The sequence below is a fragment of the Chrysoperla carnea genome, chromosome 1, assembly GCF_905475395.1.
Source record: "Chrysoperla carnea chromosome 1, inChrCarn1.1, whole genome shotgun sequence".
NCBI classification, from domain to species: Eukaryota; Metazoa; Arthropoda; class Insecta; order Neuroptera; family Chrysopidae; genus Chrysoperla; species Chrysoperla carnea.
The window spans coordinates 130,795,955-130,940,133 of record NC_058337.1 but is presented as its reverse complement, the minus strand read 5'-3'; the positions used below and the strand labels follow the sequence as shown (position 1 = coordinate 130,940,133).

General features: G+C 30.0%; 13 protein-coding genes across 18 annotated transcripts; 9 read left to right on the top strand and 4 right to left on the bottom strand.

Annotated features, from left to right (window-relative positions):
- Positions 1-29,874: 29,874 nt before the first annotated feature.
- Positions 29,875-42,644, top strand: LOC123305384 (cadherin-23; the record flags this gene model as incomplete). Its single annotated transcript, XM_044887085.1, has 23 exons — positions 29,875-30,001; positions 31,298-31,449; positions 32,157-32,393; positions 32,462-32,735; positions 32,808-32,995; positions 33,337-33,534; positions 33,596-33,990; positions 34,074-34,887; positions 35,082-35,451; positions 35,934-36,202; positions 36,563-36,790; positions 36,854-37,193; positions 37,522-37,745; positions 37,968-38,156; positions 38,243-38,375; positions 38,449-38,609; positions 38,841-39,080; positions 39,336-39,521; positions 39,584-39,720; positions 39,794-39,992; positions 40,609-40,804; positions 41,814-41,970; positions 42,045-42,644. Coding segments are annotated over 23 exons (5,577 nt in total), but the record flags the coding sequence as incomplete, so codon positions are not given.
- Positions 42,645-48,709: 6,065 nt separating this feature from the next.
- LOC123305150 lies at positions 48,710-51,778 on the top strand. The gene is made up of 3 exons (XM_044886779.1): positions 48,710-48,848; positions 48,939-49,095; positions 50,873-51,778. The coding sequence occupies exons 2-3, from the start codon at positions 48,939-48,941 to the stop codon at positions 51,508-51,510; spliced, it is 795 nt and encodes a 264-aa protein (XP_044742714.1). The 5' UTR covers positions 48,710-48,848; the 3' UTR covers positions 51,511-51,778.
- Positions 51,779-53,916: 2,138 nt separating this feature from the next.
- Positions 53,917-57,165, top strand: LOC123294996 (phospholipase A1-like). The gene is made up of 7 exons (XM_044876193.1): positions 53,917-53,965; positions 54,040-54,139; positions 55,119-55,267; positions 55,340-55,594; positions 55,978-56,172; positions 56,257-56,407; positions 56,857-57,165. The coding sequence occupies exons 1-7, from the start codon at positions 53,917-53,919 to the stop codon at positions 56,966-56,968; spliced, it is 1,011 nt and encodes a 336-aa protein (XP_044732128.1). The 3' UTR covers positions 56,969-57,165.
- A 2,665-nt stretch (positions 57,166-59,830) lies between these two features.
- On the top strand, positions 59,831-63,623 carry LOC123294989 (phospholipase A1 1-like). Its single transcript, XM_044876181.1, has 7 exons — positions 59,831-59,834; positions 60,461-60,554; positions 61,161-61,312; positions 61,550-61,807; positions 61,880-62,083; positions 62,953-63,112; positions 63,572-63,623. The coding sequence occupies exons 1-7, from the start codon at positions 59,831-59,833 to the stop codon at positions 63,621-63,623; spliced, it is 924 nt and encodes a 307-aa protein (XP_044732116.1).
- A 1,385-nt stretch (positions 63,624-65,008) lies between these two features.
- On the top strand, positions 65,009-69,514 carry LOC123305957 (lipase member I-like). Its single transcript, XM_044887799.1, has 6 exons — positions 65,009-65,121; positions 66,048-66,199; positions 67,058-67,315; positions 67,839-68,045; positions 69,034-69,190; positions 69,383-69,514. The coding sequence occupies exons 2-6, from the start codon at positions 66,157-66,159 to the stop codon at positions 69,462-69,464; spliced, it is 747 nt and encodes a 248-aa protein (XP_044743734.1). The 5' UTR covers positions 65,009-65,121; positions 66,048-66,156; the 3' UTR covers positions 69,465-69,514.
- Positions 69,515-71,315: 1,801 nt separating this feature from the next.
- On the top strand, positions 71,316-75,881 carry LOC123299043 (phospholipase A1-like). Its single transcript, XM_044881187.1, has 7 exons — positions 71,316-71,387; positions 71,844-71,952; positions 73,242-73,393; positions 73,730-73,978; positions 74,138-74,332; positions 74,467-74,641; positions 75,396-75,881. Exons 1-7 carry the CDS (start codon positions 71,348-71,350, stop codon positions 75,571-75,573), a joined length of 1,098 nt encoding a protein of 365 aa, XP_044737122.1. The 5' UTR covers positions 71,316-71,347; the 3' UTR covers positions 75,574-75,881.
- LOC123299026 (nose resistant to fluoxetine protein 6-like) lies at positions 71,475-108,334 on the bottom strand. 3 transcript variants are annotated; one of them, XM_044881165.1, is made up of 12 exons: positions 108,167-108,334; positions 107,516-107,709; positions 106,982-107,196; positions 106,535-106,611; positions 106,211-106,404; positions 105,927-106,087; positions 105,647-105,809; positions 105,274-105,452; positions 104,325-104,466; positions 103,816-104,148; positions 79,867-79,975; positions 71,475-71,543 (listed from the first exon to the last, which is right to left on the bottom strand). In XM_044881165.1, exons 1-12 carry the CDS (start codon positions 108,288-108,290, stop codon positions 71,488-71,490), a joined length of 1,947 nt encoding a protein of 648 aa, XP_044737100.1. In that variant the 5' UTR covers positions 108,291-108,334; the 3' UTR covers positions 71,475-71,487. The 3 variants fall into 3 exon arrangements, 2 of the variants coding, with proteins under 2 accessions (XP_044737100.1, XP_044737108.1); XM_044881173.1 differs by lacking the exons at positions 71,475-71,543; positions 79,867-79,975; positions 103,816-104,148; ... (1 more) ...; positions 105,274-105,452; positions 105,647-105,809 and adding exons at positions 92,321-92,423; positions 93,508-93,616; positions 94,173-94,505; ... (1 more) ...; positions 95,416-95,594; positions 96,130-96,289; XR_006535297.1 differs by lacking the exons at positions 71,475-71,543; positions 103,816-104,148; positions 104,325-104,466 and adding exons at positions 80,403-80,740; positions 81,751-81,898 and having other exon boundaries at positions 79,918-79,975.
- Positions 108,335-114,923: 6,589 nt separating this feature from the next.
- Positions 114,924-118,655, top strand: LOC123305172 (phospholipase A1-like). Its single transcript, XM_044886807.1, has 6 exons — positions 114,924-115,120; positions 116,237-116,382; positions 116,988-117,239; positions 117,537-117,731; positions 117,871-118,036; positions 118,514-118,655. The coding sequence occupies exons 1-6, from the start codon at positions 114,981-114,983 to the stop codon at positions 118,578-118,580; spliced, it is 966 nt and encodes a 321-aa protein (XP_044742742.1). The 5' UTR covers positions 114,924-114,980; the 3' UTR covers positions 118,581-118,655.
- A 1,520-nt stretch (positions 118,656-120,175) lies between these two features.
- LOC123305545 (histone H1.1-like) lies at positions 120,176-121,061 on the top strand. 4 transcript variants are annotated; one of them, XM_044887299.1, is made up of 2 exons: positions 120,176-120,644; positions 120,750-121,030. In XM_044887299.1, the coding sequence occupies exons 1-2, from the start codon at positions 120,269-120,271 to the stop codon at positions 121,028-121,030; spliced, it is 657 nt and encodes a 218-aa protein (XP_044743234.1). In that variant the 5' UTR covers positions 120,176-120,268. The 4 variants fall into 4 exon arrangements, with proteins under 4 accessions (XP_044743234.1, XP_044743232.1, XP_044743231.1 ...); XM_044887297.1 differs by having other exon boundaries at positions 120,184-120,371; positions 120,405-121,030; XM_044887298.1 differs by having other exon boundaries at positions 120,185-120,351; positions 120,388-121,030.
- Positions 121,062-122,765: 1,704 nt separating this feature from the next.
- Positions 122,766-124,728, bottom strand: LOC123294977 (facilitated trehalose transporter Tret1-like). The gene is made up of 4 exons (XM_044876170.1): positions 124,458-124,728; positions 123,494-124,075; positions 123,238-123,367; positions 122,766-122,847 (listed from the first exon to the last, which is right to left on the bottom strand). The coding sequence occupies exons 1-4, from the start codon at positions 124,726-124,728 to the stop codon at positions 122,766-122,768; spliced, it is 1,065 nt and encodes a 354-aa protein (XP_044732105.1).
- A 1,328-nt stretch (positions 124,729-126,056) lies between these two features.
- LOC123294966 (facilitated trehalose transporter Tret1-like) lies at positions 126,057-129,266 on the bottom strand. The gene is made up of 3 exons (XM_044876159.1): positions 129,243-129,266; positions 127,774-128,044; positions 126,057-127,485 (listed from the first exon to the last, which is right to left on the bottom strand). Exons 1-3 carry the CDS (start codon positions 129,264-129,266, stop codon positions 126,176-126,178), a joined length of 1,605 nt encoding a protein of 534 aa, XP_044732094.1. The 3' UTR covers positions 126,057-126,175.
- A 1,073-nt stretch (positions 129,267-130,339) lies between these two features.
- On the top strand, positions 130,340-134,052 carry LOC123299911 (anaphase-promoting complex subunit 4). The gene is made up of 4 exons (XM_044882330.1): positions 130,340-130,446; positions 130,515-130,643; positions 130,706-130,824; positions 131,456-134,052. The coding sequence occupies exons 1-4, from the start codon at positions 130,344-130,346 to the stop codon at positions 133,325-133,327; spliced, it is 2,223 nt and encodes a 740-aa protein (XP_044738265.1). The 5' UTR covers positions 130,340-130,343; the 3' UTR covers positions 133,328-134,052.
- A 426-nt stretch (positions 134,053-134,478) lies between these two features.
- LOC123305499 lies at positions 134,479-141,034 on the bottom strand. The gene is made up of 7 exons (XM_044887228.1): positions 141,003-141,034; positions 138,213-138,341; positions 137,537-137,704; positions 136,457-136,588; positions 136,083-136,191; positions 134,893-134,931; positions 134,479-134,698 (listed from the first exon to the last, which is right to left on the bottom strand). The coding sequence occupies exons 2-7, from the start codon at positions 138,333-138,335 to the stop codon at positions 134,493-134,495; spliced, it is 777 nt and encodes a 258-aa protein (XP_044743163.1). The 5' UTR covers positions 138,336-138,341; positions 141,003-141,034; the 3' UTR covers positions 134,479-134,492.
- Positions 141,035-144,179: the final 3,145 nt, after the last annotated feature.

Here is a 144,179-nt window from a genome sequence, read left to right as displayed (position 1 = left end):
CAAGTAAAATTAAATAATTAACCTTACATGCCATAAATCCCAAACGATGATTAATTATGAAGTATTTTTGTGAATATATTAAATATTAATAATAATTATTAATTTTTTTTCTTTCGATTTTATCAAAGAAATTAAAAGTAAAAAAAATTTTTTTGTTTATAAAAATTTCTTTAGAAAGTGAATTGAAATTTTGTTTATTATTGACCATCTATCTATATAAGGTTATTTTTACTAACAGCGTAATGAATACGGGTTTTCAATATAAAAAAACAAAAACGAGCCGTTGGCGATTGTCCTACCCACTAATGTGTCATACCATCGTAGTCCGTATGACCTTTATAGGTCAAATTAATAAACTTCCTTCTTGTCATATCAATTTTTCTATTTATACTCACCAAGAGTCAGCATAAAATTTCTCATTCATTTGAAAAATTGATGGTTTGTTTCATTTTGAGCCAAAATTTCAAAAAAAATACAACAGAATGAAATACTACCAAAAATTATTGTTGTTTTTAGTAAAGTTTATAAAAGCTTTCGAAGCTTATTCTCGATTTTCACCCTCTTTTAAAAAGTTTCTCTGAAGAGTGATTGGCATACAGGTTGGTCCAAGTATAACAATAGAACATAAAATAATGTCAATTTTACAATACACTTATATAGCCCGGAAAATGCCCTCTTGTAAATACAGAATGTTGTATTTTGCAAAACGCATACTTAGAGAGAATGAAAACTTGACAGTATGACACCGTTTCTAGAAAAAAATCTCTAGCGCCATTGATTTTGAAGTGCAAATGTAGGGTTTCGTACCCGAAAAAACTAAAAATTGTCGTTGATCTTCCAAATCGGCTCAGTTTGGAAAATGCTTTACGGAAAAAGACCATTTAATGGACAGTGTTCTTAGATATGTTTCAAATGCGAATTTAGGGAGTTTTTTAAATTTTGTAAAATTCACTTGTTCTTACTTTAAGAGACCGTTTTGGCAATATTCATATTGATATCCTTCTTTTCTCGACAGTAAGTAATAATTATCAAGAAAAGGTCACTTTCTCGGAAGTAAATGTACCTATTGAGAAATTGCCATTGTTTTTACGTTATCTACCATTTGACTAAGACTTACTATTTATTTGAAATACATGAATCAAGCACGCTAATTTAAAAAAAATTCAGATTCATTTTCTAAATTTTCAATTAAGAAGACCAGGACCGTTCAAGGATTTTTTAAGTGTTTAAATCGTTTTCAGGACAAGTCTATATTTTAAATTTATCAAATGATTTTCGTTCCAAAGACGGCTGTAACTTTACAGAAGCTTTGCATAGCTTCTCAACGAGAATTTTTCATAGTAGCTTCCCCGAAAGCTGATTTTTTTCCCTGATAAGAGAGGAATAATCTTACAAATGCTTACACCTCTAAATTCTCATGGCCTCTCATTTGCCAAGTAAATTACGAAAAAGAATCATCGCGATCAATATTATTACAAAACTTTTTGAGCCATGATTTTATCCACATTGTAACAAAAGTAGTTTAATCGCCGAAAATTGAGGTAACAGATGTTCACAATTAAAGCAAATTCATCGATTTTGCGAATAAATTTTGACTTTTCATCAATTTATTTTAACTTTAAAAATCTATGAATATGTTTTAATTGTAAACATTTAATTAATGGCAATCAATATTTTATTGAAATCGAAAGTAGGTAGGTATCTACAATTGCATCTGTGGTCAGAGAGCTTCTCCTTTTGTCTATATAAAAGTAGAAAAAGTTTAAAAGGAAAAAAAAAGAAGATATTTGAGAAGGTCATGGCCTCAGATTAATATTGTGGGAATTACTAAAATTTCTTTTACATCTAATATATCATTTTTTTTTTAAATACTTATATTTATTTTGAAAAGGTAACACACTTCTTTTGTGTTAATGATAAACAAACCACGAAGCTATTTAAAATTATTAAAGAAATTAATTATTATATTAAGGTTTTTTCCGCGCTAAAATACATAATTTATGAAAAAATTAATATTATATTCATTAAGTTTAAGGATAAGTATCAAAATTTAAGGTTTTATGAATGAAAAATAACTTTTTTTAAAGTATAATTTCTTTTTTTTTCCAAATATAATTTTAAGGAAAAGAGTGTTTTTAAGAATTTTTATTTATTCACTTGTTTGATAACAAACCGCAGTGCCTCATTTTTCATGCTTCTGTTTTAAAAGAAACTGAAATGGATACCAGCTTGAACTTTAATACTGTAACGAGTCTGGTATTCTGGGTGACTTTGAAGGTCATTTCTAAACGAACACAATCAAGTCTGACATATAAAAGAGTAGTTATGTGTACTGTAAAATCACAATCAGTCGATATGGATAGTTCTCGATGGGCAGTCGTTGTGAACGGACGCTATTAAAGTATAGTTGTTGAACTATTATTAAATATATTGGTTCTTATAAATATATTTGGAAATATAGATTGTAAATGGATTTTGTGTGGAATAATTAATGTACCTTTGCATTAAATATTAAAGTATGTCAAAGTTTTCAAAGAATTCACCTAGTTGTATTTAATTTTACCAAATCTACGGCCTACGGGGGATAAACAATTACAATATTTAAGAACTGAAAGAGTTTTCAGCAGAATAATTTCAGCCGTTTTTTAATGGTAATAAAAAAACTGGAAAAAATTGAATAAACAGAATCTGAAAGTAGAAAAGTAGATAATGATCGTTCCAGTATAAGCTGCAGTACATGTTAGAAGAATAATCTATTTCGAAGAATAATCGCACTCACACGACTTCAGTACCACACCGCCAATTTATTATTATTGTTATTATTTCTGCGGTGCTGTATCAATACATAGTATAAAACAAAGTCGCTTTCTCTGTCCCTATGTCCCTATGTCCCTTTGTATGCTTAAATCTTTGAAACTACGCAACGGATTTTTTTAATAGATAGAGTGATTCAAGAGGAAGGTTTTTATGTATAATACATCCATATTATAGTAGAGTAAGGGGTTGAAATAGGGGTTGAAAGGGATATGCTTCAAAACTAAAAAAGTTGTGCATCGATTAAGCTCAAATATTGACACGATATACAACCAGCTTCAAAGATCTATTGTTTTTATCTACTTTTAACCTTCAGAGAGTAGAAAGGTGTAGCGAGAAAGTGGGAAGGAATTATCGAATATTTACAAATATACCTAAGTGGGGTATCAAATAAAAGAGCATGACGTGTACATTACAAAACTGTTATCCCACGCAAGGAAATGTGGAGGGAGGGGTGCAAGTGGGGATGTTGCCAAGCAAAGCGGGTAGTTCACAGCTAGTGTTTATATAAGAATTAAATTATTGACATTGCGAATCATAGATTAGATGAACTTTTGCAATAAAAAAAAACAATAAATAATTAAATATAATGAATAAATTAAAATTGCAACATCATAGGTATATTCAACTACAAAATATCTGATATAAATAAATTTATGTGCAATGTTTATACACCTATTAATAAACATTTAACATTTATACAAAGTGTTTCATATATATTACGCTCAAAAAAAGGAGTTCTAAATCGCTAAGAACTCGAATCTTGTTTCAAAAAATAGATGGTGACAAATTTTGGCATCTAAATTGGATGGCATGTTAATATATCACTATCGTTAAGTCTTTAACAAATTTTAAAACTTATTATTCTATTGTTTTTGTTTGAAATTTTTTGATCTGTCAAGACCTTGAGTGCGAAAAAAAGCATGATATAAACACTGTCTATTAGACAACTGAACTGAGAAGAATAGAAATAGAAGAATGCTATAAGAAACGTACTTTTTTATAAGAAAAGCTTCACCAAAAACGAAATAAACTCGTAAAATCAATTGATTCCGAGGCAAATGTCACAAAAAATTAAATTTCTGATTTTAATACTAATAATTCGATCAAATTAAACATTGGACCTGCATCAAATCAGGTATTTTGTTGTTTTGATTATTATATTTGTTAAATCCCAGTTTTCGACCTCGAGAACGATCGAATCATGCCGAAAAATAAGAAAAACCTCGAAAATGTTTACGTTTTTTTTTCAGTTTTTAAAACAATTAAAGAAGATTAAATTTGCAACAATTTGAGATCAAGCCGGTTTTTATAGGATCGATAGTTTTGGAGATACAGCTTTTCAAAGTTTGTCTATTTTGTCAAGTTAAACGATTTTACGCTAAATTTCATCTTGTAAGCCGTTAGAGATATAACAAAAGTTTAAATACAAAAAATATTTCTGATAAAAAAATAAACAACTTTTGTTTGAAACATTTTTTCGTAACATTATTTTTCGGCATGATATATGGTCGTTTGCTGAGGTCGGAAATTTGGATTTAACAATGTCTTTATATTGCAAACAACATATCAAAAAAACTAAACTACCTGATTTGTTGCAAGGTTCACCCGCTTTTCACGCATAATTTGACTGAATCATAAATAAACTCAATTTGTCTTACTTTTCTGTGAACACATGGTAAAATATTTTTAAATCGTACTATTAATTTTAATAAAAAAAATTTCGAAATCTTACATTACAAAAGCGTAAAAACTATTTGCTATTATAATAGAATAAATTCTTTTTTTTTTTTGTAGTAAAATAGCAACAAATATTTTTACCATTATTTTTAAATATCAAAATATTTTTTTACTACAAAAGATGAAATACCATTAAATAGATATAATAATTGAATTTAAATGTTACCACAATAATAATTATACATACATGTATGTATGTACAAAAATTTAAATTTAACCTCGGCTGCACTTCCAAAAACCTTGCTGAAATCATTCATTTGTATACATTTTTATAGTGAAAAATTATATGTTTTGTGGATTTGAAAAACTATTATTATTATTAATTTTATTATGTAATGATATTTAATTTTGTTGATGATTCTAAAAAGTGATGTTTACACGCATCGAATAAAATTAATAAAATTATGACAAGCTATGTTAGATAGCCACACACAAATAACTGATATTTCCATATTAATATATACTATAAAATTTGCATTTAATTTGCACCATCGTGGGTAAACAGTGATGTTTTTACAAAAAAAATATTTCAAACAAAAGTTATATCTCTAAGGTTTTCAAGATGGGTCCAATGAACCCAAGACTCAATTGACCCATGGTGCTCATTTACGAACTGGAACTCACTATTTATGACTTAAGCACGCTATAAAAATTTCAGCTTGATATCTCTTTTCGTTTTTGAGTTATCATGTTAACGGTGGACAGAGAGACAACCGGAAATGGACTAATTAGGTGATTTTATGAACACCTATACCAAAATTTTGTTTGTAGCATCAATATTTCTAAGTTGATTGTTGCGTTACAAACTTGGGACTAATTTTAATATACTATGGTGGAATTATCATACTTGAGTTGATTTATCGAGGCCAACTTTTTGAATTTTAAAGTGTGTTTTCGAGCCGAAGAATAGTTCAATTTATTTGATTCAAATTTATATTTTTGCTAAATATAAGTTATTTTAAATCAGAATTAAAAGATCGAACTACTTAAATTAAACTGTGTGCTTTAAAAATGTACTTTGTTTTTTCAAATATTGGCTTCAATAAAACAATTCAAGTATAAATACCGTTAAGTTTGTGACAAATGGATATGTCGCAAGCTTTTACCTGCGCTTCCACCAAAATGAAGTCCGCTATAAAAACACATAGTCTTCATAGTCAAGTACACTCATAGGCACAGAATTTCGACCATAATAACAGAATTATCCAAAAAATTGTCGTACTATCTGATATCTGTGTCTCCGCGAAAAATAGCCCGATCTTGACCATGTTGAACTCAACCAAAAGTATGCAATTTCACCAAATATAAAAAAATTCTTCCAATTTTACCTGATCGAGCCTCCACTGTAAAACACATCAGTATAAAAAGAACCATTAAATTGAGTTCAGTCATTAGAATAGAAAATTGTTCATATTATAACTAGAACTAAAAAATATGTACAGGTCAAATTGCGAACCTCATTTCTTTGAAATGATTTATAATATATAAAGTATAAAAAAATGATTACGCGTAACTTCATAGGTAATCAATTATTATTAATCAAATCAATAATAATATTCAATTTATCAATAAATAGATTGATTATATTATGTATCATTCTTGTAGTATTTCATAGCGTATTATAGCTTTGCTTGCTGTTATTATGACGTATGGATAGATAAATGGATATGTGTGAATGCTCGCTATATGACCGGATATAAAATAGATGTTCTGTTATATTTTATATTATTTTTTAAAATTAAATATAAGAAAGGAATTATCATTTTATATTATATAGTTGTATAAATTGAAACATGTCGAAAAATAAATCATACAATCTAATCATATTTTATTGAAGATGTATGAGCGCCAGGGTAATTTTAGATAAAAGGCTCGATTTTGTTTTTATATGAAGTTGGACTAAGTTTAAATCAATTTTGAAAATTTTATTTTATTTAAATTAAAGTTAAAATCTTAATAAATTATTAAAACAAAAAAAAGCCGTTGTGCCCGACTACTTAAGGATGTGTGAGCATGGTCGTGAGGGCATAAATTAAAAAAATTATGTATTTTCAACTTTGATGGTCAATTATGTTATAACTTGGCAATATATATACCTAAGACGAAAAGTAGGAACAAAATTTTTTGATATCTGGAGTAATTTTCATAATATAGAAAATTGAAAGTTTTGTTTAATAATGTAGCTTTCGATATTTTGAAAGTCAAGGCAGATATGGAAAATTTTTATTCTTATTTTTCGTCTACATTCTTGAAGTGCAAAAGTGTAGTCCAAGCCTTTAGATACAAAATAACACTGAGAAAGGGTGTTGGTAAAACAGCTAGGCTTTTTAAATTCTGAGCCCGACAAATTTTAAATTGCACCTTTACTTTAAAATTTATGAATATGTGTTTTCTTTCTTAATCGGCTTTCCGACGATGTCAACTTTAGTTCTCATAGTATCGGACTACAAACCCGTTGTTTTGTCGGACAAAATTCCTCATTACTATCACTTATTGTCATTAGTATTCAAAACTCATTGGTATGTGTTTTTAAATTTTACTTCTTTACCGTACGGAACTTTTTTTTGGAATAACTCAATTCTCTATATCGAATAGTTTTTCAACGTCAGACAACTTACGTCATATATGGTGCATTGGACATTTAACAAAATTAGATACATTTACTGATAATTTTAACGCATTCATTAATAATAGCTATTGTTTGTACTATGTGTTAGATATGTGTTTGATTGTGTATCATTAATACAGGATGATTCAGAAATTCTGCATGGAATGATTAACGAAACCTAGAAACTTTACTTCAAATGTTGGAAGGTGTCTAAGCCTTGGATCAAGCGTAAAGAGGCGTTTGATTGCAATGTTCTTATTGTTTGTATTGCCTAAAAAAAAAAAAAAAAGACTAATCGCAGGAAGTTTAGTGTCAAAAGGTTTGAAAAAAGTGGAAAATTTAAAACAAAAGTCATTTTTCAAACCTTTCCATATTACTTATTGTCGTTTTTTTAAACGAATCTCTGTTGTCAATAACTTTCTTTCAGGAAATATAATACAACAAACAACGAGAACGCTCCTTTTTCCCATTAGGCACTCTGGGCCAGTTTCCAGGGAGCCAAGTTCCACAGGAACCTCGACCTACCCATAAGAGAATCATTCTTTTCAGACGTATGATCTTGGAGGCTAACTTACAGGTCCATTATGTAAAGTTAATAATAAATTTCATAAAAATAAAAGGTTTCAGCAATTTGCGACCGTTGCTCTGGCGTGAATCTATTCATTATGAAATCGCAAACCAAATTAAACACAAAGCAACTTGTCTGCTGTCAAATCGTTTATCAAACAAAAGAATGTTACTAACTCCAAGATGTAAACCTCTAAAAAAACGTTCTTAAGCTCATAAAATCCAAGACAATATGAGAATACTTTTCGCTGCAAACTTGTTGCATTTGTTATTTTTTCACATTTTATATATAGTAGCTTTATCGGCAAGGATTCGCGAATTTTTCATAACTTTTCAGTTAACTATAAAAGTTCAGTTAACTACTAGCCATTCCTGTATATAGACCATGGAATTCTACTATTTTAATATATAAAAAAAAACTAGCACGGAACCATTGGATAAATAGTAATTACTGATTAATACAATAATACAAAAAAATAATAAAAAATTAATAATAATAAATATTATATTTTTATATAATGATGTCATCCGTTATTTACGTTTTCCAATAAATGAATAAAAAACAAATTATTTTTCAATATTTATTAGACATGAACAAATTAACTATTTTATAATAGTTTTAACTTAAAAAAAATTTGTATTGTTTCATTAATTCAGAAGTGGGATTCCAATTATGTTTTTTAGTAAGTATATAAACCAACGAAGAAATATATTAGTTATTGGGAAAACAGTAAAATTATAAATAACACTTGTAAAAACATGCCAAATAAATGATTTTTTTTTTAGAAATAATTATAGTCTAAGATCCCGCTGCAGATTGGTGTGCTCATCGACTTTTTGTTTAAAACCAAATTTTTATGTTTATTTATAGTAAAGAGAATATATATTTACTAGGGTGCCTATCAAAATTTGGCCGCCATTATTTTTAATTAAATTATTTTTAATTGATTTTTGGTAAAAAATTTCCCTTATTTATTTTTTAAATAAAATAACGTCTACATCACGGTAATTAATATGAAGATTCTAAAAAATCACGGTTGCCGTTGCGCACCTGGCCGCACCTCTTTGCAGCCAGGTGTAAACAGGTATGATTTCGATAAATTTATACCCTTATAACCTATTTTTATTAATTATATGTCAAATTGAAGCTAATTTTTTTCTATTAATTATCATATAAAGTTGCTTAATTAAATCTGGCCGCAAATAAGGGTTGCTGGCTGTTAAAGATAATAAATATTTAAGGTAGAGTGAAAGAGAGTTAGCGCGTAACATCATTTGTCAGACGAGGACAGCGATTGCCGGCTGTGCGACGCTTTTAAGCCATTGGGCATGCGTCGAACGTTAGTGTTCTCAACCACCGGGGAGTAATAGAGACGACTTATAATAAATACTCCAAAAAATATGTAATTTTTTTCAAAATGACAAATTTAAAAATTGCAACAAAAAATTAATATTGATTTGATATATCGACGGTCTAGTTAGCAATTTGTCTAACTCCTTATTTTTTAGAGGGTGATTTTTTTAACATTTTGATGAAGCAATAATCCAATTACAAATTATTTGAATGATTCAAACTTAAATATTATATCTCTATTAGATATAAATGGTTTTTTAAAATGATAATAAATTTTGAAGTAATTGTTTTTTTCGTACAAATAAAAGATTCTCTAAAAAGGAGTTAGATAATTTGCTAATTAGAACGTCGATATTTAATATTAATTTAAAAAATAAAAAAATAAAACCAAGGTGACTTAAGTAAAAGAAAATTTTATTGCGAAAGTATTATTCAAAAATTTTATTAGATTTTATTCAAGTATTAAAAGCGTCACACAGCCGGCAATCGCTGTCCTCGTCTGACAAATGATGTTACGCGCTAACTCTCTTTCACTCTACCTTAAATATTTATTATCTTTAACAGCCAGCAACCCTTATTTGCGGCCAGATTTAATTAAGCAACTTTATATGATAATTAATAGAAAAAAATTAGCTTCAATTTGACATATAATTAATAAAAATAGGTTATAAGGGTATAAATTTATCGAAATCATACCTGTTTACACCTGGCTGCAAAGAGGTGCGGCCAGGTGCGCAACGGCAACCGTGATTTTTTAGAATCTTCATATTAATTACCGTGATGTAGACGTTATTTTATTTAAAAAATAAATAAGGGAAATTTTTTACCAAAAATCAATTAAAAATAATTTAATTAAAAATAATGGCGGCCAAATTTTGATAGGCACCCTAGTAAATATATATTCTCTTTACTATAAATAAACATAAAAATTTGGTTTTAAACAAAAAGTCGATGAGCACACCAATCTGCAGCGGGATCTCGTACTATTATGTTTCTAGGTTGGGAAATGTGAACTGAAAATGATATGTTTTTGTGGTATGGGTTGTTCTACAAACTAAGAACATAACTGGAACTGACTTTGGTTCGATATTTTTGATACATTTCAGTTGTGAAATTCAATCTAAGTATTATAAAGAATACAACGCCTTTTAATTTATGATGGAACCGCCAAAATATTTAAAAATTTTAGATTTATTGCTATTTTTAAGACTATATGTATAATAATAATAATGGGGTTTAACCTCCGTTTCTCTGACGTATACGCCTATAACAGAGACCACCCACATCATTATTTGTTAATCTTTATTTATATAATTACAAACATATTTACAATTACATTTTGATGTGGGTGGAGAATGTGATCAATTCTGCACTCCCATTAATTATAAATTGTTCACACTGCCGCTGCCTGGATTCGAACCCGCAACCTAAGTCTAAATGGACAAACAGACCAAGACAAACGCCTTAGACCGCTCGGACATTTAGACCATTTTAAGAATATAAGGAGTAGAAAACTATGAGTATTTGTCTGCATGGACTTCAGAATTGATTCAAGGAAGAATTAAACTATTCTATGTGTTAATTCACGACTCCAAAATACCATATATGGCAATGTAATGAGGGTTGGAGAGGGTATAATACTCTTTTCAACCGTCATTACAGTCCTATCTGTGGAATCTTGGAGTCGCGAATACAGATTCAAAACTCTCTGTGTAATAATTTCATCCTAATCCATTCAACCGATTCAGAATAGCACACAAAGTCAATTTTTTGAAATTCCGATGGACACAAAATTGTAGATAGCAAAGGGTTGCTTTACGAAAAACGTAATCTTTTCGTTACTATAAGTATAATTGATAAAAATAAAAATTTTAGCCAATTGAAATATATTTAAATAGGAGTCTGCAGAGACGGATTTAAGGAAAAAAAAGGACTTCCTTGTGCGGCTCTTACACTTGGGGGCAACTATCTTTAAGGTCCAGTGTGGAAACTGTTCCTATTTCACCCGATAAATCCCCCTAAATTAAATCTGCCATCAGGGATCTATAGTTTTAGTTTCACCATCGAGTTAATACTTTCCTAAGGATTTGATCAATGATTTCTTTAAAATAGTAATTTTTTCATCTTTTGCGAATTTTACATTTTATGATCAGATAAAAAAACATAAGGCCATTGTAGCCAGTGCAGTGTTACGTATCAAGAATAATAATAATTTGTTTAAATTTATAATAATGTATGAATATGTTGATGAAGGAACTGAACCTTAAAATTACAATACAAGACTGCAAAAAATAATTGTATTTATTTAATATATTGTAAAATTTATATGAATAAATATTAAGTTTTTTGCTGTCCTTTTAATCAGATCTTAATCTGGGTACCGTTAATTTTATCGGACATTCAACCTTTTTTTTACAATATTGTGATAATAAACCTAGAATTAGCTACTCCGAAAATACTGTACCGATTTCTATTGATTTAAATATAAAATCGCAGAAGAGAAACATTATCATAGAACATGTAATTAAATAACAAAAAAGGGAATTTCTTCTAAGAACTAGAGCTCTAAGTGATATAAAATAGATTATTTTGGGTGTCCCGTGGCACGATGGTCATAGCTTAAGGGTATAGTACCTGAAAAACCAAGCTTTACTCGGTATTTTTTGAGTTAAAAAGACAGAGAGAAATATCTCCACACAAACAATAATTTGAATATCTCGGTAAAGTACTTTATTTCGTCGCTAATAGATGTCAGGAAGATTCATATTTTGCAGTCAATGTTTCACTTTTTCCTGAAAACACGAATAAAACGATCCTTTTTCTGAAAATGAAACATAGCTAGATCCATTTTTCGCCGGACAAACTTACATACATGTTTAATGATTTATTTTTACCTACATTTCCGACTAAAATTTCTGATAACTTCGTTTAATTTACTCACAGGTGGCGATACTGTAGTTTGCAGTATACCTTGAATTGTTTGCCAGTTTTTTGTTATAGCAACATTAACGGAAGCCGGGCGAATATTTACCTAAAAAAAAAATAAAATCGTCTTCAGCAAATTCTTGGAAAAGAGTTAAGCCAGTCATATTACTTACTATTTCAGAGTTTTTCAATGTCCTTTGGAAGAAGTAGGTGAATCCACGGTAGGGGGCACAGTATTATTATTAAATAATAATTATTCAACTACAATAAAATACCGATTATGATAAATAAAAGTTTCGCATCGTTGATAAATAATTATTATTATTCCTCTTTACTGCTATATACTTTACTTAAGTACAAGAATAAGTAGAAACAGATATAATAAAAATTTAAATGAAGTCCATATTGTTTCGCGTCCATGGTCACCACGGTCATTTTCTTATACGTATTTCTTGTACTTTATATTTGTGAATATATTTAATAATATTATTATATTTAACTTATTAAATAATATTTATTCTCTTGTGAACGGTATTCGTTTGCTAATGTTTATTTCCTAATTTAATTCTAGTAATCTTTTGTTGATGAATAATTTATTTATGTATATACTTACGTAGAATAGATAGATTATTAGAGCATAATCAAAAAGTACAAATCTTGCGTAAACGCCGCACAACTTCTATATACAAAATCTATCAAAATGCAATACAAACCTCAAAAGCTCGATGCTTTAAAATTGTTGAGATATATATTCTGTTTCCTACTGGAGTTCAATCAATGGTATTTCAAGCCAACATAAGCCTCTAAAAAATGAAGAACAAGGTACTTTTTTTAATAATATTCGAAGGATGAACTGATAAGGAAGCGCCGTGACTCCTTGTAGCGTACCGTGGAATATCAAAATTCTGGCCAAAATATATTGAAGGAATTTTTATGCTCCAAATTATTTCAAAAGTACCTTTTGTTTGGCAATAATTAAAAAAAAAATTAAAAAATTTGTCATTTTTATCTACGTTATATTCGTCTTCAAACCTTAATCTGCCCTTATCATAGTCTTAAAAGAAAACTATATCCCCTTCCCCTCTTGACCGAGCCACGTTGGATATGAATACCCCCTAAGCTAGGCTATAAAAATAAGTTATTGCCTTCATTTTTCTAAGTTGTTGAAAAGTTAAGTTATTTCAAAAAAAGCTTCGGGTAGAATAAAAACGAGTACCCTATTATTTATGAATATCGTGGTAATGGAGTCCGAAGCTTCTCAGAAAGAGCGACTATAGGATTGATTCACAGCAAAAAACATGACATAATCATTTTGGAAAAATGGTTTCAGTTGGCCACTATTTTTGATTGTCTCTATACAGACGTAACGTTAATTATAATACTAAATGTTTTATTTTTTATTTTAAGAATAAAATTAATTATTTTACATAATTTAAGTCATTTCTCTATTTCCGATATATTTTTAACAAATAATTTATATTGATTTGCGTAAATTTGTAATTTTATAATTACTTAATTCAATTCTGCAGTAATTAGTTTCATTCAGTTAGTTTAAATATTTATTCCAAATTTACTGCCTGTGTGAAGAAGATCTAAGATCAAAAGATCAAGCTCAATTTGGAAAATAATCATTCCTTCAGGTCAAAATATTAGTTTGCTTCGAATAAAATTAAATATTTGATGTATTTTTGAAGTTTTACAGGATATTTAAAGTTGAAATTTTAATATTGTGTATTTGTGAATTACTTTTGCAAATTTATAATATTCCGACTGAACTGTTATATTAAATAGCTTTAACTTATTTATTTCAAGAATGAGGAAATTTTAAAGAGATATATAGAAGAAAAAAAAAATGTTGAAAGACTTTGCAGCAACACTTCAAGAATTCCGGAAATTAAGAACATATTTATTATATGTTCATTTCAATTATATGTCGCTCATTATATTATTATATTTTATGCATATTTTATCTAGGTACACTACAAATAAAAAAAATCGATTAACTTTAAATCGTTCTTTAATCATAACTAAAGGGGATGCCAATTGGTTTCTTTTTTGAGAGTGATATTCTTGGTGTAAAACGTATTCATGAAATTTTTTTCGCATTTCTACGTAAAAGAAATGACAAAAAGGGAAATTTAAATTAAAATCGGCCAAGAAATGACAATGATATAAACGTTTTAAAATACTTATTAAACGAATATTAAACAGAAAGATCGAACTCAGTATTCGACGCCTTATACTATGTTTGCTATAAGATATCCATGCTTAATTTTTGTTTTGCTAGAAAGAGGTATAAACAAGTCTAAAAGAGGTATAAACATTCATTATCACTTTTTGCGGACTGACAATAAAGAATAATTATTAGATCGTTACATTTTGAAGTAATCATTTAAGTTTTCAAGAATTTATGATTATCTATTATCGAAATAGAAATCTATTTTTAAGGATTTCTAACAATTTATTGAGTCTCAAACTCATTTCGAGTTGAGGAGTTGCTTTAATTATGTGTTAACTATAATCAATGTATACTTTCATTTTATTCCACAGCGTTTCTATATTATAGGATAGAATTGTACTAACAACCAGATATTCCATTCATATATTGAGAAATAATTAATATAGTATTTAAATTTATAATATATTACTGTAGAGAAAGGGAAATTATATGTATAAACTGATAAAATTATACTGTTATAATATCTTTACAGCATTATCAATCTATCTTGTATAGTACCAACGCAGGTATAAGACTTCTAATTATGAAAATAGCTGACAATTTTTTGTACTCGTTGAGTCGATTTTGAATGTTTTCAACCTAATCCGCTTGGTAAGTTTTCCACGGTCCACATTTTCCCTTAAAAAGCTATAAAAACCAATAAAAATACATATTACGAGAAACTGATTGCACACTTAAGTTTTAAGCCATAAAAATTCATTTTTCATATAAAAAAACATGAACAAACGCTGCAGAAATCAATCAATATCTCGAATAAACCTTTACTCAAAATAAAGTTTATTTCCCAGGATTTTATTCAATTATTGATGATTTCAGACTGATCCGATCAGTCAGCTTTTTGCCATCCGCATTTTATTGCACTTTTAATCGATTTTTATTAAAAAATCCATCAAAAATCGATGCTACAGGTGAAAACACAGATAGAAACATAATATCTATTTCGATTTCATCTTTTTAAAATCTACAAGACAACTTGCCAGCGCCTAAACTAATAATCAGGATGTTAAAAAGATGTTTTAACAACACCCAAGACCAGAATTATAAATTTATTTTTAATTTCTAAAATCTTGACTACTTAATTTAATTTTAATAATATAATATATTTCATTTTTCATTCATATATATTTTTATTATTTTTATTTTCATCCTGTCATGTCGATAAAATTCATCACAACAAAACAGCATTCGCTCCTAACTGGTTTTAAAAGATTATTATAAATAAAAAAGTATTAAATATTATTATTTATTTTTTTAAATAAAGTTATTTTTAAGAGCATGGCTATTATGTATTGTGGCTATATAATTAACTTATTAACCTTTTGAAGTCTTGGGTTCAAAATTATTAGTATTTTTTTTTATTTTTTTTATAGAGAGAGAACGTGAAATCTATCAAATTTATTTATAGATTTTTAAATAACAGACATTTATTTTTATATGTTTATTGTATATTAAAAGGGATTATTAACCGACTTCAAACAAAAAAGGAGGAGGTTATCAATTCGACTGTAATTTTTTTTTTTTTTGTTATCTCAGAACTTTTGACTGGGTGAACCGAACCGATTTTGATGATTATTTATCTGTTTGAAAGCTGGTGCTTCCCGTGTGGGCTCATTTCATTTTGGTCCAGTTCTAACAACGACATCCATGAGTAAACCATAATAGTCTTAAATTTGCATTAAGTATGCACGACAAGAGGACGAATAACTCAATATCACGCCAACCGATTTCGATTATTCTTTTTTTAGTGACAAATTAGTTAGTGTATTTCAGCTTCACTAAAAATCACTAAATAAAAAAAAACTTTTAACAAAAAGAAAACCGACTTCAAAAGAAAAACTTTTCCAAAACAAATTAATATGCACTATAAAGTAAAAAAATAACGATATTATAATGTAGTTAAAAATATTGTTATTTTTGGAGACGGTGTCAGCCAAGATAATGTACCAAACTGTTTTGTCAGAGTTGTTTCCTTGGTTGACACCGACTCCAAATATAACAAAAATTTTAACTACATTATATTATCATTATTTTTTACTTTTTAGTGCATATTAATTTTGGAAAAGTTTTTCTTTTGAAGTCGGTTTTCTTTTTGTTAAAAGTTTCTTTTATTAATTAATTAAATATCAATTTTTTAATTATTAAGCTGTTATTTTAGATTGTTAGGATAAAAAGTGAAAATACATGAAAGTTTTCTAATATGTAAGTTTGATAAACTTGAGTCATTTATTTAATTAAATTTTATGTATCAAATTTGGCAAGGTTTGGTTAGGTTAGTTACATTGGTTGCCCACGAAGGACACACTTAGGCTATAGAGCTCATTGTGATACCATATATATTCTTTACCACCTTTCCGCTGTTAATTTCATTTATCAGCTTCTTAATTATTTTGAGAGGTTGAGTGCACCTCCTTCATGCATATACCATGCACTACACCAACTGAGCTAATAGGGAGACCAAATTTGGCAAACTCGTCCAAAATTTATCACACTCAAATTTATTTCAAATTTGTACCAAGTATGACTTTTACTAAATTTCATGGTAAATTTTTTGAAAATTTTTTTAACTTTTATTTAACTTGCAATGTTTGTATGCTTGATCATCCGGTTGATTTGCTGAAATTTTGCACACACGTTTAATTTGGACAATAATGCATTGTTCGCTAAGTGTCGAAATTTGTGTCATTTTTAATCCAATATGTCCCAACGTAGCGGACTATATATAATTTTTATACATTCCCATCGGTATCAAATGAAAGGGTTTCTTTATGTTTTAAAATTTAACGCCTTAAGCTTTGTGATCATAGAAATGATTATTTTCTACTTATTAGTACAATAAAAGCTTGTCTTTATTTACCTAATTCAAATCTCATAATATGAAGCTACAAAGAGAAAATTGATGTAAAATTACAATTTAGAGATTTTAAAAATTCCCCAATTTATAAATTTTTAAGAAAACGTCCTCATTTAGGTAAAAATTCAACATTGATATCACTAGAGCGTTGCGAAACTCCCATTGATTCATTGAAAAATACATACCTACAATACACAGTTGGTTCTTCTTTGCAAAAATTTACCAAAACTGTATTTTTTACTGTATCTATTTAAAAAAAAAATCTTGCTAAATAACTTAAACTTATTTTAATTTATGCATAAAACAAATGACCATAAGCAATCTAGGCGGAATAAATTTTGTAGATAAAATTAATTTTACTAGGAAGTTATTAAGTTAAACATATTATAAATTAAGTTTCTTAATTAATTTAATTAGCTTTAAGTATATTCAGTTTAAAAATATCATAATATTTGTTTTTCTTAATCGAATTGTAAAGGAAACGAAATTGGGGTCATTAGGTAGTGCGAAATTTTGATTTCCTCTTATCTAGATAATATAATAGATATTTAAATTATGCTACAAGCAATTTATAGTAAATTTTTTTTGTGAATGAATTAAGAAATAGTATTTTTTTTTGGATCTTGTCAATTAATTTTTAATTGCCGTTGTTTTTATAGATTTGTATAAATTAATAAAAATTTGTCAACAGATAAAGAACTGTAAAAGAAAGATATAAAAAGGTTAAATTTAAAGAAACTAAAATGATCAAGAATTTGAAGATAAAAATGCCCTCTTATTTTGCTAGACGTGTCCATGAAAATAATTGAGAAATTGAGAGGTTGAAAATTGTTATGTTAGTTTATATTGGCTGTTCACGAAGGAAACACTTAGGCTATAGAGCTAGCCCATTGTGATACCATATGTGTTTTACCACCTTTCCGCTGATAATTTCATTTATCAGCCTCTCAAATTCAGAGGCTGAGTGCACCTCCTTCATGCATATACCATGCACTACAACTATTAATTCAATTAATTTTTGTGCGACGGCGGGAATCGAATCCGCTACCCTAAGCACACCGTGGACGGAATTGGTTTCGCCTTAACCAACTGAGCTAATAGGGCGACAGGTTGAAAATGATTAAAATTAATTTTTTTTTAAATAAATGGTTCTTGGTTTGAGTTCAAAATACATGCTTAAACAAACATTGACCTAAGTCTGTTTAGATTTTGTTTTCAATTAATTTTAAATTTCATTTTTTATTTTGGGCTAGATTTCAACGCAGACAAGTGAATTCTAATACAGGTACCAAAAAAATAAATAAATGTAGCGAATCTAATAGATTTCCACATGAACCATTTTACGAAAAGAGTATGTGGTACCTTTAAAAACAATTTATATGATAAGATACGATAATTGATAAAAAAACAATAAAACATTATTCTTAGCAACATACAGTAGAATTTCTTTATAGAGACGTCAGAAAAGCCACAATTAGAAGAAAGCTGTTGTGAAGTTTAAATATCAGAAGTGATTTCAATATGGACAAAATTATGAATTAAATTTTTCAATTAAATAAGAAAACATACTTTATCAAAATTGGATAAAATTTGGGGACAAAAAATCGATTTAATGAAAATTTTACCAAAAAAAATTGGAAATTTAAAAAGTAAAAAGCATTTAAAAAAGAAAATTAATTAAAATTTGCGTTTGCTAAAGTAAAATCAATTTAAGGAAAATTTGATTTGGAAATCAAAACTAGGAAAAATTTTGAAAAATATGATCCAAACAAAATCGAATTACATTTTTGGGTTTATAAAAATTCGATAAATTTTGCGTGAAGTACATTAAACTCAATTTTTGGGTTTTTATGACGTCATCAGGTACAAAAAAACAATATTTTGAATATTTTTAGCATTATTTGATAAAAAATATGATCAAAATTAAATCAGATTACATATACATATACATGATTTATCAAAAATGGGTTATGGGGTATCAAAAGTTTTGTGTGTGCTAGAGAAAATCAAATTTTCTTTCATTTCGATGACGTCATCGAGTACAAAAAATGATTTTTGAGTGTTTTAGAAAAAGTTGATTCTAAACAAATTTAACAAATTTCAATGCATTTTCATAATCATTTTTCGAAAATATGTGCGAAATTGGTTAAATTTTCCCGATAATTCAGAATGCACATTAACTTCCCAGTATAAGAACTTATTGTAATGGGTTCGATTTTCGAAATCGAAATTTTCAACATATCTTTACATTTCATGGTCACTACAAGGCATTAACACCAATTTTGAGAAAAGGTATGTGAGTGTGTGAATCCTAATCGCGCGAACGGAAAATTGTATCGAATTCGTTGAGGATTCGTTCGAAACGTATTAACATTTAATTTCGTAACATTTAGTCGAATCGTTTGAGTCGGTCGAGATTTTTTATTTTAATAACTCTTTATTATACAAGGACCGACCCCTCAGCTTGTTTTCTTCCTTGGTACTGTATTCTTGGTATCTTGAGAGTCATATATCAGTCATATATGTGTCACAATAAATGATTTTCACTATATTTATTTCAATTACATTTAATAATTTCTTCTTTAAAACTATATCTTGATAAAAAATGCTGATTATAATATTTATCATTTTGTAGTATATAAAGCTAAAACTATATATGTACATATGATTATATAAAATTGTTACAATTGAAATGGTTATTAATTTCCATGAAATTGTTTTGTTGATTCGAATGAGAGCGTGGAAAAATATATAATCACCACGTATTGATATGACATTTCTTCTACCATAACTTTAATTTTACTCTATACCTGGATGCTTACTGCTTAGACATACATATACTTATACCTTTAAAAAGATACTACATTTTATAATTGCATTTAATTTTAGAAAAAAAAATTATCATTTTTATCATGAAAATGCATTTTTGTAAATATTAGGATTCTGTACCAAAATAAATTCGAATCAAATAGTCAGCAAATCTTAATTTCTTTACTTTGAGATAATTGATTGTAACTTGGTTTATTTCTATCGATTTGAAAAAGAGAGTGGATGGTTGGAGCGGAAGTTTTGCTCCAAAGTATAAAAGAGAGAGGTTTAAATGTGTCACATGATTAAAATGAAGTCACATGAGATTAATAAACTCTTATAAATATAAGACTCATAATATATATTGTTTATAAAACTAATAAACAAAAATTGCATGCTCACACAGAAGTAATTTTAGAGAATTATATATAACTAGATAGACAGACTCTTCAAATTTAAAGCACTGCTCTTTTTAAATTAGGATTTTAAAGTGAACAATTTGTCGAAAGCTTCACAGCCGATATTATCAAATCAAAACCGCTGATTGAATCGCCCAATGAAAATGTTTTCGTGTTCTTTAGGTTCAATTTTCATCAAATTTTTCTAATAGAGAACCGTAAAAATTGGTCTAAATTGATCTAAACCTGAGTAATTACTGTCAAGTGTTATTGTAATGTTTTCCATATTTATTTTTAACTCTGTAAAGAATGTTTGTAATGTGTTATATGAATAAATTTAGCTACTGACGATGCTTGCGTTGCAATCTAAATATCGAAATTTAGTGAAATGTATGACTTTATAATTATATTTTTAAAATTAAATTTATTAATATACAATTTTATTTCGAGTATCGTGGTATTTTTAGCACGTTTTTATTAGCTGCATACATATGTTGGTATATTAGTATGTAACGGAAACTTTGAACATGATTTTGACCTCCTTCAAAACGTCGAATTAACTCGAACTTTGGCATACTTATCAAAGACCGATGACAATACAATAATTTAATAAGTTTATTTGATTAACCTGAGGATTTTCAGGATTAACGATTTCCATATCTGAAAATAATAATAACAAGAGCCCACTGCTTGAGAAAAGGCTTGCAGTGGACATAAGACACTAAAATCTAAAAATATATACATTTATTTGCGCTCCCACCATTTTTATACCATGTATATATGAAATATACATAGTATATTAAGTTTAGTCCAAAGTTTGTAACGCCTAAAAATATTCATTATACGGAAAAAATTTTGGTATAGGTGTACATAGAATCACCTAATTAGTCCATTTCCGGTTGTCCGTCCGTCCGTCCGTCTGTGGACACGATAACTCAAAAACGAAAAGAGATATCAAGATGAAATTTTTATAGCGTACTCAGGACGTAAAAACTGAGGTCAAGTTCGTAAATGAGCAATATGGGTCAATTGGGTCTTGGGTCCGTAGGACCCATCTTGTAAACCGTTAGAGATAGAACAAAAGTTTAAATGTAAAAAATGTTCTTTATAAAAAAATAAACAACTTTTGTTTGAAAATTTTTTTTTGTAAACATCACTGTTTACCCACGAGGGCGCTTATTAGGTGCAAATTTCATAGTATGCATTAATATGGGAATATCAGTGTGTGTGTAGCTATTTAAAAGTGTATATCTTTTTTTATTAACGTGACGTCAAAAAACAAACGATTGCTTCATCAACACTGTCTATACATGGTATTTCAACAATTAACTCAGTCAATTGTTTGTTTTCACTTGTTATACTGAATTTTTGATGAATAAATCATAGTCTAAAAAACTAAAAAACACAAAATATATAATATATAATAGTTTAAAAAAAACTAAAAAACATTCTTTTGTAACTAACTGAACTAAAAGGTAGAAAATAATATCTTTAAATTCAAAAAAATCATTTTATCGTAAAAAAAAAAACGTGGGGTTATTTTAAAGATATTTTATAATGACTTTACTTTTATCAATATCTGTCTATAAAATATTTACAATTTAAAGAAATTATTTTCTACCTTTTAGTTCAGCTAATTACAAAAGCGTGTTTTTTAGTTTTTTTAAACTATTATTTGATTTCAATAACTATGTGTCAACTCGAAGAGAAGGCTAAAATGTACTGGGAGATGCTTTTCTCAAAGGATTGCACAGGCTTAGTCAGAAATCAAATCTACAGAGTCCCGTGTCCACAATTTAAACACACTTATTCGTTCTTTTTCTTAAAATTATAATATTTAAATAAAGAATGCACATGTTTGCCTTAAGCCAACGTATATTATTACTTTTAAACATATACCTTTGTGTAAATATAATTATTTAAATACATTTTTAAGAATCGGATTTCAAACCTATAATTTTAAATTTCCTGTGTGAAATATTGCTCTCTTATTGTGAGATGTTTATTTTTATTTTTAAATATTATAGATCCGATATAATTTCAACGCGATTTATGATATTAGAGATAATTTGATAATTAATTGACAATTTATAGCCATTTATATTTGTGATTTGTGTGAACTAAATTTGTGATTTATTGGAATACCTGAATGGTCTTAAAATTGAGAACATTTATTTTTAAACGCCGTTTTAAAAATCTTTATAAACATTTATTCACGACAACCGATATTCAGAAACTGCGATATTTAACAAGACAAGAGAAAATATGAAAATCTACAATATTTAAAAGTGCTCTCATCTAAGTTAAGTTGCTTAAAATGATCAGTAAAAGGCTGACATTCTTTAAAAGGCTAAAAATATTTTCATAAAATATAGTGAAAATCCATTCCGATTAAACTTTCAAAGATTTCAAAAAAAGTACTATCGGTAATAGACTTTACATTCAGAATTTAATCAAACTTGGCATTATTATATCATAATTAACCAGTTAAATTTTTAGGGGCCATCAGAGAACTGAAAAAAGATCTTTTAAAGATATTTGAACATTGATCCTTATGGGAAATCACAGATTTTATTTTATTTCACAAAACTAGATGTTCAGATTTTCAGTTCTCTGATGGCCCCTAAAAATTTAACTGGTTAATTATGATATAATAATGGACAACTATGCCAAGTTTCATTGAATTCTGAATGCAAAGTCTATTACGAATGGTATTACCTTAAAATCAATCAATCTATTTGGAGATGATGACAGATAAAAACACGTAAAAAACTTACGCGTTAAAACTTACGTAATCCCTTATTTTTATCGGCGATAAAGTATTTACTTGATATTTTATGTTAATATATATATAATTTTTTAGTGTATTTGTAAATTATTTCTATGGAATCAAAATTTCATTTTTTGCCCGTACGTGTTTTATTTTTAGCCTCTGACCTAAAAAAAGGGTGTTCTAATTTTGGCCTTTATGTGTGTGTGCGTGTCTGTCTGCCTGTCTGTCTGTGGCATCGTAGGTCTAAACGGATGAACCCATTTTGATTTTTTTGTTTCGTTTAAAAGGTAATTTTATGAAGAGTGTCCTTAGCTATGTTTCAAGTGCGAGTTTAGGATTCCAAACCCAAAAAAACTAAAAAATTTGCGATAATTTTCAAAATTGGCTGAGTTTGGAAAAGGCTTTAAGGAAATAATGTAATTAAATGGAGAGTGTTCTTAGATATGTTTCAAGTACAAGTTTGGAGTTCCGTACCCGAAAAATTTGTCGGGGATTTTGTTAATTTTGTAAATTTCACTTGTAGGATTCTGATGTTAACATTATTATACCATGTCTATATGTAATATGCAAGGTATACTAAGTTTAGTCCCAAGTTTGTAACGCTTAAAAATATTGATGCCACGCACAAAATTTTGCTATAGGTGTTCAGAATCACCTAATTAGACCATTTCCGGTTGTCCGTCCGTCCGTCCGTCTGTGGACACGATAACTCAAAAACGAAAATAGATATCGAGCTGAACAGCGTACTCAGGACGTTAAAAGTGAGGTCTAGTTCGTAAGTGAGCATCATAGGGCAATTGCGTCTTGGGTCCGTAGGATCCATCTTGTAAACCGTTAGAGATAGAATAAAAGTTTAAATGTAAAAAATGTTCCTTATCAAAAAATAAACAACTTTTGCTTGAAACATTTATTCGTAAACATCACTGTTTACCCGTGAGGGTGCCAATTAGGCGGAAATTTTATAGTATGTACCATACTTGAATATCAGTATGTGCTACATGTATGTATGTGTAATGTGATAGAGTAATCAACACTGACTATGCATGGTATTTCAACAATTAACTGAGTCAATTGTTTTTTTTCACTTGTTAATATTTTAATTTTTGTAAAGAATTTAGTGAAATATCACTAAATAAATCTGTTTAAAATTTTTAAATAATTAATCATTATTATTATTCAATTATTTAATAGTTATAAACTTAGCTTTCTTAATTCAATTTTGAAATATTTATTTTTAATAATTCGAAAATATTTTTAATTATTTTAATTTTATTAAAAATATGATAAATTTTAATAAGTACCTATAAATTATAAATTTTTCGCTTTTGCAACACCTTTTCCTTAAACAATAGCAATTTCATTTGAATAATCCCACTTTCTTTACCATAAAGTGTAAAATTGTGATAAATATATCATAAAAATTTTAACAAATTAACATATTAAATATAATTTCATATAATTTTATGCTTGCAAACATTATTTGATAAGCGACCACAGTGAAAGCCCTTTCAGCAGTTGGTGTTTCGTATATATAATTAAATAACGATAAAAAAATGGGAAAATAAATTTAATATCATTATTAATAATATTTATCGTAAAATTATATAAAAGTTAGAAAAAGAAAATTTATTTTATGTCTTAATTAATCACAAATTTGTTATTATTTCGGTCAAGAGTTCATTTCGGCGCTAGAATTATGAAAAAAGAGCAAGGGTCACATTTACTGTGCCTAAAGTGGTTATCATAGAGATATCAAAATTTGTAGGCTATTATGTCTCTTTATGGACTGATTTCTTTGTTATTTCGTCTCTTATGTTCAGGAAAAAGTTGTGTGTATTGTTTTACCAGCACTATGGTGCTGATATTTCCAAAACTATAAATTTGAGCGCACTTTAAGCGTTTTCGCCGGGTCAAAATTAGCTAAAATCCAAGTTTTTATGAAAATAGGAGACAAAAATGAATTTTCGAACTTTTTCGATTTTTTTAAGGGGTACTCCTTTGGAAAAATCTGAAAAAACCAAAAAAAATTTTAGTTTCCGATAGTCATAAAAATCATTTCCTAAGGTCATTATGACCCAAATATTACAAAAATCACATCCATTCGAATGTACGACTTACATATATCGAAATATTACGTTAGCTAATTTTTCTGAATTCGAGTTTCACAACTATGGGGCTGATCTTTTCAAAATTATAAATTTGAGCGCATTTTAAGCAATGGCATCGTTTTCGCCGGGTCAAAATAAACTAAAATCCAAGTTTTTACGAAAATAGGAGACAACAATGATTTTTCGAATTTTTCAATTTTTCAACCCGTTTGGAAATATTAGAAAAAACCAAGAAAATTTTTAGTTTCCGATAGTCATAAAAATCATTTTTTAAGGTCATTTTGACCCAAATATTACAAAAATCACATCGTATGGCATGTTTTAGATGGCTAGGTTTTCATTTGCATAGAAAATAGTGATATTTTTGATATCCATGAGTGCTATAAAAGAAACTATTTCAAAGAACTGTTCATGTTATAGAATATCATTGAATCGGATAACTTCTGTGAATTTTTCTTCATAGAATTGTATTTGCTATAATTAGTAATCTCTGAAGACCATTTCCCTATTCATTAATAAAGAAAGTAATTAATTAATTTTTCCAAAAGAAATTATTAATTAATAATTCATGGGCAAAAAAAGTAATTTTTCTTCACAATTATTTATCGGAACTATATCTTTTAAAAACAAAATGCTTTTGAAAGTTACTAGATTCACATGAAGTTTTTCTCTTTTATTTCAATTTTTTTCTTCACTTTATTATTCCACTCATATCGTAAAAAGAATCCTTTATTATTAAAGACGTAATTATTAATTCAATTTTTCCTAAAGTAATTAATAATTCATTAAACTTTTATATTATCTATACAAAAAGAAATTACACTTATACTTTTCCTAGTAGGAAGTATATCTATATAAAATAATTTAATATATTAGTCAACAAACAATACTTCATCATATATATATAAAGAGTTTTCCATTAAGAATGTCCGGATTGAAAAGATAAATTAAACAAATTACGTATGAGAAATGAAAGAAAAAAGAAATGAAAAAAAAGTCTTTTTTTATTTGAAAGGGTACTTTATGAAAATTTGTGGAATAAATAACATGTGCCAATTATAATCTGCGCATCTTCGCTGAGAGATGAGCATTTGAAAACTTCAATTTTTCTATTATTTGATCGCATAGATTTAGATTGATACTATGGATCATATTTTTTGTGTTTTCTCTTAAAGGCACTCGAGAATGCCTGGACTTGACCAGTGTATCACGACTACTGCAGAAGCTGTCACAGTAGGGAGGAGGAAAAGACAATGTATCATTTTCCCTGTCACTGCTCAGCTCTTGCCATGAGGAGTAGGACTTACTTGAGCCAGCCTCTCTTCGACGACCTCTTCAACCTACAGTACGTTGACGTCACAGAGTGCTTCTTGCTGTTCTTAAACAGTTACAAATGGTTCATGGAGTAATGGCCGGGGATGGCCAACCCTCTTTCGGTATCACAACGGACTCTACGATCTAAATGTGCCCCACTCCAGGACAGCCACTCTAACCTGACCTAACCTAACCTAAAGACACTCGATGAGATCTTACATAGCTCAAACTGAGCACTCATTTAGATTTAAAAAATTTGATTAATTTTCATGAATTGTCAATTTTACTTTTGTTAATTATCCAATATTGATTATATAGCGCTGCCCAGCGAAACTGGAATAGGGGATAATCCTAATGTCGAATTGGCCATATTACCCATAAAAATGTAAAACTAGACTTGATAACATGACAAAATTCGAAAGTGAAATTAAATTTGATTTAAAAACGAAGAAGTTATAAGCAATCAAAGATTGCATTCAAAGATTGCCCATTTCCTTTTAGCAAAACAAAGTTTTATATGTAATCTCTATGGCGATACCCACGTATGAAGTCACTAGTGGGTATCTTCCTCTTTGTTTAATTAGAAATATTAAACTTAAAAAAAAAATAAATAAATTTTTTTAAAAACCATCTTTATTTTTCTATTCGTAAAGTGAGAATTCTTCATCTGAAGTGATAAAAAAAATTAGCCCGATCCCCAACTACCATTTGGCTGGGATATAATTTGAACGCTACACATTAAGTTTAAAGTTTGGACACTCTAAATGGAAAACCCTGTATAAAAATGAAACAATACAGGATATAAAGATCTTTAATAAATTAATTAACTGAAAAAATTAATCACATTTGTTACACTTACATATACAATAATCTATTAAAAATGATGATTATTATTGTATTTTATTGTATATAATATGTAGGTAATTAAAATATACGCATATATTTTCAATTTTTTTTTTATATTTTGAATAAAAATTGTGAAAATTAATTATTTATAACAAAAAAATTAAATATTTATATGAATAATAGTAATTATAAATAATTTTGTACATAGTTGTTGAAATTTCAGTAATTTATTAAGGTACATTGTACAAAGTCTGCAATAAATTCAACCCTATACTATCTACCTCAGATAGTATTCCTAGTATCTGGATGACCGAGCTTTGCTCAGTATTTCTTTAGTTAAAAAGGTAAAAATTTTATCATTAATATAAGAACCGTTTAAAATGTCTCCACACAAATACCAATTTGAATGTCTCGGTACTTTATTTCGTTAACTTTGATATACGTATATCATACCAGCTATTTATCAACCAAAACTGACGTAGCCACACGGACTACACACTATACAGTACATACGAAACGAATCACGTACAATGTACATACTCGCCAACAGATGTCACAGCAAGAGTATATACTCGCCAACAGATGTCAGTTTTTCCTGAAAACATGGATAAAACGACGTTTTCTAAATTTATTAATTAAAAAATACAGGATAATTTCCGAAAATATGTCCGGTTCTTGGATGGATTTGAGATAAATCTCAAATTTAAGACAAGTGAAAACAAACAATTGACTGAGTTAATTGTTGAAATACCATGCATAGTCAGTGTTGATTTCTTTATCACATTACACATACAAACATGTGACACATACATAACTGATAATCAAGTATATTACATATTATAACATTTCCGCCTAATTGGCGCCCTCACGGGTAAACAGTGATGTTTACGAAAAAATGTTTCAAACAAAAGTTGTTTAATTTTTTATAAGGAACATTTTTTACATTTAAACTTATGTTCTATCTATAACGGTTTACAAGATGGGTCCTATGGACCCAAGACCCAATTGACCTATGATGCTCATTTACGAACTTGACCTCACTTTTTACGTCCTGGGTACGTAAAAATTTCAGCTCGACATCTTTTTTCTTTTTTGAGTTATCGTGTCCACAGACGGACGGACGGACGGACAGACAACCGGAAGTGGAATAATTACGTGATTTTATGAACACCTATGACAAAATTTTTTTCCTAGCATCATTATTTTTAAGCGTTACAAACTTGGGACTAAACTTAATATACTATGTATATTTCATATATACATGGTATAAAAATCGGTTCAGTATTTGAACCATTAGCCAGCTTATAAGGGGTAAATCATGATTTTTGATAAAGGAATAACGAAAATATCGCCATTTGACAGAAAAATTGACTCGAAATATATAATAAGACTAACCCGCGATTAAAAGATATTTAGAGAGTTGTTATCGTTACTGTGTAAATTAATCAAGCCTTCTGAAGAAAAATGCGCTAAATATCCCTGTATTCCCTCTCATACGAATCATGCATTTTCCCGGGATAAAAACCTATGCATTTTCTGATCCCTAAACTAATACTATTTGCTCTATGAAATATTAAAACAAATCTATCCCACGGGAACTATACATTTTATCAGAATATAAAGCCTAGCCTATATGCTATTTCAGATTATAATCTCTGTGCCAAATTTCTTCCAAATTCGTTCCATCCATCTAAACTTTCACGATTGTAATTATAATTAGTAACACACTTGTCAGCATATATATTATAATCAGTCAAAAATATTTCTAGAAAAATTTATTGATACCTGAAATTACATCCTTATTCCTTCCGGTAGTCAATTTGTGGAAACAAACTGTTATTTTTAATAAATTTTACCACACAAAATTTACCAGTGATATATTTATTAAAATCTTTTTTGAAAACAAAATATTTATAAACATCCGTTCAACGGATTATAATTTACAAAATCGCTAGAAGGGACGGATGACGAATTTCTTGTTAGACTCTGTATATGCATAAAAATATTGTACAAACACAAAACAGAAGATATTACAATAATTTACCATTTTGCTTCTATTATTATTATTATCATATTTTTTTATTTATAATTTTTTTTTTTTTTATTTGCAGTGAAAGCAAAACATATCGAAGAACTGGTTCGTGACATAAATGAAAATGTGCTGACTAAAAATAATCGCATCATAGTTTTTTAAATAAATTATTAAAAACACCCTAAACAAAAATAAAATTTCTAAAATAAACCAATTAAAAAAATCAATTGTTTTAGTGATTAGATAATCGATATAATAATTTAAAATAATTTTTTTAATAATGATTTTAACAATTCAAACGTATCAATATTCAATCAATTTAAAATTAAAAATAATTATTAAATAATGTGTAATTATTATTGTTAAATAATTATGGGCTAAAAATAATTAATGTGGAAGTTAATAAAATTATTATGGAGTGTAGCAGCAGCCGGAGAAAAAAATTGACAATGAAAACACGTAAAGTGCGTTTAAAAAATACAACGAAATGTATTTATTTTTTAATATTATTTTTGGTGTGTTGTGTGAAAAATGTGTTTGGTAATAATCATCCGCCACGATTTTTAATTCATGGTCAAACGGAAATTGTGTTGAGATTGAAAGAAGGAAAAGAAACCCCAGCAGGTAAGGAAAAGCTGTTGATTTTTATTTTTCAATTGGAACAAAACAACATGGGAAACTATTATATTGCTAATACGGGTAATTAGTATAACTTTAATCCTGAAGTTGATCAGAGTAGTTATGTTTAAAGTAAATCTGATGGTAGAGTGATTATAGCCCAGGATTATCGAAAATTATCAGGGAATATAGTAACTTGAAAATTACAATGGAAATCAGAGAAAAATCAAGAGTGTTTATTTTTCACTTTTAACAGCCGAAAAAAACTGCAGCTTTTGTCTAAAAAACCACTGCAGCAAAAAAAACACTATTTGTGAGCGCGGAGTACCTTTGATTTAATATCTTTAATAGCCGGTACGCAATAGGCTATCCTCCCCTACAGTTTAGAAAGCGATTTTTTATCACAAACAAACCTTTTATGATTTATCGATACCTAATTTTAAGATGTTACCGATACGCTTAAAATGATACCAAGATATCCCAAATTTTAGATATCTCTATTTTTCAGATAAATAAAAAAGACCCATATACGCAAAAATACAGTTCCGTTGAAGTCAAGATGAATAGTTTTTGAAATGCAACCGAAAATCTCTGTCAAATGAAGGGCTTTATATCGGATTATAGGAGATAACGTAGAAAATTCTAGATCCAAATGGTTGTACTTATATCAAATCCGGTAGCCGAGTCAGATAAACAATGTCAAAAGGTGCTTAGAATGGTCCGAAATATAAAATCAGACGCTTTTCAAATCAAAATTTTGACCAAATCACAAAAAAATCTTCGTCTATATGGAATTTTCGGAAAAAACTCATACTTTTTTTTAAACGCTTATATATATCGAAAACAATGAGGTTTGATAAAAATTGTCAAGTGTCAAAAAATTCTAAGAATTTTTTTTGTAAAACTTTTTCAAATGCTTATATCTCGAAAACGGTGCTAGGGAAATGTCAATGCTCAAGAAATGCTTAGAATCGTCCAAAATATAAAATCCATTAGTTTTTTTAAATGTTAAATAAAGAGAATGTGAATTCGGAAGTAAGATACTTTTGTCCAACTTTATGGGCGTAAATCCAAAATGCACAAGCTCGCATGAAAGTGATTTTGTTGAGTACTCAGACAAATAATTTCCACCGGCTCCTAAAAAAAACCTACTGGCGACGAGTTTTTTCCTGGGTCAAATGCATCAGTACCTACAGTATTGAAATCATATCTTGAACCACCCTGTATAAATACCCTTAAATGATCTTGCTACATTTTTCAAAAATTTGACAATATTTTACAATATTGATTTTTTAATTATAGGTAGCCTAATATTTCGACTACAAGGTACGGATCCTGATGGCGATAAATTAGAATTTGGTGTACAAAATACACCAGGTAGTGATGTAATTACAGTTAAAACCATATCAAAAACAGATGCCAATGTATATTTAGCCAAAGAATTAGATCGAGAAGTATGTATTTAATTTTCTTTAATTATCTCCTATTATAATTTTTTGTTAATTTAATAATTTTACTTTCTTTTAAAAATCTTTTCCTTTTTTTTTTTAATGGAAAAAGAAAATTTTTCATCTTGTATAATTATGTAATTAAATACTTTTTGGTCAAGCTATTTTTTAAAACCATTAAAATCTCATTTTTGCATAAAAAGTTAAAACCATTTAAAATTAATTATATATTAGTTGCTAATGTCTTTGTGAAAAGCGAAACTTTTCATTCTCTTTCATCAAATACCTTTTGTTAGGATAAAGTATGCAAATTTAAATTAAAATAATTATTAATTTACTTTAAAATAATTTAATTAATTAACACGAGAGGGGTTGAATAAGTATTCAATTTATACAAAGCGAAATACTCTACTTTATGACACATTTTAGTATGTTGTAGTCGTATGATGTTTTTCTTTAAAAATATACTTTTAAAATTACTTAAAAAGGGTTGAAGTTACAATTTTATTTTAAATTTCATTCATGATTTTACAAAATTTTAATCAATGTTTAAATTAGTTTTTAAACACTGATTATAAATATTCAATACCTTTCATAAATCATATATGGTTTAAATTTCGGTCAAATTTTGTTTAGGTATTCGGAAAAAGTTAGTTTAGCTAAGAATGTAAAATGAAATTTTTACTAAGCAATATTTTTATAAATTTTTGTAGACTCGTGATGAATACTTATTAGTTTTAACATTAACCGATGGACGTTTAGGCGAAGGCAATTATATAACCCAAAGTTTGTTAATATTAGTAGAAGATGTTAACGATAATGTACCAATGTTTTTACCATATGCACCAACGATTACAATACGAGAAGATGCTAAACCTGGTATTATTACCGCACTTGAAGCAAAAGATTTGGATGAAGGAGCTTATGGACAAGTCTTATACCATTTACAGGTAGGAATCAAAAAAATCTTAGAACTTTGAACTCGAGTAATAATAATTCAAAAAAAAAAAACATTTAGGAATTAGATGGAGAAGATGATATATTTGCTATATCGACTATCAATGGTCGTGGAGTCGTAAGATTAGTTGGACAATTGGATTATGAACGAAAAATGCTTTATCAGTTACGCGTCCTTGCTGTTGATCGAGCTAAAGTCGGACGTATAAATACGGGTACTGCAGCGCTCTTAGTGCGCGTCGAGGATGTCGAAGATCAACCACCTGAGTTTATAAGTGTAACTCCAGTAGCAAGAGTGTCTGAAGATGCACAAATCGGGACTTCGGTTTTGCAAGGTAAGAGTTATCAAAACTGCTGGACGGTTTTTGAAATAAATTAGAAGATTTTTAACATATTTTCTATTTTAGTAAGGGCTGTCGATGGCGACCGTGGTGTTAATAATAAAATTCGATATACGATTATCAACAACGATGAAGAAATCGCTGGGAAAAAACAATTTATTATAGACCGAACAACAGGTGTGGTTTATACAGATCGTATTTTAGATCGCGAAGATCCTACTAGTAATGGAGGTGCATACATTTTAAATATAATGGTAAGTTTTAGCCGGTGAATTTTAATTCGATGGTAAAAGTTGTACCAATATTAGATATTGAAGAAACAAAAATCAAAAGAAATAGGAATAGGAAGCACGAGCATCCATTTAAAAAATAAATTTCTATTTTGGCCAAAAAAAGATCTAATTTTGAGATGAGAATAAAATTCCCTCAAAGTCCACTCATTTTTTACTTGAATCGAATCTGTCCCGAGAAAGTCTCATACGAAAAGGATAATATTACTCGAAAAGAATAGCTCTGAAGCCATCTGTTATGCTCGAATAATTTTTCTGTTCTTTAATATAAAAATTTTTCTGTTCTAAAAGATTTGACTTTCTAGGCAACTGAAGTTGGTGGATCCATAAACCCTGCACCACGAGCTGTGACTGAAGTAACGATTATTGTGACAGATATTAACGATGAAACGCCAACATTTCGAAGTCCACATTACGAATGCGAAATTGATGAAAATGCCCAAAATAATACACCATTAACATTTTTAGGCAATGTTGTACCAGAAGTTTTCGATCATGATCAGGTAACTTTCAAAGTTTCAATTTGCTGAATAACTTTATTTTGATGTTTGCAAATTTTTTTAGGGAAATAATGGAACTTTTCAAATGTATTTACGTGACGATAACGGAATGTTTGAAGTTACACCATCACGGGGAATAAACGAAGCATCGTTTTTGATACGCGTTAAAAATTCGACAGCATTAGATTATGAATCTATAAAAGTAAAGAATTTTACTTTAGGTGCAAGTGAAATTGTGGAAAATGATGTGAAAAGTTCTGAAGTGCCTGTAACTGTACATATACGTGATCGAAATGATAATTTTCCAGAATTCACAAAAAGCTTATATGAAGTGGCTGTACCAGAAAATTGTCAAGCGGGTACAACTGTTGCCTGGGTTCAAGCATTAGATGTTGATTCTGGTAATTTTGGAACACGCGGTGTGCGGTATACAAATCTTGGAGGCAGTATTGCTCATTTGTAAGTTCTCCGAAGATAACAATTGCTTACTTAAGAATATTTTCCTAGCCAAATTCTATTAATGAAAATTTTAAAAATTCTAGATTATCCCTTCATCCAGTTAGCGGAGTTATTACAGTCAAAATAGCTGGAGGTGCAAGTTGGGATCGTGAAGTGATAACACGCCATTTTCTCACAGTAGAAGCTAGAGACAACCTGGGAAGTGGAAATCGAAATACAGCTCAATTAATTGTAAACATCGAAGATGTCAACGATAATGTGCCAGTTTTTATTCAAAATCGTTACGAAACAACTTTATTAGAAAATCACATTAATTTTGAAAGTCCCCTCAAAGTTGAGGCAAGAGATTTGGATTTAAATGGAACGAAGAACAGTCAAGTCATTTATTCAATATCAGAAGGACTTTTAATGGCAAATTTTTCAATAAATAAACGTACTGGAATCATGCGACCAAATCATCCAATCGATTTCGAAAAATTACCTGGACCAAATATCGGAAATGTTCGTCCATTACATTTTATGATTCAAGGTCGTGATATGGGTACACCGAGTTTATGGTCAGAAGTACCACTGATTGTTTATTTACAAGACGTGAACGATCATGCTCCACAGTTCGAAAAAAATTTCTATAATCGAACAATCCCTGAAGATACACCGTCGGGCACATCAGTTTTACAAGTGAAAGCTATCGATAATGATGGTTCAGCACCGAATAATGAAATTGCGTATCGAATTCAAAATGGTGCTGCAGATAAATTTGTTATTGGTGCAACGAATGGAGTTATTTCGATTGCAAAAGGTGCATCTTTAGATCCTGATTTAACTGAACCTAAACGAACACATTATTCGTTAAAAGTGTTAGCTATCGATGGTGGAGTTGGTGATTCGAAAAAACAAGTAAGTATGAGGGAATCTTGTTTGGAATTTTGCTCCCAATAAGTTAGACTCATTCTATTTTAATTAAAAGTCCTTTACTTTTGGGAAGCTAAGGGACCATTATAGCGGGGTAATCAATCTTTAATATTTTTGCGGAGATTTTGGGACCTATGAAGTGAACAAGATTTTAAGATCTATCGTTTTTACTTTTCCAGACTTCAGTTATAGTGAATATTACGATTAACGACGTCAACAATAAACCACCAACATTTATCGATCCTGGCATTGTCGAAATAAAAGAAAATATACCAGTTGGTACACAAATTGCACAATTAAAAGCAAACGATTTAGATACAGCAGCAATTTTACGATACAGTATTGATCCAGCAACATCTGAAGCGAGAAATGAAGATGGAACTTTAATTAAAAATACCGATATGGATTATTTGTCGCTATTAGATTTAAATCCAGTGGATGGTATACTAAAGGTGGCGAAATTAATTGATCGCGAAAAATTGGAAGTTATTCGTTTGGGTGTTGTCGTAGAAGATTTGGGTGCCATCATTAAACCTCAAATTGCAACAGGTATTTTACTTTGCACAATATTCCTGACTCGTAACAAAAACTGGCGTGTCATAAATTTAAACCAGTGATTCCCAAACTTTTTCCTCGTAGACCATTTGCCAGTTTTTTTATAATTTAGATAGACCCCTGCCACGAAATATCCCCTTTTCCTTTCTATTCTTATAGACCTATTCTCATTTTCGCTACAATAGATTTCTTTCGCCTTCAAATCCAACTCAAAGAATTTATATAGAGCACTTGGGAAATTACTGATTTAAACACTCCGTCTACAGGTCTTTCGTTAAGTTCCACAAGAACTCTGAATCGAATCACAACTAAGCTAAAATGAGCGTCCAAGATTAATTTCAGTTCTGCCAAGAAAAGTAATTATGGCTAGAATCTTTTCTAGCAATTTGTCAGGGATTTTCGCTCATCTCAGGCTACTGCCATTTTGTTTTATTTTAGGCGAAGAATTTTCGATTAAACAAATTTTATTTTTTCAGCGTTGTTAACCATCGTAATTCTGGATGAAAATGATAACAATCCAAAATTCCAGAAACCATTCTACAGATGTTCGGTGACTGAAAATAGTAAAAATGGTGTCAACATTTGTTCGGTTATTGCAAATGATGCTGATAAAAATCGAACAATTACGTATTCGTTAGAGGGCTCATCAGTATTAAGGCAGTTGATTCACTTGGATTCGAATAATGGGGATTTGGTTGTGGCGAATAAAATTGATCATGAACAACATCCATGGCTCAATCTTTCGGTAAATATCTTGTCTATAAAATTATAGGCGTACACGAGACAGATGTAAAACTATGAAAAAATTAATCAACCAAATCACTGAGCTTGTATTGGAATGGGTTTTTTCAGTTCTTGTGAATCCGGACGGTTCCAATTCTTGTGAATCTAGACCTCTAGGATTCACAAGAATTGGAACCGTTTCAGAATGACGAAATAGCCCCAACATTCTCTATACCTGTTTCTAGTTTACACTGTAGGTCCTTGAATTCATAGAACCTCTTATTTTTTCGTTTGTTCCGTACCACAAGCCTTGAAAATGAAAATTATGCTAGTTATTAACTTAAATTTATTAGTTAGTTATTATTTTAAAAATATATTTTAGGTCCGAGCAATCGATTCTGGAATTCCACCAAGATCCAGTTTAACAGAACTCTTTATTCAAGTTTTGGATGAAAATGACAATAATCCATATTTTGTTAGTAACACAACAAATTTAAGCGTACACGAAGATGCTCCCGTAGGATATGAAATCACAGTTTTAGAAGCAAAAGATGCGGATTCTGGTGATTATGGAAAAATTACATATTTATTGGATCATGTTGCATCACAGGTAAATTAATAATTGCCACCCAAAATTTTTCGAAAAATTATTAAAAATTGTTATTTATTTTAGGGAAAATTTAGTTTGGATCCTGTAACAGGATCTTTAAGAGTAGCCGATAGTTTAGATCGAGAAACAGTTGGTTCGTATGTACTTGTGGCCGAAGCATGGGACAATTATCAATTTGGATATACAAGTGGTGAAAGTCGAAATGTTTTTAAACAAATTCCAATCACAATCTTGGATGTAAATGATAATCCACCAAAGTTGAAATTCCCTAAAGATTGCGCAAGTGTTACGGAGTTTCATGATCCAGGTTCTTCGATAGTCATGATTAAAGCATCGGATGAGGATGATAATTTTACTCCTAATGGACGTACGGAAATGGAAATTATTGAAGGAAATGATCATGGTAAAGGAATAAGAATTTTTGTTTTTAGAACTTGTTAAATTTGAGATATAAAGAGCAAAAGACCGTGAGTAGGAACTTTTGCTATGGTGGAGGCTTCGAAAATCCTCTTGATAGATATAAAAATTCGAGGCAAAATTCAATTAGTCCGCAATCGAAATTAACTTAAATATTATATCAAATCCGAAAAATTCCAATCAGTACATGCCTCCCAGGAACTTAGATCCGGGGTTCTATAAGTATGTTTGAATCAGAACATGCCTCAAAGTTGTAACAGGTTCAAAATATCTCAAGATTTCTTTTTAAATTCAAATTTATTTATCATTTCCAGAATTATTTATTTTGGAACAAACTGATTACTGGACTGCGCATCTGATAGCAGCAAAATCGTTGCAAGCTCGTCATGGAAATTATACATTAACAATTAAGGCTCGTGATCTTGGATCACCACCAAATACGGTGCATGAAAAACTAAATGTTTGCGTAACAGATTTCAATGATCATGCTCCATTATTTAAGAGTCCATCTCAAAATAGTACTTTAAAAATTCCAGAGGTAAGTTTTTTTGCTCGCATAAACGATAAAAATTTCCATTTTCTGGTCGTTATTTTCAATTTGGAAACCACCACCAAATTGAAGCGCGTGAGAAAGCGTCGACTTTAGACGAGGTGGCAAAAATTAATCATTTTCGGGTTGAATCATCCAATTCTGAAATTTTCCGGAGAATATAACTGTTTTCGAGTGTGTGTTATTTATAAACGTAATTTTTGCCGACAGAATACAACGATTGGAAGCGCTTTAATTCAAGTTCACGCAGAAGATGAAGATATTGGAATGAATGGAGCCGTACGCTATAGGCTGAAAGCAGATCCAGCTGGGCATTATCGTACTTTTGGAATTAATTCTGAAACTGGTGTTTTGGAATTAAGGAGAATTTTGAATCGAGATTTACAAAAAATTTACGATGTAAGTTAAATTTGATATATTTTGTTGCTTTTCAAAATTTTATTTTTTATTTTATTAAAAAATTTTATTTTTTAATTGGAACACAGATTCGTATTGAAGCTTATGATTTGGGAGTACCAACCGCATTAAGTTCAGACTTGGATTTAACAATTTACGTCAGCAATGTCAATGAATACGAACCACAGTTTGCAATGGACGATTTCTTTGTTAATTTTACAGGTACGCACACTAAAAAAATTTCTCCAATTTAAAATTTTATTTTTATTAAAAAATTTATTGTCTTAATTCACAGAAAACGAACCAGCAGGAAAAGAAACAAGAAAACTTCCGGACACTGTCGATCGTGATGAATTGGATATATTAGACGGTTCACAATTACCAGTTTGTTATTTTATTGTTGGCGGAAATGAACTTGGTCTATTTCGTGTACATCCTTTTGATCATGAATTAACTGTAAATAACATATTTACCCAGTGTTCCAAAAGTCACAAGGCAATAAAATTTTTTAAAGAAAAGTGAAGGCTAACGCGGTAGTCTTTATTTTTACAATTAAAATTGCCCAGCGACGAGGGTGGGGATAACTGCTAGATATTAATTAATTTAAATTAGAGCCTAATGGCTTTTGGGACCACTTCCATAAATAAAAAAAAACAACATAATAATCGCAATTTTAAAAATATTCAGGTAACTACACCGTTAGATCGAGAAGTCCAAGAATCTCATTTATTATTAATCAAAGCATCAGAAGATTGTGTTCACTTACCAGCAAATCAAAGTTTTTTTGAAGAGTCTGATGACACATTGTTGAAAGTGACAGTATTCGTGGATGATATCAATGATAATGCTCCAAAATTTATTAATCGTGTATTTACGGGTGGTGTTACAACGGCTGCTGATTTTGGAACACAATTTATGCATGTTAAGGTATGATAAACTTATATATCAATCTCGTTTCCTTCCAAAATAAACCATGCCCCGGGCCTCAACATGCATACGATCGAGATTCGAACCAAAGACCCCTTATTATTTTATTACCAGCGACAGTATTAAGATATTTCCTAAAAGTAGTTAAACTATTTTTTTCTCTTTCTAACATATCGCGTTTGGTCTCATTCCGATAGAAATACCCTAAATCTTTTTCCACTTGTGAGAAAGTTCTCAACAATTTGAATTTTGCAGGCTATTGATGCTGATTATGGGGTAAATGCTGAAATTTCATATTATCTAATTGGACGTATTCAGATGACGTTAACAGAAGGTTTAGATAATTTACAAAAACCGCCGTTTTTAGTTGAAAAGGACACGGGAGTTATATCATTGAATTTTGATCCACAACAAGGAATGAAAGGGTATTTTGATTTTATGGTAGGTTTTTATTTATAAAAAAGAAATGAAAATCTGGCTAATTGAATATTCTTTTTTATTAGGTTTTGGCAAACGATACTGGTGGACTCCAAGATATGGCAAGAGTTTTTATATATTTATTACGTGAAGATCAACGTGTTCGGTTTGTTTTACGACAACATCCAACTGAAATTCGACATCGAATTGAATTCTTTCGACAGTAAGTATTTATCAACGACAAACATATACTCCTGGCCTCACAAACTAATTCGGTTCTTTCTTTTCTGTTACAGAATTCTTGGTAATGTGACTGGCGCAATTGTAAATGTCGATGAATTCAAAATTCACGCAAATCAAGACGGTTCCGTGGATAAAACAAGAACTGATCTTTATTTACATTTAGTTAATAAGAAAGATCATTCAATTTTAGAAGTGTCAGAAGTCTTACGTCTAGTCGATCAAAATATTGAAAAGTTGGATGGTTTATTTAAGGTACAGCTATATTTCTAAAGTTGACAGGTAGTTTCAGATAGAAATAGGTCGGAAGTTAATGAAATTTTGGGATGTCGTTCGCCCTGTGTAAAATGAGAAGATGGAGAAACTTCAAATTTTTCGACCCCTTCCGGTTTTTCTTTTCTTACGGCAAAAGAAGTAATATCCCAGGTGGAGTCTCTAAAGTTTTTGATTGTAACCGAGAAACATAATTACGACAACCTTTCGTCATAATTCGGATTTAACAGAAGAAATAAGGTGAAATTCTGCATTTTTTAGCAAATTTAGAAAAAGAGACCTATTTTCGAAACGCTATATCTCGGTAACGAATTCACGTACAAACATGTTTGAATAGTCAAAATTGTAAGAAATTTATCGCTCTACAAAAACTAATAGTAATCGTAAAGTATCCTAAGTAAACCGGAGGAAGATCGAAAATTTTGCTGTCCCACCTCCTCTTATCGCACAGGGTCAAAAACTTGAAAAAATTGCAAACATCCCAAAGTTTCATTAACTTCTGACCTTTTTCATCCTAGCCCCAATTTTTCCAACCTGTCGACTGGATGGATGCTTTGTGACGTCATAAAGCAGAAATTCATATAACTTTTTTTTGTAGGATTTCAATGTACTCGATACACAACCTGCAACTGTTCAAGCTGCATTAATGCCATTCCAAGAAGCGAAAACAGCATTATGGCTTGGTGCTAGCACAATATTTTTAGGTGTTTTATTATTAGTATGTTTAGCTTTATGTTTTACACAACGACAAACATATCAACGAAAATTAAAGGCTGCTACAGCAACTGCTTATGGTAAAAAAAAAGTTTCGTACAGTTTTTGATTACTAACAAGTAGATTTTAAGTTTTTTTGCTTTTGCTTTTCTAACCCTTTTGTTTGTAGTGTAGGAAACAGTAAAATTTATGACGGATTTGTTTTGATCTGTTCCTGTTATACAATATATTGTTTATCGTTCTACTCCGTTGACCATTTTGTCTCAAAGATCCCTTGAGTACTCTATGAAAATTTCTTGAAATCCGAGATTCAGAAGATAGAGAGATTTATCAGAAAGACTTCCACCCAATTTCAAAGAAATTGGTAGAGTAAAACTTGAGATATCATGTCAACCACCTCCAAAAATGTAGTTTCAAGAAAAACGCGTTTTAAGTTTGAGAAACAATTTGGGCAGAGTAACTCGGATAAAATTAATTACTCACTTTGGATTAATCGGCGATCCCATATCCATACATAGGGCCTTCTTTTACATCATCCGCAATAGTCTTGCAAAGTTATTTCTGCTAATCGAGCTATTTTGCCTTCTTTTGAAGCAGCAGAAGCACGCAGTACAGAGTGATCAATTCAAACTTCGTTACTAGAAAATCCGCTGTATCTCCGAAAATAATTCGAATTTTGAAAAATCTGTTTAAGGACATACTCTATAGGGTATAACCTTTAAAAATATGCACACAAAAAAAAAGATTTCTTCAAATTTCTAGACCAGAATACTGCCTTGAATGACGTTTACCGGGGAAATTAGTGTACACCGGTAAATATAATTTACACTTTCCATGTAAAAATTCTATTCACATGGAAAGAAATCACATAACGATAACGATACCTTTACCATAATCAAAACAAATCCATCTTTTTAATTTGATTTTTGTTTTCCTAGAATAGAAAAATTAATAGTTCGTAATGAAATTGGAATTTGCATGAAATACGTATAAAACTTAACTTTTCCTCTTCAACTTTAAGCACTCTTTTAATTTATAAGCTTTGTTTTTTTTTGAACGTAGTGAAATCAAATTTAATAAAAATTTCAGCGTCAACATTTATTATAGGTCCAGAGTCTGATTTGGCTATACGAAGCCTTGGAGGTAGAGTCCCAAACACAAATAAGCATAGCGTAGAAGGTAGTAATCCGATTTGGTTACAAGCGTATACAAATGAATGGTATAAACAAGCTGATGAGTATAATAGGTTTGTCAAAATTTGTAATTTTTTGTTAGTTTGTTTTTCGGGAAAATAATGAATTATTAATTTTTGTTTTTTAGTCAAACCTCTGAACGTGATTCATTAGATGAAAATGTTATTACAAGTGCCGGGGACACGCCACCATGTGCAATGTTACATAATGATTTGGATAGGCCCCAAAATGTTTACCAAACGTTACCGAATATGTATACTCCAAAGAAATTAGAAACTACAGAATTATAAATTTATGAAAAGCGAAAAATTTCTAGGCCAAAAAGCAACATAGGTTTTATATTAAATATAATCTTTTTGAGTGAATGGTTGTCTGGAGACGTTCTTTCTGAGTGTGTTCCAAGAAGACAGCGAAAATTTGCAGGATAAATATAGTTTTCTTTTTCTAATATGAAAATTTGAAGGGACAAGCTAAGACTGGGTACGTGTTCGAACTGAACCAAAACTCGTCCTCCAACGAACATACCTTGTCTAATTCTACCATGGTGTAACCAATGCTGGCTAGGCATTTCCAACATGGAGGATTGAATGACTTATTTTTATCTATCCTGAAATTTGCATTCTTTAATAAGTAAGTCCTCACTTCCAAAATAGTCAACGATGAAAATTTCGTCTAGAAATCGCTCTTTATATGTTTATTTATTAATATTAATAATAATTTGATAGAAAATGCCAAAATATATTGAATCTATAAAGAAAAAAAGTAATATATTGAACAAGTATTTAAGTGTTTTGCAGTATTGAAAAAGTAGAAAACTATAGAAAACTATTCGGGAATCAATTATTCGTCTTCATAACCCGCATACGTAGTAATTGATATTAAACTAAAAGTAAATGATAAAAAATTTACTTAATTAATAATTTTTATTAGAAAATCTGTTGAATACTAGAATGATTGATTAACACACATCGGAAAAGTTTTAATTTAAACTTATTCTATATAAAATTAAATTTCGATTCTCAATATCACAAGAGTTCGATGTCAAGAACATATATATTAAGGACGTAAAACTAGAGTAGAGAGAGTAGCAGGAAAAGGCGCCTATCTGGGAGAAGTTTAGTCCTCGATCGTTGCGTACTCTGTACTGCGCATCAGACGTCTTTCAATTTTAATTTTTTGTTTTTCAATCAATTGAACAATTTCAATTTTTTCAATCACTTAGACAGCCTGATGCGCAGTACAAACTACGTAACGGTCGATGACTAGATACCGTCAAGATAGGTGCCTTAAATTCAGCCAGGGGCGCTTATAGCTTGACATATGAGGTTTCATATCCTTAATATATATGTTCTTGATCAATGTATTGTTGTATTCTTAATCCTTAAAAATGCAAATTTAAAAATATTGCTTAATCTCTCATTCCCTAACTGCAAATTTTTTGTGTCTACGAAATAAAAAAAAAAATCAAAAACTCAAAGTATTCAATAGCTTTTCTTATACTAATTAAAAATTCTGAATTTAATTATAATTTTATAATTCCTTTGTATTTTTTACTATCTAGACTGAATCTCATTTTTTTATACAGAATGATTTTCGAAGTTATTTTTTCATTTTGTCAAGTTTTTGAGATAAACGATTTTATAATAATTTTTAAGTTATTTAAATATTTGAAATGATTTTTTGTAAATAGTATTAAAAATGCATATTATTTGTATTAATAATTTATTAAAAACGAAAATAAATCTTCTTTTTTTTGTTTGTTAATTCTGTGTTTTTATTTTTAATTTAAGAAAATCCTTTTAATTTCAGGAAATGTTTAGATCGAAAAATCAATAAGTTATGCAACTTGTAATACATTACAGTAATCTGATATTGCATACATTCATAGGCTATTTACAATAAATATGAAATAATCTTTACTAATTCGATGCGTCCAAAACCGAAATATTTATAACTTCTACATCTTCTTATTATACCATGTAATATCTGGATGACCGAGCTTTGCTCGGTTATTCGCCAATAGATGTCAGCAAGAGTCATATTTTTCACTTTAGACTACTCAAACGCCTCCTTTTTGTTATGTTATAATTTGCATTGTATTTCATTAACTACGTTATACACCAATAGATGTCTGATTAATTTTTTTCACTTTAGACTACTCAAACGCCTCCTTTTTGTTATGTTATAATTTGCATTGTATTTCATTAACTACGTTATACACCAATAGATGTCTGATTAATTTTTTTCACTTTAGACTACTCAAACGCCTCCTTTTTGTTATGTTATAATTTGCATTGTATTTCATTAACTACGTTATACACCAATAGATGTCTGATGAATTTTTCATGAAAAGACCGATAAATCGACATTTCTGATAAATGAAACCTAGCTAGATCGACTTATCGCCCCAAAAAACCCCTACATACTCATTTTCATGAAAATCGTTGGAGCCATTTCCAAGATCGTTGATATATATATATATACAAGAATTGCTCGTTTAAATATATAAGATATATGAAATATACATAGTATATTAAGTTTCGTCCCAAGTTTGTAACGCTTAAAAATATTGATGCTACGAACAAAATTTTGGTATAGGTGTTCATAGAATCACCTAATTAATCCATTTCCGGTTGTCCGTCCGTCCGTCCGTCCGTCCGTCCGTCTGTGGACACGATAACTCAAAAACGAAAAAAGATATCGATCTGAAATTTTTACAGCGTACTCAGGACGTAAAAAGACAGGTCAAGTTCGTAAATGAGCACCATAGGTCAATTGGGTCTTGGGTCCGTAGGACCCATCTTGTAAACCGTTAGAGATAGAACAAAAGTTTAAATGTAAAAAATGTTCCTTATAAAAAAATAAAAAACTTTTGTTTGAAACATTTTTTTGTAAACATCACTGTTTACCCACGAGGGCGTTAATTAGGTGCAAATTTTATAGTATGTACGAATATAGGAATATCAAAGTGAATATCTTTTGTTATTTACGTGACGTCAAAAAAACAAACGACTGCGCATCAACACTTGCGCATTATATGAGAATATCAGTTAAATATGTCAGATATGTATGTATGTGAAATGTGACAGAGTTATCAACACTGCCTATACATGGTATTTTAACAATTAACTCAGTCAATTGTTTGTTTTCACTTGTTATATTATTAATATGAGTTTTCACACAATGTTTTCATGATTTATGTTATGATTTTACCATGTTATGATACCATCCAATGACGTCACTAGTCTATATTTTCCTCTTTGTTTAAAATTATGTGTTTTAAACGTTATAATATTTTGCGTATTTCTAAAGATTTTCAAAAACCAACTTCACTTTTCTATTCGTGAGTGAAAATTCTTCATCTGAAGTGATAAAAATTATTAAGTTAACATCCTCATGGTGACGCTCTTGATTGCCAAATATTTTTTGACTATAATAATTCAAAGTGTATACATTTCGGACTTTGGAGAATACATTACGTCTAATGAAACGTGACAAATTGTATATTTTACAGTCATAAATACGGTATTAAAAATATACCTATCCAATGCTTGCATCGAACATGTGAATATGTATATGAAAATTTGCATTTATTTTTAGTAAATTACAAGTATTTTTAAGTAACACATTTTCGTATGCTAGAGTGTTTTATTTCATTAGTCTGAATAATTTAACGCATGAATAATTTGTTAATAATCTACTTCCGTGAACTAATATCTAAGAATATCATTTTAATTATGTCAAGAAAAAAAGTTATATAGTTCATCCATAACTATTATAGACCATAAGCCCATGCTGAAATTTTGCGGGTGAAATGACACACCAGGAAACATGTTGAAAAAGATTCTCCTTTATGTAATAATAAGTTCAAGCACCATGGCAAACACGTGAAAATATGGATGTCACACCTTTGGTATCTCAACCCTGCACCGGCAAATATGTACGACATTGCTGGATACTAACTCTGCATAAGTATTCGAAGCGAATAACATCATAAATGAAAAGTTTGACACAAAATTAGTGGGGTTCAAAAAAAATTCCTTTCAGATCGGATAAAATTTGGATGTATTATGAAAAAAATCAATCTTTTGAACTTTATGACGTCATAAAAATCCAAAAAATTGAATTTTGCTCTAATACATCCAAATGATTTCCAATTTTAATAAACCAAGTATGAAATTCTACTAAATTTTGGTCATAATTTTCAAATTTGTGGGCAAATTTAACCTACCTATAAAAGTTTTGGAGATGGAGGGGTCTTGATAGCAATATTTCGAGGAAAGGTGAATGCTAGCTAAACAATAACATCAAAAATGAAAAGTTTGGGCCAAAATTAGCGGGGTTCAAAAAAAATTCCATTCAAATAGGTTAAAATTTGGATGTATTATGAAAAAATTGAATTTTTTGAACTTTATGACGTCATCAAAATCCAAAAAATTTAATTTTGCTCTAATACATCCAAATTATATCCAATTTCAATAAATCAAGTATGAAATTATACTAAATTTGGGCCATACTTTTCAAATTTGTGGGCAAATTTAACCTACCTATAAAAGTTTTGGAGATGGAGGGGTCTTGATAGCAATATTTCGAAGAAAGGTGAATGCTAGCTAAACAATAACATCAAAAATGAAAAGTTTGTTCCAAAATTAGTGGGGCTCAGAAAAAATTTCATTCAGACACGATATAATTTGCCGAATGCTCCTTACAGAATTTAATTTTTTTGGACTACAACCTTTTCACTTCCGAGTTTTGACTTTAATGTATCAGTTAATCTATCATTTTATCAGTAATGGCATTTTATCACATCCCTTTTCTTCGTTGGCAAATACAGTAGGATTTATTCAGACCACCCGGTATACTAACAACACTATAACTTACATTATTATTTAAAAATAAAAATGACAAAACAGTTCATTTAAATATTCAACAAGCCATCACACTCTGAACCCCCAAGATCTTCAAGTAAAACTTTTCAAGGCAAAACAATAAAAAAAAGTACTATGTACCGGTATCACACTCACATGTGTAGAAAAGAAACTTTCTTATATTTCCTACAATAATGTTTTTTTTTTTGGTCAATGTTATTAACAATATAATTTTTAATAAATAATAAATAATATACTCAACAAATGTATATATTTTATTTACAAATGATGTAATAATCTAACTAGGTATATGACATCGTAAACTATTTATAGAAATTTTATAATATAGAATATATTCATTCCTTTGATATACAGTATTCGTTTTTTAATGGACGTTATTATTTTAACAGAGTGGTTTATCATTTTTTGTTTGTTTTGTTTTTATATTTGCATACTATAAGTAATGACTAAGAGCAGGGGGTATACACATACGATCAGAAAAATTAAGCGATTTCTTTTTGTGATAAACAATTTCATCACTTCAAGATTTGCCGTGATAGTTTGCTAAAAACAGAGCAATGTTCTCGAACATTTTTTTGAAAGTCTAACAAATTCAAATCCAAACAAAATTGAAACGAAGTTTTGATAAATATGTAGCTTCGTAAAGAGCCACAACTAACATTCTACGGATGTATATGTTCACCGCATTCTGAAACCATGACCATTCGTTCGAACACACTCTGCATTGGTGGGGAAAATTGCATTGGGGGGTAAAGTATAGTGTCGTTACTATAATTCCCAAAGACTATAGGATAGACAAGAAGCAGAAGTATAATTATAAGTGACATCTGGAGTCTGAGGCGATCAACTATTAAGTTTGTAGGCCTTTGCGGGTATGGCTATTAAGTTTAACTACTTTGCGGGGGTGACTATTAACTATTATGTTTGAAAGCCTGACTCGGTAGAGGCGCTGAAACTCGTATACTACGATTTTACATTAGCTCATATGGGCTGCTTCTCCTCTATCCTATGCTCTTTGATAATTCCCTGAAATAAAACTCATGTACGAAACAAATACTTAGATATATTTTTTGATCAAAGTAAACCGAGAATTTTGGTAAAAATGTCAAATTAGTCAAGTCAAATTTGATTTTGAGCAAATCACGAACTTTGGTTTGAAATCGTTTAATTGTTTTGGTAAATTTTATATGATTTTAATTAAGGTAGTCTAGAAATACTTCGTTAGGTTTTAAATGTGTTTGTGATCAACACATAATTGAAACTGCATGAGTGGCTGACTTTTGGTGAGTAAGGTAAATTTTTCTCTAGAACTTTTTTTCGAAAATGCTGCATTTTCAAATGATCATAATAACGTTTTATTTAAGCTATTGATATGAAAAAACGCAGCAGGGAATTTGTGGGACATTATGACCACTTTGAACATACTGTACTTAAGTACGGTATGTGCGAGGTGAAGTACAGTATGTTGGAGGTGGTAGACAAGCTCATCAGTGCAGTATTTTTCAGGGCAAATTATTTTATTTTTTATTAATGTGATCATATTGGGTTTTTTAAAACCAGTAGCTTAAATATGACTTTATCATGCTCATTTGAAAACGCAGCATTTTCGAAAAAAGTCTTAGAGAGAAATTTGGTATACTCACAAAGTTACAAGAATGTAATAATCATTTAACAAAAAAAGTGTTGTCCCGCGGACTATTTCATTACCCCAAAACTAAAGTCTAAAAGTAATTTATTTATGATTCAGTTGATTCATTTATTAATTATGAGAGTGTACTCTGAAAAAGTAAATTTATATTTATTAACAAAATATCACCGCACTATTCAAATTGTGTTTTGAATAATTAAATAAAATGCTTAAAGTATTATTTCGTAAACACATTATTTTATATTTGAATATTTGATCATTTGTATATTCAGTGTTAAAATAAAATATACGTTATAACAAAATCACAAATTATAACTTAGTATAACGATTAATTTCAAACCGATATCTTATCTGAATCTCATCTAAATCCTTAATCTTTAACACATAATTAAAAGTAAGTGTTTAAAATATTCTAAACAAGTGAAATCGTGAAAAAATTAAGTGAAATATTTAAAAAAAAAATTGAAATTTTGTGTTTTTCTAGATGGCAGAAAATAAACCAGCCGATACCGTTCCAAATTTAGGATTTAAAGATAAAGAAAAAGCTTTAGAAACAATTAAAGCATTAGAGGGACGTGATCCCGATTATCAGAAATTAGCAATTAAAGGTTTAATTGGACGCGCAAATAGAGTTCTAACAAGTAAGTAAAATCAAAAATCTTTTTTTAGAAAATAATGCAATTATATCTACACTTCATTTACAGTTTTCTGAGTAGTTTGGTTTGTGTCTTGAATATATTTTTGATTTACCAAATATTTTATTTTTTGTAAACATTGCGTATTGTTGTGATAAACTACTTCAAGGTTATTACTGATAAACAAAAAAATTATGTAAAATTGTCCAGTTTTTTAATTTTTTTGAACTAATTGGGTCAACAATCTATCTAAAGAAGCGCTGAACTAGCAACAATAAACCGCATAAAACCGATTTTAATGTATTGAAAAGTATTATTAATTGTTGCATTCTTTGATTACTACAAAAACATGGATTTATATCGACGAATCTAAAAAAATATCATTCCTTTGGTTAAATTCCTGTTTTTTAATGCCTAATCTTCAATTATTGAATTATTTGCAAGAAATCGTTGTCAAATAAAATCCAATATCTTGTATTAGCTAAGGTTAAAATCGATGTAGAAATTCTATATTCTTGGATTTTGTAAAAAATCATTGGTTCATAGACCAGAAAGTCGGAAAGTATAGGAAATAGGGCTTAGTTGTAACACTTGAAAAAAGTTTCACACCTATTCACTTTTTAAAAAAGACCCAATTTATTCAAAAACAAAATTAAAGTAATCTTTTAGCAAAATTCGTGTCTTGTCTTTGAAACAAAACCTTGTAATTATTTTGCAAATATGCTAATTGTAAATGGTAGATGTACAAGTGGGCTATAATTAAAAATTTTATAAGTGTTCAAAATTTATTACCTATTACCTCATCAACCAACCAATAAATTTTAAAATTCGTGTCAAGGTCGATAGGGTATAGGATCATAAATTTTTTTGTTTATATATGTAAATTCCGTGTAGAGAATATTTAACCAAAAGATTCATTCTCCAAACGCTTGTACTATGGATCCACAATCCGCACATATTCATATTATGGAAAATTTTGTGTAAACTAAATATATTTGCGATGTATTCTTTAAAAAAAAATTAAGCAGGTGAAATAATCATCTACAATCTGCATAAACATGGCACGCCATGTGCTCTTTGATGAAAGTTCATCAGCTGCTTATTTATTAAAACAAATGGGTGCGTTTATGCCCAATGTTGTTGTGTTGAATTGAATTAATATAATAAATTATTTCATTTACTGGCATATGTCCGTATCTTAGGGAGAAATAAAAAAAATCGCAGCGCAGGAGCTGCGTTAGCTAAGCAAACACCCAAAGAGGTTGAAAAAAACAACACATTTGTCTTAAAATCGAATATTCCATTTTTAATTTTTCAAGAATTTTTATTTCCAAAATTAAGCGTCTAGAGAAAAAAATCACAGGAGTACTTTTTTGCTTAAAGCTGATCAAAAAATACAAAAATATTTTGAAAAAATTCAAAGTTTTGCAAAGTTTAAATAAAAAATTGGATTCTATAAGTGTTAGCGCTAAGTCAAGTCGTCGTTAAGTGTGAGGGCTGAGAGGGGCAACTGCACCCTCCTAAGAACTGATAAAGTTAACCAAATGCAAGTAATTTATTGTTCGATTAATCATTTCGGTCGAATTTTGTAAGTGTGCGAGATTTCTCATCATTTTAATTCTTCTCCAATTCCTCTGAAAAAAGCTAATAAATGATTTTTTTACAGGAACATCTTATTTTTCAATTTCTTCTACTCTTTTTCACTAGCTTTCAACTTTTTGCTAAGAAATTATTGTTTCTATCCTCTGAAAGAAAGTTTCTTATGAATGTTTTTATGTTTCAGTTACAAAAGCTGAAGATAAATTAAAGAATATCAAAGACGCATTAAGTGTATTCGATGATTGGTTAAAGAATTTCGAAAAATTAAATTTATCCAAAGAGAATTTAGCATATTTACCCATGACAACCGTAAAAGTATTCAAATCATTAGGTAAACATTACAATATTGATAATTCAAAGTTCATCAAAGCGTACGAAAAAACCGCTGAAGGTGATTATAAAAAATTACGTACAATTGAAAGTAACAAAGATGAACCAACATGGGATATTGTACGAAACACAAATCTCAAAAAACTACTGAAAGAATTAAACTCAAAAGATAATGTCCCATATTGGGACGATGATGGTTTACCATCCAAAGAGCATGTAGAATTAATTTTATGGGCATACAGTCCTGAAGCAACGAAATTAAAGAAATCATTAAGTAGCTTAGAAGAGAAAGTTAAGAAATTAGTTGGTGAAAGTGGGGATGAAGATGATGAAAGTGGTAAAGATTCATCGAAGGAATCAGATGAAAATAAACAGAATGAAAAAGAGGAAAAGAAAGCATCGAAACGAAAATCTGATGGTAAAAAAAGTGGATCACCGGAAAAGAAGAAAAAACCTGCAAGTTCTTCTTCATCGGGATCCGATGATGATTAAAAATTAATTACGAATCTTCGTTTTTTTATATGTTCATTAAAATTTCTTACTTCGCTATCGAAGAGAGTTTAATTAGCTCAACTTGTACCGAAACTTTACTTGTGCAACTGTAAAAATTGTTTTTGCCAGACAAATGCTAGTCTAAAACATTTGAATGTTTTAACCTTTTTGGCTAGTGTAAATCTAGGCCATTGAAATTAGTAAATTCCATAAAAACCGACAATTTAATAGTTATTGAAATAAATATCACGATACTCGAAATAATATTGTATATTAAGAAATTTTAATTAAAAAATATGATTTAAAAACATACTTACTTTACATTTTAATTTCGAGTATCGTGGTATTTATTTCAATATATATAAATCAACCAAGAGTGAGAGAAAGAATCTGCGTAAGAACTTACCTTTTCTAATTGTATCATGGAAGAAATGATTATCACAATTTTTTATTATGTGATTATATCTTCAATTAGTACAAAATTTTTCACATAAATGCATCGTCACAAATTATTACAAAAAAAAATTTATGATTTTTTTTTTATTAATTTATTTTTGGTTTTTTTTATCAGTACATTAAAATTAAAATAAAAAATGTAATAATTAAAAAAAAATTACTTAATTATATTATTGAATAATATTTAATTTTTATAAATATATCAACAAATTATTGTACTTGTTTAATATAAGGAATTAAAAATTGTTACGAAATAAATTAATTTTCTAATTTTTCATTTTTAGTCATATATTTATTTGTTCCGCCAAATTTCGGAATCTTCATCGGCTCTTTTTCGTTCAAACGAGCTGAAATTGGATATGTAGAATTGTATACTATAGGCGAAACGATTTTATAAAAGTTGACGGTTGATTTTGGAAACTCAGATATAATTCTTACTTAAATTTGTATGCGAATTGAGTAAATATCAAAGAAATGTAAAAATTTGTCGAACCTCTGAGGGAGTCATCTTTTTTAGGTAGAGTTCGTACAAAACAAAGTGGCACCGAGCAAGAGAGAGTGTATGATGTATATGTATGTGCACTCGTATCTACACTCTCTCTTGTTCAGTGCCACTTTGTTTTGTACGAACTCTACACCAATGATGTTACTATATACAACTTGATATAAGATTAAGTGTTTAATAAAGTTGTAATATATTGGCACAAGCCAATGTTATCACAAAATACATAAATCTATATAAAATCATAAAAATTACAGATTATTGTAAAATAAAATTAATTTAATTTTATGATCTTAGGTAAGTTTTATTGTCGTAATTAGATCGTAATTCAAATTTCTCTTAAGAGGAAAATGATTTATGATTTTATTTATAGACCGGAAGCCACTGACCACCACTAATCCCAAGTTTGTAACGCTTAGAAATATTGATGCTATAAACAAAATTTTGGAATAGAGATTCATGAAATCAATAATTAGTTCATTTTTGTTTGTCTGCATGTCCGTTTGTTATCATGATAACTCAAAAACGAAAAGAGATATCGAGCTAAAATTTTTATAGCGTACTCAGGGTATAAAAAGTGAGTTTGATTTCGATTAAATGAGCAACATATGTCAATAAAGCTTTCTGCATCTTATAAACTGTACATTTTTAGCTTTTGTTTGGAACTTTTTCCCTAAATTTTATTGTTTTTGGTGAGATTCCAACTTAGGGCATAACTTCAGTTTCCACTTGTACAGTTAAAGATGTTACCAATAAAGGAAAATGAAAGAAACCGCTCGCATTTTTCTTAAACTTCATGGAATGTGTTTTTTAGATGTCAAATATTTTTAGCATCAACGCATGAGTTAGTGGCGCAAATGTTTCTATTTGGTAATAAACAATAAATTGTCAACTAGATGAAACGATCAATGTTAAAATTGACTTACAAAATTAATAAATATGCAACTTGAATTACGTATACGTTTTACATGTATAATACTTTTCTATTATTTGACAAACACTTAACATTTACGTCATACAAGTTGCCTATTTACGAACTTTTAAAGTGAACCATTGATCGTTTCATTGAATTAGAAATTTATTGTTGATTAACAAATAAAAACATTTGGACGACCAACTCATACTCGCTTCGAAAAACGACTTTTTACATGACAAGAATTTAAAATTTGTTACAAAAGGCAGATGGTTGGAGGCTTTTCAGATGGTATAGTTAGCCTTGTAGTAAGGCTACAATGAGTAGCTGCCGTCCTATTTAATGAAAGATTTGATATATTTTACGGCATTTTCTTATATGATTTAATCGTATCAATATTTGCCAAATATCAACGTAGAAAATTTTAAAAATTCACATTTGCTAAAACAATAATAATCCTATAAAAGCCGATAGTAAGAAATCGTATGTATTACATTTTATTGGAAAATATTTCGAGTAATTTGTTTCCAAAAAAATGTATTCAAAGTTAATTGTATCAAGTATTATTTCTGCAATTTTCATCGGTAAGTCTAAAGCTTTGATAAGTCAAGTTTATATATAACAAGTTAATAATTATTCTTAATATTATAAATTTTAGGTATTGGAAATGGTGAAGTAATTGGTGATCAGGCGTCAAATTGTTTTCACGCTCCAAATGTTTGCCCCAATAAAAATATTACTTTTTGGCTGTATACCTGGTAATTCTTTCAAATGTTCATGTAATTTAGTTAATTCTGTCACCAAAGCAACGAAGGTAACTTTTTTGTAAGGTTTTGTTAATCTTCACAAACTTCAAGTCAAGTAAAAGTACAGGCTTTTGTTGCTCTATCGAATTTGGAGAGCATAATGATCTAGAGATAAAGTTCTAAAAAGATAGTTCCTTTATAATTTTTGTATCAGAAAAAATTTAACGTTTAATATTAGAAAAATTGAAATTTGATTGCCCTTTACAAAAATTGATTGATTACTCTTTGCATTATCGTTTGCATTGTTTACGTTTTTTCACCCCCATTTTTTAATATTCGTTAACCTCTCTTTTAATGACGCCCTTATCAATCACTTATTTACACTGGGTCCGCAAGTCCTGTAGCTTTTGCGGCTAATCTGCTACTGGTTATAAATTAAGAATAGAATCGTCAAAAATTTCAACTTGTCTATCTATGGACATTTAAGTTCATAAATCGGGAAGTTTTTGAAATGCCTGATTATATAAAAAGACGAAGATCGATTTTTGGCCGAAGCCGAAGCCGAAGCCGATTAATCGGCTATCACCACAACCTTCGACCGAAGCCGAAGCCCAGCCGAAGTCGAAGGTTTAAAAACATGATTTAAAACTTTAATATTAAAGTTGATCTCTAGAAGTTGATCTAGAGATTATGATCTTTAGAAGTTGGTCTAGAAGTCAATCTAAAGATGATTAAAAAAATTACCTTGAAATTTATTTCAAAATAATAACATTTAGAACAATTCGTTCAATTCCGACGTTTGCTAGGAACATTCGGCCAAAGCTTCGGCATCGGCCTGAATTCAGGCCGAAGCCGAATGTTTGACCGAAGGTGGTTTTTTTTGGCCGAAGGTGGCCGAAGCCGAAGTCGAAGCTTCGGTCGGACACTAGTTGTAATAGACATGATGTCAAAATTAATGAAATATTTTCGTTTTTTTTTCCTGGAATTGAAGGGATAACCAACAAAATGGTATACAATTGGATATCGATAATAGAAAAAAATTAAACAATCAGTTACCGTCTAAAGAAAAACCAATAAAAATTTTAATCCATGGCTATTTAGGTGGTAAAAACGATACCTTTAATAACGTTACACGAGAAGGTAAGTACTTTTTATCCGTTTCTAAATTTTAAATTGTAAATAAGACCCGACTGCATATAATTTCATTTTTAGCAATTTTCAAACTTGACGATCCTTATGTAATATCAGTTGATTGGTCTCCATTAACGCAAGTTAATTGCACGTTAACTAGTGCAAGAAATACACGAGTTGTTGGTAACTGTATTGCAAATTTAATCGATAAATTAATTGGAAATGCCAGAATTTTATTGGAAAAGATTCATGTAATTGGATTCAGTTATGGTGCACAAACAGCCGGATTTATTTCACCAAATTTGAAATGTGGAAAGAAATTGGCATGGATATCTGGTAAAGCAGTTAATTTTTATTCTAAAGTAGAGAGAGACAACACAAAGAGCTGCCAATATCATGAAAAAGTCCATTTCAAATTAAAATTGGATTTGTTCTTGTTCCGATGTTTATTTAACCGCTGTGGTCACGAAAATACCAACTTTTTACTTTTACGAATTTTCATGTGAAGTCTTGTAAATGGCAAAAGCACTTTTTTCTTAGAATTAATCAAAAAATCTCGTAATTGACTCGGCACTCGCGTCAAACGTTCGGTAATCTTTATTCTCATGATGAGAGAAATTCTCAAAACTTCTGAAGGTCTCGAAAAATATATATTTAAGAAAACTTTATTTATACTTATTTTAAAACTTTAAACTAATTCTTATTTTTTGAAAATATAGGTCTAGATCCATCGTTACAATATTTCGATACACCAGACAAATCCCAGCAGTTAGATCAAACGGACGCAGATTACGTAGATGTTTATCATGCAGCGATAGGATATAGAAGTCAAATTAAACGAGTTGGTCACTGTGCTTTTTACTTCAACGATGGTCAAAATCAACCTGGATGTAGAAAACTTGACCTGGATCAAAGTAAGACCCGTTCCTTACATATATTCTCAAAAATAATTCACTTAAAGTCTATGGTATGTAATTATTCTAATTTATTATTTTTAGCCTATCGTCATTTATGCAGCCATGAACGATCATTTAAATATTATGCTGGAAGTGTTACCCACAAATTATGGGTCGAAAGATGTGGCGGTTTACCGTTGCATAAATGTAATCCCGTAACAGACATCCGAGCGGGTTATTATGTACCTTATGGGTAAGTTTCTTAAGTTGCTAAGATTTCTTTTAATCTCTAGACATAAATAAGGTCAATTATTTCCCTTGTGCGAACACAACTAGAGACCCATGAAGAATGAAACAGTAATATTAAGACGAATAAACATTTTGCCTTTTAAAACTTGGAGAGGAGACATTCAAATGCGCATCAGTAAATTGTGCCCGATTATGTTCATAGATGGCACAATTTGCTCCTATGTTCGATTATGAGCAAATTGTGCCATCTATGAACAGTAATCAGAAGTTACCAAAGATCAGAATTACTTAGTGTTAAAATATTTAATTGAGCTTTAATTATAATTACATAGGTGTCGTTTTTTTGATAGAAAAAAAGTTTTATTTTCCTGGGTTACGGTATATTTATAACATGATGACGCGAAGCCATAAGATGTTTTCACTTCAAAAATAAAAGTTTTAATTTATTTACAGTACAAGTGGAGTATTTCGAGTCATCACAACAAATTATACAAACGAAAAACTAAATGTAAACGATGATGATGTCGTGAAACAGTTAGCGCAACTTAAAGAGCAGCCTAAGTAAAAAAATTTGGAAAACGGTTGACCCTGCAGGTCATCCCTGTAACTTCCCGCTAAGTATTGACTCATAACGTGTAAAAAATTTTATCTATTCTGATGTTATATCCACTCGCATTTTATTGTAATTAGATGTGATCTTAGACTAAAATCTGATTAAATCTGATCAAACCGATTACGACCGACTTGGTGGCGATCGATGTAGTTTTTACACGTTGAGAGCTGATTAGTTTTTGAAATCGATCGATAGTTCTCTGAGCTCAAAAATGAAGATGTTCGAAGCTTTTGAGCTTCTAGCTCAAAAATTTCATAGACGTTTGATAAAACACTATTTTTTAAATTTTCAAATCGCGATAACTTTAGAATGAATAAACCGATTTTCACGCGGTTGGTGACATTCGACGCAGTTTTTGAAGCTTCATGAAGAATCTTCAAGTTTCAATTGATAGAACAAAAAAATTTTGAGGTTATTCCGAAAAAACGCTTTTTTGGGTTTTCTTTCGTCAACGATAACTCACGAACGAATCAACCGATTTTGACCGGACTGGTGGTGATCGACGTGGTTTTTTGATGTTGAGAGCTGATTAGTTTTTGGAATTGATCGATACAGCCGTTTAAAAGTTATTAAAAAAAAAAACACTTAAAAAAAATTTTTTTTTGCAGTTTTTTTGAGATTTCTCGAAATCTATCGGTTCGAATCGGTCCAAATAGGTCTCAAAATAGTTTGGGTCAAGCCCTTTCGAATGGCACCAACCGCGATCAAATCGGATAAGCCGTTCAAAAGTTATGAGAGGTTTACATGCATCCACACACACACACACACACACACTCATACATACATACAGCCATACAGACACCCTCGCGGAAGTAGTCAGGGAAGCTTCCTGACACCTTAAAACGTCGAGATCTGATGAAAACTCGATTTTGGCAAAACGGGGTGAAAACAATAACTTCCCTATTTTCTTAGCGGGAAGTTAAAAAAACAAAAAAACGATGAAATCTCTCTACATTCGATACCGATGAAGTATTTTCATCCTTAAAAAATAATGAAGACAATTCATTACCAACTTGAAAAGGTTGAAAAATAATAAGTGTAATTTTATTTTTATTTAGAAATAATTTTGTATACATTATATAATAAAAACATTAATTTTAAAAATATATTTGATTTTTTTATTTATTTCAACAAATTCTATTCAGAAAAGTTGAATGAAAAAGAAAATTCGTCATTTCCTGAACCCTGACATTCATTCTTGAACCATTTTAATCGTTTTATCAAACTTATAAACTCATATAATTTAATCTCCGAGATTTTATTAAATTGATACTAATGGTACCGTAGTCACTGTAACCCGTGGCTAAAAGCAACAATAACAAATTTCGTAGAAAGTGGTCACCCCAAAAAAATCACTACGAAATAACGATTTTTTGTTCAATACATCCTAGAAAGATTGCATTTTCACCAATCGACTCTAAATAAAGTCAACTGAATGCATCGAAAAATATCATTGAAAACATCGCAACCACTGGAAATATTGAAAAAAACATCCTCCAAAATTGCCATTTTTATAGTTTATACATGCTAGAAAGATGGGAAAATTGTAAAAATAACCCCTAAAATTACGTTTTTCTGTTGAATACATACTACAAAGGTTATAAAGTTTTTATATGTCAAGCATTGTGCCCATAGTACTCTTCAATCAAATATAATATTATCCAATTATTATTTATTATTTTGTATTTTTGAATGGATTTAATTAAAAACAATTTAATAAATTGTAATGAAATTTTATTTTTACATTAATATATGTTTTCATTAAATCATTGAGCTTTATAAACGCTATAAGTACGCATTTTACCAAAAAATTAGTAGTAAATTTAATGACATCCGTAAAAAATTTATTTATACATCCACATATCATTCATTTTTAACAAGAGTTTTGAAGGACTTCCAAGTGACTGTTTTTTAATTGAAAGGCTGATGACTATCTTAGCCATGCAACCAGAGTTAAATTAGCAAATTGCAGACAGTCACCAAATTAGCAACGAGTAACATCACTATAAGAGTCATATGACAATTCATGCTGATGAAGACTACATGGTAGTCGAAATACGTATTTATGTTGTACAATAATTGATCTAAGAAATTGTGGAAAAATCTAACTTTAATTCGTTTAAAGTCCAACACTTTTCCTTATGAAATTTTACGCCATAATTACAAAAATTTTAATGTCGAAACCAGAGATCGAATCAGGGACCTTTAGATCTTCCAGCTGAGCCATTTCGGCTTTGTGCTCATAGATACAAAATGCATTTTGCTTTCTATATAATAAATAATTTTAAAATTATTATTTTAATATTTTGAAAAAAAAAGATAAGATTTTTGCAATTTTATAAATATAAATATTTTTAAATTTGGTAAATATTAACTTTAAATATTTAAAAAATTTATTATATTTTTTATACCATGTATATAAAAGATATCAAGGTATACTAAGTTTTGTGCCAAGTTTGTAACGCTTAAAAATATTGATACTACAAACAAAATTTTGGTATAGGTGTTCATAAAATCACCTAATTAGCCCATTTCCGGTTTTCTGTCTGTCCGCCTGTCAACATGATTACTCAGAAAAGAAAATAGATTTCATGCTGAAATTTAATAGCGTGGTTAGGATGTAAAAAGTGAGCTTGAATTCATAAACGAGCAACCTAGATCAATTGCGTCTTGGGTCCGTAGGACCCATCTTGTAAACCGTTAGATATAGAAAAAAAGTTTAAATGTAAAAAATGTTCCTTTTAAAAAAATAAACAACTTTAATTTGAAACATTTCTTCGTAAATATCACTGTTTACTCGTTAGAGCGCAAATTATGCGTAAGTTATATAGTATGTGTTTTATGGGAATATCAGAGTTGTTTGTTTGGCATGTATGAATGTGTGGCTATCTAAGAGTGGCCATCGTTTTTTACTTACATGGCGTAAAAAAACAAACGATTGCGTGACCAACACTCTCTATACATGGTATTTCAACAAATAACTCAATCAATTGATGATTTCAATTGTTTATTTCGTATTTACCTATTTATATTAATCACAATATGTACCTTCACTTTGAACGAGAAACGTTTTAATTATTGAAGAACAGTCTGTGTTATCGATACTTATTGGATTTAAAGTATTTTTAAGAATGTTATTAAAATTAATTTTTACTTTAATTTTTGCAACATTTTTATTACGTATGTTTTCTTAATTAATAGTTAGTGTACTTTTAATTAGTGAAAAACAAAATAAAATGCCAAAAGTGTAAAGTATTCCTATTTGCCCATAGCGCTATTAGGAATTTATTTGAATTTTTTTTTTTAATGAGATGCGTGATTTTCTTGAAAGCACACTTTTTTTACTGATCTTTTCTTACTATGAAAAATTATCTGCCTTTTATTTGTTAAAGTGCAATAATTCGATTTTATTTATTTTTAATTTTTTTTAATTTGATATTTTAGATTTTGGTTATGCTCAAAGTAGCTCTGGTCTTAACTGTAAAGTAGCTCAAAATATTTGTCCGAATCACGATATTAAATTTTATTTATACACAAGGTAAGATGTTTGAATTTTTAAAATATAGTTACTTTAAAAGCCACGTGTTTATTCTTGAATCTTGCGATTTGCGTGATTAATAAGATTTTCGGAGTAATGCAAATTAAATTCTATTAGAATATAAAGAAACTTTCAAACGATTTTTAATCCTTTTCTCGTGATCTAATCATGACTTTGCAGGCAGTGGTAAAGATAAAAATTTAAATTAAAAAAATTCGCTTAAAAAATTTAAGCAAAAAGAGAGAGAATATAATTAAAACTTGGTTTTTAGGGGTTAATTTTTCTCAACTCTTGGGTTGCAAGAGATACAAGAGTTTAATAAAAGATATAAGTTTGTAAATGAGCGATTTTCGTTTCGGAAGTTTCATTTTCATCAAAAAATATTGGCCATATATCCGTGGATGGCGAATGGCGTCTTAAGAATGGAACATAGAATTTTTTATTATCTACTCTCGTAAAAATCTCTTTGAAATAATTTACAGACATCTGTTTGATAGAAGCGAAAAAATCAGTCAGCATAATCTCTAATCAGCCTCTTACCTATCTTATACTATTTTATTGTTTTAATCTCACAAAATTAAATCCAATGTTTTCTTTAATTTGAAGGAATTATCCAACAGATGGCATCGAATTAAATGTTGCAAATTGTAATGAACTAAAGCGGCAATTGCAAGAATGTAAAGATAAAATGTTTAAATTTTTAGTACATGGAGACGTAGGATATAGACATGATGAATTTAATACGGAAATGAGATCAGGTACTGATTTTCGTTTGTTTTTCCTATAGTTCAAAGCAATTTTCCGCACGAGTCCAAAATTTGTCAAAGCATGAGCATATCTTTTATCACGCGACTAAAGATTATCGAACGATTGACGCGAGTGCTGACTTGATAATCAAAGTGGGGCCAAGAAATACAATAGTCGCGGAAACAAAACACGGAATTGACGGAATCGAAATGAGAATAATAATAACATATTGTAATTTTTATTTGTAGCACTTCTAAAAGCTGGTGATTATTGTATTGTATCGGTAGATTGGTCACCACTATCCCAAGTTAATTGTTTCAACTTTAGCGCAAGAAACACCCATGTGGTTGGTAATTGTACCGCTTATACAATAGATCAAATAGTTCAATGTGCAAAGATACCACTGAATAAAACAGCTAATCTTATTGGATATAGTTCCGGAGCACAAGCAACTGCATTTGTTCAACAAAATTTAAAAACAGGAGAAGAAGTAGAAAGTATAGTTGGTATGGAAATTTGAACTTTTTTTAACTTGGAATGCTGTTAAATGCATAATAATTTTTTTTTTTATTTAATAGCATTAGACCCAAGCCTTTTTCCTCTTGAACTTTTCGGTACGTCAGATTTATCTCAACAATTAGATCCATCTGATGCGAAATGGGTTGATGTTCATCATACAGCGGCGGGAAACAGAAGCCAGATAGAACCACGTGGACACAGTGATTTTTATTGGGACAATGGCCAAGAGCAACCTGGATGTGGTCTAATTGATCTAAATATTTGTATGTATTGTAAAATTTAAGGAGTAGTGAATTCTAGATAAGTTGTTTGGTTATTAGCGAAGGCAATATTTTTGGAAGAAAATTTATCTGTATACTTATGAGTAGATTGACTGTAGTGGAAAAGTGTTTATTTTGTTGCAATGTCCTTATTTTCATAATTATGTGCGAAGGGACTAGGCTAGGTAAGAGCGGCTGACCTGGGGTGGCTACTTCTAAATGTACCATTTGGAGCTGTTTAGGAACAGCAGGAGTGATTTGACGCCAACGGATTTCAGGTCGGAGAGATCGTCAAAGAAAGGCTGCTTCAAGTGAGTCCAACTCCTCGTGGCAAGAGCTGGACAGTGAGATCGAAGATGAGACATGATTTCTTCCTCATCCTCACTGTGATAGCTCCCTTGGAAGTGATATAAGATCTTCGGAACGCCTACGATTGTACTCAGACCATATCTTGTAGTACCACAAGTACATTCCTCCCTCCATTTAAGATTGGTCTTTGTAAAGGGACTAATAACTCCATGAAAATATATTAATGGGCATACCAAGAGGAGCGCAGGTCGGGGCAGCAGACCCGCCCCCCGCTTTGAATGTGAATTCATCATTGATTTAATTGACTAAGTATGACAAACTAAAATACTGTTTATAATTTATGAAATTTTAAGTAAACAATTTCTGATTTGCACCCTTCTGGAGTCAAAATATAGGAACGCCCATTAGCATAGTGACTTAATATATTCATGACAACCTCTGATAAATTAATAAGGAAATGCAGGTATTAAGTTCGGAATGAGCACATAATATAGAAATTTTGTATCATAATTGCCGTTTTATTTTAAATTTAACAATAATGTATTATTTCAATTACATTTCAGTTTACCCTTACTTATGCAGCCATCTAAGCATACTTGAATATTACCCTCGTAGCTTCAGCGGACGTTATAGGGCACGAAAATGTCAATATAATGGTAATTTACCACTGGTTAATTGCAGTAGTAAAAAGTATTTCCCAGCTGGTTGGCCAGTGCCTTTTGGGTAAGTTTTAAGGATTAGAATTAAAAGGGTGATCAAAGTATTATAACGGCAAGACTTCATCAAAGGGGGTAGATACCGTTAAGTAATAACGATTTCTCAATTCAATTATTTCGGGAAAAGCGACCTTTTTTTCCTGTATAGGTATCAAATAGTAGTGTCAATAATGCCATAATATGTATTTGAAATTTTAATTTTAGATATGTCATTACTAAACAAAGAAATGTCTCGCGTGGACACAGAGGGTCAGAATTAGGTCGATTTCAGTAGATTAAATTTGGACTACCACAGAGCAATACTTGTTTTTACCATTTTTAAAGGCCAATCAAAATATTCTAAATCAAATCAGATAAATCCCGCAAACTGACGATAAAAATTCGTATTAATTAAAACAGGACCGTTTTTACAGTAGTTCCAATTTAGACTAGGTTAACTTTTTTATGGGTTTTTATTTATTTACAGTACGGCTGGAGTTTATCAAGTATCACTCGATAGTCCAACTGAATCCAATTAAACATCGGGTGTTCGAAACAAATGTATATACCGATGCCCGATGCAATTTTAACCAGATGTACAAAGGCAACGCAACATCACAATCACAAAACATAATTACTCATTAGTAAGATAAGATTGAAGAGGAAGCAACTGCTTGGAATGTCTTGAAAAACTTATCCGGAAGACCATAAGCATCCGTCGGCTTCATAAGAGGAGAGGCAGTGATCGAAAGTTGTGAAAGACATGTCAAGCATAATATTAATACCATAAGATTTGCTACAATCAATGAATTGGGCCAGCTACAGAAAACAATTGTGCCCAAGTAGCCATCAAATACTTATAATATTATATACCTAATATTTATTTTCTATTTTGTATTTTTAAACTGATTTAATTAAAAATCAATTTAATGAATTGTAATGAAATATTATTTTTACATTTTAACAAAAAATAGAATCAAATTAAGCTGTTGGCTAACTTTATCACGCAACCGGAGCCAAACATTGCAGACCGTCACCAAATACACCATAAGGGTAATGACAACTCATAGTGATGATGACTACATGGTAGTCGAAATACGTATTTATGTAGTACAAAAATTGATCCAGGAAATTATGGAAAAAAATCGAACTTTAATTCGCGAAATGATCCAGTCATTCCATAGACCGTCTTTTTAAAATATGACTGCTTTGTCTGCCTTATTGACTATTTGACGTCATTAGTAATAATCCCAATAATTCATAAAGAATTTAACACTTTTCCTTATAAAATTTTACTTCATATTTACGAAAATTTTAATGTCGAAACCAGAGATCGAATCAAGGACCTATAGATCTCCCAACTGAGCTATTTCGGCTTTGTGCTCATAGATACAAAATGCATTTTGCTTGCTATAATAAATAATTTTAAAATTATTATTTTAATATCTTGAAATAAAAGATAAGATTTTTGCAATCTTATATAAATTTTTAAATATTATCTTTAAATATTTAAACAATTTATTATAATTTTTTATATAAATCGTGTAACCTTAACTTTGAACGAGAAACGTTTTAATTATTGAAGAAAAAGTCTATGTTGTCCATATTGAATTTTAAAATATTTATAAAATGTTATTAAAATTAATTTTCACTCTAATTTTTGCAACATTTTTATTACGTATGTTAACTCAACTAAAAACTAATGAACTTTTAAGTAGTGAAAACTAAAATAAAATGCCGAAAGTGTGAAGATTTCCCTATGTCTGTTCAAAACGCTATTGGGAATTTATTTGAAATTTTTATCATGGGATGCGTGATTTTCGTGAAAGCACCCTTTCTTTACTGATCTTTTCTTACTACGAAAAATTCTCTGACTTTTATTTATTTAAGCGCAATAATTCGATTTTATTGATTTTTTATTCTTTTTAAATTTGATATTTCAGATTTTGGATATGCTCAAAGTAGCTCTGGTACTAACTGTAAAATAGCTGAAGATTATTGTCCGAATCCTGATATTGAATTTTATGTATACTCAAGGTAAGATGTTTGAGTTTATAAATTAAGTTACAATTATATTCAATTGGGATTTGGAACCAAATTTTTTTTGACAAAAATGGAAAGATCATATGTAATGTTTTTATTTGTTCACGACAATTTTATAGTTACAGGCAGTTTTAAAATAACTTTCCAAAAGAGAAACAAAAACGCCCGATAAAACAAATGGTCGTAAAATATGTTGGTGACGTAATAATGTTAATTGAATTGTATACACTGTATACAATTATTAATTATCATTATGACGGTATACGATCTTTTACGAAAATGTTTTTGTCGGGCGTTTTCGTTTCTTGTTTGGAAAGTTCTATTAAAACTGCCTGTAACTTTAAAACTATCAAGAAAAAATAAAAACAGTTTTGCTATAAAACTTATAAATGATCTTTCCACTTTTGTCAAAAAAATAAAAACTAAAAAAATAATTTTTTTTCAAAATCCCAATTAGAATATAGTTGTTAACTTCGAAAATTGGACTAAGACTAGCATACCAGGATAATAATAAGATTACCATATCAAGCTACACGATTCAAATAATATGAAAAACTTAACAAAATTTAGTAATTAAGGCTTTTCGATAACTGCATCAATCTTTATAGTTAGAAGAGAGAATTGAACAGCAAGAAATTTATCTTCAAGTGTTTCTTAACAAAAAATTTTATTGATGCCCCATCGGAAATAACGATATTCTCAGTCGCCTTTAACTCCGGGAGTCGGGACCGGTAAAAAAAGTTGAAATGCTACTGAAAATGTAACATTTTGAGCAAAAATTACAGTTGAGCTAAAGTTTGGCGTCCTACATATTAATTGTAGTTTTTTTTCCTAAAAATATATTCTTTCATTAGACACATCGAATCGAATGACTTTTTTTTTCGTTAAAAAATAACTTAAAAAATTTCTTCTATTTAAAGGAATGATCCAATAACTGGCACTGAATTGAATCTTGGCAATTGTACACAATTAAAACAACAATTAAGAGAATGTATTGGAAAAAGGATTTATATTTTGATACATGGCAACATGGGAGATCATAATGATCAATTTAATTCTAAAGGGCGAAATGGTATCTATTTTTAATTTTTTCGTTGTTTCAAAAGAAGAAAAAACCTTGAATTATGAAAATATTTCGTTGTTTTAAATTATTTTGTCTACTGGAATCCAAGAAAATGATTTTCTTGAAAGAAATAAATAAGTTCTGGTCTTAAACTCTACCACAAACCCATACTGAAATTTTTCGGGTGAAATGATCCACCAGGAAACATGTTGAGAAAGATGCTCATATATGTAAAAGAAAGTTTAAGCACATTGGTATCAGTTTTGCACGGTACAGGTGAGTATAGGTGAAAATATAAATGCCACATTCCTTAGTATCTCACCAAAAATTTTTTAAACTTTCGGTACCGAAGTTAGCGGATTTATTTCTTGTACGGCATTTATTTAATTTGCTTCGAAATCCAGCAGAGTATTTGTTGGTGCAGGGGTTTGTTACAAAGGGGTGTGACATCCATATTATCACTTTGTACCCACCTGTACCGAGCAAAACTAACGCCATGGTGCTTAAACTTACTTTTACATATAGGAGAATCTTTTTCAACATGTTTCCGGGTGGGTCATGTCACCCGAAAAATTCCAGCATGTGCTTGTGGCGTATAATACAATCTTAGAAGAGAGAGAGGACCAATACCGTAGCGCTTACACCAACTTAGTGTAGGAGTGTGAAGACATTGTATTACCGCAAAATTTCAAATGTAAGCCTTCTTACTCTCTGGGCATTATTTACTTCACTATTTACCTTACGAAATAATAATTAAAGATTTACCAGAAAATCATTGATCTTGGATTTACCTTCGAAGGATAATCTTTATAGAAAACTTTATGCAATGCGCAGCAAATGTTTGGAAATTTATTTATTTATTTATAGTATGTCTGGATGCTGGTGACAATTGTGTTATATCAGTAGACTGGTCGGCATTAACTCCAACTAATTGCTTTAATCAAAGTGCAAGAAACACACCTGTAGTGGGTAACTGTACCGCAAATTTAATAGTTACAATCATGTCATGTACAAGTATATCAAGCGATCAGTTCAATGTAAAGGGATTTAGTTTTGGAGCACGCATATGTGAATGGGTTGCACAACGTTTGAAACCAAATGGAATAAAACTGGAACGCATGACAAGTATGGGAATTTAAATGTAAATTTTATTTTTGACAAGAAAAATAATTGGTAAAATTCTAAATAAAAAATCCTTTTTCCCCAGAGGGAAATGAATAGTAGAGAAGGATAATAGAAGTAGTAAGGGTAAAGTTTGAGACAACAGTTATTATATAACTCTTTTATTTCATTCTTTAAGGGAGTGCAGGGAACTCCATAACCGAATGTCGCGTTATTTTCCAAAGGGATGTAAGTTATAGGTGATGTTTATGGAACAGGCTAGGCGAGGACAAGCGGATAATTGAAGGATAGCACGGGATTCTTCTGTTTATATTGCGAGTAGTATATAGAGGGGATAAGTTAAGTAAACGTAGGTTCTCTAAATGAATCAATGATTTCGAAGCCGTAAGCAATAGCTAGTTTTCATATATTTTGTGCTAAACGAATGATTTCTTTTACATCCGACCAAAAGATATCCGCTAGATGTCACTTATAAAGCTTTTCAGGTTCAAAATCCTATCAATATGGCTTTGCTTTGTTTTCATAGAAATAGAGCCAAGTAAACGTTTTCCTGGAGATTCTTTCGTTCCGCAAGATAGTTCGTCACAACAAAATTCAACAGATGCAAAATGGGTTGATTGTCATCACACAGCGTCGGGATTTAGAAGCCAAATAGAACCATGTGGACACGCTGATTGTTACTGGAACAATGGACAATCTCAACCTATCTGTGCCGGACTAGACAATAATGCATGTAAGTATCAAATCTTATAGAAATAGTTAATTCTTTTAGCCTTGTTTAATTATCAACAAAAGAAATACTTTTGGAATAACATTCGACAATTAATATTTTCCATACGTAGTAGATTTCGAAAGTAAGTATATGGTTCAAAAGCTAGCATCGTCATGAAAAAATTTACTTTTAGTCAGCTTAAGCATCATTTAAAGAGTACTTACTAAAATTTAACTGACGCGACGACTTATGAAATTCGTCGATATATCTATTTTAATCTATAATGGCTATAATACCTGGTTTTGTAGTGAACCAATCAAAAAATGACTTAAACAAAAGTTGCAGAGTTTGATGGGACATCATATTCTGACATAAGCATGGACCTAGCTCTCCGGATGTGCTATATTATCCAATTTAGATTCTAAAAGACAAGAGATAGAATAACATTTTAAATTTGAAAGTTGATCCTCATAAAAAACTAATATTTTACAACTAAACCATTTCTTGGAAAATCGTCCTCAAACTACGGGAAAATGCTTTAGACAAAAGATGTCAAGAGCAATAAAGTACATTCGTCTGTGCCCATGATTTTGACCTACACTTATCGATAAACTTTAAGCGTATTTTCTGTCGATTAAATTCAATTATGACATACTTTTAAGTAGCATTTTCTACGAAAAGTAACGTTTTTCAAAAAATTTTTATAGAAAAATTGTTCTATCTCTTACCGTTTAGGATCTAAATTGGCTATTAAAGAAACCCGAAGAACTAGTTCAAATCCGATGTCAGAAGATAATATCCTCCATCAAACTATACAATTTTTGTTGAGGTAATTTTTGAATAGATAACTCCTTTAGAGAGATAGTCAGATGCATGCCCTTCAACCTTCGATAAGTATCGCACGAAATCTATTTGTTTGTGGAAAATATCAAAGGAGCGGAAACTCTGGTGTCAACATTGACAAGTTTTTTTAATTAAGCAATGATGAATTATTCTAATTATATTTTAGTCTATGATCACGCATGTAGTCATGTCGTTGGGTATGAATATTATTGGTCGAGTTACAACTATCCTTTTTTGGGAAGAAAATGTGAATATGATGATGGTTTGCCATTGGAGAATTGTACTACTGAAACAGTCAGAGCTGGTTGGTTTATGCCAAATGGGTAAGTTCATGAAAAGAATGTCTTTAAGCTTTAGCCTTCTACCCCCAACAAAATTTTCAGAATTGATTTACACTTAGTTCAACTTAATATATAAAAAAAAAAATAAAGCCTTTTATCCAAAATTGCCTTGGCCCTCGTACATCCTTAACGACTATTTTATGATATATTTAAACTTACTATATTCATTTCCAGAACGGTGGGACAGTATAATGTCTCCACAGCATTAATGCCGCAAAATTTGATAAATCAAATGAACCGCACTGTATTATGTTAATAGGCATAAAATTGGATAAAAATATTACTTCTATTGATGTAGCTTTCTCCCTATTATGCATAGAGAAGAAAATCCTAAAAGTGGGTTAAATCGAAACAACGTTCATGGCTTTTCATATGGCTTTTGATTTACAGTAGCCTAGTTTATGATAATTTATTATTTAATTATTTAAATTTATACATACATTATTTATTAATATTTATTATTATTTGTTATTATTTATTATAATTTATTACTAATTATTACTATTTATTATTATTAATTACTAATTATTATAATTATTATCTGTAAATGAATTGATCTCGCAAGAATTTGGACATAAATTATAAACTTAAATTAGGCAGATTTTTTAATTCTTTTTGTTCGAAACAATTTTTTTTTTTTTTTTTTTTGAAATATAAAATATGAAAAGATTTGACAGAAATTAAAAATTTTTTGACCATGAGATAAGGTTCTTCTTGTGCTCTTTTGTCCGTGCTTAAATAAAAAATACTTTTGATAGAAGGTTTTATTTAAGTAGATTATAATAGTTAGATGCGTAGTCAGAAGGTCAAATTATTTTTAGTAATGAAACCAAAACACGTCCGACAAAGATAAAGAGGTAGGTATTATTTTAATAAAATAATCACCTGTTTATCTCAAAGTTATACTATTAAAAAAAAATCCAAGAGCAAGCTTTTATTGTAGTAGATTATAGTATTAGGAAGCGTAGTCCGAAGGTAAAATTATTTTTATTAATGCAACTAAGAGGCCAAAACACATGCGAAAAAGATAAGTAGGCATTTGTTAATTATTATTTAATAAAAAAATCACCTTTTATCTCTTATTATGACAAAATTATATTATTATAACAACAAAAGTTCGCCGCGTAGAAGCTGCATAAACTCAAAAAATAGACCCATAAGGAAAATTTTTTAAAAAATATTAGCGATAAAGGATGCTGTTATGACTAATTTGCAGTTCTTTACATGTTAATGTTATAGAAAATGTAAAATTAAAATTATTGAAAAACACTAATTAATTAAACTTAATTCATTAAAAATTGTGAAAATAGGAATTCAAATTGCATAAATATTATTTTTCAAATGTAAATTATCATAATATTATTTATTTAAATTTGTGAGACAATAATATTAAATTTTTAATGTCATAAATGCAATCCATAAACTTATATATGCATCCATACAATTCTATAATTAAAGTAGTGTATCGTTACCATGGAAAAGGCTCCAATAAAACTCACGCACGGTGCGAATCAAAAAATTTTGAGTCTTTAAATTTTTAAAATATTCCTATTCGCTCCGAGCGTGAATTTCGTTTCCATGACAACGATACACTACTTTAATTATAGAATTAATGGATGCATATATAATTGTGTGGATTGCATTGAAAACTTACATTTAAAATTTAATATTCTTGTTTCACAAATTTAAATAAATAATTACGATAATTAACATTTGAAAAATAATATTTGTACAATTTGATTTCTTATTTTCACAATTTTTAATGCATTAAGTTTAATTAATTAGTGTTTTTCAATCATTTTAATTTGACAGTTTCTATATCATTAACATGTAAATAATTGCAAATTAGTCATAACAGCCCACTTTATCTCCAAAATTTTTCACTTAAAGCGCTGGCATCGATTTTATTATCCCCACCATGACTACGCACACAACGAATACCCATGCTTTAAATAAAACATTGTGGTCATGCTCATACTTACATTCTTTAAAACTCAATTTTTTTAAATTGATTCTATTTTTTGTTAAAAAATTTTTCTTATCAAGTAGAATAATAAAATAAATTTAAATCCACCATATTTAATTTTATTTAATTTACAAATTATTTGTTTTCAGTTTTTGAACCGCATAACCTGTGCAATGCAATTTATCTTTATATTATTTTTCTCATTATTTTTAAGTATGCAAAAATTTTAATTCTTTGTTTTAAAATAAATACCCGGAATCCTTTGATATCCTGAATCAAACAATTTTTTAGTGTCCGAAGATTCGGTTTCGACTTACTTTGGTTGCAATTTTGGTTTTTTTCGAAATTTCAAATCGGCTAGTACGGCATCTAATAACACAAATATGTTTTTGTGAAAAGTTTTGTGATAAAACTTCTGTATTCTGGTGATTTAGACCGAATGTTGTAGTTAAATAAAAGTGAGGCTCCTAAATCTGGGCTAGGATTTAATGTAAATTAAAAAAATTAATATATTTTTCGATTTTATCCGATACCAGAGAAAAACTCAATACTTCTATGTCGCTTGAAAATGTGGTTTCGACCGGACACTATAGTTTTTTCGATTCCAGAATCAACAATTTTTTGATTCTATTAATTTGGTATCTTCGCTTGTTTAATGTAAAATTTTAGTTTTTAGGAATGTTGAAAGTCGAGTTGCTCCAATTGACGCGAAAACAAATTGTTTTCAAGCTCCAAATGTTTGCCCAAATGAAAATATTCAATATTGGCTTTATACAAGGTAAGCGATTTATTATTTTTGTTCCCTTTTCGTGAGCTTTGCTAAGGAATTTCACATTTTAAAGTCATTTGATTTCAAAACTACCATTTTCATTATTGGATTGTATGGAGCTAGATTAATCCAATTTGGCGTTCAAGTTAATCATAATTTGAGCATTTCCACACCATTTTCCAATAGTTGGAAATACTGACCTTGCAATAAAAACATAAAAACAATAAAAACATTAAAAAAAAATTTGAAAAACGGTTGACCCTGCAGGTCATCCCTGTAACTTCCCGCTAAGTATTGACTCATAACGTGTAAAAAATTTTATCTATTCTGATGTTATATCCACTCGCATTTTATTGTAATTAGATGTGATCTTAGACTAAAATCTGATTAAATTTTTACAATCATACTAAAATTTTTGAACGGAGTATTGGAAATAGAGGGAATAAGATAATAAAACTTGTGTAGAAATGTGATAGATTACTGTTTTATTAAATTATATTACATAGGTAGTTCTCTGAGCTCAAAAATGAAGATGTTCGATGCTTTTGAGCTTCTAGCTCAAAAATTTCATAGACGTTTGATAAAACACTATTTTTTAAATTTTCAAATCGCGATAACTTTAGAATGAATAAACCGATTTTCACGCGATTGGTGACATTCGACGTAGTTTTTGAAGCTTCATGAAGAATCTTTAAGTTTCAATTGATAGAACAAAAAATTTTGAGGTTAATCCGAAAAAACGCTTTTTTGGGTTTTCTTTCGACAACGATAACTCACGAACGAATCAACCGATTTTGACCGGACTGGTGGTGATCGACGTGGTTTTTTGATGTTGAGAGCTGATTAGTTTTTGGAATTGATCGATACAGCCGTTTAAAAGTTATTAAAAAAAAACCACTTAAAAAAAAAATTTTTTTTTGCAGTTTTTTGAGATTTCTTGAAATCTATCGGTTCGAATAGGCCTCAAAATCTAAGTTTGGTCAAGCTCTTTCGAATGGCATGGCACCAACCGCGATCAAATCGGACAAGCAGCTCAAAAGTTATGAGAGGTTTACATACATCCACACACACACACACACACTCATACATACATACAGCCATACAGACACCCTCGCGGAAGTAGTCAGGGAAGCTTCCTGACACCTTAAAACGTCGAGATCTGATGAAAACTCGATTTTGGCAAAACGTGGTGAAAACAATAACTTCCCTATTTTCTTAGCGGGAAGTTAAAAAACTTTTTATGTTTTATATTTTATTTTCGTTCTTTATTTCAAATTTTGTATGTTCTTTATTTCAAGAAATGATCAACAAATTGGAACAGAATTGAATCTTCAAAACAATACAGATTTGAGCCAACAATTATTACCATGTAAGGACAAGCAAATAAAAATTATAGTTCATGGTTATACTGGAAATCGAAATGACACCTTAAATATTCCAATGCGCAAAGGTACTTATTAACCGATATTTGGCACCAAAACTGGGTTGGGGTTGCGAATAACCTGTCCAATATATTTCCAGCCAACTCCCATATTTCTGATTCAAGCTTACATCGAAAAATAAGAATTTTTGGGAAAAATCTCAAACCACAATATTTCAAAGTAAACGTGAATCAAAATTTTCGGGATTGGCTATAAAATATTTTTGAAAGAATCCCAAAAGTAAAGGAGAGTTTTGTCTGCCTCTCAACAGAAGCAGCAAGTACGTACTTTTGGTCGTGGATAAAGAAAAAACATTTTTGAAATTGTGTATATAATTATTTGATATCGATTAATTTTATTTCTAGCATTTTTCCAATTTGGAAATTTCTGTGTTATATCAGTGGATTGGTCAAAGATATCAGTACCTGGCTGTGCTTTGACAAGTGCAAAAAATTGCCGTGTAGTAGGAAATTGTACGGCAAATTTAATTGATAAGATGACGCATTCCATTGGCATTAAATTGGAAGATATTCACGTTATAGGACATAGTTTAGGAGGACAAGCTGTTGCATTTATCTCATTGAAAGATGGGGAGAAAGTCAGCCATATAACGTGTAAGGAAAATTTATATTTTGCTAATTAGTCGATCACTGCTAACGCTATCTAGCGTAATCTTTAATAGAGAAAATTCCTAATCTTTAATAGAGAAGGTTCAAAATATTTCATTTATCCAATCATTGAAGTACCATTAAAATATTTTGTTAAATTTTTAGCACTGGATCCAGCATTGTCTAGTTTTGAAACGTCCGATTTATCCCAACGATTAGATCCAACAGATGGAAAATGGGTTGAAGTATATCATACATCGGCAGATTCTCACAGCTTTATTGATCCAGTTGGGCATATCGATTTTTATTGGAATGACGGTAAAAATCAACCGGGATGTGAAGAGTTGGATCAAATTGAAAGTAAGCTAATACCGTTGTTCCTTATTTAAAATAACTAACTTCTTTGTTTTATACGTGAGAGCATCCAATAGTAGTATCTTTTTTGTAGTTATTGTATTTTTTTAGCTTCTCCTGGAGTAATTTCTCTGTTTTAGCTTCTCCTGGAAACGATCACTCATGCAGCCATAATAGAGCATTCGAATATTACTATCTAAGTTTATATCCCGGCATCGAATTTTATGGTGAAAAATGTGAATTCGAGGGTAATTTACCTTTAAAAAATTGTAATAACGAAACAATTATCAGAGCTGGTTATCCTGTTCCACAAAGGTGAGAAAACCTAATCATTTTTTTAAATTCTTCTTTCGATGACTTTATTTTTCACTACCCTATTCCATCGAGGTATCGGGGAAAGTGTTACATAATGATCCTTTAGGGTAAAATGACCCCTCGTTGTTTTAAGTGAACCATTAAAGCCATCTAGTATATTTATAGATAGATGGCTTCGATGGGACGGTCAAATTAATCGTTGAACAAAGTCAATGGCGATGTATACCCAAGCTATTTGGTTGTGTAGTTTTCACCGGCTACTCTTAGCTCCTATATTGACTTTAAATAATATTATTACACATTTTTATAGGCGGATAATAAATTTTAAGGTCAGTTTTTATGACAATATTCGAATATGTCGTTACAGGTAAAAATGATCTCCTTTATATACGTTAAAATGATCCCTATTTTGTGAGTAAAATTATAATAGGTAAAATGATCCCGCTTTCATGTGGCGGTTCTTGAATATCTTTACAAGGTCGATAAAATGATCCCTTTTGAGAAATAATGAATTGCTATAAAAGTTTGAACAAATCAAAAGAAATTGGCTTGGGAGTAACACTTGAATAATAAAGAAACCCAAATATTTCGATGATAGTTTGGCTATTAATTATATTTTTTTCTTAGGCGGATCATCATGTAGGACAACTTCTTTATTTAATTTATGTTACAAAAAATGTTAGATTCTTTTGCATGAAAACTCAAAGTATTCAAAGGGTTTATTCGAATTATTAATAATTATTTTGTTTTTCAGTTCAACTGGAATTTATCGAGTCGTCACGTCAGATTTAAGTGCCGTAATACGTAACTTATCAGAGCCGATCTTAAGTTATAATAGCGGTAGCCAGATCTCATATTATGGCGGTAGATATCACGTTTTTTTATTAATGCTTCTTCCACTGTTTATAATTTTTCTTAATCTACCGCTTTGAGTGATCAAATTCGATTTATACATTTTTTATTTGGAATAAAAGCAAAACGGTAAGGATTATGTTAATTTTAGATATTGGATCATGGAGTTTTTATTTAAAAATGATTTCAAGTAAATGAACATCTTTTTATGATAACAACTTTTTTTTTATTTTGTAAAATATATTTTTCATTTGCATTTCTTTTCGTGGATGACGTCACGAGAAATTTAATGGTCTAGGGTGCCAAATGCGACAACCCTTTCATTAGATATTAGTTTTGACACGGAGTAGGAGTGCATATTTGGAGAATTCATAGTTTCAAAAATATAAAAAGCTTGAAACTTTTTCATAAAATTTGAATAGTAAAAAATAAAAAGTTCTATAAAATATGTAAATTGTTATTTTTTCACGATTTTTCGTACTTTTAACCTTATTATTATCACTATATTTTCCAAACACGAATTTCCCGAATACAGTGGTAAATCTAATGATTATAATTTTAACTAATGATCCAAAGGAAGTTTTAGGAAAAGTGAAATGAATTAAATGTACCATATTTAAACACTTTTTGAACAGCCTTAAATAAAAGTAAAATATGGTTTTTCGGCATACATTGTTATTTACTGGTCAGTATTTGTATTAACATGAGGGTATTTTATATTCATTTTGGTAGGCTGAAGACTGATTGTAGATGCGGTTTAGTTTTGGTATAAACTAAAATGAAGATATTTTTTAGAAAATAACTTAAAAAATTTGATTCTACTGTCTATTTACAAATTACCCATTGCAATATGGTTAATAAACCTTACTGAACGTATATTTTTTACCTGACAGGTTATACCTTATACCAGTTTTAAACGTGAGGAGGTAAAGTTTATTAAGTTGGTTTTATTTATAAAGTGGGAAAAAAAGAAGCTTCAGTGACTCCGAATCACAAAAAAACACCAGTAGATGAAGTTGTTCGGCGCTCAAAGTCGTGGATTCCTGAATGAGAAGTGCGTAGAATTTTCCGATACAGTTGCCTAAAGTGAACTAGATTTAACGATTATTAGACTTTAAAAAAAGCGCTATCCTCAGTTAAAATTTAGGTGCTTAGGTTATGATTCATGGTACATGATGATAAATTAAAGAAAAGTATATACATAGTGTTGAGGAATAACATTATTCTACACACAGACAATTTTCATTGCGATATTTTAATGCATGGCTTTAAAATTCTAGATACTACAACACTTTCCCCTATTCATAGAAGATCAATTATATTGCGAAATATTAGATATTGCACAATATTAGATAAACTATCAAATATTTTTAAGAAAATATGTAAATAATTTTGATCAGAATCGATTTTGTTAAAAATCAATTCATTTTTGAAAATATTAGATAAAAATTATTTATTAATCTTGAAAATTGTGTAAATAAAACTTCATGTCGATTGCACACACAATTTGATAACATTTATCAAGCTAATGTAATGTCTCTGTTATACTTTAATTAATTTTAATTAGAACCATTTTTAGAACAATATTAAGAATTATTAGAGAAGTGTTAATTAATTAAGCAGACTACTAAGTGAAGTTAATTTTATTTTTGTCTCGAGTTGAATAAAAAAAATGGAAGATATTGGACGCCGTCAATGTATTCCAATAATACATACCCGAGGAACTCATTACGAAGTTGGATTTGATATTGTAAGTTATTAAACAAACCAAAAATATTTTTAGCCTTTGTTTTTTAAAACATATTTTGTTTTTAATGTCATTTTTTGAAGAATGTTAAGAGAAGAACTTTACTTGTTTTTCTTTTAAAAATCAATTTGAAAATTATTTGTATAGGGAAGAACTTTTCGTTCCATGATTAAAGAATTTTTGGAATTATCACGAACATTAAATGAAGAATGTTTACCAATTTACGAGACAAAAGAAGGCCGTCAAATTTTCGATGAAACTTTAGAATGTGTCAAGAAGAATTTTCCGCAATATGTACGAGAAATAGAAGGAATTGCGAATGGAGCTCAAGTTCCGTTTTATAAGGTAAAATAATTTCAAAAAAATAGGAATCATTTATTTGCATTTTTGTCACTTCATAATTCAAGAAACTTTCTTATATACTTAGGTATATTGCAAAATGCTTTTCGTTACTTGAAGGATGTATGAGCATGATTTAAAAGCTCAAAATTTTTGTATAGGTAGACTTTTACTCAAAGAATATGTGGTTAAAGGTTCAACTTAAATATCAATGCAAATGCTTAAGAAAAAAATCATTGAAAATCGTTATAAAATACTCAGTGTACGAAACTGAATGGAGTAAAAAAGACAACTTCAATTAATATAGGCTACTTACACTACGTTATTTACAATAAATTGCCTATATGTGCAATAAAAGAAACATAATATACATATTTTTAAAAATCAAGGCAAATTATTAATAATATTCTATATTTTTGCAGTTATTTTTACTACATATGGACGATATGACTCCGATGGTACAAAATCGTCCAGGAAATGATCAACCAATTGGCTGTTCGACAATATGGATTAATCAACCTGGAGAAGTAATTTATATCGTTCACTATTTTTTCATTAATGTCAAATTGATATTTTTATAGGAAATTTTAGGGCATAATGAAGATACATACGCTGAATTATTAAATCATTTTTATCTAGTCTCAGCTCATATAATTTCCGATAAACCTGAAGGACGTTGGAAAATCAAAGAGGAAAAATTTACATCGCTATGCTATGCAGGACATTTGCCTGGTTTTACAATGAGTTATAATCATCATGGTCTTGTATTTAGCATGAATACTTTATGTCCACATCCTACAAAAACTGTTAAAACGCGTAAGTTACCAAAAAAAAATATTATTATGGGTTAAGTAGGACGCCACGAAAAAATTTACTTCAAGACGGCTGAATTTTGGAAATATCTTTTCTAATTGAAATTTGGTAGGGATGATGTACGCTTGGCACCTGAGATCGTTGGCGTTTTGTTGTATTTACATTGTATGTATTTAATTGTATTTACTTCTTTACCAAGCAATTTCTCCCATTTTCTTGGTAACATGTTATTGGACAACCCTGTTAAAAAGCAGTATAACATGTAAGAGTATTTATGTTTTTTTTTGTGCACTATAGCTCTTTATTTCATACTACGAGCATTATTAGTAGCTGAAAATTTTGATCAAGCTCAGCAAATATTACTCGATAATGGATGTGGAGCTGGTATGACTGGGGGTTGTTCCGTGAATATGACATTTTTAAAACAAAAAGGTGATCGTCTATTTCATAATGTTGAAATAGCACCAGCTTTACCTGAAACTAATAAATCACAGCTGAATATATTAACAACAGGTCCTGGTGAAAATTACTTTCACTGTAATAAGTAAGTTTCTCTAAAGAGAGGATATCTCTTTTCAAGACTAAGCGGAACTTATAAATATTAATGTTTGTAGGTATTTACGTTTAACAACAATGGAAGATGGAGGATCGAGACTTAAAAGTAGTATCGCTCGAATGGAAGCGTTCAATAAATATCCGAAACCAACAAAGAAACAAGATGTTACTCAAATGTTAGGAGATCAATCAAATTTCATTTATCCAGTATTTAGAGATTGTGGACCAAATAAACTTGTTAAAACTATTGCTGTTGGTAAGCCATTTTCATTATAATCATCGCCTATTGATTACGGGAACAAATTGATAGCAATAAACACAGTTTTGGTGCCTCTTGCGGGGCACCAAATTTTGAATTATTTCATTTTCAAATAGTGATTTTTAACACAGTACTCACAAGAACTCCCAATAATTGTTCAAAAATTAATCGGTAATTGAGCTTCAAAAAATTTTCATGAAGAACATTTATCACAGGTTATGTTTATGCGAACAAAATTTTACCGCACTTCCAACTTTTTACTTTTTGACGCTTATACTATATTTTTGGAGCATTTTATTACAATTACGTTATACAAATTACCTAGTTTACGATATTTTTAGAGCTTTTTATTACATTTACGTCATAAAAATTGCCTAGTTGACTATATAGATGGCTAGTCACGTGACGGCCGGACTACTTTAATAGAATTTTTCTTTATAGGTATTTTTGATTGTATTAAACGAACTTGGACAATTTATGCTGACAATCCACAAAAATCAGAGCCCTTGATTGTTTTACCAATTGTTGTAACAGATGATTAAATTTTTATTAGAAAAAAGTATCTTAAATATTTATTTTTTAATACATATCTCATTCTCAACACACAATTATAACCAAATTCAATTCCTTTTTAAGTTTCAGAAAAATTACGTTTCTTACTTGATTTTATTAGCAAAGTGTCTAAAACCGAAAACGGTGTTTCAAATGTTAGCGTCCAAAACACCGAAACGATTAACGTGGTTAGTAAATTGCCACAAACCAAATACCACTGAAATAAAAATTAAATAAAAATTATTTTTTTACAAAATTAAATACAAATCAAACGACACGACACATTATTACTTCGATGATTTGTCAGAGTTTTGGATTTCTATATCCAGCACAAACGGTTCTCATTTTGACAAATATTGAAGACAGCGCAAAAGAACCATATTAGTTCTGTTATCTTCTTAAAGGGAATTTTTGTATGACATTGTCTAAAGATTTATAAAGAGTCAAATAACGCGTATTTAACATCGGCAAGAAATTTTTAGCCAGGCAAATCGTAAATTTCAATACTCACAAACGCTCATCTTCGATATTTGGCCATGTCCAGAAAAATAAAATGTTAATAGCTTTTGAAATTTGACATTCTTTCTCTTTTCATCTATCAAAGTAACAAGTGTCCTGTTATTTGCTTATTTTAATATTCTTACAAGATGCATATTCGAAAAAATATACGGCATTTGTTCCGAACTTTTATGAACGTTTTGTATCCAAAAATGTGTCAAATATATTGAATATGTTAATCTAGCCAAAACTTGGAATATTGGTAACGACAAAAACCAATTCACTGGGCCACCATAACCATGTATACAAGCAAATATAATCCAAGAGAGTCCAGCAGCCCATGCAACACGATGTAATCCAATAAATAATGAATTAAATACACGATCGTATTCATAATCAGGTTGAGTTTCATGATAAAATCCAAATATCGTGTACAACATTATGCCAATCGAGATAATCCACAGAAAAGTGGATAGACTAACATCTAAAAACGTAAAAATTTTTATTAATAAACTAGCTGTTAAACCCGCTTCGCTGGGTTGTTTTTGCACATTTAAATATCAAAATTGTTAAATGAAAGACTTTTTTTTTAATTCTCTCTGTGTGTACGGAACAGTAAGATTTTTTTGGCCGATCCCAATATTATGTCTACACTCTCTGTGTGTACGGAAAAGTAAGGGAAAGATCGATAGAAACCCATGGAACATTCCAGAATATTCGAGAAAGTTCTAGAAAATTCGATAGAAATCCATAGAACATTCCAGATTGTTCGAGAAAATTCTAGAAAATTCGATAGAAATCCATAGAACATTCCAGAATGTTCGAGAAAATTCTAGAAAATTCGACAGAAACCCATGGAACATTCCAGATTGTTCGAGAAAGTTTGATAAAATTCAATAAAAATCCATACAACATTCGAGAATATTCGAGAAAGTTCTAGAAAATTCGATAGAAATCCATAGAACATTCCAGAATTTTCGAGAAAAATCGAAAGACATTTGCGCCAGTAGCGCCATCTAGTGAAAATTGTACTATTGACAGTGGCGCCATCTATTGAAAATTATAAGAACTAAAAAATCGAAAGACATTTGCTCCAATAGCGCCATCTAGTGAAAATTGTACTATTGACAGTGGCGTCATCTATTGAAAATTATTAGAACTATTTTTTTAATCTATTTTCTATGAATTCCTAGATCATTTTTAATTCCACCCCCACCAAACTCCCTTATTCACAATGGGAGCCTAAGGGCTACCCAATGACATAATCCCCTACCGAAGGTCAATGGTTAGTTTTAGGGAAAATCGGGGACATACAAACAAACACTCTCTTTTTATATATATATAGATTATTATTCTGTTTTTTCAAACTGTTCTACTCAATCAGACAGTGATACTCAAATTCCACCTCAATTTTATAGCCTTTATCGTTTGCAAGGTTGAAGCTATTTTAAAATCTCTAATGGCGGGATGAAGTAGATTAAATTTCCTACTTACTTTATTAATAACAATTTTCTTATTTTTGTTGTTAAATAAGATATGACCCAAAAGTAATCCCAAGATCCAAGGAGCTGCACGTGTATATGGTTGTGTGTAATAGATATGATCGTACACTGGATCTACACCTCCGTAGAATGGAACTTTTCTGTAACATATTCTCAAAGCTATTTCGGAATCTACCATATCATGAAGTTATTAAGAATGTTTGTGATAATTCTCAGAATCGAGATATTAAAGTATGGGAAGTTGAACAAACTAATACATTTTCGGCATCGCTAAAATATTTTAACTGTTCCACTAAAAAAATGTTGAACCAAAATCAGACTTATTTTTTTTCATAGCATGTAAAGCAATCTTTATATCCAATTTTGTATCTTTTGACTATGGACAGCTTACCCTCAGCTCTGTCATAGGTGAGATATTAACAACAATTTTTAAAAGCTACAATCAATGCAAAGGTGATTCCATGAATTAGTAATTACGTGTACTTACTCAAGAGCCGGAAATCTATATTGCCATGCAACCATTGTTGGAATTATAACAAAAATGATGATTAAAGATGACAAAAGGTAATTTGTTATTTTTGGCCATTTTGCAATTGGTACGAGTAACAATGGTGCTAAAATATAAAACTGCATATCCACTTGTAAATACCAACTGACTGGAACACACTAAAATCAAAATTTAGGCATAATAGTTGAAATCATAGCTAGGCGCTAGTTCAAGGAGCAGTGTGAATTCTATACCCATTTTCTTGAATGTATAACTTATAGATAGTTAAATAAATTCGTGGATAAAACGCTGTTGATGGGCCTCAGGTCAAGATCTCAATATTTAATTCATGATAATAAGTATTTCACTGCTTATAAATTATATAGCAAGTAAATATTTTCTTGAATCAAGAGAAAATATTAACTAGTCCCTTTTTTACTGGATGCATTACACTTCAAATTTTTGTATTGTTCTTTTTTCTACAAAATAGGTTTTGGGGAGCACAAAATTCGAATATTGCCAAGAGTATTCATCTATTTAGATTTAAATGGTTTAAAGACCATTTTTCTATCTTTAATGGTTCTAAAGAATCTGTACTATATAGATTATAGGTACTATAATTACCGGATCAACAGTAACATAATTTTGAATATATAATAAAGCAGCCCACCAAAATGTTTTGCAATCTTCATTCGAATTTTCAGGATCCCATAAGGGTCCTGAGCCCAAAAATCTGTAAAATGTTACCATAAAAACAATTGTCGCAGCGTAAGACGGTGTCAGCCTAAAACAAGATTTCATTAACTCAGATAATATTCAAATCGATTGAAATTTTTTGTATCATTAGAGATTTTTTTTCGAGAGCATTCGTGGATCATTTTTAAAAAACTGGATCAAAAAAAAAAAAAATTTAAAAAAAGGTACGTACCGTATATAACGATGTAAATAAAAAACCGGTATATTAAAAGGAATTTTTTTCGCTTGCATTTTTAAAAACCCATACATTAACAAACATCCACTCAATAAGAAAAATGAATCAACCGAAACAGAGAAACCAATTAGGAGCATGGAAAAAAATTTTGTACGCCACTAAAAATCAAAAACATAAAATTATGTTTTTCACATTAGATAATTAAATTTCGGAATAAACAGCAACCAAAATATTTTATAATTATATCAAACGAACTGTAGAAATAGAAATATCAATCTAAATTAACCAATTTAAATCTTACCTGATAGAAATCCAGTAAGTTAGCAGTAAAAGGTGAATATATTTGTTCGGTCTGATGTCCATAAATTATCCATAACATACTTAGAAATCGGATACCATTTAAACAAGGTAAAATATCTGGATTGTGACTTATCTCAGTTAATTTTTGGAAATTTGTAAACCATGAAAAAGCAATAAATATCGGGTGATGTTTTTCTACAATGAATTTAATTTGTTATTATTCATTAAACTGCTAAAATACATTGGGGGTAAAGAAATTATAATTTTTAAGTAGATATCCCTTTTTACGTTAGATTTCTTTGCCCGTGAATGTATTTTTATTACTTACCTTTTTTAGCGTAGTACAAATATACATCATAGATGGTGCTTACAAGCATTATTATACACAAAATTGTACAAACAGCTCTTAAAATAAATAAAAATTATTAATTTGACAAAAACATAGGTCCGTAAAATTAGCAGTGCAAAATCGGCGAAAATAAAAAAAAAAAACGCCAAAATTTGTTGCTTTTTAGTTGCTAATTAGTTGCCGAAGAAACGATTTTGTTGCTCAAACCGATCAAAAAAAATCGGCAACAAATCTAGCTTAACGTTAAGTTAGCGTGAAAAAATTAATAAAGGTGTGGTATATTGCTTGATTGCAAGTCAATTTGTTGCTAATTTGTTGCTTTGAAATAAATTTGGAAAAATTGAATTTTTCCATTTTTGTAAAATTTAATACTGTCCACGCCAGCTTAACTCCCAATTTTTCCAGGTTAATTTTGATCAAATAATTTGTTGCTGCTCCTGAGGTGACTTCTCAAGGTGTGTAGAGTCAGCAACAAAATATAAACCGGAAGTCGGGAAAGTTTGGACACCGGTTAGTTCTCAAACCGGTCACGCCAGCTTAACTCCCGATTTTTTCGGGTTAATTTTGATCAAATAATTTGTTGCTGCTCCTGAAGTGACTTCTCAAGGTGTGTAGAGTCAGCAACAAAATATAAACCGGAAGTTGGGAAAGTTTAGACACCGGTTAGTTCACAAACCGGTCACGCCAGCTTAACTCCCGATTTTTCCGGGTTAATTTTGATCAAATAATTTGTTGCTGCTCCTGAGGTGACTTCTCAAGGTGCATATAGTCAGCAACAAAATATAAACCGGAAGTCGGGAAAGTTTGGACACCGGTTAGTTCACAAACCGGTCACGCCAGCTTAACTCCCGATTTTTCCGGGTTAATTTTGATCAAATAATTTGTTGCTGCTCCTGAGGTGACTTCTCAAGGTGTGTAGAGTCAGCAACAAAATATAAACCGGAAGCCGGGAAAGTTTGGACACCGGTTAGTTCACAAACCGGTCACGCCAGCTTAACTATCGATTTTTCCGGGTTATTTTTGATCAAATAATTTTTTGCTGCTCCTGAGGTGACTTCTCAAGGTGTGTAGAGTCAGCAACAAAATATAAACCGGAAGTCGGGAAAGTTTGGACACCGGTTAGTTCACAAACCGGTCACGCCAGCTTAACTCCCGATTTTTCCGGGTCAAATTTGATCAAATAAATTGTTGCTGCTCACAGCTTTAATTGCTATGGTGCTCATTGAAAAGTTATGGTAGTTTGAAGATGAAACAAAGTGTTTTATCAAATTTTCATTAAGCTTTCGAGCCTTAAGAGCTTAAAAGCATAGAACAGCTATTTTTTGAGTTTGAAGAGCTCAAAATAACAAAACGAATATATTTTCGAGTTTTTCAGAGACACCTAGCATTTTTCCCAGAATTTCGTAATCAGAACCGTTCATGACTTCGGTTCTCCAGTAGACTTCTCTCAGACTTGCATAAAATGTACATTGGACTAGGAAATATAGGATTCTTTCGTTGCTTCTGAAGCCACAGAACACGCAAGTTTTGAGCGATGATAAATGGATTATTTCACTACCGATGGAAATTATGCAAGAGTAGTTAGAGGCTACTCTCAATTGAACTATGGGCTTGATCGAGTGTTGTGGAATTCTGGCTTTAAGTTCAGGCATAATTTCGAATAGTGGTGTAGGCAGGATTATTTGGCAAGCTTTAGAGCGAAAGTAACGCTCACAATCAACGAGAGCTAGGTGGCACCAAAATTTTTTTAGGATTGTCTCTTTACGGCCAGCCCACATTTCAGAGTCCAAGTTGTCTAGCATGTGATCTTCGCTAATAAGTTTGAGTAGGCCCCTGAGCTGCTGAATCCAGCTGAGAACTCCTGATCTGCAGGCCGTATTGTGCTGTTTGGTTAATTGTTGGAGACAGATTTTTGGAATGCGATGGTCTTCTAGTTTTCATACTTTTATGATCCAGATAATAGATGCTTGTAGCAAGGTAACTGCAAAGTGTTCGATATTTAGCTCGATTCTAATAGCGTATCATGGAGTACATTTAGGGAGTGACAGAAGTTTTTTAAAGAAATAAAAGTGAGCAGATTCCAGCATCTCAATATAATCGGGTCTAATGCACCATAGGTGAGCTTGGTAGAGTAACGTGCTACGTATCAGACTATTATTCAACTTAGTTTTCCCAATCCAGGAGTCAGCTTTTAATTTGGCTAGAGTGACAAGAGCAGTGCCTGAAGCAACTTTGCTGCGACTAATAGCGTGCTTAACAAAGTCAAGTCCCACAACACTGGAAGTAAATAATACTCCAAGGTATGAATATATATTTTTACTATTTCAATGGTCTCACCGTTGAATTTAAATACTGAACATTTCTTCCGGCACTTTCCACTTGCACTGACTCTTAGAGCTTTGGTCTTGGAAGTATTAACTTGCAGATCATTGATATTGCAGTATTCTTCTAATAATCTCAAGTCTCTTTGTATTTGTCCAGCAGTCCGCAAAAGCATCGCGATGTCATCAGCGTATAATAAAAAAAGCATTGATTTTGCGTTGCACAGATTGATGCCCTCTAAGTGCTGGTCTTCGAAAAATGAGATGAGGTCTGATAGATATAAAATGAACAACAGAGGGCTCAGCACTTCACCCTGCAGTACACCTTGTGAAACGTCAGTTGCGCTGGATAGTTGACCATCTACTTGAACTCTCAAAATGTAAATTGGTTTGCTCTAATTTCGTTTATCATCTAAGATCTCTCGATGAAAACTCCTCTAAAATTGACAGCTTTTCACAAAGATTTGAAAAGTTTTCTAAGAGTTAAAATCTCCACTTGCTCAAGAAAATGCAAAAAATATCGTGATACTTGGTGTACTCTGTGCTACGATTGAAGGAATAATTGTTATTGCAATCGCAGACTCGAAGTAACAATATAAAGTTATGAATCAACAGAAAGATATTGATATATTTAGGTAATACAATCAAGGAAAATTTACAGAAAAAAGCCATCAAGAATTTTTAAAATAATCTAGACATCGGCCTCACTGGTATTTATTATTGTTTAATGAACTCTTGAAAAATATCAACGTAGAGGTACAACTGGAAAAGATGATTTTTTTAGTTATTATAAAAATCTCAAAGAATTGACTCCCAAATTCATACTGTAAACAGTGACATCTCAATCTTACAACTGACAACAGGTAACATGAAATTAGTATAGTGAACCAGGATCAAGTGAATAAGGAAAGTGATGACAGATTATAAAAACTTCGAGCAGTATAAAAATGTTTATAAATGCAACGATATGTGTTTAGATCTATAGCCTTTGTCAATGTGAGATGCATGGTGGTAAAGTCTGATTACACTGATATACACTATTCAGTTCTTATAAGTGGCTATTGCCACGATATTGGTAAATTAATTGTTAAAAGTCAAGGAAATCGTGAATCTAAATCACAAATTATGATTTAATAAAGTTAGATAAGGTTAAACATGGTATTAAATAATATAGTATTGACTAGTATCAGACTCAACCACTGTATAGTCCACCTGTATCATAAAACATACACTACAATAGAGTCAATATGATGTTGAATGATAAAAAAATGAACATTCTTCTGAAACTTGTACAACCTGAAATATCTTACGAAAACTGTTCTAAATATTTTGTTGTCCATCCATAAGTAAAACTAACAGAACACATCGCAATCGTACTAAGAAATAGCTGATGATAGTGAATTTCTTATTTTAATGTTCGAGTGTTAATTAAATTCTAAGAAAGTTATCATTGAGAAATCCTATTTATTAAACTTCATAAGTTATCATCGTGGTGAATTACAAAAATTTTAGAATAGTCTCCTATTCATTGTTTTCTTTTACTTTTAATTTAATCAAAATTAACCCGGGAAAATCGATAGTTAAGCTGGCGTGACCGGTTTGTGAACTAACCGGTGTCCAAACTTTCCCGACTTCCGATTTATATTTTGTTGCTGACTCTACACACCTTGAGAAGTCACTTCAGGAGCAGCAACAAATTATTTGATCAAAATTAACCCGAAAAAATCGGGAGTTCAGCTGGCGTGACCGGTTTGAGAACTAACCGGTGTCCAAACTTTTCCGACTTCCGGTTTATATTTTGTTGCTGACTCTACACACCTTGAGAAGTCACCTCAGGAGCAGCAACAAATTATTTGATCAAAATTAACCCGGAAAAATCGATAGTTAAGCTGGCGTGACCGGTTTGTGAACTAACCGGTGTCCAAACTTTCCCGACTTCCGGTTTATATTTTGTTGCTGACTATATGCACCATAGCAATTAAAGCTGTGAGCAGCAACAATTTATTTGATCAAATTTGACCCGGAAAAATTGGGAGTTAAGCTGGCGTGACCGGTTTGTGAACTAACCGGTGTCTAAACTTTCCCGACTTCCGGTTTATATTTTGTTACTGACTCTACACACCTTGAGAAGTCACCTCAGGAGCAGCAACAAATTATTTGATCAAAATTAACCCGGAAAAATCGGGAGTTAAGCTGGCGTGACCGGTTTGTGAACTAACCGGTGTCTAAACTTTCCCAACTTCCGGTTTATATTTTGTTGCTGACTCTACACACCTTGAGAAGTCACTTCAGGAGCAGCAACAAATTATTTGATCAAAATTAACCCGAAAAAATCGGGAGTTAAGCTGGCGTGACCGGTTTGAGAACTAACCGGTGTCCAAACTTTCCCGACTTCCGGTTTATATTTTGTTGCTGACTCTACACACCTTGCGAAGTCACCTCAGGAGCAGCAACAAATTATTTGATCAAAATTAACCCGGAAAAATCGATAGTTAAGCTGGCGTGACCGGTTTGTGAACTAACCGGTGTCCAAACTTTCCCGACTTCCGGTTTATATTTTGTTGCTGACTATATGCACCATAGCAATTAAAGCTGTGAGCAGCAACAATTTATTTGATCAAATTTGACCCGGAAAAATTGGGAGTTAAGCTGGCGTGACCGGTTTGTGAACTAACCGGTGTCTAAACTTTCCCGACTTCCGGTTTATATTTTGTTACTGACTCTACACACCTTGAGAAGTCACCTCAGGAGCAGCAACAAATTATTTGATCAAAATTAACCCGGAAAAATCGGGAGTTAAGTCCACGCAATTTATATGGCGTGGACAGTATTAAATTTTACAAAAATGGAAAAATTCAATTTTTCCAAATTTATTTCAAAGCAACAAATTAGCAACAAATTGACTTGCAATCAAGCAATATACCACACCTTTATTAATTTTTTCACGCTAACTTAACGTTAAGCTAGATTTGTTGCCGATTTTTTTTGATCGGTTTGAGCAACAAAATCGTTTCTTCGGCAACTAATTAGCAACTAAAAAGCAACAAATTTTGGCGTTTTTTTTTTTATTTTCGCCGATTTTGCACTGCTAATTTTTACCTTTAAAAAAAATAAAATAAAATAAAATTTTTAAATCGATTTTGAAGATAATTTTTAATTTAAGTGCAAATAATTGCAACGGGTCGATAAAGTATAGAAAAGACATAGTTCCGTGGTATATCTTAAAAACCGTCTTCGGAAATGCTCTGAAAAACTATTTAATAAATAAAAGAATTAGGCAAAATAAATGAAAATCATTTTTTTTTTCGATTGATTAAAAAACTTATAAATATGCAGTATAGTGTGTTTACTTTGAGTATATGTATAGACACATCGTCTAAGTATCACGTACTTAAACGTGACTGTAATCACAGTGCACCTATATATGAGAATGTTTTATGAATTTGACTACACCGGCCAAAATTAACAATATTCGCAACTAGCTTCTACAAAGGAAAATCCAATAATTATATACAATTTACACTAGGTCCAAGTTCGATTCCCAGAAATTTTTTTAAAATTTGTTAATTTTTTGATTATTCGTAGTTTTATAATTAACATAATTTGTTCATCTTTCGGTAGTAATGTTTGATTAATGCCGAAATATTTGTTCATGAAACTTTGAGTGTCGATTTTATTAGTTGTTAATACCAACTTACATAACCAGCCAATCACCAGCATTTAATTTGGATCTATATGTATCGATTGTTTGACATTTTGTTTCGTCTAATTTAAAAATATCGATGCCTGCAAATGTATTTAAATGATCTTCAACGTCTTTTCCAGTGCAACCATCTGGCACACAGATTGCCCACATTATTTTCATTATATTCGCTAATGAATTATTACTGTTTTCCAATATTTTTTCTGCATACTATAAAAAATAGAAATTTTTTAACACTAACGAATATCTTTCAAATTTTAACATGCTTCGTATTTATCGAGATACGGCATTTTAGCCCATCACATAAAAAAAAATTATTCGGCTTGAGCTTTTTCTTAGCAAAGATATAATTATTATAGAGATATTTTAAGCTTTGTAAATTTAACTTGTTTAATTTCATTATAACAATCCATCAACCATTTTAGGTTGTATTTAATGACAATATCACTATAGAGTACAGAATCGGGGCAAAACTGCCTGTATCAAAAATTTTTTCTTGCTGGAATTGTCCAACGAAGCGTTAATAATAACCTACTTACTGTTGAAATTTCTTTATTTTTTAAGATTGTTTGCTTTTCAAAATCATTTTCAGGAACAGTCACTGTCGTCAAACAATATTTTCCTTTAATCGACACAGTTGGCTCATTCACTTGAATACATTCATCAAAGTATCCAAAATCCCATAAATGGAATTTAGTGATACCATTTGGAAATTTTGCCGATGCATCAATAACTATAAAATCACAATTCAAAATCACTATAACATTATCTCAACTTAAACCATTTAGGAACTGGGAAGCCAATTTTTTCAAGTATCTAACAAATTCACGTAGTGAAACAGACTAACCAATTCAGCTAAAATCGATTAAAAACCCAAAGCAGTAGACTCAAAAATGCCCATTTATATTTCTACACCTGTTCCGCTCCCACCTGATAAATTAGGGTGCCTTGGAATGCAGCTGGCTCAGTATTTTTTTTTTTTAACAAAAGCAACCATTCTCCAGATATTTCCGTATCAACAATTTTGATTCATCTCGCTTCTATATTATTCCAAAAATGGAACATGTGCAAAAAAGTTTCAAAGATAAAAGCAATTTTTTTGCCTACTTTTCATCTATCTGTTTGTTTGTTTTTTCGAACAGTTTTCAAAATTAAAATTTTATAAGAGAGGGGGAAATTGAATTAGTATATAATAGCCAAAGATATTGTAATAGTAATATTAGAAAAATCTACTTACTGCGTTCTGCCCATAATTCTGAATTATATACAGCATGGTATAATAATTTTGTTTGATTTGCACATAATTCACTGCGATTTGATTCTGATTGTAAAGTATAAAATTCAATTAAACGTTTTATCATTGCTAAATTTGTTAACTTTGGTAACGATTGAAATTCACATAATATCGATTTATTAAAGAAATAAAAAGCTATTATGAATAATTGAAAATTCATTTTTTCTTTGATAATTTAGAATTTTGAATTGAAATTATATTATCATACAAATAATGCGTAAAAGTAAATCCACAAAAAAATTCATACTAAATTGTATTAAATTGTTATTGTAATTAAGAAATCATTAAGAATACAGAATGTGCGAAAGTATTATGTTTTAGCCACATATTATACATCGCAACTTATGCTGTTTATTTGTTTTTGATGTGAGGTAGGCACGTACCTCTTTTTTAACTCATAGATATGTTATCGAAAGTGATTTATATATATATATATATATATATATATATATATGTTAAAGTTGGCTTACAAAAAAAATTAATAAATAGGCATCTTCAATTTCGAGCACTTAACATTTACGTCAGACAAGTTGCCTAATTACTAATTTCTTAAGATATATTGAACATTGATAATTCCATTGAATTAACTATTTATTGTTTATTAACAAATGGAAACATTTCCGCCACTAGCTCATGCGTTACTATTGACACCAAAGAAATGCATTCCATGAGGTTTTAGCAAAATGCGTGCGATTTCATCCATTTTCCTTTATTATCCGATTTTTGTAACATTTTTTACTGTACTAGGGGTGATAATGGGTTAAACATTAGTTTGAATACATGAAGTGTATAAAGTAATAAAAATAATTAATTTATAATTGAAATAATATATTTATGTAACGAACCTTTCTTACAAAATATGCCCCTAATTCGTTGGACATCTTATTGTAGTAAATAAGAAGATGAAATCATCAACCTTCAAAACTTCCATGTACTTGTAAGACAATTACAAAGTGATTGTGTAATAGTTGATTAACTTACTTCTAGTGGTAGCAATATGCTTTATTTCCTGATCGGTGAAGCCCGACAAAAATATTTTGTTAAATTAATAATTGGATACTCATCAGACGATCAAAATATAGTTCAATATTGGTACTGCAGGCTCAATAATATTGACTATATGAGTCTAGCTTAGAGAGATGAAAAAAGGACAAGGAATATAGAAAACAAAATTAAAGCCATGACAACTATTTTATTAAATTTAAATTTGATATCTTCATTTGTTGCGTATTTACAAAATTTTCATTCTTGTTTGTGCTTGTTCGAACAAAAATCTCCAACTGAAATACATAAAAAATTTAATGCATTGCGTATTTAGTTAACTATTTTTTTTTAGGCGACAGATAAATTATCCAGGAATGCTAGGAAATTAGTGTTAATCTATATATATAAAAAGAGAGTGTTTGTTTGTATGTCCCCGATTTTCCCTAAAACTAACCATTGACCTTCGGTAGGGGATTATGTCATTGGGTAGCCCTTAGGCTCCCATTGTGAATAAGGGAGTTTGGTGGGGGTGGAATTAAAAATGATCTAGAAATTCATAGAAAATAGATTAAAAAAATAGTTCTAATAGTACAATAGGCCCCACTGTCAATAGTACAATTTTCACTAGATGGCGCTACTGGCGCAAATGTCTTTCGATTTTTCTCGAACATTCTGGAATGTTCTATGGATTTCTATCGAATTTTCTAGAACTTTCTCGAATATTCTGGAATGTTCCATGGGTTTCTATCGATCTTTCCCTTACTTTTCCGTACACACAGAGAGTGTAGACATAATATTGGGATCGGCCAAAAAAATCTTACTGTTCCGTACACACAGAGAGAATTAAAAAAAAAGTCTTTCATTTAACAATTTTGATATTTAAATGTGCAAAAACAACCCAGCGAAGCGGGTTTAACAGCTAGTTATTTCTATAACCGTTTAGAGTGTCATGATGACTTGAGTGACATCAAACCGTGACATACAATCATTTTTGTATACTTATGCAAGTTTACAAGTATTTGCAAGTTTACATGTTTTTGTATTTGTGAAAGTACACCTGATTGGTTTTTGCTGTCAGCAAGAACTTTCCGACGAAGAAGATATTCTTAATGATCGAAGATAGTCCCTCTAGTAGTTTTCGGAGGAAAATTGAAAGTTAATAAAACATAAAACTACTTTACCCAACAATGTGTTTAATTTATTGGTTAAATTTAAAAGTGCTAATAACTCTTAAACTATTGGGCTTTGGACAAAAGTATATAAGATACTTTCAACTAACAATTGTCCAACGAATACACTCTTAGGCTATGTACATCAGACCACGGAACATCCTGCATATAACAATTTTGGTAAACCCCCCTGTTTTTATACATTTCTTACTTGATTTTATTAACAAGTTGTCTAAAACCACGAAAGGTGCCTCAAATGTCAGCGTCCAAAACACCGAAATTATTAATGTGGTAAGTAAATTTCCACAAACCAAATACCACTGAAATAAAAATTGGATTAAAAAAATTATACTTTTGCAAAATTAAATAGAAATAATCAAACGATACGACACATTACTTTGATGATTTGTCAGAGTTTTGAATTTTTCTGAGCTACTCCGTGTAATTTATCGTTTTTATTTGGCAGCCATGAATATTATCAGTAAATATATCCAGCAAAATGGTTTTGATCTCGAAAATGGCGAAGAAGGAGAAAGAGAACAATAAAAATTCGATTATCCTCTAAGGGAATTATTTTCTGTCAATGTCAAATGTATATTTATAAAGGGTTAATTACCACGTATGTAGCATCGGTCAGAAATATTTAGCCGGGTCAAATCATAACTTTTGTTACTCAAAAAAGTTTACCAAAATGTTCCCATATTAATGGGATCAGTTTATACCGACCTCTTTTATTTGGCCCTTCTTTAATATTTGGCCGTGTCCAGAAAAATTAAGTGCTGAATAGCTTTTTTCGTATTGGAAATATGACACATTTCTCCTTTCATCTAGTAAAGTAACAAATGTCGTATAATTTGCTTATTATAATATTCTTACAAGATGCATATTCGAAAAAATATACGGCATTTGAGTAGAATTTTTATGAGCAATTTGTAACCAAAAATGCGTCAAAAATATTGAATATGTTAATCTTGACAAAACTTGAAATAATGGTAACGACAAAAACCAATTCACTGGGCCTCCATAACCATGTATACAGGCAAATATAATCCAAGAGAGTCCAGCAGCCCATGCAACACGATGTAAGCCAATAAATAACGAATTAAATACACGATCGTATTCATAATCAGGTTGAGCTTCATGATAAAATCCAAATATCGTGTACAACATTATGCCAATCGAGATAATCCACAGAAAAGTGACTAACATCTAAAAACGTAACACTTTTTTTATTAAATTATTATTTTTCAAGCTGTAATTCCAGTCAATAAGACAGTGATACTCAAATTCGACCTCATTTTTATAGTCTTTATCTTTTGCAAGGTGAGGCTATTTTCAAATCTTTACTGACTGGATGAAAAGATAAAATTTCCTACTTACTTTATTTATAATAATTTTCTTATTTTTGTTGTTGAATAAGATATGACCCAAAAGTAATCCCAATAACCAAGGAGCTGCTCGTGTATATGGTTGTCGGTAATAGATATGATCGTAGACAGGATCGAAGTCTCCGTTGAATTGAACTTTTCTGTAACATATTCCAAGTTTTTATGTATTCAATTTTACCGTTTTGATAAATAAGTTGCTTGCACGCATAATTTTGCTTAATTTTTGCTTATAAATTTTGTTAAATTACATATAAGATGACGATACTCAGAACTATCCAGAATCCTGAGAAATTTATACTAAAATATTGCTTGGGTGTGCTACTCAATCATGCTGAAAGGGTTGAATGGATTGGGATGCAATTTGGCAGACAAATAAATTATAATCTGTATAAACACACATGGAATACTTTATTTTTACCTGGACCTAATTTTGAAGTTCATGCAGATAGGCACTTTCAGTTTTCTGCCGCTTGAATTCCTAATTCTTAATGCTAAAAGACGTAGCATTCTTGATAATGGATTGAATTTCGTAACTAAAATGTGAAAAAAAATGTTGAGCCGAAATCACACTTATTTTCTTCTTCCTTAGTTTGCAGAAGAGCCTTTATATCAAATTTTTGTCTTTGAAATATATACAACTTCCCTGCCTCGTACTTAGTTATGAGATGAAGTCATTAGCAATAATTTTAAGGGTAAATTAATTCCATGAACTAGCAATTACGTTTACTTACTCGAGAGCCAAAAAACTATATTTCCATGCAACCATTGTTGGAATAATAACAAAAATGATTACTAAAGATGACAATAAGTAATTTGTTATTTTTGGCCATTTTGCAATTGGTACCAGTAACATTGGTGCAAAAATATAAAACTGCATATCCACTTGTAAATACCAACTAACTTGAACACACTAAAATCAAAATTTTAACGCCATTAAGGCATAGTAGAGGATTTAGGAAAAAATAGACCAAAAAACATTTCTGTAGTAGTGTCCCCTTTTTGAATGCAATGGCTAAAAAATTCAAATTTCAACCCACTTCTCTATAGCCCACAAACTCAACTAAACTAACTCGTAACTAGAACAATACTCCGATCCTATAAATTTCTAGGTTTATTGTTTTCGGGCCTATTTTTTCCGGGTTTATTTTTTATTTACTTCTTTTATTTTATGATTAGTGTCATGTCGGGTTAGTGCCATGTCTTTAGTGATACTCGCAAGTTTAAAGAAAATCGATAGACGTAAAAAGACGAAATGTTGTTAAGGGACCAACATACACACATACATGCTTTATACATACATACATTCATAGGTCGATAATCACATTACCACTCCTTTGCGTTGTGCATTCGGGTAAAGAGAAAGTATTTTAAAAAGAAACATTCAATGGCCCACTGAGTTTTTTCCATTTTTTACGGTTCTAGAGCATCTATAATAGAACAATTACCGGCTTAGCAGCTACATAATTTTGAATATATAATAAAGCAGCCCACCAATATGTCTTACAATTTTCATTCGAATTTTCGGGATCCCACAAGGGCCCTGAGCCCATAAATCGATAGAATGTTAACATAAAAACGATTGTCGCAGCGTAGGAAGGTGTCAACCTAAAAAATATAACAAAATTACAGCAAAATAAGAGAAAAAATAAGTCGAAAGGATATTTAAAACGAGTTATTTTTGCGATTTTTTTGAGAATATTTGTGTTCTTTACCAAAAACAGGGTAAAAAAAAGATAAGTTAAAAATATTTACTTACCGTATATAACGATGTAAATAAAAAGTCGGTATATTAAAAGGTATTTTTTTCGCTTGCATTTTTAAAAACCCATACATTAACAAACATCCACTCAATAAGAAAAATGAATCAACCGAAACTGAGAAACCAATTAGGAGCATTGAAAAAAATTTAGTATGCCACTAAAAAACAGAAAAATAAAATCATTTTTTTCAAAAATTTAGATAGTCCTAAATCAATTTTTCCAATAATTTAGAAATTAATTATATTAAGACAAAGTTATATAAAGGTGATCCATTTTCAGTTTCCTATGTTTGCAACTTGGTAAATAGGAATGCTGTGAATATTATGGCAAATTTAATAGTCCCATATTGAGCGAATTTTAAGGCAGGAAAGAACTCGAAATGTCTCTCTAACTTAACCATTTAAAACTTACCTGATAGAAATCTAGTAAATTAACGTTGGAATACAATAACATATGTTCAGCCTGATGTCCATAAATTATCCATAACATACTTAGAAATCGAATACCATTTAAACAAGGTAACATATCTGGACTGTTGCTTATTTCAGTTAATTTTTGGAAATTTGTAAACCATGAAAATGCAATAAATATCGGGTGATGTTTTTCTACAATGAATTTGATTTGTTAATATTTATTAATTAAGTAAAATAGATTGGGAGCAAAGAAATTATAATTTTTAAGGAGATATTCCGTTTTACGTACAATTTCTTTGCCTGTGAATGTATTTTTAATACTTACCTTTTTTGGCGTAGTACAAATATACATCATAGATGGTGCTTCCAATTATTATTATACACAAAATTGTACAAATCGCTCTGTCTTAAATCAAAAAAATTATTATTTGTATGAATTTCAACATTCAATTAAGAAAGATTGACCTTAAGCCCACTATTCTTTACAATTTCACGAAATTATAATTAATGCTGATCTAAGTTTATTTAATTTGACCGAAAAAATAAAAATAAAATTTGTCAATCGATTGTGAAAGAAATATTTATTATTAAAGAGCAAATAATTGCAACGGATCGATTAAGTTTAGAAAAGACATAGTTCCGCGGTATATCTTAAAAAATCGATTCTAGGAATGCTTTGAAAAGCTAATACTGAATAAAACAAAGAACAAGGCAAATTTATAAATGAAAATCTTTTTTTTAATCAAATTAGTGAAAACTTTAAACAGCTTATAAATATACAGTTGGGAGTGTGTATTGAGTATATGTATACACGCTATGTCTAAGTATTATGTACAATAACATGACTGTTATCATAGTGCATTTTACTTGACCATACTGGTGAAACATGGCTATATTTGCAACTAGCTTCTGCAAAGGAAAACAGAATAATAAATTCAATTCAAAGTTTAAACTAGGTCCAAGTTCGATTCCCGGTAAATTACACACAAAAAAATTGTTTAATTACTACCGAAATAAACTATTCTTGAACCTTTTATTATCGATTTAGAAATTTATGGTAAGTACCAACTTACATAACCAACCAATCACCAGCATTTAATTTGGATCTATATGTATCGATTGTTTGACATTTTGTTTCATCTAATTTAAAAATATCGATGCCTGCAAATGTATTTAAATGATCTTCAACGTCTTTTGCAGTGCAACCATCTGGCACACAGATTGCCCAATTTATTTTCATTATATCCATAAACGAATTATTACTATTTTTCATTAATTCTTCTGCATACTATAAAAAAAAGAAAGTTTTAACAGTAACGATCAGTGGCGGATTTACCAGCAGGCTGAGTAGGCTGGAGCCTAGGGCGGCAAATTTTAAGGGGCGGCAAATTTAGTTCATAAATTTTTTATTTCGATTGACAAAATTTAGAAAAAATTATAATACACACACAAAATACGAATTTCAAAAATTATAGAGGAATTAAAATATTCAACAAAAACCGAAATATAGTCCTATATACAGTGCTAAATAATAAATATCTCAAAATCTCTGCATAAACAATTGCTAAACCGCTAAACGCTTTTGATTATAATGTAATGATCATGAATTTTTAGAATATCGCCATAGCGATTCCATATTATAGTCGAAATTTAGTTATTTTTACATATTTTCTTCACTGATAATTACTATAATTTTTTCTCCGTGTACCTAATAATTATGAGATCTCCTTACACAATTCAATCTTGATACAATATCGATGATCTAATCATGATTGCTGCAGCAAGTTTGCAAATTGTCAAATTCTATTCCAGAAAGTTATTTCTTTATGCGTAAAAAATACTGACTAATTTTTATTAAATAAAAAACTAGTTCGATATCTTATAGAGATTCAGAATAAGTATAGTCTTTTTGTTTAAATCAATCGAATAACTGATATTTGAACGATTGCAACATGACAATAAAAAAATTCCCTCTACTAAATATGAAGTTAGACAATTTGCGGATTAGAAAATGGATACATTTTATCAGTTAATTATTTTATTTGTAGTAAGAAAAAGTTTGGAAAATCCAAATGATCATGCCTTAAGCGCTTATGTCGTACACGAATTATTTAAATTGAATGTTTACATTTGTTAACTTTTTCACAAAGCCTTATTCCTATTAGAGTTCGTACAAAACAAAGTGGCACCGAGCAAGAGAGAGTGTATGATGTATATGTATGTGCACTCGTATCTACACTCTCTCTTGTTCAGTGCCACTTTGTTTTGTACGAACTCTACATAAGTATTGTATAGTTTTAACACATACCTTAACTTACTTTAAAATTGGTACATGTTTGAGATATTTTTTGCATAAAATATTGTTTTTTGATAATTCTTTGCTGTAAAAATAATCAAGGATCTAACACGGTACCATAGTTCTCGATGATACTAACCATACGGGAAAAGTTGATGTAATGAGGATAATGGAGCACAAATCATAAAGTTGCAATTTTATTGATAGATAATTGATATGATTGTGAACTAAGATATCAAAATTTAGAGGCGGCAAAAATTGAATAGCCTACGGGCGGCAAATCTCTAAATCCGCCACTGGTAACGATTATCATAAAATCGTAACATGCTTCGTATCAATCGAGATGCAGCATTTTAACCCATCTCACAAAAAAATTAATGGGCTTGAGAATACCAGCTTTATCTAAATATTACATGATATAATTAGTATCTGGGAATTTTAAGCTTTATAAAGTTTAGTTGTTTAATTTCTTTATAATAATTCATTGACCATTTTAAGTTATATTTAATGGCAATATGACTACAGAGTACAGATGCAAGGCAAATCTTTCAGTCTCAATAAATTTACAGGCCGGAATTGTCCAGCGAAGCGGATGGGTAACATGTAGGTAATAATAAACTACTTACCATTGAAATTTCTTTATTTTTTAAGATGGTTTGCTTTACAAAATCATTTTCAGGAATATTTACTCTCGTCAAACAATATTTTCCTTTAATAGACACTGTTGGCTCATTCACTTGAATACATTCATCAAAGTATCCAAAATCCCATAAATGGAATTTTGTGATTCCATTTGGTAATTTTGACGATGCATCAATAACTATAAAATCATAATTCAAAATCAATGTCATTTTTACAATTTAAGGTGTCTTTAAGGTAAGGGAAGCCAACTTTTTCAATTATCAAAAAAATTCGAATAGTTCTACAAAATTACCAATTCTACTATAAAATCGAATAAAAAAAAAAACAAAACTGTAGGCTCAAAGCAGTCCAGGAATATTTCTACACATGCTCCACTGCCACCTAATAAATAAGCTTATGTGCTTGAAAACGGCTGGCTTATTAATATTTTTTTAATAAAAGCATCCATTCTTCGGATATTTCCGTTTTTTTGATTCATCTTTTCTCTTTTTGATTCTCTTCTATATTATGCGAGACTAGGTATACCAAATATGAAAAATAAAAAATGTTCAAAAAAATTATAAAGAAAAAAGCCTTATAATTGTCGTCTGTTTTCTTTCTCTGACAGTTTTCAAAATTAAAGCTTTATAGCATGGAGAAATTGGATTGTACAGTTAAAGATGTTACAAATAAAGGCACATGAAAAAAACCGCCCGCGTGTTGCTAAAACCAAATGGTATGTGTTTCATAGGTGTCAAATATCATTAGTAACGCATGAGTTAGTGGTCAATAAATTGTTAATTCAATGGAACGATTAATATCAAAGTTGATTTAAAAAATTTATAAATAGGCAACTTGAATTACGTATACGTTATTCATGGTATAATAGTTTTCCATTATTTGACACTTAATATTTACGTCATACAAGTTGCCTAATTACTTTTTCAGTGAACTTTAACATTGATCGTTTCATTGAATTAAAAATTAATTGTTAACTAATAGAAACATTTGCGTCACTAACTCATGCGTTGTAATGATATTTAACACCTAGGAAACACATTTCATGAGGTTTAAGCAAAATTCGAGCTGTTTTTTCAATTTTCCTTTATTAGCCGATTTTTGTGACATTTTTTACTGTTCTATTAATATATAATACAAAATATCTACTTACTGCGCTCTGCCCATAATTCCGAATTATATACAGCATGGTATAATAATTTTGTTTGATTTGCACATAATTCACTACGATTTGATTCTGATTGTAAAGTATAAAATTCAATTAAACGTTTCATCATTGCAAAATTCATTAACTTTGGTGACCTTTGCAATTCACAAACTATCGATTTATTAAACAAGTACAAAAATATTATGATTAATTGAAAATTCATTTTTTTTTTCTATAATAATTTTGATTTTTGGAATGAAATTATATTAGCATACGAATAATGTGTAAAAATATATGCACAAACAAATTTCACAATTAATTGAACTAAATTGTTTTTGTAGGTATAGTTGATGGAAAAATCATTATACTTAGCGGTGTAGTTATTGCTATTAAAGAATATTGTATAATATGCACGAATGGTGCAACGGTTGAACGATACGGTGCAACATGTTTATATTAGAAAAGGAAAACATTATCAAATGCATGTATAGATTTTTCTAGAACATTCTAGATTGTCATAAAGCACGTGTATATATTATAAACAGTGCATCATCCCGTTATTCAATACTTCTCATGTAATGTATATGTTACATGAAAAGTTGATTCTCCAGTAAGAGTTGACTCACTTATGTGCTTAATACCGGAACCAGAGCTCCACATTGTTGAAACCTATTAGAGCTCGGTTAATTTAGATCACAAATTGGAAAAGTATGACCTAAATTTAGTAGGATTACATGCTTGGTTTATCAAAATTGGATAAAATTTGGATGTGATCGAGTAAAATTAAATATTTTGGATTCTGATGACGTCATAAAGTTAAAAAATTCGATTTTTTTGATAACACAGGCAAATTTGATCCGATCTTATTGGAATTTTTTTTGAAACCCACTAATTTTGGGTTATTCTATTCAGCTGCGATGTCAGTTTTTTGCTCGCTATCACTTATGTGCTTAATTCCTTGAGCAGGACTCCAAATCCTTGAAACCTATTAGAGCTAGGTTAATTTTAATCACAAATTTGAAAAGTATGACCCAAATTTAGTAGGATTACATACTTGGTTTATCAAAATTGGATTAAATTTTGATGTGGTAGAGCAATATTAAATTTTTTTGTTTCTGATCCTTAAACTAAATTAATTTACTTATAAATCAATTTAGGTCTCAAATTTCCTGACGCTCGAATCTAACGAATCGAAGGCAGAAAACCGCATTCAAATCCGTCTTACTGTTCAAATTTTCCAATTTCAGTGTACGTTTCCTCCACTATGAATAAAGTGAGTAATAACGCTTGTCATCGTTTTATTAGTTTAATAAAAATTAATTAATTTACAAATCAAATAATATATTTATACAACGAACCTATCTCACTACAATTATTATTATGTCTTACAACTATTATTTAAAAAGTAATTTGATCGAGAAAGTTCCGTCTCAAGTGCGAGTTTACCCGTATAGGTGGTAGAAATGGCTTAGTAAATATCCGAAACCAACAAAGAAACAAGATGTTACTCAAATATTTCGAGACTAATTAAATAACGATTATCCTGTATATAGAGATTGTGGGCCAAATAAACTTGTTAAAAATATATCTATTTGTAAGCCATTTTTATTACGATCTTCGTCTGTAGATTACGGAGAAAAATTTTGAAATTTATTGATATCAAATAAAGTTTTTGGAAGTTAAAAGTTATTAATCACAGACAAGTATGTGTTTTTGCAAAAAATACTGTTAAATTCATGAAATTTTTAGACCAAAATTTCCAGCTCCCTCTAGGTTGAAAATTCCTGTTTTGCTCTACTTAAATCAAACGTTACTATAGCTATCTGATGTATAGTCGCGGAAGACATAACCACAATGTAGTCACCGTTCCCGAATCGTCATGTTCCGTTTAACGGGACAACCCCGAGTCGGCCTCAATGGATTAAGCGGTAGTTGCTCGCTTTCCTTAGATTTGTACTGGAGTACGCGTTTTTCTGATCTGATTTCCCTAAATTTTTCCTAATAATATTGATCTTGTGGGTTAGCTTTTAGAGTTGAAGAAGGAAAAAGGTTATAAAAAACAAAATTAAAGCCGTGTAAAAATATTTTATTAATTCAAAACTTACTCGTCAAATCTTCAGTTTTTGTTAAATTTAAATTTGATAATCCCATTTCCTGCGTATTTACAAAATTTTCATTCTTATTTGTACTTCTTTTTGAACATAAATCGCCAACTAAAAAACATTCAACAGTTCATAAAATACTCACTTACATTCAATTACTGGTAAAAATTTTTGTGGTAACTAATTTCAACTAATTTTAAATCGTATACTGCGTAATTTAGTGAATGGAAAACATTTCTTACTTGATTTTATTAGCAAAGTGTCTAAAACCAAAAATGGTGTTTCAAATGTAAGCGTCCAAAATACCGAAACAATTAACGTGGTTAGTAAATTGCCGCAAACCAAATACCACTGAAATAAAAATTATATAAAAATAATTTTTTTACAAAATTAAATACAAATCAAACTACACGACACATTATTACTTCGAAGGATTGTGACAGGTTTGGATTTCTATATCCAACACAAACGGTTCTCATTTCGATAAATATTGAAGAAAAAGCAAAAGAACCATAATAGATCGATTATCCTATATTCAAGGATCATTTTTTCTACCATTGTATGTTTTTCTAACGCATTTGAAACCTCGGTAAGAAAACGTTCCCATGGTCAAGCAGATTAGTATATACCGACCTCTTTCATTTACCCCTCTTTGATATTTGACTATGTCCACAAAAACAAAATGCTTAATAGCTTTGGAAATTTGACATATTTCTCCTTTCATCTATCAAAGTAACAAAGTGTCCTGTTATTTGCTTATTATAATCTTCTTACAAGATGCAAATTTGAAAAAGTATACGGCATTTGTATCGAACTTTTATGAACATTTTGTAACCAATAATGTGTCAAATATATTGAATATGTTAATCTAGCCAAAACTTGGAACATTGGTAACGACAAAAACCAATTCACTGGGCCACCATAACCATGTACACAGGCAAATATAATCCAAGAGAGTCCAGCAGCCCATGCAACACGATGTAAGCCAATAAATAATGAATTAAATACACGATCGTATTCATAATCAGGATGAGTTTCATGATAAAATCCAAATATCGTGTACAACATTATAGCAATCGAGAGAATCCACAGCAAAGTGACTAGCAGCTAAAAACATAAAACTTTTCTTATTAAATTATTATTCTATTTTTTCCAACTGTTCCAGTCAATAAGATAGTGATACTCAAATTCGACCTCAATTTTATAGCCTTTATCGTTTGCAAGGTTGAAGCTATTTTAAAATCTCTAATGGCGGGATGAAGTAGATTAAATTTCCTACTTACTTTATTTATAATAATTTTCTTATTTTTGTTGTTGAATAAGATATGACCCAAAAGTAATCCCAAGATCCAAGGAGCTGCACGTGTATATGGTTGTGTGTAATAGATATGATCGTACACAGGATCTATACCTCCGTAAACTTTTCTGTAATATAATCTCAAAATTATGTAGAAATCACGAAATTTATAAGAATTTCTATGATAATCCTCATAGGAAGACATTATTTTACCAAAATATATTTTTAAATAATATCTTTCCAGATTTTATCCCTAGGGTTTAATCTGAGGATACTCCTGAATGTAAATCAAGCGAATATTCAGTATCCTATACGCCAGGCAAAATTGTCTCTCAGCTGAGCCAATTTTACTTACGAAAAAAGCTTATTTTTCTTGTCCTAGCGTGTTATTTCGTCAGCCTGGCACAATCTGTAGAGGAAGTCGTCCAAATCAGTCGAGTTTTCCGAATCCTGGTAAGTTATTAACTTGAGAAATACATATATAATATGGGTAATTTTAACGTTTTGATATTTAAATTGCTTACACGAAGACATTGTTCTGCTTAAATTTTGTTTAATGATTTAAATCGATGTTTTTTTTTTTTGTTTTTTTTTACTATTTAAAAGTTCTAATACTTTATTTCTTCCTGGGCCCAATTCTGAAGGCCATGAATCTTATCAAATTATAAATTATTTTGACTGTTCCACTTAAGACAGACTAAAGGACATTTCTTTCTTGATAATAGATTGAATTTTGAAAGTATATGATGCTCAAAAAATGTTGAATCGAATTCTGACTCTGAGTTTGTACAGCAACCCTTATATCCAATTTTGTATCTTTAGAATATAGACAACTTCCCTCAGCTCTGTCATAGGTGAGATATTTTAGCAACAATTTTTAAAAGCTACAATCAATGCAAAGGTGATTCCATGAATAAGTAATTACGTGTACTTACTCAAGAGCCGGAAATCTATATTGCCATGCAACTGCTGTTGGAATTATAACAAAAATGATTACTAAAGATGACAATAGATAATTTGTTATTTTTGGCCATTTTGAAATTGGTACCAGTAACATTGGTGCTAAAATATAAAACTGCATATCCACTTGTAAATACCAACTGACGGGAACACACTAAAATCAAAATTGTAACGCCTTTAAGGCATAATATAGATGAAGTCATAGGTAGAAGCTAGTTGAGGGACTAGTGGGAATTCTATACACATTTTCTTTAATGTGGAGGCTATAAAGCGGTGATTGTTACTTTTATGCCCAGTGAAGCAGACGAGTATAAAGCTAGTATTAATAAGTATAAAGCTAGTGATTACCAGATCAACATCGTATACATAATTTTGAATATATAATAAAGCAGCCCACCATAATGTTTTACAATATTCATCGGAATTTTCGGGATCCCAATAGGGACCTGAGCCCAAAAATCTGTAAAATGTTACCATAAAAACGATTGTCGCAGCGTAAGAGGGTGTCAACCTAAAACAAAATATCAAATTCAAATCGTCATTCAAATCGATTAAAGGTTTTCGAATAATTTTGAAATTTTTTTCGGGAGCATTTGTGGACCTTTCTCAGGATACATGATATGCATACCGTATATAACGATGTAAATAAAAAACTGGTATATTAAAGGGTATTTTTTTCGCTTGCATTTTTAAAAACCCATACATTACTAAACATCCACTCAATAAGAAAAATGAATCAACCGAAACTGAGAAACCAATAAGGAGCATTGAAAAAAATTTGGCACGCCACTAAAAATCAAAAACATAAAATTATATTTTGCACATTAGATAATTAAATTTGGGATCAAAATATTTTATAATTATATCAAACAAACTTGAAATATCAATCTAAATTAACCATTTAAATCTTACCTGATAGAAATCCAGTAAGTTAGCAGTAAAAGGTGAAAACATTTGTTCGGTCTGATGTCCATAAATTATCCATAACATACTTAGAAATCGAATTCCATTTAAACAAGGTAAAATATCTGGATTGTGGCTTATTTCAGTTAGTTTTTGGAAATTGGTAAACCATGAAAATGCAATAAATATCGGATGATATTTTTCTACAATGAATTTGATTTGTTAATATTTATTAATTAAGTAAAATAGATTGGGAGCAAAGAAATTATAATTTTTAAGGAGATATCCCGTTTCACGTACGATTTCTTTGCCCATGAGTGTATTTTTACTTACCTTTTTTAGCGTAGTACAAATATACATCATAGATGGTGCTTACAAGCATTATTATACACAAAATTGTAAAAATCGCTCTGTCTTAAAATAAAAAAATTGTTTATATGAATTCCAAAATTCGATTAACAGTCCTACAAAGTCCTATCTCTCGGATGGAACGGGTATTCAAGGGTTGAGTATACAGGGTCTTGACATATTCATACTTACGAAACATGGGCAACATTTGTAACACACAACTATGTGTGGACAAGTATGGAAATCTAGAGCTTTGAAGAGTCGTTTGAAGAGCCGTAGCTCGGAAGAAAAAGGGTTTTTGAGGGTTGAGTCCTTAAGAACTTTTGATCAGCATGATCAAAACTACCTTAATCCATAGTTTTCAAAAAATTTTGACCGAAACAAAAATCAATGCATTGGGTGCGGGGTCCTTTATGGTTAATACAAACTTACATAACCAGCCAATCGCCAGTATTTAATTTGGATCTATATGTATCGATTGTTTGACATTCTGTTTCATCTAATTTAAAAATATCGATGCCTGCAAATGTATTTAAATGATCTTCAACTTCTTTCGCAGTGCAACCATCTGGCACACAGATTGCCCACATTACATTCATTATATTCGTAAATGAATTATTATTATTTGCCATTATTTTTTCTGCAAACTAAAAAAATAGAAATTTGTTTGATAACATCGAATACCTAAAAATAGTAACATGCTTCGTAACTACCGAGATCAACCTATCACACAAAAAATTATTCGACTTGAGAATAACAAGATTTTTCTAAATATTACAAAGATATTGATAATCATTACCGGGGAATTTAAAGCTTTGTAAATTTCACTAAATACATTTCTTTATTACAATCCATGGATCGTTATAAGTTGTATTTAATGACAATATGACTACAAAGTACAGAGTCAAGGCAAACCTGCCTGTCTCAATAAGTGAAGCGGATGGGTTACTTGTAAAAACTACTTACTGTTGAAATTTCTTTATTTTTTAAGATGGTTTGCTTTTCAAAATCATTTTCAGGAATAGTCACTGTTGTCAAACAATATTTTCCTTTAATAGACACAGTTGGCTCATTTACTTGGATACATTCATCAAAGTATCCAAAATCCCATAAATGGAATTTAGTGATGCCATTTGGAAATTTTGCCGATGCATCAATAACTATAAAAGCATAATTCAAAATCATTGTCATTATTACAATTTAAGGCATTTGGGAACTGGGAAGCCACCTTTTTTTCAAGTATCTGATAAATTCTAGTATTTCAACTGAATAACCAATTCAGCTAAAATCGAATAAAAACATAAAACATTCGGCTCAAAAAAGGCCGGCAATTTTTCTACACTTGTGCCACCCCCACCTAGTAAAATTCCTGTGCTTGAAAGTAAATGGCTTATTCATGTCTTGTTTAAAAAGCAACCATTCTCCGGATATTCCGTCTCAACAATTTTGATTCATCTCTCTTCTATATTATGCAAAAAATGAAACAAATTCAAAAAAGTTGCAAAGAAAAAAGTCATTTTTTTATTCTCCATCTGTTTTCCTTCTCTAACAGTTAGAAAATTTAAATTTTCTAGCGGGTGAAAATTGAATTAGTATAAAATAACAAAATCTACTTACTGCGTTCTGCCCACAATTCTGAATTATATACAGCATGGTATAATAATTTTGTTTGATTTGCACATAATTCACTGCGATTTGATTCTGATTGTAAAGTATAAAATTCAATTAAACGTTTTATCATTGCTAAATTCGTTAGCTTTGGTAACGATTGAATTTCGCATAATATCGATTTATTAAACAAATAAAAAAATATTATTATAAATTGAAAATTCATTTTTTCCTTAATAATTTTGAATTTTGAAATGAAGTTATATTCGCGTACAAATAATGAATCAAAATAAATTCACAAAAAAAAATTTCCCAATTAAATTATAATAAATTGTTGTTGTAATTAAGAAATGATTTAAGTTTACAGAATGTACAAAAGAATGTATAAATCACAATTTTTGTTTATTTGTGTCTGATGTGAGGTAGATATGAAACCGCTTCTCCCTCCGATTTATCAGCCTTCTCGCGTAATTTTAAAATGAAAGTTCGTGAAATTTTTAAATTATAAATGTTATGTTGTATTGAAATTTAAATTTTCTATTTTAATCAGAATAATTTTTTATTTCCTTAATGTTTTTATAATAATTTTGTGTTTCGCAACCCTGCGCATTAGGTCTTTTCAATTGGCTTTAAAAAAGAACTTATTTGCTCTTTAAATTCAAACAACTAGATTTAATATTTTGACTTTTCGTTGATTAACGCATTCTTCGGTGGACGAATGACTTAACAGAAAAATTTAACGTTAAGCTCCCGAAAAATTAAGATTCTATACATATTAGCCCAGAAAACTGGCAAAAGGTTAATAGGGTGATCAGGGATAAATAATAAAAATAATTAATTTATAAATTCTTGAATTTTGATTAATACAACAAAACTTCGTCATGAAATATGTCTCTATTTCGTTGGACATCTGTCGTGGAAAATAAGACGATTAAATCATCAACCTTCAAATATTAAGACAATTTCCTATACAAATTGATTGTGTAATAATCATGAAGAGTTGTAGGCAAAATATAGTCACCAGTTTATCTTCTTGAATGTTAGAAAAATTTGTAATGGAGGGTTATGTTTTTCGAGTGTATGTATGTATGTATGCACAGTTTTTAAGAAAAATTAAAGAACTTATAATTTGCCACAAACACGGATAATTTTACAATGATCTAGATTTTTCAGAAAATATAAAAGATAAGAAATGTTGTTTATATATACAAATCGATCGAAAATTTTAAGCCCGATGAGTTTAAACTGACTGTACTCTCTAAAATGTATAATTTTCGAGTAAATTCCAAAAAAATTATGAAAAAACGTAGAAAATTGATGTTTTTCCGAAATCATATTTTTTTCGCCGCGCATATGAAAATTTTTATTCTACAGGTAAAAAGCTAAAACTAGGCATGAGTGTAAAGCATGAGCAATGTAAAGACAATGTAAAACCAAGTTTTCGACCTCGGCAAACGAACCATAACTCATAGAAACATAAGAAAAACCTCAAAAATTTTGACATTATATCAGTTATTACCGATTTTTACCTGTAAGGACTGGTTTTTCATCAAAAATTATATAATTTATTTTAAAAAAAGGTTAAATTTCTAACAATTTGAAACGGTATTTTTATTATGCTTAATATTAAAATATGGTTCAGTAGCCGCGCTAGCTAAGTCACAAAGGACTTGACTCGTTAGGCTACTGACTGAAGCTGACTGATCGATCAACGCACAGCTGAAACCGTTGGATGTAGAAGCCTGAAATTTTGTACACACGTTCCTTAAATATAATGTAAGTGAGCACTAAGAAGGATTTTTTGGAAATTCTTCCCCTAAGAATCGGGTTCTTCTAAATCAGGTTAATTTAATGATTGGATGCAGAGTTCCTGAAATATCGCAATATTTGGATCGATTTATGTCCGTGTCTCAAAAACTATTCGACCATTCATCAAATGCACCCGATTTTTGTACTTTTTGGGTCAAAATTACCTTATATATATATTAGGTACTGAGTTTTATCGAAATTAGAGATAAAGAATAATTTTTTGCAATTTTTTAAGTGGGTAATATTAAGGAGAAAATTGGATGGGTTAATTTTGATCCAAAAAGTATAAAAATCAGGTTAATTTAATGATTGGACCTATAGAAAGTTTCAATGTCAGCGAGTATCATGGGGAAAACTTCATTTTCAAAAAAGTTAGAGTTCCCCACCAAAAAATTGAAATCCATAAAATTGTGAACAAAAAAAAGGATAAGTGAGGGCCATTACTTGATAGTCTTTGTTTTTAAAGGATAAATTTTCCAGCAAAGCACGCGGGTATCTGCTAGTTTATTCATAAACGTAGCTTTATATCTATTAATAAACGTAGCAATTATTAAATACAAATATTTAAAATATGAATACGTCTTAATCAAGCATTAAAAATGGTTATGAAATAATTGACACTAATTCCTACGGAGTATTTAAAATTTACCTTGTAAGATAGCAATTTGGAAATCATTATTAAACCCTTTTAATGCCAACTATCTATAATAATAATTTTATAATTTTAACCCTTAATTACACACTTGGAATCCATAGGATTTGATGGTCCTATAAATTTAATATGTCGAGTGAAGAAGCTATAACTCTAATATCTGCGCTGTTGAGACATCGGCAAAGCGAATAGATAAATATAATAGTAGGTAAATCTTAGCGAACAATTTTGAGAGCAGTTTTCTGGAATATGAGCACACGTATGGATTCCATTGTGCATATAGATTCCAAAACGGTAATTATGTAATATAATTCTGTAAGAAGAGTCAATTTCTATGATCGTTTCATTCCATTATACAAACCCAAGAATCGTTTGCCCTATAGCTTGGATGCTACAGCAAACAATTTGATATCGCACCATGGATTCAAATTGTTTCAAGAGAATAAAAATGTGTTCAAAATTAGTTTTATTCACTGCATTGACCATGGAAATCAATGAAAAAATATCCTCTCAGGATAACAAATTTTAACTTTGATAAATTTTTAAGTTTATAATTGCAATAAATGTTTTTTATCTGCAATTTTTGAAATAAAAATAGTTTTAGGCAATTAACCTTGAGCAATAATAATAACAAGATAACTTTTTTTAAATCAACTTAAACTTTATTAAGTGCGACATATTCCCGCATACCTAATGGTTCCTTCCTCAATTCGAAAAGGATTTCAAAAGGTTGATCATAATAGCACTAATAAAATTAATTGATTAGCAAAGAATAAAAAAACTTTAAGTAAACAGTTTTGCTCAATTTAAAACATAAATAACTTTTATTTTTCAAATGGTACATGTATGTGGTTGAAACTTTTTCTACCTTCATATTTTGTTTTTTTTCGAATTTTGAATTTTTAAGAATTTTTTCAACCCATCAACAATTTTTTTATATATATTTGTTTCTAGTCCTTCTGAAATTGTGAGAATTTCGGCAAAGGTGTAAGCAAAAAAATATTAACTCCGGAAAACGGGCCAGTTTGTGTACTTTCGTTAGTTTAATATAAGTCGTACTCGTACGTAAAAACTTGTGAAAGAAAGATGGTGAAATTCGTTAAAATGAATTTCTTTATTTAAATTATTTCTCTGCTCTAATATTTTCACTCTCTAAACATCATTCAATAATCACGAAATGAAACAATTTTTAATTAGCTAGTGCATTAAGAAATAAATTTATATAAAATTATGTAGAGGTTATGATTTACAAAGTTTAAGAATATTTAGCGAGCGAAATATTTGACGCATGTACAGAGCACGTGAGCAAATATCTTATTACGCGTGTAAAGATTACCGGAATGTTGACGCGAGTGATGGCTGGTTAAAACATGTTAACACTTTATCAACGGGTCATTAGCTCTTTTATTAGATTGGTGTGTTATCAAGCCAAGCTATGGTTCAATTCCGACCCCCCAGTATGTTTGTTTTTGAATAATTTTACATAAATCAATTTTTAATCTTATTTTTAATTGAAACAAAAATATAATTATGATAGCATTTTAAAAAAATACATAATAATATCATAATTAAAGTCAAATACAGAAATATTAATTACATTTTTTTTACAATTTATTACGCTTAAAATATGACAGAAATATTATTAGTAGAGGGGATAAAAAAGGAAGAAAGAGTAAATTAAGTTTAAATTTATCCATATTCTAAAATTTTTTTTAACATTTAAGATTACTCTGTAGTAATTTTCGAAATAAATTCTATATTATACAAAGTATTGGAATTCTGTAAATACTTGTTAGGAAGAAAGCAAAAGAATGACCGGGAACACAAATGACGAATACAGTTTAGAACCTAAAAAAAAAAACCGAAAATTTCTCGAATAAACAAGTAGTGTAGGACAAATACCCTGCATTTAAAAATTCTTAAACCTTTAGCAGATATAATCATTTTATTTGGATGGATTTCTAAATAATACTCGAATTTTGCAAAAAACGGTACGGAACCTTAAAAAAAGTAATACCAAAAATTTTATCTATATGACTAAAAATATAATATTTAAGGATACTGTTGGGTCGAATTGATATACGCACCTATAATATAAGACGGCTAGGACGTCCTGAAAACATGTCGAAAAATTTATAAGAAAATTGTCCTCATAAATTTTTATTACTTATTTTGCGTAGAAGCCATAAAAAACTGGAAATGTGCCCTGAAATTTTTACCCACTTCCCGGTTTATGATTGAGCTGAAATTTTGCATGCATATGTAAATCGGACGACAATGCGTTTTCATGGCAAACACGACGTGATTTTCCCATCATTTCAACCCCGTTTTTTCCATCGCTTTTCCCATCGTTTTTTAGTTTTTAATTTAAATAAAAGGAAAAGATTACTTTTTAAGGAAAAATAAAGAGAAAACTTTTTAAGAAAAAGTTTGATAGAAAATTGTAAAAAATACTTTTTTCCTGTGAGTTTTGGAAAAGGAAAAATGTTTTTCCATCGTTTGTAAAAGCTGGAGGCACTCAATTTAAAATATCAAGGATGATTCGGAGCGCCTTATAGGAAAAATTATTTTTTCCTTTTTAGTGTAATAAAATCTTGCTCAAATTGAGTATCTACTTTTTATTAAAAAATTTATTCTCATTGTTTTATAGAAGGGCTAGAAAAGGCTTCGAGTGTTTTTCAGATTATTTTCTGATTGCCTTCCCAACATTGGCACTTTATGGACAATAACTTTCAAATTCGACAAGAAATTGGTTTAAGAATTTTTTTTATATCAATGATTAAGTCTTTTACAAGATTTCTTCTGGGGCTGATATTAGAAGATCAAGACCCCAAGCCCTTAGCCCAGCTATTGGAGGAACATATTTAATTGTATATCAAGTCCTTCCTAATAAGACGAAATTCAGGGAGAAATCTCTGATATGCTCATTAGCTGCCTCATCTTACTTTCTCGACAATTAAATACTTCTATAAATAATGACTTACTTTTCTATCGAAAAATTGTATTTTTCCGTCTTATCGAATGTAAGTTACCCCATCGGTGAACACACTGTTTTTTGGCATTTGTTCGCTACAGGCTAAATCTAATCCTGGCTCATATGCATATCCACAAAGAAATTCGTGTCCGACGATAGTCAGAGTATAGTAGCACCGTTTCATACTGTATTATCTATAGATACTGGTTTGAGGTAAAATTTATAAATACACAGTGTCCTAAAAAAATGTATACCTGTATTGATGAAGTTTCAAAGAAATACACGCAAGTCAAACGCAATTACAAAAGTCACAATTACTCATTTACAGTGAGATCAGTTTGAGGAAGGATAAAATCGCCAGAATGGTCGGAAAAACCATTCCTGAAGAGAACGATCATCCACCGATTCTACAAGACAAAGGTATGTGATCATAAGGTATCAATAATCTCCTAAACAATGTACTCGGTAAATGACTTTTTTGTGGGACAAAAGAAAAGTTGAGCTACCTGCGTAATAGGCGAAAACTGAAAAAGTTCCGAAAAATTTAGAGCACAACTTTTTTTTTTTTGCAAATTGTATTTTCACACTTCCACAAGGAGTCCAAATAACATACCAAAAAAGCAGCTTTACATTTGCGATTTTAATGTAGAAATTGACTGACCTACTTTAATTGTCTCAAAATATCTTTTTGATCTTTATTAACGCCGTTAATTCACCCATCTCCTCAATTGTTCACTTTATTTTAATTTTGGAAATTTGTCCGTATCATAATAATCGTTGGTGTTTTTTTATTGGCATAAAAAAACGAATATACAGAAAGTTCGATTTACATCTACGCATATAAATATCACGAGTATGAAAAGAGTACATGCGTTATGCAATGCATCTAAGTAAGAGGTATTATAGGTGTTATAAGAAATTACAAAAGTGACTTTTATCGTGGCTTATATCTGTTGTAGTTCATCTATTCAACTAAGAAACTCTCACTATCCAAGCGTCTTACAACTATCCCAACGCATATCGAAGCTTCAACACATGTATATAAAAAATCTCGCTTAGAAACATTGCTTAACGCATGTATTCTGTCATACTCGTGATATTTATATGCCTAGATGTAAATCGAACATTCTGTATACCTTTTTTTTTTGAGACATTCTGTGCATACGTACGATATGTCGTCTATCATTCACTATCTCTAATGAGATTTTAATTGGTTGCTTTTTTTTCCATTCTTTCCTTTTAATATAAACAAAACATAATATTTTGAAATCTATAAAAACTGAAATCGAAATCATTATTATATTTTTATTTTTAATATTACTAACTCGACGACCCCCACATAAAATAAATAACTACATAATTTTGTGTAGTAAAAAACACATATTAAAATGTATACAAATACGTTTTTAAAATTATTTTTAACAATTATTAGTTTAATAGTTTTAATAAATAATGTTCAAAGTGACGAATGCTTCAAAGCGCCAAATGTTTGTCCCAATGAAAATGTAACATTTTGGCTATATACAAGGTAAGTTTTTGAATTATTATGTTCTTATTCTTGTACAAATATTTCCTACTTCTAACAATAATATAATCATTTTGCGTTAAAATTACGTTCAACGGAAGTGGCAAATATAGGAAACTTATAGTTACGTCATGTCCGTCCGTTCGTGTGTTGATGAAATTGCAGATATCGTTGGGCAGGTGTATACACAAGAAAAAAAAATTCAATGCCTTTCTGTTCGTAAAAATAAACCCTTTTAAAGGTAAAAAAATATTTGTACACGTTTTGGTTCTTTAAAAATATTTAGAGAGCTGAAAAAAATTTAAATTGAAAAAAAGAATGAGAGGTATCGTGGCACACCCGGTAGGAGCTATGCCCCTTTCGTACAAATAACTGTATTAGTAATTAATTATAAATATAAGCTTTGTGGTACGCTTACTTGCAGGTTTTTTTATTTTTTCTCCCTCGATACTTTTTGCATTTCTGTGCGTTGGTAATTTTACGCTTAATTTGTTTTTTATTTTTTCATTTTTTCTTGCACGATACTGTTTGCATATCTGTGCATTGGTAACTCTGAAAATTTAAAGTATTAATTTAAGAAGTCAAATACTTGTTTTATTGTTTAAACAATTAAATATTATAGCTACTTTAACTCGATACTTTATGAATTAATTCTAATATTAGTTTAAAAAAGACATACTTCTGATTTAGTGAGTCAACCCAATATGTACGCAGTTTACATTTTGTTTGGTCAGGATATTTATTATGACGTGGGTGAAATTTTGATTGCAAAATTTCAGGACATGCAAGTAAAGCGTTAAATAAACGCTTTTAAAAACATCGTAGGGGATGATGAATTTGGTAATAGAAATTCGGCAGAAAGAAATAATGTAAACATGGTGGAAACGTTGTAAAAATAAATTGATGTACACCCTTTTTAGAGCCTTAAATTTTAAAATTTTAACAAATAAATAAACACTTTTCAAAGTATATGCTACAAAATTTCGTTTTGTATCTCATAGGAAAAAATTTTTTTTCATAAAAGCGTCAACTTTGAAAAGTTTTTTTACTTAAATTCTGTTTTAGCTTTTAATTTAGCTTTCCCGTATGTGATTTTCTAATTATTATTGTTAATTTCAGGAATGAACAAAATGGTAAAGAAATAGATATACACAATTTTAAAAATTTAAATAAACAATTGCTAGACAAAGACAAAAGGATAAAAATTTTAATTCATGGCTTTAGATCGAATCGAAATGATGCTTTTAATATGGAAACACGTAAAGGTATTACACTTTTTTTGTTTTAAAAATAATTGACCTTCAAACTTTTTTGGTAAAAATAAATATTATCTCAATTAATTTTTTTATAAACATATATGATCTCACATAGGTTCGTCCTCTCATGAGATGAATATACATTGGTCATAGCCGGTTACGAGTATTCAAAAACCGGTTGCCTCAGAGATGAGTGAATTAACAAGACAAAAATTTTAGGTCTTTCCATTTGTTTTCATTTCTAATACTTGAGCAAATGGAGCAAATAATTCTAAGTCTAAGAAACGAAGATTTTTACGGGACTCGTCTCAAAATATGTGTATGAGTGTGTAGAACAAAGTCATATTGCTTTGAAAGTGTGCTTTTGCATTCGTCTAAAAATTTGCCTAAGCTAATTCTGCAAAAAAAAAAAAAAAAAAAAAAAAAAATCATGAAATATGAGGAAAAAACCAAATGGACCTTATATTTTGGACTATTTTAAGAATTTTTTGGATTGTGGAATTTTTTCTTAAAACTCACCGTTTTGGAGAAAAATAAACCTAATTTTGATGAATCGAAAAATTTTGAAAATACTCATTTAGCAAAAATTTTTATAAATATAATTGTTTTTCTAGCACTCTTTCAATTAGACGATTTCTACGTAATATCCGTAAATTGGACACCACTTACACAAAATGGTTGCCGTGAAACAAGCTCATTAAATACACGTGTCGTTGGTAATTGTACAGCGAATTTCATTGAGAAAATTTTACAACATGGTATTTCATTAGAAAATATTCACGTTATTGGATTTAGTTTAGGCGCTCAAACTGCGGGATTTGTTACGCCAAATTTAAAAGATGGAAAGAAAGTATATAGAGTTACGGGTAAGATTAACAATTATTCTAGAAAAATGAGAAATTAGGCAACTTGTATGACGTAAATGTTAAGTGTTGTCAAATAATCGAAAACTATTATATATGCATAACCTATACGTTAATCAAGTTGCCTATTTATTAATTTTGTAAGGCAATTTTAACCATTCCATTGAATTAACAATTTATTGTTTATTAAGAAATAAAAACTTTTGCACCACTAACTCATGCCTTACAATTTAATCCACCTGATTCATACACCCGAAACAAATACTTAAAAAATGAGTTATAATTTTCTTTTCAAAATAGGTTTGGATCCAACTTTACCTCATTTCAATACAACAGATTTATCTCAACGTTTAGACGCATCCGATGGAGTTTGTGTTGATGTAATTCATACAGCAGCCGGTATTAGAGGTCAAATTGTACCATCTGGAACTATTGACTTTTATATGAATGACGCCCAGGATCAACCGGGTTGCAAAAAAGGCGATCAAAATGAAGGTAATGGCTTTAAAATTTGTTTTGTTAAACATTACATTATAATAATCCAGCCTGTAGAACTCGAGTCTACAGACAATGTGTACAGAGTATACAAACAATTAACTCAATTATTAAATTTCTTGTTTTTTTTTCCATATAGATAATCCACATATATGTAGTCATAAACGATCATTCGAATATTTTGCTGAAAGTGTTAATTCAAAGGTTGGATTTGATGGGCATGAATGTGAATTTAAAGATGATTTGCCGCTAGTAAATTGTGCTGAAGAAACAACTGTACCGGCTGGTTATCATACATTTTGTGGGTATGTATCTAATAACAAGCACGGCATAAAAAGCTAATCGAATAGAATCCATAAAAAAGCTTTTTGAGGAATTAATTTCCAGGAAGCTTCTTAATGCCTTCATTTGGTTCTAAGACTTCTAAATGCGGGTAATCCGAGTTTGCCCAATAACAGGAGGTGTACATAACTTTTGGGAGCCAAATAACTGAGAAAAGTGCAAAAATTTTGCAGTTATTTGGCTCTCAAAAGTAATGCACATGTCTTGTGATTGGGAAACCTAGGATTACACGCATTTAGAACCCAATGAAGGTATTAAAACGATTTCCAGCTTGTTGGAAATTATCTTATATTATGGTATTTATTCTTATATGTTACATATTGCTATATTATGTTATATTCTTACTTACCTGTAATACAAGTTGCCTATTAATATAAATAGATCGGTTCATAATTTAATTCTTATTATAATCAAAAAATATATTATTTTATTTTTCGCAGCAATAGTGGAGTATATCAAGTTAATACAGCAGCAAAATCACCATTTGCTCTTGGAAAAAACGCATGATGTGTGGTGTGAATTAATAAGTGATAATTAATATTTTTGTATGATTTTTTACAAAATTTTATACATGTTTAAATAAACGATGACTTTTTTTTTATAAATATGTGTATATGATTTATTTTCAACCAATCAAAATGTAACATATTATCTTTTAACAAGAATATGGACATAAAATTTTAAAAATATTTGTAGATGACTGATATCGAATTTGTTATATTACCCAGAAAAATGTAAAAGTAAACTTGATACCATATCAAAATTTGAAAGTTAAAATAAAATTGATCATAAAATGAAGAAGTTAGAAGTCTGTCTTTTTCTTGCAAAACAGAGTAATTTCTATGGCGATACTCATACTTTTAAAAGTAAGTATCTTCTTCATTGTTTAATTAGGAATTTTAAACGTTCATATTTTGCGTACGTGCATAGATTTTCAAAAACCTATGCACGAAGAAGAGAGAACTTGGTCCCTGGTGATCTATTCGTGCAGTGAGAATTGTTCACCTGAAGTAATTTAAAAAAATTTAGTCATCATCTCCATTAAATATTATGTTTTCTTATCAAATTAAATTGAAACCTGAAATTTTATTACTTTCCAAGAGAAAAACCCTTTTTTTCGACGTTTTTATAGCTTTGCTTATCTTTGCAGCCCTTCAAAATCTAGAGGGTGGAAAATCGATGTGAAGGTTTGATTAGTGTCAAGCAAGAGAGGTATCAAGTTTTCCTTCCTCATTTCCTTCCTCAAATAACTGGGAGAACAGTGAGTTTTACATGTTTTTAATGGATAAATCACGAACTTTGCAGTTGATTATTTCGGAATCAAAAATTCTGCAACTTCGGGATCTCACAGCTAACATTATTCTGAGTCTGTGAAAAATCAAATAGGCCCAATATGTCGACAAGTGAATTCAAGCTGGAAATACCTTAATCACAAATTCTCTCTATAAATTTTATTCGGGACAATCAAAATTGCCTTGAAATGTTAATATTTTACAAACTCACAGTATGTATACCTACTTGTTTATGAACTTTTTGGTAAAAATGTTTATTTTAACTTATGTAATGATTTTAAAAATTACAGAGTTGTAACTAGGAAAAAAGGGCGCTTGATTCGAAATTTGAAACGAAGAAGCCTTAAGTGTTAAGTACTAAGGTAGTACGAGCACCAAGGAAAGTTTAGACTTGTGGTTGAAATTATTTGTACCTTATTTTCAACTTTGATGAAGAATTTTGTTATAACTTCATGAATGTAGAAGAAAAATAAGAATAAAATTTTTCGATATCTGTCTTGGTTTTCGATATATCGAAAGCTAAATAATTAATACAAAATTTTCGATATTTTGAAATACTCCAAATATCGTAAAATTTTATTCTTACTTTTCGTCTTATATTGTCAAGTTAAAACAAAAATTCATAATCAAAATTGAAAATATATTTTCTTTTTTCATTTGTGTCCCCACTACCGTACATCATACATCCTTAATTGCTCGGGCACAACAAATCCGAACCTGTTAAATAATTTTCAAAAAATATTTACAATTAAAGACTTTTGATTACGTAAATTTAAAAAAAAAAAAACATTTATTCGTCTCAATTCAACACAAAAATATATTATTTTAAAAATTTCACTTCTGAAATTTAGTTCATTTAGCTACATCGCGCAAAAAACTTGTTAAATATATTTGTAATAAAAAATGTCGGATCAAGAAAAAAATAGTGAGGACGAGACGACAAAAAAAATTGAAACAAAAAAAATTAAAAAAACTAAAGCAACAGACGAGAAAAAAGTATCAGAAGAGAAAAAAGAATCCGAAGAGAAAAAAGAATCAGTAAAAAAAAATGCAACATCAAGTCATCCTTCTACGTCTCAAATGGTTTTGGATGCCTTAAATTCATTGGAAAAACGTAGGAAAGGTCAATCATTGCACGCCATTAAAACACACATCGGTGCAAAATATCTGATTGACATTGAAAAATATAAACGATTCATCAATAGTTATTTGGATAAAGCTGTAAAAAACGGTGAAATTATACAAATTAAAGGATCTTATAAATTACCAAAAGATAAACCAAAAAAAGCGAAAAAAAATGAAAATAGTGAGAGTAATGAAAAAGATCCCGAACCAACAGAAGCAAGTGAAAAAAAACCAAAAAAAAAGGTAATAATAAAACAATCAAGTGTCGACTCGAATAATGGCAAGAAAAAGAAAGCAACTTTAAACGTAAAGAGGCGTTCATCTGTACCATCAGCAATGCTTAATAAAAAATCAAAAGAAAAAAAAAGTGATACAAAAGATGACAAAAAAGTGGAAAAATCAAAAAAGAAAAATGTTGAAGAACAACCACATAAAACATCACCAAAAAAAGTTGGCAAAGAAAATAAACCGCCATCGGCTAAGAAAGCTCCCAAAATTAAAAAAGATAACAACCAATCATCCTCGTCTGATGTTTTTTAGGTATCTTTTTTTTTTTTTTAATTTTAATATAATTAACTAAAAATGTTTGATATATAATTTTTAATTTTAATGTATTAATTTATTTTTATAATAAAATTTTAATTCAAGATACAAATTGATTTTTTATTTAGATAAATTTTACTATTTCAGATTTCAATACATTAATAGCTCTGGAGCCTGAGACATAATAAAAAAAACTTTTAACAAAAAAAAAACCGACTTCATAAAACAAACAATTCTAAAACAAATAAATATGCACTAAAAAGTAAAAAATAACAAAAATATAATGTAGTTACAATTATTGTTATTTTTGGAGTCGGTGTCAGCCAAGGAAACATCTGTGACAGAACAGTTTGTAAAATTAACTTGGCTGATTTGGCTGACACCGACTCCAAAAATAACAATAATTAATAACTACATTATATTTTTGTTATTTTTTACTTTTTAGTGCATATTTATTTGTTTTCGAATTGTTTGTTTTTTTAAGTCGGTTTGTTTTTTGTTTTATTTTATGATTTTTAGTGAAGTACACTAACTAATTTATCACTAAAAAAAGAATCATCGAAATCGGTTGGCGTGATACTGAGTTATTCGTCCATTTGAAGAGAACTGGACCAAATTGAAATAGGACCACACGGGAAGCACTAGCTTTCAAATAGATAAAACATCATCAAAATCGGTTCACCCTGTCAAAAGTTCTAAGGTAACAAACATAAGGAAAAAAAAAAATACAGACGAATTGTGAACTTCTTTCTTTTTTGTTTGAAGACGGTTAAAAACTGTACTTACACGGATTTAAAAATTTCGTATATGAATCAATACTATTTAACGATAGGTACAATATGGACTAAGTATGCCAGGGTTTATCATGGCATCAATATTTTTTATTTTTTAACGGTGTGGCAGATATTTTTGTCAAGTTTCGAAAGTGGAACTCATAACGAACAAAAAAAAAAGTAATTCCGCGATAAGGGTAAAATATATTGGCTTTATATATTAAAAATCGGTATGACAGAACTTTTTATCACGATAAGAGGTTGTCACACCAAATTTTCCTGATAAAATAGATAAAATTTGCAATAAAATTGTCTCTTAATTTCCATGAAAGTGCAATTATTAAAAATATAAAAATTTATTATTATTTAATTTATTTTTGCTGCCAGTGTAAGTGCATTTTTTACTGTCACGGGCTCCCCGCTTATTTTATTAATTTACCAAAATGTTTTCCTAAATATTTATTTTTTTTAGGAATTGATGATAAAATAGGTTTTGTTTTTATTATTTTTTTCGTAAATTTAAATGTTATTCAATTAATTGTTTTCATAATAAATTTTTATTTAAAAAAAAAAAAGCTATAAATTATTTTATTTTTGCTTAGAAACTTTTTTTTTTTAATTTTTACTTTCAACTCTTTCCCAGGCGAAAATTTTCGGAAGAAAATAGTAACCAAAAAGTATTGCCATTTTATCCCATATAAATGTTTTAGTTTATAAAAAAAACAATGAAATTACTGATATCCAACCTATGCAAAGTATTTCAACAATTAACTCAGTCAATTTTTTATTTTCACTTGTTATAATAAAATTTTAATTCAAATTCAAGCTATAAAAGGTTTTTTGATTGATTTTCGAAGTTTCTAGTATCAAATTCTTGAAATATGCTGCCGAAAATTATAGGTTCTATTACAAGTCGCATTTCAGGAGGATCACATACACTCTCAGTATCATGCATCCATTTAATATTCCCTTAAAAATTTTTGGATTTCATGTAAAGTTTTTCCTTTTGTTTCTGGTACAAAAAAATACGTACCAATACCACTTAAAATACATCCACAAACAAGCAAATAATAAACATTATGGATCCCCATGAGAGCACATAAATCTGGATAAATTTTGCTACAAACGCTACTCATTATAGATCCATAACAAATAATAAACAATGAAGCGAAACTTTTTATATTTGTCGAAAATGATTCGCTTATATAAACGTATGGTATTGGACAAATTCCAAATAATGCTGTTACTTGATGCAAAATCAATCCAATAAGTGGCAAAAGAGAAAAAGAACTTATATATTCGTAGTTGAGGTAATCCATATGAAAATATACCGCGATTAATAAAAATGGAATGGTTGTTCCAAAAGTGGAACAAAGTAATATTGGCCTTCGACCATACGAATCGACAAAAAAACATCCCAAAAAAAGAAACATCAAACCAATACTCTGAATTATAATTCCACTTACATTGGGATCGATAAATGAGTTTGACTTTTCTAATGTAAGTTGAGCATAAACGAGTACAGGAACGACTCCAGTTAGATGTTGTATTGACATAACTCCTAAACATAGAATAAAGCTAACTCTATTATTTCTAGTGCGAAATATTTCGGTGAAACTATGCACCTCATTTTGTTCAGCTTGAACTATTCTCTTCAATTTTTCCAAATGTTTCTCAATTTCATTGTTTTGATTTAAAATTCGTAAAGATTTCCCGGCATTTGTTGATTGATTTTTTATTAAAAAATAGTACGGTGATTCTGGCATCCAAATAAAAACCAAAACTAAAAATGTGGGTATTGTTAATGCAATCCATGCGTTTGACGATATTGAAACATATGGCACAAGCGCTGTTTCGAGCACTAATCCAGCATGATGTTGTAGAATAGAAAGCATTCCCATAACTCCACGAAATTTTGGTGACGATATTTCACCTACATACATCGGTATAACAGCAAATACAGCCCCACCAGTTATACCCCTAACAAATTGTGCTGCGCATAAGCAATAAATATCTTTTGCCAATATAACTGCAATCCATGTAAATATTTCTGGTATAGCTATGAGCAAAATTGTCTTTTTACGTCCAATTTTATTCGCTAATATTGCACCAAATATTGGACCAATTCCACCACCAAATGGTACCATTGAAGCTAACCAAGATATTTCTGTTGATGTGAGTGGTATGTCTGAATTATTTGACGATAACTTTAAGATCGTTGGTCCTACCCAGCCAGTATGCATTCCAGTAATGAACATTAGCAAACTTGCTAAAACATAATAAATTAAAAATTCGAATGAAGGCTTCAGGATTCCATTTGAGGGTAGTCAATAGTTTCGGGGAGTGTCAAAGCGGAGTGCTTGCTTGCTTATGCCGCGCCGGGTCCCGGAACACAGATGATTCATAGGCGGGAGAGTGAAGAATAATGATATAAAGAGCCTCTATTCATGTTATTTACAACTGAAACCGTATGTTCTCTTGTTTCAATAGAATCGTATAGTTTCATTTGGTTATCATTTTTCCCCCGAGAGACATCTGTACCTCCGGATTTCGAGATGTTCTCAAGGAAGGCACACAACACAATATTTACAAGATATTTCAATAACTATGTTAATTATATTATCGATTTCTTTTAATTTTTTTATACATACCAACATATATAATTCCAAACTGAATCAAAAATTGTCTGGAAAACCACGATTTCTCTGACCAAATATTTGAGTCCATATGATTTTGTTCATCTTCAAAAGTTTTATCTATTTCAAATGGCGTCAATTTTTTGGTAGATAAGAAGCTTTCCTTTTTATTATGTTCAATTTTTGTTTTCAATTGTTCAATATTTTTTGGATTTGAAGCTGATAAAGTTTCTGATAATTTTGAGTATGAATAGATTAAATTCATTGAAGTTTTATTTTGCTCCATCTAAAAAACAAAATGATTAATTGAGTACATTGAGAAGAGAAGAAGCAAAATTGCAACTTAACTGGAATAGTGATACTCTCTGATTTTTTTTGAAATAATTTGTGGATTCGATAGATTTTGATCAAAAATGACGATACAAATAATTTTCAAGTTCGGAAAACCACATTTAGTTGAGACTGGTTGCTCCCATCAATTATTTAAGAATGTTCGCAAATTAAGGCACAGTTTGGTGAGGTCACGTGAAGCAGTTTTATTTATATGGCAGACAGTGGATTTCTCTCAATCATATTACGTTTCATCCGATTTCATCGTATAACGATTCATCCGTTTAGAAGCTACGATGCCACAGACAGACACACAGACACGTTATACTTATAACATCCGTTTTTGTTATTCAGGAGTTAAAAATTTAAAATAATGTCACCAGTGTAAAAATGAATTTAACAAAACTAAAGTCTAGTTCAAAAGAAGGAACTTAATGAACGTTTTATAAAATATTGTAATTCGTGTTCATTGACAACGGAAATTTCACGAATACATTTAAAATAAAAAATTTTAATTGCTTGCTTCTCCTTCACATTTTTTATTCCTTATAAAAGCGTAGTCCAGTTAAAAAAAGTTTTTTTTTTTGCTCATTTGTAATAATTACTCTTTTTCCAATATCAATTTATCGGTGCATGGTAAATTATGCAATAATTTTACATTTGTAAAATAGTCTGCAACTTGTTTTGGCACTTCTGGTGTTAGATCTCATGCTTTTTTCTTCATTCTTACGCTCTACCACTATTTTAAGGGGTTTCTTCAAATATAAGACTTCTAGCAATACCATAGAAAATTATCTATTTCGTCTACCTTAAAAATTGCAAATAATAGAAAAAGTTTTTAAGGTTCATTTTTTACATTTAAATTTTCTTTTTAAATCTCTAACAATTTACAAAATGGGTCTAATCCGTAGTAATCGACGTTATTTTGCGCAAACCAAAGCCAGGAAGAAGAAAGTGATTCTATAAGGGATTATTTAAATAAAAAGTTAATTATTTATTAATGAAAAATTATATTCAAGTTTATAATTTACATTTGAAATTATATTTAATTTGAAAATTAGATTTTTAATTTCAATAATCAGTCCTTTAAGAATTTATAATAGAATATTAGGATTAGGATACCAAAAAAAAAAGTAAGAATAATCACTCCCTCAAAAAGCAAAAAGGGAGGCATATCAACTCGTGCCTTATAGAATCACGTGCCAAACTTATAAAGCTTTAGTATTATATTTTTTTTACGATTTGCCAACTATCAAAATACGTAAAATGAGACGAAAGGCGGGAGCAGGTAGGAGCAACTAGCGGTAATACAAAACCAAAGCTTGTACTTTGTTAAAATTTGAAAATGCTGCCGAAAATTTTCAGTTATATTACTTTGCCATACACAAGGATCGTGGACCCATTTAATATTCCCTTAAAAATTTTTGGATTTCATGTAAAGTTTTTCCTTTTGTTTCTGGCACAAAAAAATACGTACCAATACCACTTAAAATACATCCACAAACAAGCAAATAATAAACATTATGGATCCCCATAAGAGCACACAAATCTGGATAAATTTTGCTGCAAACGCTACTCATTATAGATCCATAACAAATAATAAACAATGAAGCGAAACTTTTTATATTTGTCGAAAATGATTCGCTTATATAAACGTATGGTATTGGACAAATTCCAAATAATGAAGTTACTTGATGCAAAATCAATCCAATAAGTGGCAAAAGAGTAAAAGATCTTATATATTCGTAGTTGAGGTAATCCAAATGAAAATATACCGCGATTAATAGAAATGGAATGGTTGTTCCAAAAGTGGAACAAAGTAATATTGGTCTTCGACCATACGAATCGACAAAAAAACATCCCAAAAAAAGAAATATCAATCCAAAACTTCCAATTATAATTCCACTTATATTGGGATCGATAAATGAATTTGACTTTTCTAATGTAAGTTGAGTGTAAGCAAGTACAGGAACGAATCCAGTTAAAGGTTGTATTGACATAACTCCTAAGCATAGAATAAAGCTAACTCGATTATTTCTGGTGCGAAATATTTCGGTGAAACTATGCACCTCATTTTGTTCAGCTTGTACTATTCTCTTCAACTTTTCCAAATGTTTGTCAATTTCATCGTTTTGATTTAAAATTCGCAAAGATTTCCCCGCATTTGATGCTTGATTTTTCAATATAAAATAGTACGGTGATTCTGGCATCCAAATAAAAACTAAAACCAAAAACGTGAGAATCGATAATGCAATCCATGCGTTTGCTGATACTGAAACAAATGGTACAAGTGCTATTTCGAGCACGAAACCAGCATGATATTGTAGAATAAAAACTATTCCCAAAACTCCACGAAATTTTGGTGACGATATTTCACCTACATACATCGGTATAACAGCAAATGCAGCTCCACCAGTTATACCCCTAACAAATTGTGCTGCGCATAAGCAATAAATATCTTTTGCCAATATAACTGCAATCCATGTAAATATTTCTGGTATAGCTATGAGCAAAATTGTCTTTTTACGTCCAATTTTATTCGCTAATATTGCACCAAATATTGGACCAATTCCACCACCAAATGGTACCATTGAAGCTAACCAGGATATTTCTGTTGATGTGAGTGGTATGTCTGAATCATTTGACGATAACTTTAAGATTGTTGGTCCTACCCAGCCAGTATGCATTCCAGTAATGAACATTAACAAACTTGCTAAAACATAATAAATTAAAGCATGAGATTCATATATCAAGATGCTCTGTAATATCACGAATCGAGAAGTGGGTAGGACAAGAGAAAAGATTTATGTTTTGTAGCAATTTGGAGTTTTGAGAATCTGGTTTCTTGTTTCAATAGAATTTTATTGTTTCATTTGGTTATAACAGCATCCGGGTTTCGAGATGTTCTCAAGGAAGGCACACAAGACAATATATTCAGGATATTTCAAAAAATAACTATGTTAATTATATAATCGATTTCTTTTAATTTTTTTTTACATACCAACATATATAATTCCAAACTGTATCAAAAATTGTCTGGAAAACCACGATTTCTCTGACCAAATATTTGAGTCCATATGATTTTGTCCATCTTCAAAAGATGTATCTATTTCAATTGGCATCAAATTTTTGGTAGATAGAAAACTTTCCTTTTTATTATGTTCAATTTTTGTTTCAAATTGTTCAAAATTTTTTGGGTTTGAAGCTGGTAAAGTATCTGGTAATTTGGAGTACGAACAGATTAAATTCATTGAAGTTTTATTTTGCTCCATCTAAAAAGCAAAATAATTAATTGAGTACATTAAGAACAGAAGAAACAAAATTACCACTTTACTGGAATTGAGATACCCCAAGACTTTTTTTTGAAATAATTTGTGGAATCGATAGATTTTGATCAAAAATGACGAAACAAATTATTTTCAATATCAGAAAACCGCAATGAACTGATACTGATTGAGTTGGAATAATTATTTCTTTCCCATTATACCACCACCAATTATTTTAGAATGGTCGCAAATTGTGACATAGTTTGGTGAGGTCACGTGAAGCAATTTTATGTATATGGCAGATATTGGATAACGCAGGTATTTGGTAAATTCTGTATAGTTTTTTTGAATAGTGAAGGCGAGTTTGTACGCCGTTACTGCAAAAAAGCTTGCCGAAAATTTTTGTGCAATCATTTTTATGAACGCCTGGCTTCTTTATATTGAGATAGCATCGTTCAAGAAGATCTGCTCAGTCATTGGAATATCATCACCTCTTTTCTAGTTGTTACGAAACCTCGAACTTAAAAAATTACTAAGAACACTCTCGATCATATTACCTTTCATTCGGTTTCATCATATTACGATTCATCCGTTTAGAAGCTGCAATGTCACAGAATGTTATATACTTATAACATTCGTCTTTGTTATTCGAGAGTTGAAAATTTTAAAATAATGCCACTAGTCTAAAAATGAATTTAACAAAACTAAAGTCTAGTTCAAATGAAGGAACATCATTTTAAAACTACGTTTTATAAAATTTTATAATTTATACTCATTGACAACAGAAATTTTACGAATACCTTTAAAATTAAAAATTTAAATTGCTTGCATCTCCTTGTCATTTTTTATTCCTTATAAAAGCGTAGTCCAGTTAAAAAAGTTTTTAAAAAAATATCATAAATTTAAATAATAGGTTTATTAGGAAAACATGTAAGTTTTTACAGATGCTCTCCTAATACTCTAGACATATAATTACTAATTTAAATACATGTTCTTTTAATTAGTATTAATTTAAGAAATTTTGTTTTTTTTTTTACCACTTTTCTACGAAATTATATGTTTGTGTTGAACGGGTCGTGTTAGTTATTGTATTAATTTTGTTCGGAAATACCAGAATCTGTTTAACTTTAATGTAAACTCAAATGTGAAGTGTAAAGCAAGCATTGGCAAACGGGACTATAGAGAAGTCCCAAGGATTTTTTACCTGCTTTTTTTCTACCAATCTCATTACTATTAGAGAAACTGAGATACGCAGAAGAGTTGTATACCCGTCTCGCTTCCTCCTCTATGAGCAATTAGAATTAAGTTATAACAATGGTGACTTCCACTTAAAATAACTCTCCTATGCCTGCTGTCAAGTAAATTATTTTAGTTTTAGCCAGGCATAAGTATCATGAAAGCGACTCTATAATTCAGTTATCTACTTTATTTTTATAAATCTGAATATCTCTATATATTATAAATGCGAAAGTATGCATGTTTGTTTGTTTGTTTGTTACGCTTTCACGCTAAAATTAGCGAATGGTTTTTAATGAAACTGTACAGCAATATAACTAATACTTCAGAATAACACATGAGATATAATTTATAAAGATATATTAATCAAAAATTTAAAAATTAATTGAATTTGACATTTGACATTACCATAAATTATAGATTTCTGTAAAAGTAGTCATTTGACATTACTTCATAAAAGAAGTACTATGGGTTTATGAACAGGGGCATAATGAAAATGACCAAAATACTTAAATAATGTCACTATACAAATAATCCACAAAATATTAATAAAGAAAATCAATTGAGAATACACACAAAGAAATTTAACGAATTTTAATGTAATGCAAACGAATTTTGAAAGACGTATTGTTTATCTATTTAAAAATATATAAAATATTGTTTCCCCAAAAACCATTGAAATGGAAATTATTATCAAAACTAATAGATGGCCCTACACGAATATAACATGTAGAGCCACCTGGTGAAAGGCACCTTTAGAGAACCGAAATAGTAAAAATTCTACAGGGAGTTGCAGATCTGTTTTAAATTAAAACTATAATCTGTGATTTATAAATTTCGGTGAATTATACTAGCAGTCTATATTTATTCGAAATGTCTATGATCAACCACCACAAAACGTCATTCTGTTGCATCAATATATTTTATTCCTGGGTTATAGAGAATAAAACTTTCTTTAGAAAAAAAAACCATAGATAGGATATGCCATACCGGTTATTTGACAGATAATTTACAAACACAAACCGCGGATTATTTAACGTAAATTTTCTGAATAAATTTTTTGATAAAAATGTGTGCCATGAAGCAATTAGAAGAACGACATACAAGCCAAGAAATAAAATTTTTATTATGGTGTGATCGTATGGATTTGTTAGCAATTGCAAATGTTCGAGGTATAAACTTAATATAATAATTATAATACCAAAAAATATTATTAATCCGTAATTTTGCTTTGGAATAGGAGAAGTATCGTTACATAGATTAAATTGGCAAAGAGTTTGGAGTTTACAGCCATCCGATGTTGATTATACGGTTAGTGGTATGGCTTGGCGACCCGATGGAAAAGTAATCGCTATTGGTTATAGCAACGGTAATTTTATATTTAAAACATAATCCAGCTTCTAAGATTTACCAATTTTTGATGTATTTTAGGAACACTTTTGCTTGTGGATGTAGAAACGAAACGGATATTATACACTCAAAGATTTTCATCAATTAGCTGTGTAATTTGGTTTAATGCACCGGATTTGGGAGTTGATTCTCCGATTGAAGTAAGTAGTGTAATGATATTCTAATGAGTAGTGAAATTTAAGTATTTCCAAAACGATCAATGCTTTTTTTCCGGCACATATTATGACTAGCTAAAAGTATAACTTTGTAATGGCTCGCGAATGGTATCATATAAAATAGATATTTCTAAAATAAAATTATACAATTATTGACAAATATTTTTAATTTAATTGTTCCTCAACAAACGTTAATTTCTTTAAAACATCAGTTTGTAAACCAGGATTCATGTTATTATGCGCTGTGAAAATATTCAATTCATAGATGGTGCCACTGTCTCTGCATATATATTGATATATACATTGTAATAAATAAAAAATACGGTTGTTTTTTATTATTTATATAATTTTTTCTAAAAATAATAATTGATAACACATCTAGACATAAATATGGAACTACAACATTTCATTTCATGTCTAAATCTTTTGTATTTTTTTTGTAAAGTTTACCACCAAAAAGTTACATTTTAACCTAGTAGAGGCTCGCTTCGCTCGCCTGATAAGACCCCGAACAGAAAGAAATATGTGCCAATAATTACTTTTGAGTACGATTTTGGAGGTGGGAATGTTTTTTTTTTTATTGACTAATGACGGATTTTTTTTATTTGTTTTTTAGGATGATTCCTCATTATTTTTATCAGATTTACCTGATTTAGCATGGGATACGGGATCAGCAAATAAAAAAATATCTGATGAAAATCTTGTAGATTTTAAGGTAATTAATGTTCTTTTGGTTGGAACCACACATGGAATGCTACACATTAGTATTTTTGGATTATTCGAATGTGCGATAATCGATTTAAATAAATTAATCGATGAAAAATGTACAGTTTTATCTGTTCATATGGCAAATAATTTAAGTTATTTATATGCGATAGTCCTAACTAAATCGGGCCTAGTAAAAGTGATCACTCTACAAACTGAAATATTTAAAACGCATTCCACAGAGCTACATATGATTGCATATAAACATGGAAAGATTATATCTTTGCTGAATTATTTAGAAGGGACAATTTCCTCAATTGAAGCCGCTTGGGAAATTATTTTGATGGAAATGGATTCAAAGTTGGCATCATTTGCGTCATCAGTTCCGGAAGGTGCGGTGGCAGCGGATTTTCTTGATTTATTACTGTTCGGATTCCCTTCATACGAATTAGATTTATTTTTATCACAAGATTTAACTGAAAAAGGCCTTCGAAAATTAGGTCATTCGATTGAATGTAGTTACTCGAATATCCAAAAACTTGTACTTAAACATTTAACAAAAGTTGCACAAAATATTGCATATTATTTATCCGAATTACGCGGCATGGCACGTATGGAATTTCGATATAAAATTTTAGGATTACAGGAGAGTGCAGTGACGAAAGCAATATCGGCAAGTGGATCGTTTTTAGTTAAAGGTGCTGAAGTTCAACAAGTTATCGATCATTCTATGAGGAATTATAAAGCATTCTTTCGTTGGCTGTATGTCGTTATTTTACGAGAGAATGAAGAACATGTCCCGATCGAAGTTAGTAAAGTATCTCAACGAGATATAATATTTATTGGGGAATTTCTAAAAAATTTCGATTCGTTACCCGGTGATTCAAAACAAGCGGGACGTAGTAAATATTTTAATTTAGAACGTTTAGGGCAGTATTTAGTTGATTCGAATTTAGTTATACCATTAGATACAACGTTAAATCCTTGGGATGTTTTTTTATCGAATCATCCGGGTTTATTCGATAATGATTTAATTATTAAACATCATCATGAAATGTCTTTACTCCAAGAACATAAACATTTAATATCATCGATTGGGGATGTTTTTAATGAACCCAAAAAACAAATTGGTAATGAATTACAATTATATCAAATTTTGAATATTATTAAGGTCGATAATTATAATGATATTCGATTGTCGTTAATTAATTTCAATCGAGATATTACATTTATGGCGATTGTAAATGTAACCGAACCGGATGGAATATATTTTATAGAAATTGATAGCTCAAATGAAACACAAGTGAAATGTGAATTTTTCTATTTTCAATCAGTAGAAAATTTTAACGATAGTCTCTCCCAACCGTTAAAAATAATCGATATTCAATTTTATACCGTAAATGTGTTATCTGTTCTCTTGGAAATTGATAATCAACAACGTACAGCCGTTTTTGCACAATTTCCTGTAACTTTAGCTCGTCAATCGCTCATGGTAGTTGATAAAAATGTAATTGATTCGATCGGTAATTTAACGCGAATTAATGCTTGTGATGCTCCGATATCGACTACGTTACGTGTGTTGGATGGATTTACAGCTGCTAAATTTTCGGTATCTGGCAGTCGAAAAGTATCGGTGATATTAATGCAAAATTTACGTACGTGTTGTTTATATGAAATGGATGTTGACGAAGAAGATGAGGAAGAAGAGGTGGATGTAACTGCAAGTACAGCTAAGGAAAGTGATAATAGTATACAGGAAAATCCGGAAGTAATGGTTGAGTAATTGGTTTTTCTTATTTGATATTGTATTTTTTAGATCATAATACATATATTGTGTTGTCCAGATTTTAGTTCGCTTTTAATAGTGGTGGTGATCAATCTGGAAAAACCTTTAAATGTCAGGGAATTTTGAAACTCTGAAAAAGTCAGGGAATTATAGTATAGGTCAAGGAAAATGCTAAGAAAATAGCCGGTCTCTAGAATTGTATTCTATAGAACTGATTCTGCATCGATATCTTGGAATGGCGTATATATTCTTAATCAGTTTTCACTACAAAATCTTCGGTTTTGGTCAGGGTTGTCAGATTATTTCGTTTCTGAAGCGGTAATTCCAGTAAAAAGTAAAAACGTAATTCCAGTAGAAGTATCGAGTGTGACAGTTGACTAATTTATCGAAAAGATCATAGTTTCCATAGTTAAGAAAAAAGAAAGGTCGAATAGGGAAATTTCAAATTATGATATTTTAAAAACGGTCAGGGAATTATTGTTTTTATAGTGGAAAAGTCAAGGAACTTCAAATAAAATTCAGGGAAAATAATACTGAATTTTTGCCCCTTTTAAGATCTTAGAGCTTCAATTGACAACGTTAATCATTAGCTAAAACGAACCAAAATATGGACAACTCTTTATGCAAATCGTTTGGTAATTGGGGATATTTTGAAAATCGAAGTAAACTGTGATTCTTAATTGATTTTGTTATTTTGTATAAAAATTTGTAAATAAAATTACTCTAAGTACGTACTCCAAATCATAAAAAAGTTTTTTTTTTTATAGTTCCTCAAATTTTTCTAGATTTTGTGGAATAATCAGGAATACAGTCTTCAATAAATATACCGTTTCGAAGACTAATAAAAGAGTAGGAATCTTTTCGGAGTTTTCATTGTATTCTAACTTGATTTATTTAGATACTAAAAATATATCGCGAAATATAGTCTCGCCATCTGTGAGTAAAATAAACGAAGTTGTCTCTAATCTTATTCGGTAATGTAGGTTGCTATGCGATAAATAATTTTTTTTTTTTGGTAAACTTAATTCGTCATTCTTTAAAATGTGAAAAACTTTTAAAACTTATTTCTAATGCAATTTGAAATAATTACAAACAAATAATTTAAAAAAATATTTATTATAGTTTAAAATAATATTGACTAAAAATTCTAAATAAAATTGATTTATTTTTGTGGTGCTATGGCAGCAAATACAGCTTGAAAATCAGTCTCAATATCAGTATTTTTTCTACCTGATGATTCTTTCAGTCCATTTAGACTTGTATTAGCTTTATCTAACACTACATTCTGATATTCGTTACTGGCTTTTGAAGTGCTTGGTCTAGGTGATGTAAATACTTCTTCGGCACTATCTTCCTCATCTGATGATTCTATAAACAAAAAATTAATATTATTTTGCGATAGTTTCTGTTATCCGTATTTTAAAAATAAGCGTAAGGTAAATGGAAAGTATGAAAGCGGTAATGTTTCAGGCAAAAAAATGTATGGATCTCAGGGAAATACAGGCAATGCATTTTTCTAAATCTAGAATGGTATAATTACAAACTTGGGAATCTTTAAATACCTGTAGCAAGTAGTAAATCTTTTTTAAGTCCTTTAGTATCTGAAAAGTTTCGTATATCCGTAAAATAAATATTTAAACAAAATAATTAAAGGATTGACAAATGTTTTATGATTGCCAATTTAAGAGTAAAAAATGATGAAAATGGATTCATAAAATACATGCTTGATTCAAGTCATAAATGAGAAATTTTTTTATTCTTATCTATAATTTTGTCGCTTTACATGTTTTGCTTTTTCGACGGGCATTATTAATGAATATTAATAGCAGTTTTATTTCCTCAAATGATTTTAATACATTTGCAAAAATACTCTAAAAAAGCATCGGATTTATCTATAAAATTATCATGCTTATTTGAGCTTAGGTTTCATGCAACCCCAGGCAAAAAAGCGCGGACCCAGATCGAAAGAATCAGAAAAAGTTCTAGCTCCAAAAAAAAAAAAAAAAACTAAAAGGCCATAGCATGAAAAGTATAAAAATACATATTAAACAAAAAATGTTCATGAAAAGTTTATATATACAAGGTGTTCTAGAATTGACTGCAGAACTTTTGACTTTCTGGATCTGAGGCCTAATTTCGGAGATCAATTAATTGCAATGATAAAGACATTCTTATATTTCTAAGTGCTCTGTAATTGGATAAATTTATTAATTGATTTGGTTAATTATCTCGGAAATTAGGCCTCATATCGAAATTTGTTGGGAACTTTTTCGTTCGTCTAAATTATAGATCACCTCCGTATATTAGTAAGGAGTAAAATATTTTTCAATTATTATAAAATGAAGTAATTACTTGAATTTTGCTTGTATATTTGCTTGTCTGTCTTCTCTAAGAAAAGCTAGGAGAACTAAATAATTATTGTATTCAAGGTGTCCTTTAACTGACCCTGGAGACTCTCTACGAGATTATGGTCATCAAGATGAACGAAAATGGTTTTTACCAAATTTGTAATTTTCGAGATACTCCGAGATATCTCGAAAATTACGCACCCGATTGAAATTTGGTAAAAACCTTTTTCGTTCGTCTTGATGAGCTTAATCTTGTAGAATAGTTTTCCAAGTTCAATTAAAGAACACCCTGTATATATATTATAGAATCGCTATAAAAAAACTTGACGACCGTGATAAAACGCGAAATCCTAGCTTTTTTCAGAGAAACTAAAAGAGTTCAGTTTTGCAAAAAAATTATTTACCCAAATACATGTGAGGTATTCGCCTACGACTAACTCTTAATATAACATAGCCGGCTCCAAGGAATATTAATAATACAGTTGTACCCATTAACGCTCTTAATAAATTTAACTGAAAAAAATTTTTGTTTTAATTATAACTATGCATATGATTCGGCATCGGGACTTTATGGATCCCTAGAAAGAATATTCTCAAAAATAAGACATCAAGGTAGTGAAGAGACTATATTAAGGTGATTGGACTATTTTCAGAGATCTTGGGATCGATTCCCGCACTGATGTATGTTTCTACATATCAGACATTAATGTTAAAATTAAAAATATTTTTTTAATCAGAGTTTTTGGAATTCTAAAATAACTAAATTAAAGATTCTTACGTCTGTATTATCTTCATTAACCACTTTCCAATCTTTCTCCACAACTAACTCGACATTTTTAATATAAAAATCCTTGTTATATACGCCCCTCGAGTAACATTTGTACAGTCCTGTTTCTTTTGGCGATACATTCTGTCATAATATTCAAAGTTTAAAATATATTCGGTTGAATTTATCGATTAATCGAATTTCTGCCTCAGAGAAATTAGACAGTAAGTGATAGGATATTTCTATAACGACATGCAACAAAAAGTATTTCTTAACTTCCCGCTAAGAAAATAGGGAAGTTATTGTTTTCACCCCGTTTTGCCAAAATCGAGTTTTCATCAGATCTCGACGTTTTAAGGTGTCAGGAAGCTTCCCTGACTACTTCCGCGAGGGTGTCTGTATGCTGTATGTATGTATGAGTGTGTGTGTGTGTGTGTGTGTGTGTGTGTGTGTGTGTGTGTGTGTGTGTGTGTGTGTGTGTGTGTGTGGATGTATGTAAACCTCTCATAACTTTTGAACGGCTTGTCCGATTTGATCGCGGGTGGTGCCATTCGAAAGGGCTTGACCAAACTTAGATTTTGAGGACCGATAGATTTCGAGAAATCTCAAAAAAACTGCAAAAAAATATTTTTTTAAAGTGGTTTTTTTTTGAATAACTTTTAAACGGCTGTATCGATCAATTCCAAAAACTAATCAGCTCTCAACATCAAAAACCACGTCGATCACCACCAGTCCGGTCAAAATCGGTTGATTCGTTCGTGAGTTATCGTTGACGAAAGAAAACCCAAAAAAGCGTTTTTTCGGAATAACCTCAAAATTTTTTGTTCTATCAATTGAAACTTAAAGATTCCTCATGAAGCTTCAAGTTATCCAAGAATGTGGATATAACATCAGAATAGATAAAAATTTTTACACGTTATGAGTCAATACTTAGCGGGAATTGTTATAGGGATGACCTGCAGGGTCAACCGTTTTCCAAATTTTTTTTAAATAAAATATTTAGTAAATTGATTTTCGGTAAATAAAAATTGGATTTATGGATTGTCTAATTTCTCCGGATGCGTTAATTTGTTTTAAATTTATTATGCTTACTTTTATATACAATTTCCCAGTGAGTATATCATATTTATATTTGTCTTTGTCAAAATCATTTCCAGGTCCAATGATTAAATCATTACCCGTAAATTGCCAAAATCGAAATATATGCTTGTCATCATTACTATCGCAATTTAATACCGCCGTTTCACCGGCATTGTATTCCTTTACGGGAAAAAAAACAACAGTTATAAAAAATATTATTTTAGATTATAAGTATAGTTCAGTCAAGAAACGGATTCAACGGATTGCAGACAGAAATGATGGCACGATAAGAGTTTATTTCAGGGACGTATTTGGACTAGCTTAAAGGTAAACGGTTGAAAATTGTCTCATTTTTAAAATAGAGGCAAAGTAATAGACTTGGAATTTCATAACGTTCGATTTTACTGTTTAGAAAAACCATTTTCAATTGTGAAATATCAATTTAAACATCTCTATTTAGCTAATCCTACAAAAGCTTTGAAAAATTTCTGGCAAGGACATTTTGTTTGAGCATTCATTGACTGAAGTATAATCAAATACGATCTCGGTATCCGGCTTGAATGGGTAAATTAGGCATAAATGAATTAATTTTGAAAGTTTACAAAAACCACTTTTATTATTATGCGATAGAAATTTTCCACCAGAATCCACGATCGTATTTTCTGAAATAATTCTAAAAATTTCGTACCAGCATACTAACGACCGGTGAATCAACATGGGGAGCTGTATAAGCTAATTCAATAGCTACAGACGTTATAAAAGCTAAATAAAAAATGGAATTTAAACATTGAGTACCTTGATGCTTAAACATTAATACCTAAAACAGAAAAATAATATATCGATTACAAATTACAATTTAAATAATGGAATAAATTTTTTGTTCTTCAAATGACTCTACTACTAATTTTTTACTTTATACTTAGAATTTCAAAGTTCTAAATAGAATTCAAGTGATCCGTCGTGAAAAACGCGTTTTTACTACCATAGCTACTGCCATTTGTGCCAGAGATTGAAGATTGTTGAACCAGATCTGCTCAACATTACTTGGATTAAGGTTTTAAAGATTGAGAGTAACTTCCTAATGGAAAGGAGGGGGAGTAAGTTCCCTTTTTTAACAACATTAAACAGATTTTCTAAAGATAATTTTTTATCTAACATGGTATGATGTTCAACAGGCCAAAGCTTGAAGTAATTCGGTTAGTTTTCTGCATTATTTTTACAGTGAAATATAAATCAGTAGTCGAGTTTTTTGAAATAAACATACATAAAATGAAAAAGCATATTCGTGCAAAGGCGCAATAATTTTCGTATTTATTTTACACGAAGATACAAAACGTTTATAATGTTACATTGCATTAATGTGTAGAGAGTTTCTAAAATATTGAAGGTTAAATCAACTTTTTTTTCTTCATATTATAACAGTGGGAATGGAAAGTCATCAAGTTTCCCGTGCGGAGCCTGGGCGGGCTACTAGTTTTAATATAATTTAGTTTTATAAGTAAAGAATGTAATTTTGATTTGCAAGACAGAAATTACCATCCATCGTTAATTAACGCAACCGCTCTCAGATGCAAAACTTACTTCATTCGTATTTAAAATCGTATTTAAAGGATAGAAATATTCAAAATTTAGCTTCTTTAAAATAAACTCACGAAGAATTGCTACATTTCGTACCAACTGCAAATTTGATATAATTCCACCTTCAATATTTTAAAACTCCGTGTATAACAAGTACAAAACATCAATTACTTATTATACCATGTATATATATGAAATATACATAGTATATTAAGTTTAGTCCCAAGTTTGTAACGCTTAAAAATAATGATGCTAGGAAAAAAATTTTGTCATAGGTGTTCATTAAATCACCTAATTAGTCCATTTCCGGTTGCCCGTCCGTCCGTCTGTGGACACGATAACTCAAAAACGAAAAAATATATAGAGCTGAAATTTTTACAGCGTACTCAGGACGTAAAAAGTGAGGTCAAGTTCGTAAATGAGCATCATAGGTCAATTGGGTCTTTTGTCCGTAGGACCCATCTTATAAACCATTAGAGATAGAACAAAAGTTTAAATGTAAAAAATGTTCCTTATCAAAAATTAAACAACTTTTGTTTGAAACATTTTTTCGTAAACATCACTGTTTACTCGTGAGGGCGCTAATTAGGCGGAAATTTTATAATATGTACTATACTTGATTATCAGTTATGTATGTGTCACATGTTTGTATGTGTAATGTGATAAAGAAATCAACACTGACTATGCATGGTATTTCAACAATTAACTCAGTCAATTGTTTGTTTTCACTTGTTTAATATGGCAATAACTTTAACGCAGGAGAGTATATGGATTATGGATAAAGTATGTGGGCGTTAAATCTATTTTACGATGGAACGCCTTTGTTTATTTTCTAATTAATGAGTACTAATTTATTATTCGTGCCAGCCTAGAATTTACTTCAATACCATTTTAAATTGGTTAATTATATCCTAATACTTTTTTTAACATCTACATATATTTAATATTCACAAGGGCAAGGTTATGCTTATTTGTTTTAAGGAGACGGGGTAAAATCAGGGAGAAGAGTGAAGATATTTCGGGGGTAAAGATTGATTATGTTTGATTAAACATAAAATTAAAATTTTCTGAATGCGGAATTAGACATCGATGTTTATTTATTGCAGTAGCGAACTAGCCATCGAGTACGATCCCTTCTCTTAAACATATTAAACGTGACCAGACTGCTTCTTGTCACGTGCCTAGCAATTTTATCATTAAGTGATTTTAGCTTCTGCAAATTCTAGGCAATAAAAGTAGATAAAATTAGCAGGTCGCCTTAATTTCTGATTTTTTTCCTCTTATTGAACTTAAGGGATCCGAAATTGAGCCGACCGACTAATTTTATTGCTTAGAATTACAGAAACTGTAATCACTTAGTGATAAAATCGCTAGCCACGAGACCTGAGAAGTCTGGTCTCGTTAAATACTTTTAAAGGGAAGGGATAATTGATCGATTTGAAAGAAATATTAACGTTGCAAAACAGGACCTCAATTAAAACTTTCTAAATAAAATTTTCTGCCTGAAATAAAAATGAAAGCATAACAATGCACTCGAAATAATTCGTATAATTTCGGAAATGCATTAAATTTTGAAGATCAAATGTTTAAATGCAATCATGATTTGAAAGTGAAAAAAAATTATTATTGATCTGCTTATGGGTGGGCATCTGATATTGCACTCGAAATAAATCGTATCATTTCGGGAAATGCATTAAATTTTGTAAGCCAAAAAAAAAAAAATTAATGAAAAATAAATTAATATTGATTTGTTTATTTGGAATCATAAGACTTATTTGATTTAAGGAGATTGTTATGTAGGTACTATGCGTAAAACACCAAAAAATGTTATGTAACACACAAAAAAAAAGCGCAACAAATTTTAAAATATAAACTATTTAAAATTAATTATTAAACTTACTGTGTATTTATATAAATTTTTTTTTACTAAAAGAAGACTAGAAATAGAAGATAATAGAAAATAAAATGAAAATTAAGTTAAAAGTTTACCAAATAAATATTTATAATACTAAATAAATAAAAATAATAAACCAATGCATTTAAAACGACACTCGGTGACAACATTTGTGATTTCAAATATTTATTTTTAATAGGTAAAAAAAAAAATTAAAAACGTAAGCGGTCGTATGATCACATAAACGAAGTCATGTTACAAAACTTGGCACAAATATTAGTAAATTTTCGAAATAAACGAAGACGAAAATCTACGTCAGTCACCACACTGAGACACTCATTATTGTAAACGAATTCATATGACCGCGCTGCTGTTGTCTATCAAATCGCAGTAACGAAAATGAAATACTTGTAAGTATTCGTTTGTTATATGAAAAAAAAAAGAAAAAAATGATCATCAAGATTTATTTTCTAATTGGTGTATAAAATATATTTAACGAATTTTCCAGATTGATTTTAATTTATGAAATAATGTCGTATGGAAATGTTTTTAAATATTAATTCATTGCGTCAATGTTTATATATAGTGCAATAAATAAGCCGGAAAATGTGGAAAAGTGGTGGAACAGCTCCGATTTCAAAAATTTTTTGTGTACGTATTCCTTAGACCTCTAGGAACATTCAGCCGCACTAACCTTGGCATTGGAAAAAAAACTGAGAAAGTTAGGGTAGTTTTCCCATCCCCAAAACTCTCTAAATAGTAGCAGTGAAAACAAATCAATATTTTAACTCAAAAATCGTCTTCCGAGGGTTTTTGAGGTCGTTGATCATGAATTCAAGGTTAAAAAGCAACTGAATATGGTTTCAACCCCATTAAAATTACCCTTAAAGTGATAGAGACAAAAACTTTATTAAATTCAAAATTTTGCCTCAGAAATCGTGTCTCGTGGAGTTTTTAGGTAAGATGTTCAAAAATTTAAGGTCAAAAAGCAATTGAGGATTGTTTCAACCCCATCAAAAGTACCCTTAGAAGTGTCAATGATAAAAAAAAATTGAAAATTCTGAATTTCACCTCAGAAATTGTCTCTCTCTGGTTTTAGAAGTCATTGATAATGAATTTGAGGGCAAGAAGCAACTGAATGTAGTCCCAAGCCACCCCTAAAGGCCACCCCTAGAAGTTACAGAGAAAAAATTTAAAATTGTTCCTCGAATATCGTCTTTCGGGGGGTTTAAGGGGCCGCTGATCGCGAATCCAAGGTCAAAAAGTAACTTGGATGGTTGCAACCCCATTAAAACTACCCCTAGAAATGTCAATGATAAATAAATTTTGAAAAAAACTGAATTTCACCACAGAAATTGCCTCTCTGCGGTTTTAAGAGTCGCTGATCATGAATTTGAGGTCAAAAAGTAACTGAATGTCACAGCATCCTTATTAAAACCTCCCCTAGAAGTGACAGAGATAAAATTTTAAATTTGAATTCTCTCCTCGAATATCGACTTTCGGGTAATTTTGGGGGCGCTGATTACGAATCCAAGGTCAAAAAGTAGCTGAAGAGGGTTGCAACCCCAAAAAAACTACCCCCAGATGTGAAAATGTTAAACATTTAAAAAAATTTAAAATTTTGCCTTGAAAAGCGTCTCTTGAGGGTTTTCGGGGTCGCTGATCACGAATCCGGGGTATAATTTGAAAAATTTCAACGTCCAATATGATTTGCGTGAGATTTTTTGATTCAATGTAGTGTTTTGATTCAACGGACCCGAAAACCAGCAAGACACGATTTCGAGATGAAATTTAGAATTTTCTAAAATAACTTCATTGTCGCTTCTAGGGTTGGTCTCAATGAAGTTGCAACCCTCTTCAATTACTTTTTATCCCCGAATTCGTGATCAGCGACGCCAAAAATCCCTCAAAAGACGATAACCGAAGAGAAATTTTAAATTTAAAATTTTTTTTCTTTCACTTATAAGGGTGGTTTTAATGGGAATGGAGCGACATTCGGTAGCTTTTTGACTCAAATTCATGATCAGCGACTACGAAAACCACAAAGAGGCCATTTCTGAGGTGAAATTCAGAATTTTCTAAACTTGTTTATCATTGACACTTCAACGGGTAGTTTTATGAGGTTGCAACCATCCAAGTTACTTTTTGACCTTGAATTCGTGATCAGCGATGCCATAAACCCCCCGAAAGACGATATTCGATAAAAAATTTAAAATTTTATCTCTGTTTCTTCTAGGGGTGGCTTTTAGGGGTGGCTTGGAACTACATTCAGTTGCTTCTTACCCTCAAATTCATTATCAACGACTTCAAAAACCGCAGAAAGACAATTTCTGAGGTCAAATTCAAAATTTTCAAAATTTTTTAAATATTGACACTTCTAGGGGTAGTTTTAATGGGGTTGCAACCATTTTCAGTTGTTTTTAAACCTTGAATTCATGATCAGTGACCTCGAAAACCCTCGGAAGACGATTTTTGAGGTGAAATATTGATTGGTTTTCACTGTTACTATTTGGGGATGGGAAAACTACCCTAACTTTCTCAGTTTTTTTTCCAATGCCAAGGTTAGTGCGGCTGAATGTTCCTAGAGGTCTAAGAAACACGTACACAAAAAATTTTTGAAATCGGAGCTGTTCCACCACTTTTCACATTTGATGGTATTTTCCGGCTTATTTACTGTAGTAATATATTATGCTTCAATTATTGTAATATAATACAAGGTGCTTCAAAATTCGTGAACAAAGATTTACCATCGTTAATGACTCGACATTCTTGAATCCTATTAGAGCTAGGTTAATTTGGATCCCAAATTTGAAAAGTAAGACCCAAATTTAGTAGGATTACATGCTTGGTTTATCAAAATTAGATAAAATTTGGATGTGATAGTGCAAAATTAAATTTTTTGGATTCTGATGACGTCATCAAGTTAAAAATATTCGATTGTTTGATAACAAAGGCAAATTTGATCCGATCTAATTAGAATTTTTTTGAAACCCACTCATTTTGGGTCATTATTTTCAGCTGTGATGTCAGTTTTTCGCTAGCTATCAATTATGTGCTTATTTCCGGGACCGGGTCGTCACATTCTAGAATCCTATAGAGCTAGGTTAATTTTGATCACAAATTTGGAAAGTATGACTCAAATTTAGTATGATTACATACTTGGTTTATCAAAATTGGTTAAAA

Excerpts from the sequence above, each read along its gene's own strand:
- LOC123305150 (XM_044886779.1), top strand. The coding sequence starts at position 48,939 with ATGGCAGAAAATAAACCAGCCGATACCGTTCCAAATTTAGGATTTAAA. Across the intron at positions 49,096-50,872 it reads CGCAAATAGAGTTCTAACAA|TTACAAAAGCTGAAGATAAA; the intron begins GTAAGTAAAATC and ends TTTATGTTTCAG.
- LOC123294966 (XM_044876159.1), bottom strand. The coding sequence starts at position 129,266 with ATGAGATTGGTAGAAAAAAAGCAG. Across the intron at positions 128,045-129,242 it reads GATTGGTAGAAAAAAAGCAG|ATGGAGCAAAATAAAACTTC; the intron begins GTAAAAAATCCT and ends TTTGCTTTTTAG. Across the intron at positions 127,486-127,773 it reads GTTTGGAATTATATATGTTG|CAAGTTTGTTAATGTTCATT; the intron begins GTATGTAAAAAA and ends ATTATGTTTTAG.
- LOC123305957 (XM_044887799.1), top strand. The coding sequence starts at position 66,157 with ATGGGAGATCATAATGATCAATTTAATTCTAAAGGGCGAAATG. Across the intron at positions 67,316-67,838 it reads AAAACTGGAACGCATGACAA|AAATAGAGCCAAGTAAACGT; the intron begins GTATGGGAATTT and ends TTGTTTTCATAG. Across the intron at positions 68,046-69,033 it reads CGGACTAGACAATAATGCAT|TCTATGATCACGCATGTAGT; the intron begins GTAAGTATCAAA and ends ATTATATTTTAG.
- LOC123294989 (XM_044876181.1), top strand. Across the intron at positions 61,808-61,879 it reads AGAAGTAGAAAGTATAGTTG|CATTAGACCCAAGCCTTTTT; the intron begins GTATGGAAATTT and ends TTTATTTAATAG. Across the intron at positions 62,084-62,952 it reads TCTAATTGATCTAAATATTT|TTTACCCTTACTTATGCAGC; the intron begins GTATGTATTGTA and ends ATTACATTTCAG.
- LOC123305545 (XM_044887296.1), top strand. The coding sequence starts at position 120,269 with ATGTCGGATCAAGAAAAAAATAGTGAGGACGAGACGACAAAAAAAATT.
- LOC123299043 (XM_044881187.1), top strand. The coding sequence starts at position 71,348 with ATGCAATTTATCTTTATATTATTTTTCTCATTATTTTTAA. Across the intron at positions 71,388-71,843 it reads ATTTTTCTCATTATTTTTAA|TTTTTAGGAATGTTGAAAGT; the intron begins GTATGCAAAAAT and ends GTAAAATTTTAG. Across the intron at positions 73,979-74,137 it reads GAAAGTCAGCCATATAACGT|CACTGGATCCAGCATTGTCT; the intron begins GTAAGGAAAATT and ends TTAAATTTTTAG.
- LOC123305172 (XM_044886807.1), top strand. The coding sequence starts at position 114,981 with ATGTATACAAATACGTTTTTAAAATTATTTTTAACAATTATTAGTTTA. Across the intron at positions 115,121-116,236 it reads ACATTTTGGCTATATACAAG|GAATGAACAAAATGGTAAAG; the intron begins GTAAGTTTTTGA and ends TGTTAATTTCAG. Across the intron at positions 117,732-117,870 it reads AAAAGGCGATCAAAATGAAG|ATAATCCACATATATGTAGT; the intron begins GTAATGGCTTTA and ends TTTTCCATATAG.
- LOC123294977 (XM_044876170.1), bottom strand. The coding sequence starts at position 124,728 with ATGGAGCAAAATAAAACTTCAATGAATTTAATCTATTCATACTCAAAA. Across the intron at positions 124,076-124,457 it reads GTTTGGAATTATATATGTTG|CAAGTTTGCTAATGTTCATT; the intron begins GTATGTATAAAA and ends ATTATGTTTTAG. Across the intron at positions 122,848-123,237 it reads ATTCAGAGTATTGGTTTGAT|TGGTATTGGTACGTATTTTT; the intron begins GTTTCTTTTTTT and ends ATGTATTTTAAG.
- LOC123294996 (XM_044876193.1), top strand. The coding sequence starts at position 53,917 with ATGTATTCAAAGTTAATTGTATCAAGTATTATTTCTGCAATTTTCATC. Across the intron at positions 55,268-55,339 it reads TAATAACGTTACACGAGAAG|CAATTTTCAAACTTGACGAT; the intron begins GTAAGTACTTTT and ends TTTCATTTTTAG. Across the intron at positions 55,595-55,977 it reads GAAATTGGCATGGATATCTG|GTCTAGATCCATCGTTACAA; the intron begins GTAAAGCAGTTA and ends TTGAAAATATAG.
- LOC123299026 (XM_044881165.1), bottom strand. The coding sequence starts at position 108,290 with ATGATAAAACGTTTAATTGAATTTTATACTTTACAATCAGAATCAAAT. Across the intron at positions 107,710-108,166 it reads AGAATTGTGGGCAGAACGCA|TTATTGATGCATCGGCAAAA; the intron begins GTAAGTAGATTT and ends ATGCTTTTATAG. Across the intron at positions 107,197-107,515 it reads AAAATAAAGAAATTTCAACA|TTTGCAGAAAAAATAATGGC; the intron begins GTAAGTAGTTTT and ends CTATTTTTTTAG.
- LOC123305499 (XM_044887228.1), bottom strand. The coding sequence starts at position 138,335 with ATGTTTAAGCATCAAGGTACTCAATGTTTAAATTCCATTTTTTATTTA. Across the intron at positions 137,705-138,212 it reads CACCGGTCGTTAGTATGCTG|GAATACAATGCCGGTGAAAC; the intron begins GTACGAAATTTT and ends TTTCCCGTAAAG. Across the intron at positions 134,699-134,892 it reads AGATTTACTACTTGCTACAG|AATCATCAGATGAGGAAGAT; the intron begins GTATTTAAAGAT and ends TTTTGTTTATAG.
- LOC123299911 (XM_044882330.1), top strand. The coding sequence starts at position 130,344 with ATGTGTGCCATGAAGCAATTAGAAGAACGACATACAAGCCAAGAAATA. Across the intron at positions 130,447-130,514 it reads AGCAATTGCAAATGTTCGAG|GAGAAGTATCGTTACATAGA; the intron begins GTATAAACTTAA and ends GCTTTGGAATAG. Across the intron at positions 130,825-131,455 it reads GAGTTGATTCTCCGATTGAA|GATGATTCCTCATTATTTTT; the intron begins GTAAGTAGTGTA and ends TTTGTTTTTTAG.